At 34.4% G+C, this 144,179-nt stretch overlaps 2 protein-coding genes across 2 annotated transcripts; one reads left to right on the forward strand and one right to left on the reverse strand.

Moving 5' to 3' along the window:
* Positions 1–6,677: 6,677 nt before the first annotated feature.
* LOC145242224 (uncharacterized) lies at positions 6,678–78,826 on the reverse strand. Its single transcript, XM_080105222.1, has 2 exons — positions 78,672–78,826; positions 6,678–17,110 (listed from the first exon to the last, which is right to left on the reverse strand). Exon 2 carries the CDS (start codon positions 15,705–15,707, stop codon positions 14,001–14,003), a length of 1,707 nt encoding a protein of 568 aa, XP_079961348.1. The 5' UTR covers positions 15,708–17,110; positions 78,672–78,826; the 3' UTR covers positions 6,678–14,000.
* An 18,514-nt stretch (positions 78,827–97,340) lies between these two features.
* LOC145242227 (uncharacterized) lies at positions 97,341–106,610 on the forward strand. The gene is made up of 2 exons (XM_080105224.1): positions 97,341–97,580; positions 103,616–106,610. The coding sequence occupies exon 2, from the start codon at positions 104,569–104,571 to the stop codon at positions 105,685–105,687; it is 1,119 nt and encodes a 372-aa protein (XP_079961350.1). The 5' UTR covers positions 97,341–97,580; positions 103,616–104,568; the 3' UTR covers positions 105,688–106,610.
* Positions 106,611–144,179: the final 37,569 nt, after the last annotated feature.

Genomic DNA, 144,179 nt, shown 5'->3' on the forward strand with positions numbered 1-144,179 from the left:
GTATTATGTGCATTCGGTAATGTATGACGTCTCCACATCATTGGTTTTCCTCTACGAAATAAATATGTCCAGAAAGAAAACCAACGTTCAATAAAATTCATTTATATGAAATGGAAGAGAAAAGGAAAATTAAATAAAGAAAAAATATTTGTTCAAACTCCTGCTTTCCCACGACTAGATTCAACTGAAACTTTCCACCGTCCATTCTTTTTCTCTGCTGTTGAAACAAGAACTGCTGTTGTGCTTTCAACTCGTCCTTTTTATAACAGTTTCTGTCCTCTTATGCAAATCAATGCCACATTTATATAACCGAGCTTTCTACAAATGAAGATTTTTTTTCTTTCTCTTTCCCTCTCATTCCACTATCTGTTTGTGTAAGCTACTTTATTCCATTTCATCATGTAATAAATTTATTTAATTACATTTTAGACTACAAGAGATACAGACACTGGCTGCCAAAAATATATCATTGATTAGTAGATCTTCCAGTTGAGATAGCCTTTCTTAGCATCAAGTTGATAGAGACTAGAGAGTGGAAGTCTTGGTTTGCAACTGCCCATATGCTTTGTCTACTCTGCTAATCCCAAACGATCTGAATATAGTACTTTAAAAGGTTTGGTGGAAATTAATATGCCCTGGAGTCTGATTGGTCACTTAAAACAACCTCACTAGGAATGCTCTCCACAAGAGAAAGAAATGTCAATGTTTATTTCTATAGATCTTCTGGTGACGTTCGTTTGCATTTCTTGCTTTTACTGTAACACTATCCATATCCCCACACAAAATGGTAGGAAGTAGAAAAAAAAAAAAAGAGAGGAAAAATTATAAGGAAAAGAGGAATTCAGTTGAAGGTAGGTTGTGGCTTGGATCACATCGGAATATATTTAAGAATCCAAGAGGAACTCATGTCAACCAATGACAAAAGTGTAGACATTAATGCTTAGAGGATCATTTTCTGCTATGGCATCACACAAGCCAGTGTACAAGGGAACACACAACAGATATGGGATAGAGGATCCAGTCTGAGTGAGACGCAAAGGAAACCAGTGTACCACCAAGTTCAAACAGAGACGAATATCTGGGGTGATTAGCCAGCAGTCCGTCCTAGTTGATGGAACCCCACGCCATGTGCACGATCTTCGCCCGGCTGCCAAGATACAGCATACAACTACAGAGGAGAGCAATGAATCAAGTAATGAGCTGCTGACAAACGTGATCAGCAAAACCCCTCTGCCAGAGAGTATTGGCTATAATTCGTCTGACGAAGCAGAAGCAGAGATGATGAATGTGCCCCTTCGCAGAAGCAAGCGGAATAAAAGATCCACCCCACAATGCACTCTATGTGATCATGAGATCAGGGGGGAATGTGATAGTCATCAAAGAAGCAAGCGTCCATGTGTTTTTGCCTTGTGTGGCTGTACATAAAAACGACAACAATGATGAACTTACCTTCCGGTGGGATCTGAAAGAGAGACGACATGGAGCTTTTATACCAAACCTGAATCACATGTTTACAGGTCATGTGATGAGAGGGAAAAATGGATAAAAATGGTGTGAGAAGTGGAAGAGGGGGAGAAGAAAGGAAATGAAGTCAACAGACATTTTGTTCAACCACTACCAGGAAGCAACTGCTGCAAGAACAAATTTTTATTTATTTATTTTTTTTTGGAAAGGAAAACTTGGCAACTGAAGTTATTTCAACATCAAGAGCTAGTATTAGTCCTACAGCTTTGATTTCCTGTATTCTTGTACCTTCTCTGTGCAATAAACATTATTTTATTTTTTACACTGTCCACCTGCATTTTTCATCCTTTCTCTGCTATTTGTAGTAAATTCTAGCCTGAACGTCTTTCATGAGAGATTACTATATAAGAAACATTGGTTAAAGCTTGCTCATAAGGTGGAATATTGTCACTGGTTTGAATACAAATAACAGCATGTATTACAAACATCATATTGTATTATTAAATCTATAATATAAAGCCATGTCAGTGTGGCACTATTTCTTAGTGCCCCGGATGTAATAGTTGTTCCCACCACCTCCCTAGCATGGTCAGGAGGTGATTTGGCCATAAGCAGAGGGATACACTGAAATAAGCAACCAGTCGCACAGCATGAGGTAAGACGTATATTTTTGTCTCTTCATAAATGAGAGGAGAGGGGGGAGGCGCCCCCTCCCTCCCTCCCTCCCTCAGTACTAGTTAAGGTTAGTTAGCTTTAAAAAGCTGTGTCAAGTTAATTGCATGCTCTGTAATTTAATATTGTAATATATATATTGTATAAATGTTATAAAATAAAACAGTTAAAATCTTGTATATTACAATTGTGTTGCGTGTCGTGTTGTGTACTTAAAATGTTGAAACAGGCCTCAAGACGATTCCAGCCAAGGGGAGCCACCAGACCAGAGCGAAGACGTAATCCTAAGTGAAGGAGCCACCAACACCCAACACTCCAGGTATGCTTTTAATCTTCACCTAGACAAAAAAACATCTGACAAATCTTCATTTTCAGACACTATTGACTAGCCCATTGTTGCGGCATAGGACCATTCCAAGACATTTAATGTAATGCGTAGGGTTGCATCAGTATTTTGAAATCTTATTCACTATAATTATATATTTAGTTGCATAACCAATGAATGCTGCAGCAGTACCATGTTCTAGCAAAATTATAAACGTTTATAAACAAATGTAACATTGGTAATATCGAACTGCAATCTAAGCAACTAATGGGCTCGAATACTACAAAAATGGCACACAGCAAAAAAATTGTTTTGGGGGATGGGCCAGATGAAATAATTCAAATATACTATCTTATCATGCGTCCTCGTTTAAGACGGCCATGTTATTAGGTATGGATGACCGACCTGTCAGTGTTCACAAATGCTGTAAATACCAACATCCCAGATAAAACAAACTGCGTTTAGTCATGAATACAGCAAATTAGTTTTACTCTCTTCACAGCCAGACTAAATCTTTTTCATCATTTCTACTACAATAACGCTTTCTAAACCATAAGTTACAGCAAGTTTAATCATACATGCAAAAAAATTTATAAATATACAAAGCCTCAAAGGAAAAGAAAAAGAAAACAATTGCTCATGATGATTAATGGATGCACCGCACTTGAGAAGAATATAACTGAACAAGTTTTGGGCGCCATTTTATATAACATGCCTGCTGAAATAAGAAAAGACCACTCGGCAAATGGAAAAAATATCCAGAAAGATCGAAAAAAGAATAACTCTGTTGTGTTCAATCAGACGTGCTTGAAAAATAAATAATGACCTATGCAAAAAAGGCAAAATAAAAATCAATAATCTTTGGTGCATTTTGTGTTGGGAAGTTATCTTCAGATAACCTGATCATTTCTCAGGGTGCATACAAGAAGACTCGGGTGACAGACCATTCGCTTGCAACATCTGAAAATCCTACATAACAACTTACATAAAAATGCAGATAAAAACTCATCTTGGACAAAGATCCTCTGCAAGTGAAATCTGTAATTTAAAATTCACTGAAGATCGGTGAATTTTCCTTGAGTGTCATTCAGCATTTCATATGCGTCTAGATATTGAAATGTCACATTAGAATTAATACTGCTGATAAAACATTTGGCATAAAAATGGCACGAGACTATACACTGGAGAAAAACCATTTAAATGTGATACAAAATTTTCTGATACTTTTTATCTTAGACATTATAAGAAAAACACTTGTAAATGTACTTATTTTGTTAAATGTGCCGATAAATAGTTTCTAAAATATCTTTCATAACTTATCTTGAAGATAAAATGTTGAAAATTGTTGTACAAGATTCAGTGTTTGGCAACATTCTCCAACTATATCACAAGATAAGCATAAAAAGTTAATGTGAACCAACATCTTGCTGCCCAAATCCCTACATAGTACCCCAGTAGTTGTTTCCCCTGATAGTAGCCCCCTACACCAAAGTGGTAATGTGCCTTGTTTGGGGTGAAAATGTAATTAAAAAAAAAAAAAAAAAAAATCTTCATCTTTATTATTCATCCTAAACGAAGCACATTTGCCAGAGATTTAACTACTGTGATTACAGGCCAAATTTATAGGGAGTGTCTTGGGGAGGGATTAGTTAGGTTTTAAGGACCCCAAGAAAATAAGCAGAAAGACAATTTTGGCTCTATACAAGTTTCTTCCGGTAGATCTGCTAAGAAACTGAGTAGTTTGATTTTCATCACAATAGTTGATTTTTAATATAAGGAAAGATTCTAAGGTTCTATGTTTATTATCTGATGATTTTTTTTAATTGTTTTTTTATTTGCAAAACTGCTTAATACACAAATGAAATATTGTCTAGTTTCTTATAAAATAAAAATAAAAATACTAAAACGTCTATTCAACAATTTTCACAATAAATCGACGATCCTTATTTTCATGTAAAACATTTTTATCAAATAAATAAAACATTAAATTAAATAAAACATTCATTAAAACATTTTTATCATATGTATTTCTAACATAAAAAGAACATATTTGTAAAAACAAATTCCTCAAAGAATAACTGCAGTGTATATTAACTTTTGAACTGATCAAAATTTTATTTTAAATTCATGATTTGCAATTCAGTCTGTAACTGTGAGAGTAAAATTAATTCCGTCACAAATACGACAACCATAGGATGGCATTTTCCTCTTTTTGTATATGAACTCTGATGAAGGATTTTGTTACCTTTAAATTATCCCACAAAAAAGAACACACACCAACAATAAGCCATAGAAACGTCATTTTATAGGCATAAATTGTAAATTAAAATACTCAAGTGTTACTTGTCCTGCTCTTGGTTCTGATGTCAATAACGTCAACTCACCACTCGTTACTCTGCTGTCAAAAATTCAACACCAACGTTCGACACTCTGCTGTTTAAACTCTCAACTTCAAAATGCGACTCACTGCTCACAAGATTTGCTTCTTCAACATCCAAATCTAAACTTCTCAGTCTCTTAAAACTCAGGCTTTTATTTATTCCTAACCAGAGCATCTCATTTGTATATCCCGTGACAAACTTGACAAACTCGTAGCCATATAAAGAGAACAGTGGCCATTATCTTTCTTTCTTCTTCATTCTTTCGGGCTGCTCCAGAACAGGTTTGTACTAATTTTTTACATCTTGTCTTTGGTAACATTTCAGACCACATATTCCAAGACCAAATAAGATCTTCTCAGCATGGTCAATGATACGATGAATGGTTCACCTATTCCAAACTAAATCATTTAATCACAAATTTAATCTTCAAAGTAACTAATTAACATTTTGGAACACAGTTGCTAGTCATAAAGGTAGGTCAGTAATGTGAGCTACATTTAGTTTATGTAAAGGGGAAAAGAGGTAGTGGAAGCTTAGTGTGAAAATTCACAAACCCCAAATTTTGGAAATTTTAACAATGTGTGTCAATAAATATTCCCCAAGTTTCAGTTCCTTTGGAGTATTTTAAAAAGTGTTCTGTGGGAGGGATTATATGGGTAAGGAGTACTGTTGCCACATCTGGGCAGGAACTGCTGGAAGCAGCTTATCCTACCTTGACAGAGTTCAAAATAGACTTCATAGCTTAGTGGGGGATGCTCTTTTCTCTTCCCTGCAACTTCTTTCTCAAAAAAGAGACATTGCGAGCCTGTCTCTGCTTTATCGTTATTTTCATGGCAAGTGCTCATCTGAGCTTCAGTCTATGGTTCCCTCCTCGCCAATCTTTCACGAAAACCACTCGTCTAGACAAAACCACTATCAATAATTTCCCACACTCTTTATCTGTGCCTAAACCTAAACGTAGATTCCATGAACAAAGCTTCTTTCTTAAAACTGCACGCCTATGGAACTCTCTTCCGGTTGCCTGCTTTCTAGCTGACTACAATATGGTTGTCTTCAAGTCCAATGTAAACAAGTCCCCCTAAGTAATCCAATTTACAAAATTCCCACTACTTATGTTTACTACGCTATAATCACATTGACTAATGTATACCCATTAACTCCTATCCTCGAGTGGCCTCTGGGCCTTGATAAGTGGTGATTTCTGTGTAAAAAAAAAACTTCCATTTTAAAAATCAACTGTGGCAGATGTTTAATGCTGATGTTTAAGTTGATCATGGAAAAACTGAAGACCATGGGTAAACCAGTAATCTGTTTATATGCACGCTGTAGAAATGTAAAATAGCTGTTGTTGATGATGATCTGTAAAAGTTGGTATATATCTGCAAGGGTCATCCCAAAACAATCAAGGTTATTGGATGATGTGTGATCGATGATGAGGTTGATAGTGTGCACATACACAAGTGCAAAGAGAAACAACATTGATACTAAAAATGTAATGTGGGTGTTGTTGCTGAGGTTGAAGTCTGTTTCATTTGTTTATTACTTGGTCAGAGCTGTTGACATGTGAAAAAAAGGTGAAGAGTAATTGTGAGAGGAGTCAGATCTTGTATAGAGGAGACTATAGGTCTGATTTATGTGTGGTTACTAGTTTTATGCATTTTGGTAAAATGATAAAATGTGCAAAATTTGCTGTTTTTAGCTGTGAAGTATAGCTTGTCTAGGCTTATTTCTGCTGTATTATGAATCATATTACAAAGGTTCAATGTGTTAACTGTTGAAATGAATCTTACATGAAGTCAAAACGTGGGAGAGTAAAAGAAAAGTAGAAACAAAGATATAATGAAACAAATTTTATTGTTTTAATGGGATTGTGCATTTTTTGCTGACACAAGAATTTCTGGTGCTCCTATACTATTGGGACAAAATTTTAGAAATCATAAAACTGTATTTCACATGAAAACAATGGTATCTACGTATTCCTCGTATTTTTAAGATGATTATATCCGAAAATTAGAAAATCGATCAGGTAGAAAATTATTTATTAAAGAAAATAAAAAATAGAATTTGATGAAAACAATCATAAGACACAGTTCAAAAGGGAGGTAATTTTCCATTTTGATTCAAACAAGATGGCGACAATTTTTCACCTGCTAACACGATTAAAGTTGTTTTTTTAAATAATTCAGTAATATTCAGGTAATTTTGAATGTATAATTTGGAAGCTAACATTGTAATTTATTAGAATTGATAATAAAAAAAATCAGTAGAAACCATTGTTTTTGATCTGAAAATTGCATTTATCAACTACAAAATTCCGTCCTAATACTGGAGAAGCGCCAAATTTCTTTTTTGTGTTTTTAGCTATTTTTCTTTGTACATTTGTAATTACAGAAATAAACTCAATAAATATATAGTTATAATGTGATACTATAGACTACCCACCCCCACATCCCACGACCAGGATCACTGAAAAATATTAAGCTAGGAAGTTTATTGACAATACAAAAAAATTATGTGGCAGTGTGGGACTATCGATGCCCCCGCCCCCGCCCCATGTTAGGAAGTAAAAAAAAAAAAAAAAAGAGAGGAAAAATATAAGAAAAGAGGATATAAATTTATCGGTAGAACGATGGAGGGGAATTTGTTCATTAAGGTGCATAAAGAAAGCGGAATAGGATTGTTAATCAAGGTGTGATAGTAATAGGAACAAAAAGACTGAATAATGGAGATAAATATGTTCAGAGTTAGTTCACAGGCTGTTTTAGGAGAGTGGGTGAGTTTTGTTAGTTTAAAACAGTTAGTGACAGTTGCGGACAGTTTTGGGTTTGCAATGGTAGACGACAGAATTGAGGACAGTTGAAGGCAGATCATGGCTTAGAGTAGATTGAAATGAGCTTGATGTCAAATGAGGACAAAAAGGCCTCGACAGACTATGTAGATGTGGACCGTCAACGTTCAGAGAGTCAATGGTGTCAAACACACATACTTGGAATGCAACTGATATTTGCCAGAAAGTGATGGGTTTAAGTTTTGTTTTATTTCTATATTTTCAAACCCATGTATGCCACCCCCTTGACAGCTGCCAACATGAGAGATAATGACACGGCCAGAAGAGAAAACCAAGGAGAAGATCACGGACACAACGTTGGGGTCAGCAATCGTTGTTGAGTGAGAACACACATGGTCTTACAGAAGTAAGCAACCATAAGGAAGTGACAAATCAATTGTGGCCAGAGATATGAAGAGAGTGAGCAAAGAGAGAAAAAAAAGCGAATGTGACCAGTTCCGTTCGTCAGCTGGAGATGACCGAGACTTGGTTAGACATTTTCCAGTGAAGAGTAAATATAGTAAATAGGAACACTAAAGGAATTAGTGTTCCTATTTATTTGCCTCCCTATGAAGGCAGAGTTCCTATTTACAATGCCTCCCCACGGGACAGAGTTAGACACCAGGGTCATTTTTTTTAACGTGGAGAAAAGGAACAAAAATAAAAATTGTCTCAGTCGTGAAGGATTTCTCCACTGACAGAGAACAAGAAATTGAAGTGCAGCATCTGAAGAACAGATACTACACTTTGGATTTATTTGGTTTTGTTTTACGGCACATCAGCCCCTTACAAATTCTTGAATACCAAACCTGGTCATTTTGGCCAAACTGTTTCATGTTCTTTATATTTTCAAATATTTATGCATGTTTGGCTGCTTTGTAGAGGAAAATCGTGTTTTTTTTTTTTTTGCTTTGGTTTTGCAGAACATGGTTGAGTTTTGTAAAAAGGAAAAGAAAACAAAACAATGACATAAATGTTTGATGCATTTTAGGTCAGGAAACCAATATCTTCAGACAGCCTGATCTACTAGCACCCACTCTGGATTATCACAAAAATAAAAATAACCCAAGTCTGAACAAGAACAGACTCCTTGCAAAAAAAGAACAAAAAAAAACGAAGAAGTTAATGTCAAGGAGATAGGCAGGTTGGTTCAGGGAGAGACAACACATCAGCTAATCAGAGTCTCGGCATGCAGATGACCTGGAGATGGAAGGTTTAACTAAAAGTGGACATCAACAACAAATCCCCAACAGCACACACATACACCAGAGTTCAGCAAAGTCAAGTTTATGCAATATCTGTATATGCACTGTAACTTGCACTGAATACAAGTTGTAAACCAGTGTCTACGCTCTTGATAATCATCAATACTAGAATCGACATGGTACAATCGGTAGGGGTGCGCTTTCCAATATTCAATATAATTGCTAACTAATTATTTGATATTACTAATACATCATTAACTAAAATTTTTTAGTAATTATCTAGCACTAATTTTGGTACCCATGTTTGTTCTTAGTCTTATTTTGTTAGGTATCACCTTGGATTTTAATCATTTTCCAATTTTATGAATTACAAAATATTACAGAGTACACCACTGTTCAATGGATACAATACATTTTGATCTTCCATCGGTACCTTTGGTTTTATGAAAACATACATGCATATATATATATATATATATATATATATATATATATATATATAGGGTGTCTAAAAACATATTCACACTCACTGCTATCAGCGTTGTTTGAACAATAATGGTCATCAATTTCAACATTTGCAAACATGACTCTCCAATTACAGTTGTCTCCTGTATTCGAAGCTTTTCTATTTCACTATGTTCAGAATTAAAAGTTTAATTTTCATTCAAAGTATGAATACATTTTTTAACACCATATATATATATATATATATATATAAGGCATTATGTCTCTGTGTATGAGTTGATGGGCTGATTTTTATGAAATTTCACACAAATGTACTTTGTGTCTAGGAGTTTTCTCAGGTTTTGCATCAGAATGCCTCTGATAAATATAAAAAATCATTGATCGATAAATGCAAATAAAAAAAATCTGATTAAAGAAGGAATAGCCCAATTTTGACCAACGTTAACACCTTATACAGCCTAACATCACAAGTGCATTTGAGAAGTTTTATCACTGCACAAGTAGAAGGGCTCAGCATGCAAAACCAAGTAGGCCCTTTGATAAGACTGAGGCGCATATGAATTGAATCATGCAATTCGAATTTTGAATTTTAAACTTTAATCCAAACTATTATATAAAAATTTTATAAAACAGTAGATTCCCTACAGTGCAATGTAGACTACAATGTATTATGAACTAAATAACTGCAGGAAGACATGTGAAGTTTCCTCCAAGTGCACCGCACCACAGTGGGTCTCCAATTCGAGCAATTAATTGATTTTATTGAAAAATCGGCAATTTCACCAGTTTTGATGACAATGAAAGTATAGTGTGGAACATTCGTTAATCCTCACTCAATTCCGGGCAACATCAATTCTCCTTTCTTTACTACATATATACATACTTCCAATTTGTTAGGTCTGTACACGTCGCCTCGCCTCTATCGCCACAGGACTTGTAAAGAAGAGATATCTGTACAAAATGATCTCAATGATAAATGCTTGTACGACACAAGTATCACTCTCTGGGCATCCACAGTCAGAGTCCAATGACAAGCAAATGTAAGATAATTGGTAACTGTTTCAGCCGCAGGTTTTCTTGAGTGTCCTTCTCAGAAAAGTACTGACTTGTGGAAAGATACTTTCAGACAGAGGTTAGGCCACCACTAGCCGCCAGATACACATACATATATACATACACGCATACATACACACACATAACCAAACATGCAAGGCATAAATAGACACCTTTAATGAAGACTATTATCAGATGATTCTGACAGATCAAGACATTGATTATTGTCCCTCAAATAAAAGTGGAATCCCAAGGCTTGCTGTGATTTGATTAACCAATAATATGGCTCCTTTAAAACAGAATTCCAATGCTTTTTTTAACCCATACCATACTTAAATTGTGATATATGATACACTGATATCTGAAACAATAAATATAAAATATCAAGGTTTCAAACTTTTAATACTGCTTTGTACGGCTACAAACGTGTATGAATTATTTTGTAGTGTCTTTTTCTTTCTTAATATTGATAAACAATTAAGAAATATTAATATTTTTTAGTAAATAATGATTAAATAATAAACATTCATTTTCTGCATGACTGCTAAAATAATACAACTCATAATTCCTCTGATTTTGGCTCCTGGCGAAAACACGCCCCAGATTGAGATTTTTTTTTTTTTTAAATTAAAAAAAATAAAATATGACATCATAATGTACTATACTGATTCAATAAATCATGTTGGTAAATAAATATTTAATTGAAAATTATTAAATTCTTCAATATTGGAGTCTTCAAGCAAAATTGCATTGGCATCCATTTAAAAAAAAAAAAAAAGTCCATTTCTTATACACTATGCAAAATGCTTTAAACAAACTAGACCCTCCTTTTAATATGCATATGTGTGTATATGTCCGTGCATTAGTTTTCTCTAGAAAAATAAAAAAAATCAATGTATTGCTGGGGGCATTTTTAGTCCGATGATTATTTTAATTGTTATGGGAGCTAATTGAAGTGAAAACTCCACCTTTTAAAATATTTCAGATTCTCATTAAATCTGAATCATAGATAGTAGAGCAATTAGGAAATATTTCAATTACCTCAGTATTTTAAAGTGTCGCTTAAAGAGTACAACCTTCTCCCCATTTGAAAAAGCCGCCATTTCCAATTTGTATACAATTTGAACCATAGTTAATAGAAAGCAATAATTATTCCCAAAGTTTATTTTTCTTTAGATAATTGTAAGATATATTAAAAGATATATTATGAAAAAGTGCTTAAGCTAAACATGCCATTCTTACTGTTATTCCACTTTGTTAGGAATAAAAAAAGAAAACGTTAAAATATAGTATTTAACTTCATTGTAAGCAATATATATATATATATATATATATAAGTAAGCAATTCTGTGGTATTTGTTGCACTCGCCTAAGCATTTTGAGGGAGTTACCTGCCCTTTGTTTATATTTACGCCCCCCCCCTTTTGTGATGTATATTTTGTCCTTATTAATTTTATTAAAAATTTAACTATTTTATTGAAATATTTATTAAACACATAACTTTTATGCACGCATAAATATTTAATAAATATATGAATAAAACATTAAAATGTTATATAAGTGATGGGACGATTCCAATATTTTTCCTGATTCTGATACAATTACTGATTCCAATTCTTTATAAATTTCTAATTATTTAACTATAGAATTGTTATTTTTCCCGATTACCGTAAAAACACAAATGTGCATATATTTTCTAAAACGTAAAAACAGACTTGTGGGGGATGATCTAAAGATTTTAGTTTTACTGGTAGTTCAAAATAAATAAATATTATTATTTCATTATTACTACGAGCGATGGGAGATTTTGTTTTTAACAAAATCAATTAAAAAAACAATAATTAAAGGAATCGTTTTAGGCATCAGAAAATTGGCACAAATTTTCCCAATTCCAATACCGATTCTCCAAAGAGTTCCGATTTTTCCAATTCCCGATTCTGATTAATCGTCCCAACACTTGCACATATATATATATATATATGTATGTATATATATGTATGTAAACTCTGACGTAAAATCAGAGGCCTAATGTCTGCTGTGTCTTGTGGCAATCATTAGCATTGACTGAGTTTAACAGTGGTTCCAAAAAGTGTGGTTGGGTCTACACAAAGCCTTTACCACTATCTGTGTGGATTTTGGAAAACTTAGTTGCCTGAAGAGCTGATTTATTATATATATATATATATATATATATATGTGTGTGTGTGTATGCATGCAATAATTTTAGAAAGAATTGTTTGACTTTTTTTACAGCAATGTCTAGTATACAAAATACATCCAAAATTATTAACATGAAATTACCCTAGACTTTACAATAATACAAAGTCTAAGGATGGTTTCATTTTATAGGAAACCATTTTTGCTTATTCTATTCAAAGTTATGTTACTGTGTGAAAAATATAATGAAGAAAGCTTTTACTTATGTCACTTTGTCACCAACAACCCTGGTATTTACCACAAAATATTAAAATGTTACAAAGTTTGTTGGTTTTTTTTTTTTGTTTTTTTATCTGCTGCTGATCCCCTGATCAACTCTAATGGCTACCAAATGGTTCGTCTCATATTTCAACTGATGTAAAGGCATAAATAATACACCCTATTATTTTTGCAAATTTTTTTATCTTACTTCATGCTCACACAGTAATTAATCATGGATTATACAGTGTGTACACATGTACTCACACTTCGAGTGATAAAAAAACAAACAAATTTTATGAACATAGTGAAATAAAATAGCTTTGAATACGAGATACAAATATAACTGAAGAATCATGTTTGCAAATATTCAAATTGATGTTAAAGTGTGAGTACGTTTTTAAATTTTTAATAACAGTTCAAGCCCAAGAACTTTTTCTTTTTAGACATTTTTCATATTTCTGAAATCGTACAAGCATTAAAACGTTTTTTTCCCCCACTTTCCACATCAGCACCATCAGATGTTTTGCACAGCAGAGTTTAATCAGCAATCATTGCATTTGCAATAAATACCAACTGAGAATGTAATTCCAAGTCAGAGAGGGAAAATATTGCATTAATGACATTTGCAGAGCTTGTATAAAATGTTGCCATAAAAAGAAATGGCTTTCGTCCTTTTTTTTGCAAGGTTCGCATAAAACATTAAGCAAAATAGAAATAGTAGTATAATTTCTAAATTTGTAAAATATTTTAGTTTCATTTATAAAAAAAACTGAGTTTGATATTTATTAATATTTATTCATTTTTTTAAAAAATAGAAAAAAAATCTTGTAATATATCTTAATTTCTTTATAAACACTTATTTTATTTATTACTGCAAAAATCAGAACAAAAAGCAAAAAAGTATTGACCAAAATAATATAGCATATTAATTTTTTCTTTACACTTGTCCAAATCTGAGATGAAATATTTGGCAACCATCGCAGAGTTGAAATGTTCAAGATAATTTTTTTTTTATGTGTCAGTCCTTTACGAGTTGTATCAATTGTACAGTACTTGATGCCGAAAATAATAAAAATAAAAAAAAAAAGGAGGGGAGGTTCTCATCATTTACAGATTTTCATGTTTTATATTTTTTTTTTTGCTTTTCCAGTTCACCCCAAATGACACCAAAAATTTTAACTGCAATAAAACTATGGTCCAACAGAAAACAGGCCAGTATGAGTAACAATATGACGCTTGAGTTGTGAACCGTCTGCAAATGCAGCGCCGCACATGTCACAAGGGAAGGGCTTCTCTCCAGTATGGCGCCGTTGGTGCACTTTCAGATTGGAATTCCTCGCAAATGTCGATCCACAGATATCACAATGGTATGGTTTCTCTCTAGAGTGTACTTTTAAATGCGCTTTCAAGTTGGAATTGCTATAGAAACTCGAGCCACAATCGTTGCAATGGAACGTCTTGGCCTCTGTGTGGATTTTCAAATGACGGATAAGATGCGACCGGTTAGTGAACAGAGTTTCACATATATCACATTGGTAAGGTTTTTCATCGAAGTGTGATCGTAAGTGAACTTTCAGGTTAGACCTACACGTGAAACTTGAGCCACAGAGCGCGCAGATAAACGGTTGCTCTCCGGTGTGTATTCTAATGTGTTCTTTCAGACTCGAACGATCGGCAAAGGTCGATTCGCAATAATCACAACCAAACGGACGCTCCCCCGTATGTTTTTTCATATGTTTGATGAGACTTGATTTGTAAGTGAACTCTGACCCGCACACGATGCAGTTGAAGGGCTTCTCGTCACTGTGCGTCATCATGTGTTTTTTAAGACTCGACCTGACCGAGAAACTTGTGCCGCAGATCTCGCAGAGGTGTGGTTTGTCCCCGGTGTGATTACGCATGTGCCCGCGCAGGCTCTTTGAGTGCGAGAAAGCCGCGTCGCAATACTGGCACTGGTACGGTTTCTCCCCCGTGTGGATGCGAGTGTGTTCCTGCAGATGCGACGCCCTCGAGAAGTCCGACCCGCAAACCTCACAGTGGAAAGGCTTCTCGCCAGTGTGCATACGCATGTGCCGTTTCAGATTCCCGTGCACTGAAAAAGTGCAGCCGCAAATACCGCACTCGACTGGCTTTTTCTCCTCCCCTTTCTTTCTGCGACGACCTCTCGGCTTTTTTTCACCGGAGCCTTTCACACCTTTGTTATTTTCCCGACCCTTGACCTTTTTAGTTTTCACCCGGGGTTTAGCGCAGATCACTGTCCCACGCATTTTTGTAGTAACTTTGCTGGTTTTTATTTTTAAGCTGCCACATTTATTTTTCTCATCGCTCTTGTTGCACTCAATTATTATGCATTCGCTATCATCCGTAGTTTTAGCATTGTCCTTGCTACCATCAACTTTATTACTGTCAGGACTTCTTGCACTATCGTCATTGTTGCCGTTTTCGTTGTGCTTCATCTCTTTCTTTACTTCCTCCTTGACAAAATTTTGGCCAAAGTTTCCATGGAACATCATTCTTAAGTTGCCTTGTTTATTCTTATTTTTACTTGTGCCGCACTCAACTTCAGCATATTCATTTCGATCAGGATTTTTAACACCGCTACCATCATTGTTGCCATTTTCCTGGGGTTTCATTGTTTTCTCCTCCTCCACGGAATTGTTGACATGAACTTCTTCAAAATTTCCATGCATTTTCAGAAAACCAGCATGGCTTTTCAGGTGCTGCTTAAGGTGGGTCATCGTGGCAAATGACAAGCCACACATGGCACAAATACAACCCGAGCTGGTCATAATTGCCATACTAAGTAGGTGCCTGTACTGCAAAACGGTGGAGCCCTGGACAGCTGGTTCAGAAGTCTGAGGATTAGAGTTAGATTCCATCTTTGTTAGACTCATCATTGTGAATTCAGGAAATATATGGAAAAGGTGAGGAAATTTCGTCTTTTTAAGCTTAATTGTCAAAGTTAAATGTTAAAACATTTGTTTACAATATAATAACTTTAATTAATGAACAGGATTTCATGCTAGTGCAGATTTAACACTTTCTTTCTGCAGACAACTAATATGAATTTCAACTGTTTCTCTAGTATTAAACCATTGAATAGAAGTCAAAATTAACAACAGGAGTCTTGTGTTTTTAGTAATAAATTATAATTACGGAACTAGACTACAAACATCTATATGAATATAACATAGTATTGGTTATCACTAACATTCTAATATATTACATATACTACAAATATCCACGATAAACATACTAGTTAGATTTAAACTTAAAGCATGTTTTATACTCTTCCTTAGTCTCTCTTTCTTCTGTTAATCTTTTTGCAGTTAGAATAGATGTATAGCCATTCTCGTTCAAAATAAAAACAAAATATTAAGCTCAGATAATATTCTTTGATTATAAATGTGTTGTTGGGAAAAAAGATCTTCAATGCTGATCAAATAGAAACAGTTGTCAGAAAAATGACCATCCTGCGTTTGATCAATTTTGTAGATTAGGATTTCAGTGCAACTCGGTTACATTGATTCCAGTTTTGAAGATACCTGATCAATTGCTAAAAAGAGATGTGAAATTACAAACAGAGAGAAGGATGGTGGTGGCAGTAGCAGATGGTTTTACTGCTGTCATTCATTGTTTTTTTTACTATTTCCCTTTCATCTGGATATGTATTACTGTAGTAGATTTTCAAAAAAACTCATTCAACTGAACTTGTTTGACGAGTAATCTTTTTTTTTTTTTTTAGAACAGTCTGCCAAGCAGATTTAGAATAGAAAATTTGAAGATAAAGTTAAACAATGACTTAGCAGGAATTAATTGGGCAGTGTTGTGCACTGTTGGATGAAATATTTAACAGAACTTTGTATTACTAGTGCAAATATTTTGTGATATATTTTTTGTTTTCAAAGTTGAGTATAATAAATAAAAAAAAAAAAAGATTACCGCTAAGGCTGAACAAATAATAAATCCCAATATAAGAAGTATTCTCTTCACAGATATGATAGCCTACTTTTGGGAGATAGTTGTTCTCATCAATTCAAGGCATAGGAGAAAACATATCCCTGCATATAAAACAAAGAGCTGATTGTTGAGTTGACGGAATTATTGGATGCATTTGTGATATGTCTCAGTGGAACGGAGCAAGAAAGAAAGACAATAGTCACATGTGATGGTGCAGATTGATATCTGTTCCTTGGAACCAATTTCTTTGTTTAAACAGCTTTATTCCTATTTATGAACGGTGAAAAAGATCCGTTGGAAGAATTTCATATTGTGGTAGTAGTTCCATTTCAACATAACCCTAAAAAGAAAAGAAAAAACTTGGCATCAGTCTTAAAGGTCAATAAAATATAAGCTTAAAACTCGTTTTTCAAATGTATTTTAAGGGAGAGAAGCAGTGTTTTAGATTTCAAAAAGAAAGGAATGTGCTTAAATAATTCTTTGAATTTATGTATAAAGTACAGGGAAATATTTTTCATCAAGTAAAATAAGTTTGGAAATAACTGATATCAACGATGTCATGTATGCCTAGTTTTTGCCTATGAGATAACATTATTCCTTACCCATGCCATATCAAGACGACACTCACCCTAGACAGATTGAACTGGCTTTCCATTTTTTTTTTTTTTTTTTTTTTTTTTACTCATGTTCACCCCTTACAAAGCATATCGCTACTTGAACGTAAGAAGCTACTATTTGAGGCCATGTCTAGGAAAGATTATATCAGTAGGCAGGGAAGCAGGCAGCAGGAAGGGAATTCCAAAGTCTAGCTGTTCGAGGGAAGAAACTTAGAATAGAAAGCTTTCTGGCATTTAGGGACAACAACAGTGAAGGGGTGAGATCTTATTGCTAAGCGGGTTTGTCGAGGATATGTACGTCGAGGAAGTACGAGTGAAACAAGTTCATCAGAACAGATATCATTAAAATATTTGTAAAACAGGCATAGTGATGCAACATTGTGGCGATGGGACAGGGGCTGGAGCTTAGTTGATAAAGTGGGACCAATTAGATCGACAACTCTTAAGAGGGAGAGGCTAGTGGTAGATGCACCAGCCCAGATGTGGCAACAATACTCTATGCATTGGTGCAGGATACTCTCAGGTGTGAGTAGTCTTCTAGCTTGATAAAGGGAGAGAGCAATTTTGATCATCATCAAATTCACAAGCGGTCTCCTCTAGCTTGCATTGTCATTTTTTCCTCTTTATTATTTCACAAGTAGCAAACCTTTACGTAAAATTCTATTAGTGCAGACAGTCTACAAGTTTCTCAACTATTTACAATCAATCGTAAAAGTTGATACTAATAGTTTTCCTTGATTAATTCTCAGCCTCATTTTTAATACCAAGATTGCTACAATTGACCGACTCAATATTCAGTTATTTCATAATGCTGTTGGGTTTGGCCATCCTTCCTGATTTGCCACTCCGAGTGACAGGGGCTGTGATCTCAAACAGCCAGCCAGCCGAGCAATGATACAAGTAAAAAGAAAGATAGAAAGAAAAGTTCTAGTAGTGCTCGGATCTCCTCACTATGAGAATGCAACAGGTTCACTCAATGGGCCGATATGTCATCAATCGGAAAGAATTAAAAGAAGGAGAAACAGAAGCCACACTCTTAGATTGTAACAAATGACATAAGCCATGGTTTGTATTTCAAACTTATTTAAAAGTCAATGGTTCATATCAGTATACAATTAAAACAATAACAAAAAATGGTTCATATCAGTATACAATTAAAACAATAACAAAAAATGGTTCATATCACTATACAATTAAAACAATAACAAAAAAGAGTAAAAAACAATAGTACACCAAAAAAAACAAAAAAAAAACGTGTGTACCAACGTCATCGTCAACAAACTTCAGTGATGGGCATTATTGTTTTCCTCTCTTTCTATTTTTCCCTTTCTCTCTAACTTAATTTCCTATTCACTTTTTCCTCAATGTTGGAGGGGGTGATATCTTGCTGTTTCAAATAGGCACGCTGTTCCTTCGTCGAGTTTTTCTTTTATTCCAAGAAGATTTATAGATCACTCTGCTAAGATTCTGACAGAAACTGCTCTTTTCAGGGAATCTGATGGAACTGTTAATGGGGACTGGCTAACTCTCTTCCTGGACTGACTGCTGGAACTCATTGCTGAAAAACAGTTCTGCACTGCTATTTATCCTGAAAATGTAGTCAGGCAGGATCACGACCTCCTTCTCATTCTGTTCAATCAACGCATGCTATATCAATTCATGCAGAAGTGGATTGGTTAGTCTGACGTGCAAGACTGACTGACACAATTCAGGTTTTCCCCGATGACAACATGTCCAGGGTTTTAGCCCAGGTCAACGGGTTAATTCTCCGGTTTCGACGATTTCCTTAATCATCAATCAAAATGACATTCCCTCTTTTATGCAAAGACAATTTTTAATAATAATTTAAAAGTAATTCTTTCAATCAGAATCTCTGACCCAACAATTTCTAAGGCCAAATATGATTTCATCACCACAGTCAAGCACCGTTCAACTCAAAGAGAGTTGATATTTTCCTTTTCTCAATCGAAATGGCATTCCCATTTTTATGCAGAGACAAAGATAGATAAATAAATAATATAAAAATATTTTTTTTCATTTGAATCACAAAGCCAACCAGCTTTTCCCTTTCTGCATGGGCATCTTTACCAGCAATTGAAAATAAATATCCAACCAAAATAACAGATTATCAGATTCACGCTCGCTCTGTTTAGTGCGTTCAATCCTATTACTCAGCAGCCAAATCAGAAACGAACTGGCTTTTAACTTTTTGTGTAGAATCAAACTTTCAACCAAATAATTATTCGTCATTTTCACATGGATATTACATCATTTTATTATCCAGTTAAACACACACACACAAACACACACACAAACACACACACAAACACACAAGCCCTCATAATTACTACTTGACCTATTGTTAATGTAATCAGGATGCACAAGTTTTATGGCAATTAGTTTGGGTGAATGGTAGCTTGGTAGAGATATAGGATACTATCAGGTATGAGTATTTTTTAGCATGGTAGAGGTAGCCACCTTCTTTGCAGCAACCATGGTGATGTCTTTTATTTTTTTTTTTTTTACAACGTAATCACCACTTATCACGGCCCAGAAGCCACTCAGGGATAAGGGTTATTGCGTGTACAGTATGTTAATATTGAGATTTGATAAAATGTCTACTTAAGGGGGCGGTTTATCAGGAATTTGTTTATGTTGGACTTGAAGATATCCAAGTTGTAGTCAGGTGGGAAACAGGCAGACGGAACAGAGTTCCACAGGCGTGCACTTCTAAGAAACAAGTTTTGTTCATGGAATCCACATGTCTTTTATGTATTTGTTCATGTTACCCGTGAATGTTAGGTCGAAGAATCTGAATGATGAACTTTTGACTAGAGTGCTAGTATCCATGGCAATCTGCAACTGGAAAGATTCTATCGTGTTGTGAAATCATTTTGAATAATGAAGGGTATAAACACATCGGAAAGAATAAGATTTAAATTTTTGACACATAAACAGACGATACGAGTGTGGATTGGTGATGTATTTAAAACTGTGACAACAAAAATCCAGTCATTATGACGAGATAGTTCATACTGTGATCAATCATGTTGAAAAGGTAAACCCAAATTTTGTTCTTGAGTTTAAATATGGCTTAATATGTTGTAGAAAAATAAATAAATAACAATTAAGGAATATAATTTTAAAGAAATGTAAAGCACACCCTAGAATCATAGATTTACACTATGAAGTGAAAAATGAATTTTCTTTTATGGGTGACAGATGTCGCTTTCATGATTGCATGCAAATAAAATTCACATTTCTCCTTGATAACTATGAAAACTTCTTTTTTTTTTTTTACATAGGCATCACCACATTATCAAGGCCAAGAGGCCACTCAAGGATAAGGGTTAAAGAGTGTACAGTAGAAATTGGACAATATAGTAATCATTAGTAATGAAAATTTGGTAAATTTGATAACTTATATGGAACGGCTCATCAAGAACTTATTTACGTTAGACTTGAACACAACCATATTGTAGTCAGCCGGAAAGCAGGAAAACGGAAGACAATTCCACAGGCGTGCAGTTCTAAGAAAGAAGCTTTGTTCATGGAATCTACATTTAGGTTTAGGCACAGATAAAGAGTGGGGGGAATTATTGATAGTGTTTACAGCTAGACGGGTGTTTCTTGTGAAAGTTTGGCGAGGGGGGACCATAGATTGAAACTCAGTTGAATACTTTCCATGAAAATAACGATACATCAGAGACAAACTCGCAACATCTCTTCTGCGAGATAGAGATTGCAGGGAAGAGAAAACGACATCTCTAACGAGGCTACAAAGTCTATTTTGAACTCTATCAAGGCAGGACAAGTCCTTTCTAGCAGCTCCTGCCCAGATGTGGCAACAGTATTCCATCCTTGGACGTACCTGGCTCTTATATAGATAGAGAATAGCATCAACAGTGAGATATCTATACAATATACAATATAAGATAATTATACAATAAAAGTACACATAAGTATCCATTTCACTTCGATAATCATGTATTTTTTATGAGCAAAGGAAGTGAACCTTAACTTTAACAATAACTGATAATCCATAATATAAATCTCACCTGTGTGTTTAAATGTATGCATGGGTGCCTAAAACTTTCGACAGAGGTGACGGATTTTCATGAGATCGGTATCATTTTGATGATCGACCCTTCGAATGATAAATATAAAAAAATTGGCCAAAAACATTAATTTCTTCACCCTCAACTGGGCGAAGGAGGAAAAGAATATGAAAAAAAAAATGTGATGCCTTTCCTGTTGCATCCATCGCCAAACTGGAAGTGACGAAGGTTTAAATTAAGGCTAGTCAATCGAAAAGAGTGGATGACTTTCAAAAATATCGGCAAAAAAAGCGACCCCTCCCTATAGAAAAGTGACCAATTGAGGGTGAAGGAATTAACGTTTTTAGCCAGTTTTTTGATATTTGTGGTCCGAAGGGTTGAGCTTCAAAACGATACGGATTTTGTGAAAATTTGTTGCCAGTCGAAAGTTTTAGGCAGACATACAAACATACATACATTTAAACAGACAGGCGAGATTTATATTATAGACTAGTTCTAAAAGAACCCAAAATCGGATTTTGAAACAGATAGCCGACCAGAGAACACAGACAAAATGTCCTCCTTTGAGTAATATAATCTGTCAGAAGTGACTAGCATGGCCCACTAAATATTTGAAAACCAATTTTCAAAATGTTCTCTGGACTGACAAGGCCAGAGCAACGGTTGGGACAAGGGATGGCTTCTTAAAGGTAATAGCCCACGCTTGCGATTCAGACGTCAACAGGGAGGAGGAGGAGTGATGATTTGGGCTGGTATTATTGAAAGTGAGATTGTTGGTCCTTTTCTTGTCCCTGACTATGTCAAAGTGAATTCTGTGAATTATTGCAAGTTTTTGGAAGCAAATTTATTGCCCTGGTTGAATTCACAAAATGATGCTCTCAAACAGAATCTAATTATCCAACAAGACAATGCCCCAAGCCATGCTTCTCGGTTCACAAAAGCTTGGCTTTCAGACAAGGGGATCTCTGGTGAACGTCTGATGGACTGGCCACCTCAGAGCCCGGATTTGAATCCGATAGAGAACCTCTGGTCAGTTCTGAAGAGGAAGGTTTACGAAAACGGGCATCAATTATATAGTAAAAAAGACATTTGGGAGAGAATCAAGAAGGTATCGTCTGAAATCACACCTCAGCAAGTGCATATATTAACATCCTCTGTTGATAGGAGGCTGACTGATTTGATTAAAAATGGAGGAAAGCGAATTAGTTTCATAAATTCGTATTGTTCTTTTAATTTTTATTTGAGTAATAACTGTTGTTTTCTTGTAATATGTTATCAACATATGGTACTATAATCATGATGACACAATTTTTCGAATTATATCATGTTTAAAAATGGTATTTATTGCGGATAAATGAGTGCTTGCAAACTCTTTTGGCCCATATTCCTTCCTGAAATCATTTAAAGATCCATACCCCCCCCCCCGAATATGATTATTTGGTTTCCGTTTCTATGAATTTACTTCATATATTTGCATATCAAACAGTGAGTAACATAGTTATTATATTGAAAAATATTGAAGCATAAATTTATCAATTTACACAATTTGCAAATACTTTTGAGCCCCCATTGTACATTTCAAAGAATTAAGAAACTGTTCTTGATGTTCCAATGAGAATGAGATTCTGAACCTAGAATCTTTCTTCACGGCAAGAAATGTATTTCCCTCATCTTTAACACAAAATTTAATTACTCAGCAACAAAGAAAAGGTGGATAGGTCAAAGGTGAACGATTTTTATCATTAGCTTGAATTGGTTGAGAAATAAAAAGTAAACATTAAAAACAAATTTAAAAAAAAATAAGAGTTAAGAGAACATGCAGACCCTTCATGGCTTTTCTGTGTGCATTTTACTAAAGAGGGATGTGTGACCAATAAAAGAAATAACAAAAGTTTAAATTAATACCAGTTTTCTAACCCTAAATGTTAAATTTGTCGCCAGTCGATTTAATATAAAATTCAATTTAATATCGATTTAATATAATATTCAATTTAATATAAATTTAATATAATATAAATATAATATAATAATTTAATATTTAATTAAATAAATATAATATAATAATTTAATATAATATAAATATAATATAATAATTTAATATAATATTCAATTTAATATACAATTTAAGTCGATTTAATATAATATTCAATTTAATATAAAATGGTCCCCCATTTCCTGCTCATTCAATTTTTTTTTTTAAATTTAAGTTTGGGGGATTTGGAGAGTGGGGGGGGGGGGCTATGGGAGATAAATTTTTTGTATTATTTTTAATGGTTAAAGGTTAGAAAAAATAATTACTATATACCTACAACTAACTCTATATCCATGTAATAAGCACCCTCCACCCTAAGAAAAGCTTTCCTCAACTTACTAAGTTCGAGTGGTAAGCCCCCTAAAAAAAAAAAAAAAGACTTCCCAAGTCGTACAACTAAATTCGAATGCCTCCTTCCCCCAAACAGAAACTCCTACAACCACACATAATCACCTAAAAAATAGACCCCCACCCCAAAAAAAAAGATGCATAGAATTTATTTTCTCAAGAAAAAAAGTTAACTACCTTAAAACGTTAAAATGACCTAAAAATAGGGATAATTTTACAAATTCATATGCAAAACTGACCACTTCCCACTGTAAATTTTTTTTTTCTTCTATCAAGGTTTTTAGGGTATTCCTACAATAATGGTCTAAAAAAAAAAAAAAATAATAAAATCTCATGTGAGGGGTAAGAAGGTAGTCGGTAGTAAAGTTTTTTTTTCATATTGAAAGTATCAGCAATTTTAACTTTAAAACGCAAAAAGGAGGAATAAAAATAAAGTGAGGGTTAAGAAAAAATTAGAAGAGAAATAAAATCAAGCTAAGTTACAAAAAAAAAAATAAATAACATTAGGTAGATTGATAAAAGTTTAGAAAACGAAACCTTGTGGTTAGAAACAACTCACCGGCTATAAAAAACATTGGAATAAACCAAATGCTCTATGGGAGAATGTAACTCCGAAAATAATACACACATTGGGCATACGACAACATTGTCTCGGCGAATACACCACGCATCTAAATAATACTAGTGCTATATATAAACATTGGATAAAAGAACGTAACTGTTCCTTCCCTCTCCAATCTTAGAAAGGTCTTTGTTGACAACATAAAAATACAGCATGAAAATAATATTAAAAAAATTAAAAATTCTTGAAGCGTCATATATTAGAACCTTTCAACCCACTATAAATGATATTATGTTCGAGAAAAGCAGTAACATTCTAAAATGTCTTGCGTAGTTTGTATTGGACGGACTTTGTTAACGGTGTCCACAAATTTGCTGATTTTAATACTCAAATTTTTTAATCGACTTTTCATCGACTCTATATATATTTTAACTTATCGCTGTTTCTTGTATATTTTAGTTTTCACTTTTAATTCTCTTTTTCACTCCTTCGGACTTTTACTTCATCACCTGAAAATGATTTGTGGACGAATCGAAAGCGCTCGTGACAGCAACAACCATGGAAATTTCATTAATATTTTTGATTTTGATACAAAAAAGATTATATAGAAAATCAAAAAATTAAAAAAAAGAACCATAAAACAAAGTGTCTCTGTTGTATTTAATATTTGCTTGAATATATATATATATATGTGTGTGTGTGTGTGTGTGTATATCTGTAAGTGCCTGTATATATACATGTGTGTCTGTGTCTATATATGTGTGTGCATGTCTGTATCTATCTGTCTCTCTCTCTCTCTCTATATATATATATATATATATATATATATATATATATATATACACACACACACACAAACATAGATAGACGTGTGTGCATGTGTGTGTATGTATGTATATATATATATGGTGGTCAAGGTCTGGTGTGGACATGTATTAAAAGCACACAGATGTCTTAGTGTCATACTGTGCTTCTCCCAGACAAATCAAACCCACGTGCACATTCTGACCACTGCCACGCAGACGGGGCTCTGATGAACAGCAAGTGTCCTGGGCCAAGGTTATTTAACCAAAGGCTAAGGGTGCGGTAACTGACAGAAACCTCCAGAGGAGCTTAGGCCCTGTCAGCTGCGGCATATATGACCCACCGGCATGTGGAATATGCTCTGGTGCCCAGCAACCTAAGTCCCAGTCATGAATCAAATGGCATGGTGGGTGGAGAGGGCTCCATAAGCCGTGGTGAAGGCAACCTCTGTAGGAGGAAAACTCTGATATAAAACCTGCGGCGACTGCTGCTTCCAATGATGTTGACTTGCTCTTCTTTTTGGTTCAATGTGGCAGTTGTTTAGAGAGTGGGATTGTCTCAGTGCAAAGTCTTTCCTCACTATAAAGCCTCAAGCACAGGCATTACTTGATATAAATTAGATACACTTTTTACCATCTCATGTATCTCGATAGTAAAAAGGCTGGCTGTAGCCTAAAACGGCAAAACATTCAATGAAGTTAGCAAATATAGTTAGGAACGTAAATGGCAATAAAGGAACTGGAATTTCCAGGCCCTGGCCCGGCAGGTGTCTTAGGGCTCCACAGCCCGGACCCGGTCATCATCATGCTACTCCAAGGAAATATATGACAATGACTATCGGCTGTTGGAATGTGTGGACGCTGCTTGACTTGCCGTCAGCAATAACGTGTCCAAAGCATAGATCTGCTCTTGTATCTAAGGAACTTTAACATTATGACATGGACATAGTTGCTCTGTCTGAGACCAGGCTGGCTGATGAGGGACAGTTTTCTGAGTTGGTTGGGGGCTACACCATTTTCTGGAGTGGTAGAGCAGATGGATGTAAGAGGGAATCAGGCGTGGCTTTTGCTATAAAAGCATCAATTCTTTCTAGCCTGGAAGAACTTTTCTGTGGTGTGAGTGACCGGATCATGACTATGAGGTTACCTCTGGTAAATGGTTGTTATACAACTTTTTTGAGTGTCTATGCACCCGCTATGGATGCAACAGAAGATGAAAAGGTTGCTTTCTACCTTGCTTTGTGCAGTGTAGTTAGACGCATTCCCTCTGCTGACAAGATCTTCATTCTTGGAGATTTTAATGCTAGGATGGAAAGAAATTTTGAAACCTAGGATGTGCTGAGTAAACACGGAATGGACAAGTGTAATTGCAATGGTCTGATGTTGTTGCAGTTTTGTTCAGAGATGGGTTTTAAAATTGGTAACACCGGGTTTCAGCAGAAGGACAAATACAAGACGACCTGGATGCATCCTGGTTCCAAACAATGGCACTTGATAGACTATGTGTTAGTCAGAAAACGTGAGATGAGGGATATCTGCAGTGTCTGTGTCATGCGTGGTGCAGAGTGCTGGACCGACCATCGGTTGGTCCGTGCAAAGGTTAAGTGTGTTGTGAAGCCCAAGTTGAAGGGACCTGGTGTGGCTATCCCAAAGCTACTTAATGTTGACCGTCTAAGTGACAATATTGTGAGGGAGAAACTAGTTAAGCAGATGGAAGAGATTGACTGAAAACACTTGGCCTGCTTTTAAGGAGTCTGTCTATGAGGTATGTGAGAGAGTATTGTGAGCGTAAACATCAGGATTGGTTCAATAAGAATGATTCAGGCTGTGCTTGATTCAAAGGCCAGGGCATTGCATGCTTATCTCAGGGTGGTTTGACGGATGGTGAGCAAGATAGATTGAGGGACAATTTTAAGGCAATCAAGCGTGAGGTGCAGAGGAGGTTGCGAAACATGCAGGATGAATGGTGGAGGCAGAAAGCTGAGGAAATACAGCTTGCCTTGGATTCAAACACCACCAAGGTCTTATACAGCCTACTGCATGCGGTTTACGGACCATCCAGATCACGTATCACTCCTTTGCGCTCGAAGGATGGTGGGGATCTTCTTTGAGACCCTACCGACATTCTTCATAGATGAAGGGAGCATTTCGATGACCTCCTGAACAGGCCTTCTTACATTGATCAGGAGTTTGTTAGGTCGATTCCTAGCAATCCAGTCAAGGATATCTTGGCAAAGGTTCCTTCTCTCCAGGAGGCTGAAGCAGCTGTCCATAAGCTGAATAATGGAAAGTCTCCTGACCTGAATCGTTTGCATGCAGAAATCTTTAAATGTTCTGGACCCAAGATGATGCAACGCTTAGCGGACTTGTTGCAGGCTGCTTGGCGGGATGAGTGTGTTCCGCAGGATTAGCAGGATGCATTGATGGTAGTGCTATACAAGGGGAAGGATACCAGTGATGAATGTGGAAACTATCGGAGCATCTCTTTGCTGTCAGTAGTTGGTAAGGTGCTCTGTAGGATCATGCTAGACAGAATGCTGGATCACATTGCTGACGATGTTTTGCCTGAGTCACAGTGTGGTTTCAGAAGATGTTGAGGGACAGTGGATATGATTTTTATAGCCAGGCAACTACAGGAGAAATGGCAAAGGGGTCTGTATCAGGTGTTCATCGTTTTAACCAAGGCCTTTGATACAGTCAATAGGGATGCTTTGTGGGAGACTCTGAAAAAGCTGACAAGTTTGTAACCATCTTAAAGCTCTTTCACAATGATATGAAGGCTGTGATCAATGTTAGAGGAAAACTGGCTGATCCTATCTCAGTAGAAAATGGTGTTAAGCAGGGAGACATTCCAGCACCCACACTCTTCGTGTTATATTTTACCATGGTCTTTCGGATGGCATTTGGGGGTTGCTCTGATGGTGTCTATATTCATTACCAAACTACTTGGGGGGGGGGGGGTTCAACATTAGGCGCTTCGATGCAAGTACAAAGGTACTCACAACACGATCCGTGACTTGCTCTATGCGGATGACTGATCGGGTGGCTCATACGGTGGCTGATATGCAGCATCTTGTGGATGCCTTTGCGGTTTCCTGCAGCACATTGGGCCTGACTATCAATCTGAAAAAAACTGTCTTAATGTATCAGCCTGCTCTGGGCATGCCATACTATGAGCCATCAGTTTATATCTGTGGGTCAAGGATAGCGGTTGTCACTAAGTTTGTATACTTGGGTAGCACACTAAGTATGTCTGGTGTCCTGGATGATGAGGTATCGTTACAGATCAGCAGGGCAAGTGACGCGTTTGGAAAGTGCGACAGGCGTTTGTGGAGCTGTCATGGGATCTCGCTACCAACAAAGATTAAGGTTTATGCCGCATGCGTTCTCTCTGCTCTTCTCTATGACTGTGAAACGTACAGGAAGTATTTGAGACGTCTCGAACGGTTTCACCAGATGTGCCTACAGCGAATCTTAGGTGTGAGTTGGAAAATGTATGTCAGTGATGTGGAGGTGCTTGAACAGACCCAATGTCTAAGCATTGAAGCTCACATTATCAAATATAGACTGAGATGGAGTTGACATGTGGTGAGGATATTAGACAGTCGGTTTCCCAAACAACTCCTTTATGGCGAACTTGCCGAGGGAAGACGTCTGGCTCAAAAGCCTAAAATGAGATTCAAAGATTGTTTGAGGTCCACCTTAAAAAAATGTGAGATAGATGAAAGAACCTGGGAGAGTCTTGCTTTGGATCATGGAGAAGGACCTTGCGGGGAAGTGTGGGCAAATTTGAGGCAGATCGAACCCAGTATGAGTGGCCGAAACGTGATATCTGGAAAGGGAGGGTGAAAGGAGCAGTGGATGGGCAGGGGCACCAAATTGGTCTGGAGTGTGAAGTGTGCAGAAGATTATGTTTGAGCAGAGCTGGGCTGATAAGCCACCAGACTACTCATCAGCGCAGTGGGCCACAAAGCAGTCTTGTGTTGCCAGATCTAACCTGTGTCAACTGCAAGCAGACGTACAAAACAGCAAGTGGTTTGAAGCAACATTTGATTATACATAGAAGTGACCAAGAATGTGCTGCTAGTGGCACACCTGTCTGCACAATGTGTGTCAAAGAAGAGTTTGGCAGGGCTTAAAAGCCACCTTTGTGCGGCCAATCACTGATTTGTTTTTGTGCTTCTGCCCATTTTCTTTTTTTTTTTTGTGTGTTATATCAAGTAATGGCAGTGTTCAAAAACGAATTTGCTGCCATCATATATATATATATATATATATATATATATATATATATATACACACACACACACACACACATATATAGATACAGACATGCACACACATATAGACACACACACACACGTATATATACTAAGTAATGTTCTCTAACACCAGACACACCCTGTATATTCGTTACGGATCTGTATATGTATAATATAAATGGTGTGTCAGGTGTTTGGGAACATCACTTATTATACCAATTCTTTCCTGAATATTAACTTTTACTCTTTTTACAGACAATCAATCATGTGAGATAATAAACCAACACAGGAAACGAAAAGATATCTTGTAATAGTTGCAATAATGGCAGAACACAGTGATTTGCAAATTGCATAATTTCTTAAAGTCGCCCGATTCTTTGTTTTTAAAGTTTGCAAAGACTTAGAAGATAATGATGGCCAAAATTTCCCCTATTGCTAAACGTAAAAAGCACCAGCAACACTCTGACAGCATTAGAACAGAGTTTATTCAACAAGTACAAAACATCATTGACGAGATCCCCAAGTTAATAAGGTCAATTTCAAAAGATCTTGGAGTCTCCGAAATTACAATTCAAAGGACTGTCAATGAAAATCTTTGATACAAGTCCAATGATGTGATGAAGAGAGGCCAGTTTATGTCCGAGACCGCCAAAGAAAATCGTTTAGTGAGATGCAAGAGACATTTAAACAAACAAACATCCTACTAAACAAAACATGTTTTGCTTTGTTTTTTCCAGACGAAAAGAACTTTGACCAACTTGTCGCCTCCAATCTCTCCAAACCTTAACCGTTGGATTATTACGTGTAGGGCGTTGTTAAGAGAGATGTTAATAGACATCATCACAACACCAAAGATTCTCTGGAAGAATCCATAGTCAGAGTAATGGACAACATAGACAAGGACCATCTTATACATGGCTGAATGGTTTGGGTATCGAATAGAAGCTGTCATTGAAGCGGAGGGAGATTTCATTAAATGAAAATTATTAAATAAGAATCTCGCTTATGTACTAATATCGTTTTAGTTAATTACACATGTGTTGTTGTTTTGTATTTTTATTATCATTAAAAGTGTAATAAATGTTCTAAAACACCAGACGCACCTTGTGTGTATATATATATATATATATATATATATATGTGTGTGTGTGTATATGTGTGGTTGTTTATATGTGTGTGTGTGTGTGGATCTATATATAAAAATGACAACGTGTGTGTGTTTGTGTGCATGAGGACAACTCTCAACCTATATACTCAAAAAATTTTTGATCTATAGACTTGAAATTTACTATATAGGGTATTCGAATACACGGAAAACTTTAATCAGTTTTTATCCGGAAAAAAGGGCTGCTAATGGGTCGAAATTGAAAAATTGGTACTTGGGGGGGGGGGTCATCATTTCTATCTGTTTGTCAACTATTTCACGACTGCACATGCATTAATCATTCACATGAGAGCTTCCTTATGTTAAGAATAAGTAGGTTTGAAAACACCTTTTAAAGATCGTGGCAAGCTGTTCTAATCATTATCGTATGTGACTCATTGTCTTTAGGTTTTCGTTTCAATCTCAGCTCAAGTATTTTTTTTTTTTTACCTACAAAAAGTGAACTGTTTAGAAAAAAACATAAGACTCGCATGCACATGTATCAGTTTCTTTCAGTCTTTTTTTACTTCATTTTTTCAAAGGAATTTAATGTTACATTTAATACCAAGCAACACTGGGTACATCTGCTAGTGTGTGTGTGTGTGTAAAGATATTTATATATATAAAATAGTAGTGTGTGTGTAAAGATATGTAAAGTAGTAGCGTTCGTGCGCGTGTGTGTGTGTGTCTACAACTCTCCTCCAGCCCACACCACCGGAGCGATCATAACCAAACCTGACATGATGATGGTCCCCCAACCTAGGAATGGAGCACACCATTTTCCAAGGTAAAAGTCAAAGGTCAAGGTCAGAGCCAATGTATATATACTCTCCTACAGCCCACACCACTTGATCGATCACGGCGAAACCTGACATAATGATGGTCTCCAACCTAGGGATGATGCACACCATTTTTCAAGGTTAAGGTCATATTTGGTGCAGCTTCATAAACTCCTAAGGATGGTGTACACCAAGTTGGGGTTCGCCACCATCCTGGGGGCTGCCATTATGGCACTGGCCAACTTCTTTGTGAATTTGAATTAGATCACCCTCCTCCACCCACCCCATCACTTCAACGAAGTAACCAAATGTTAACCGTTGTGATTCTTTGTAATTGTCTCAATTTTCATCTGTAACAATATAAGTGTCAATTTTGATATAATCTATTTATTTTAAAATTCATAGTTGGATTTCAGTCACTTCAGAAGATTTTAAACACCTTAAGCTATAGTTACTCTTACAACATCTACTTACTGCAAAGGTGCCTACGAACAGGGTATCTGAGCATACAGCAAAATCCCACGCAACATGCGGATATCTTTGCTAATATATATAATTATATATCTGTGTGTCTGTGTATGTGTATATATATATGTGTGTGTGTGTATATATATATATATATATATATATATATATATATATATAAAATAATAAATAAATAAATAATACGTCCAAATAAAATTGGGCGACCTTCTAAGAAAAAAAAAAAACACTGGTTCTCCGAGGCGGAGACATAAACATTACTATCGTTTAAAAAAATAAAAAAAACAAAAACCACTTAAACAGATGAACGATAAAAACGAAACAGTAAATTGTCTATGGCAACATAGCGCAGTAGATTAGGGCGCTGGACTGAAGGTCCAAGGTTCGAATCCTACCAACAGTCAAGCTACGCTGAACAGGAGTAGGGCTCCGAAACACGCGTGTCCATAGATTACTGTTTTTAAAAAAAAAAATAATAAAAAAAAAACATAAATAAATAAATAATAATAAATAAACAAATAAATAAATAATACGTCCAAATAAAATTGGGCGACCTTCTAAGAAAAAAAATACCACCAGTTCTCCGAGGCGGAGACATAAACATTATCGTTTAAAAAATCAAAAACCACTTATATATATATATATATATATATATATATATATAAATTGTCAGGGATGTGATAGTAAAAGAATCTGTAATAAAGATCATTCCCTAATCAGAGAGGGGATGGTATTCAATTTTCCAACTAATTGCATATGAGAGATGAAGGAGACAGGAATTCATTCTGTGATAAAATAGTCTTCTATCTTTTCCTTCGTGCATCATATGAATTATGATGTGAAACAAAGCAAGACAAATCAAGGAAGTGGGAAATAGAAATAATAGGAAAGACAAAGATAAAACAAATGAATGGAAAAAGTAGAAGAGAATTAAAATCAAACTAAATAGGAGAAAACTAAGAAAAATATTTTTTTTTTTAAATCATAAGAATGTAAAGCTCTAGCAGAAATCAGTCTTTACGAAAAAAAAAATATGCATTTTCTGAAAAAAAAAAAAAAAAAAAAAAAAAAAATGCATTTTCTGAAAAAAAAAAAAAAAAAAAAAAAAAAAATATGCATTTTCTGAAAAAAAAAAAAAAAAAAAAAATATGCATTTTCTGAAAAAAAAAAAAAAAAAAAAAAAAAATATGCATTTTCTGAAAAAAAAAACAAAAAAAAAAAAAACAGAATTCTACTTTATCTGTATTATTTGAATTCTTCAGACTTCTGTTCTCATCCTGAGAGTCACTGTTACAATGTTTCAGCTCATGTAACCTCCGACCTATTTCAGGGGCAGCTTGTTGAAATTGGAGAATGTTTCTGTTGAACTTGGGAATCTGAATGAAATTTCAAACGGAACCCTTTATTTACTTCACTGGGGTAGCATGCTCTCATTCCATCAGCCATGACTGGATAGAGGTGCTAAGTAATTCGCAATTGTATTTTTTTTTCGATTGGACACACTGTAAATCCTCAGAAGAACATCACTTTTATAATTGATTTTTTTTTTCGACCACTGCGCCATAGGCCATTGATTCCAGAGTTCGACAGAAACATTCCAGAGTTTGACAAGATACACCTGGAGAAAGTCAGAGTTTACATCGACCGAAACATGAAAATGACACTCAAGATGAGAACAGTAGTCATAAGAATTGAAATAATCGATCCTCATCTCAAAAAAATCAGAAACGTAATCCACTTTTTCTGATTTACAAGAAGTGGAGGTCAAACATTTCGGAATCTTTTCTTTTTCTTTTAAATAAAAATTGACTTGAGCCTCAAGGACACATGCGTAAAATTTGACTGCATCCTTTGACATTTTTATGCACGTTTGATGCAGGACACTTACAGCAGTAAACTTTCCATGTTTCCATTTCAGTGGATAATGCTCCCTTTGTCGAATATATCAACGAAAATGGTCTCTTTAAACATTGTGAAAATTTTTTCTGATATGAAAAAAAAAATGGTTAAAAAAAAAAAAAAAAAAAATTTTTTTTATCTCCATAGTTTTATAAAAAAAATACAATTGTATCTTTAATACTTTATTAGTTTGTTTAAATAATTATTTAAATTCTAACAAGTGGGAAATAGCACAATAACAGAAACATACAATGACACGTGTAAAAGTGGTTCATCTGTCGGAATGACAAAGACCATCTGATTATCCTACGTCTGTTTGATGACTCGCACTGGGAGTTTGTTTAAAGTGAAGCTGGTTTGCACAGAAGCAGTCTCACTCTCTTGTTCCAACCAGCCCGATAAATGGGGAGAGGATCAGAGGGGATTGCAAATTGCAGTGTCATGACTAAACTTATGCATTCATAACCTGAAAGTTTCATCTCTCTGTTACAGATATTGATGGTGTAAGAGTCTAAGAAATCAACGTCTGTCATGGATATACGTCAGAAGCAGGGATATGTCATTAAATTCTTCCATGCAGAAAAAATTGTACCGATCAACATTAACCAGTGCCTGTGGAACATTTATGAAGCCAATGCAGTTGATGCCAGCATAGTTAGGAGATAGGTTTGTCGATTTCAGTGATGACAGATGCAAGTGTTGCAATATTTTTTAACTCTAATGGGGTATGATCGCGCACAGTCGGAAGATTCTATTTATAAACGATGCTGCTAGGAACTGACAAATCAAATTAATTCACGTTCTGCTTCCAACCAATCAGAAACCAGAATTGCTCCATAAATATTAAATCTTTTCTGTAGGAACTCCACGTTTTCTTCGTGTCAACACGAGAAGAATCTTTTGCTCTGTGGACTCCAACTCGAGAACTGTCTACCGAGAACCAGTCACCTCCAGGACTTGTGTAGAACAATGAACCATCGGAAACTGTTCTAAAACTAAAAATGACTTATAGCTCTAGAGTTATATAGAGTTGACAAAGCACACTCTGGATGCCGATGCGCAGCCACCATCCCATAGCTGGCAAAAGTGCATTGAGAATGATAGTGATTATGTAGAATAATAAATTCTGGAGCACAAAAGGTCACTCATTTTAATGGCACTACACCTGTCTTCATAGCTCTTCAGCATTTTAATTTTTTAGTTACAAAAATAAAAAAACAAAAAATAGAAGCCCTTACTATTCGAATGAACCTTGTACAATCCAGCAGCTATGTTTGTTGCATCAAGAGACATTCTTTTAAACCTAACCTTTTTTGTTGCTGTTGAAACAATTTTAACCCCACTCAGGTTAAGCCGTTTCCCGAACAGGGGTCGAGAGCAATGTTACAAGAAATGGTTAAAACAGAAAAACAGGGAAGATTACATCATGAATTAATTCTGCCCCTAGGTAACAAGCTGCACGTCCGAACCAAAGATGTTGCTGCAACCAAATGAAAAGCAGGAATAAGCAGTTGGGACATAGTCAATCTGCTGACTATGCATAATGCAGCAGGGGCATATCATTCAACCACAGTCATTGGCCATGTCTTGCAGTCATAGAGGAGAATCAATCAAACGATTGATCAATAAAAAAAACTCCTGGGTTGACATTGAAATCTCCCAGTCCCTCCATGAGACAAAAACGAATCTAACTCAACATTCAACCTCTGTCATACCCTGCACAGAAAAAACAATAGTGGACCCGAAGTACCCAAATCATTCGATGGAGGAGAGAACCTTAGTCTTTAATGTGTTTCTATTCACTTGTCTCCTTGCCAGGGCAAAATTAAATACAAGGTTGGTTTTTAATGCGAGGAAAATACAGCTCCCAGAAAAGGACACACTGGATTGAAACAAAAATTAACATTGCCTCAGTCTAGAAGGATTTCTTTTTCATTGACCGAGAAGAGAATAGACTTTGTGTAGCATCAGAATAGATACCATATTTTGTTCCTAGCTAAAAAGTATTTTGATGTTTATACACATTCCAATGCAAAGCACAGCCTACTGCAATTTGTTCAACACAAACTGTATCTTGTCCCCAGTTGAGCTTAATACATTCACCTATTGTCCAAGTAAAATCACTGAATAGGTCCGGAGAGTATGATAAAGTATGTAGGCGATAATTTAACTGAAGGAAGTTAGGGATAGCACACATCATGTTGAATGGCTGTCTTCTCTTCAAAGGTCTCTGTCTCAATGCCATACACTCATACTTGTCCGCTAGTAGCACTGCACGAGTCAAAGAAGGTTCATGGGAACACTATCTGCCTTCACATTGTGCGAGAGAGTGGGTATCAAGAGCTAAAGGCAGCTGCAAAATCAATGCCGCATGAGAAAGTTGACTCCTGTTGAGCTCAAATCTGTTCAAAGATGCAAGGAAGATTGAAAATTTGATTCACAAAACTTGTTCCCAGATTGAAACTACCCTGAAGTCGGATGTGCATGAAGATTATGGACATCCTGAAACCTGTTCAGAAAAACTTTAAATGGCTCAATGAGATTGATACTCCTGTAATTCAAGCAAAGATTTCAGTTGAACTTTTTGGCTAGGAGAATTTCTTCATTTCAGTCATTAGGGATAAGCTTCATCGTCCATGTGAAAAAAATGATGCACGCATGCGGCAAATACTTCGTATCCTTCAGCGTGAACCTTGTTGTTACACAGATGCAAAACCCGTCGCACTTTGTTCGCTACTGACAGAGCTATGTTGCCGTTATACTCCTTTAAAGCCAGTTTCTTATTGTTGCAATATTTATATTGAATCTCTTTGAATAAAACATTATGCACAGCTGATCCTGTATGGATTTATACATTTTTTTTTTTTTTTTTTTGCTTGGGATAACTACATTTTTTTTTTTTTTTTGCTTGGGATAACGACATTTTTTTTTTTTTTTTGCTTGGGATAACTACATTTTTCTATTTCAAAAATGAATTTTTTTTTTTTGCTTGGGATAACTACATTTTTTTTTTATTTTGCTTGGGATAACTACATTTTTCTATTTCAAAAATGAAATTTTTTTTTTTTGCTTGGGATAACTACATTTTTCTATTTCAAAAATGAATTTTTTTTTTTTGCTTGGGATAACTACATTTTGTTTTTGTTTTTTTGCTTGGGATAACGACATTTTTTTTTTTTTTTTGCTTGGGATAACTACATTTTTCTATTTCAAAAATGAAATTTTTTTTTTTGCTTGGGATAACTACATTTTTCTATTTCAAAAATGAATTTTTTTTTTTTGCTTGGGATAACTACATTTTTCTATTTCAAAAATGAATTTTTTTTTTTTGCTTGGGATAACGACATTTTTTTTTTTTTTGCTTGGGATAACTACATTTTTCTATTTCAAAAATGAAATTTTTTTTTTGCTTGAGATAACTACATTTTTCTATTTCAAAAATGAAATTTTTTTTTTTTGCTTGGGATAACTACATTTTTCTATTTCATAAATGAATTTTTTTTTTTTTTTGCTTGAGATAACTACATTTTTCTATTTCAAAAATGAATTTTTTTTTTTTTTGCTTGGGATAACTACATTTTTCTATTTCAAAAATGAAATTTTTTTTTTTTTGCTTGGGATAACTACATTTTTCTATTTCAAAAATGAATTTTTTTTTTTTTGCTTGGGATAACTACATTTTTCTATTTCAAAAATGAAATTTTTTTTTTTTGCTTGGGATAACTACATTTTTCTATTTCAAAAATGAAATTTTTTTTTTGCTTGAGATAACTACATTTTTCTATTTCAAAAATGAATTTTTTTTTTTTTTTGCTTGGGATAACTACATTTTTCTATTTCAAAAATGAAATTTTTTTTTTTTTTGCTTGAGATAACTACATTTTTCTATTTCAAAAATGAAATTTTTTTTTTTTGCTTGGGATAACTACATTTTTCTATTTCATAAATGAATTTTTTTTTTTTTTGCTTGAGATAACTACATTTTTCTATTTCAAAAATGAATTTTTTTTTTTTTTTGCTTGGGATAACTACATTTTTCTATTTCAAAAATGAAATTTTTTTTTTTTTGCTTGGGATAACTACATTTTTCTATTTCAAAAATGAATTTTTTTTTTTTTTGCTTGGGATAACTACATTTTTCTATTTCAAAAATGAAAATTTTTTTTTTTGCTTGGGATAACTACATTTTTCTATTTCAAAAATGAAATTTTTTTTTTTGCTTGAGATAACTACATTTTTCTATTTCAAAAATGAATTTTTTTTTTTTTTTGCTTGGGATAACTACATTTTTCTATTTCAAAAATGAAATTTTTTTTTTTTTTGCTTGGGATAACTACATTTTTCTATTTCAAAAATTAAATTTTTTTTTTTTTGCTTGGGATAACTACATTTTTCTATTTCAAAAATGAATTTTTTTTTTTTTTTGCTTGGGATAACTACATTTTTCTATTTCAAAAATGAAATTTTTTTTTTTTTGCTTGGGATAACTACATTTTTCTATTTCAAAAATGGCTCGACTTATTAACTTCTCTCATTGTAAGTTGGTGATTAAGCAACTCATTGAAAGGTATTTTGTTCCATCGCACAAAATGCCTGATCAGATTAATGGGCATAGAACATTTTATTGACACTACAGTTTCCTTGACTGGCTTGCTTCATCATCTTACAGAGCTCACATGAGTTCTTGCATGCTGCAGTCCTTTTCTTCTTTACAGTAAACGCATGCCACTTGTGCATTATAGCTTGTCCGGATTGTTTGAGAAGAAACTTCTCGGTATGAAACATGGTAACCCCGCAATTTTTACCACTCTCGCCTTCCTAGCAAGTTCCAGTATTTCACTAATGATCTAATCCCGACATATAACTTCGGCTGCGGCACTACGAGGGGCGTGCAATAAGTAATGCGCCTGACTCACTTCCAGTTGTCTGATCTAGCTGAAATTTTGCATGTGCAATGATTTATATCTCTACGGGTTATGTGGCAAATTACAGCTCTAAACTAATTGTGCTTTCTGTTTTACAGGTGTTTGAACTGAGTCAGGTGTGAAATGGAGCCTGTTGAATGTCGAGCAGTGATCCGTTTTTTGTATTTGAAAGAACGCACACCACAGGAGACTTTTAATGAAATTAAAGAAACTTATGGTGATAATGCTCCATCATATGACCTTGTAAAACGCTGGCATCGTGAATTCAAACATGGCCGGAAGTCTGTGGAAACAGCTTCCAGACCTGGTCACCACCCCCCCTTCTGCCATTGATGAGGCATCTGTCCATCAAGTTGAGGCTGCCATTTTGGAAGATCGGCGCATTACTATTTGCCAAATAGCCCAAGGTGTCAAGATTAGTACAGGGTCTGTGGAAACTATCATTCATGACCATTTGCATATGCATAAGGTGTCTGCCAGATGGATTCCCAGGTAGCTTACACCATTCCAGAAGCGAGAATGCGTCGAGTGCTCGAGGATGAATTTGGAGATGTACCAAGAAGATGAGTCAAAGTTTTTCAAAAGACTCATTACACAGGATGAAACCTGGGTCCATCACTATGATCTAGAGACCAAAGCCCAGTCAATGCAGTGGAAGCACTTGGACTCACCACCTCCAAAGAAGGCAAGGGTGCAGCCCTCCGCTGGCAAGGTCATGCTCACAGTCTTCTGGGACCAGAACGGAGTAGTGATGACAGATTTCCTGGCAAAGGGTACCACAATTACAGGAGCCTATTATGCTTCACTTTTGAGGAAATTAAGGGAAGCTATCAAAATCAAGAGGCGGGGCAAGATCAGCATGTCGCCAGATCAGAAGCACAGGCGTGTGGTTATGAAATTCTTCCCCATCCTCCCTACTCTCCTGACCTTGCACCCTCTGACTTTCACCTCTTCCCAGCCATGAAGTTGTTTTTGAAAGGAAAGCGTTTCCCAGATGATGCAGCCTTGATTTCTGAAGTCACGTCGTGGTTGGAGGACCAACCTGGGGTGTTCTACAAAAACGGTCTCCAGAGCTGCATCAAACGATGGGAGAAATGCATAGCTCTGGGTGGTTCCTATGTAGAGAAAGACTAATAACTGTACCAAGTTTCGTTGCTCTATTGCTATGGGAAGTGAGTCATGGGCATTACTTATTGCCCGCACCTCGTATATCAGACTGGAAAAGAACAAATTCTCATCAACAGAAACTATCAGACTCTCACAGAATGGAATGTGATCTACAGCTGCTTGGAGGTTGTCTTGTCTTGACTTGAGGAAACATTGACCCAAGATGGGTTGAGCCAGCTCCTCTTGTAGAACCTACAGCATCCTGGACAAACACAAACCACACACGACAGTCCACAGCGGCCAAGATAGTGATGAGCAGCCAGTCCAAAGACCAGCAGAAAATACCATAGATCTGTCAGTCAGAGCTAGGTTCGCCATTTGAGGTTGTAGAATTTATTTTAGTTCTCTTAGGCTGTGTCGAGTGCTGATGATTGCTCTTTTGAACCAGACTTTCCCAGACATAGGGCCCAGAGGACATAAGCAATCTGTGATTGATGTGATGATCCTGAACCCAGATCAAGCAGTGGAAATGACCCCAACTTGCCTCATCCCAACCATAAAAAAGAGCTGGGCTTTGCCTGGTGTGTAGTTTGAGAATTAAAAAAATATCAAAATCACAGGTTACTAGTCAGGATGAAACTCACAACCTATGAGAAATAAAATGACTGCTTATTGCACCGCAATACGAAAATTCACCTTGATAAGATAAAAAAAAAAAAAAGTAAGCACATGAATTATTTAGATTCTTATTGGTTAAAAAAGAATGTATTTGAAATTATTGGTCCCCCGACAAAAGGAGGGTAGACCTGTAAATTCACCCTCGTCCGTTCGTCTGTCCGCACCTTTCTCAATAAGTACGCCTTGAAATAAAAAATTTCAATTTTGCACAAACATTAAACATGATATGAAGAAAAAAGTAACAGAACAGATTTTCTGGGAAAACTGCAGTTGCCCCCCTAGGGGTGCCTTTCGGGTTAAAATGGCTAAAATTGACACTTGGGTTATTTAAAAAAAATTGATGCTTTAGATTCTTATAAAACTTTCTGAAAAGTTCTTACTGATTTCTATATAATTTTGTTTGCCTCTACTTGGCGATAACTCTTGGGTGTACCCCAGGGGCTCTTTTAGGGCTAATAAAAACACTCCATTTTTGGGACTATTTTACCATATTTGTCCAAAATTTTCTGTGTATGTTTATTTAGCAGTTTTGTATCATGCTGAACTCAAATTTAAATATGTTTAGGCATTGGGGATTTTTTAGGCTAAATGGAGGAGGGGGGGGTGCAAATGGTGGACAGTCATTTCTTTTTTTGCATGATGCAGAACTCAAATTTACATATGTTAAGACCTAAAACTGCACCGTTTGTATATTTTCACCAGGATTTGATATTTCCTGGGGACTTTTGGGGCGAAATGGGGGGAGGGGAGCAAATGCTTGAACTTAGTCATTTTTTTACGCCTCGTTCATTGTGCACTCACAGGGGACCATGCATGCTTCAATTGTTTAATATTTGAAATTTACTGGCTTAGTAAAACAGAAGAAAAGAAGAGAAAAGGAGAAAAGAAAAAAAGGGAAAAAAAGGAGAAAAGAAGAGAAAAGGAGAAAAGAAAAAAAGGGAAAAAAAGGAGAAAAGAAGAGAAAAGGAGAAAAGAAAAAAAGGGAAAAAAAGGAGGAAAGGAGAAAAGAAGAAAAGGGAAAAAAAGGAAGAAAGGAGAAAAGAAGAAAAGGGAAGGAGTGAGATAAAGCTTTCAGTGATTTGTGAACCACATTTGATTTTTTTGAGTGAGGAAAAGTTGATTATTATCTTAATTTTAATCCAGGATGTTATGAATGAGGATGTTGGCGTGCCATCACTGTTAATACCTTAGAGAATATTATGCCCAAAGACGAGTATGTGTGTGTATGTGTGTGTAGCACGTGAATGACAGAAAATAGTGGTAGAAATGAGACAATCGACTTTATGTAGACATTTATTTACTAGGAGGCAACACATGGGATAATACAAATCACATCTGTCTTAGTCCGATATTACTTGAGTTTGTGTGTCACAGCTAACACTAAGTAATATATCTCCATCTTCATTTAAATGGGATCAAAGTCATTCTTTTAATAGCGCCTGCCATCTGTCTCTTAGCATTCTCATGTCTTCACTCAAAAACTCATGTAACAGTGACAGAAGGGAGATAACTCTGTCTGAAACAGAAAGAGTTATCTCCCTTTGATCGTTCTATCATCCTAAAACTGGGAAAATTGCATTCTACTGAAGTCAGAGTGTGAATAGTTCCCTGATTGAGTTTAAAACTTCTTTAAACTATTAATAATCCTAATTACGTATCCCTAGTCCTTCTCGTTTGATATTATTACTCATTACTGTACTATTATCTCCCTCTTACCTATAGCCAAATCTAATATAAATTCTAATGTTGCTTTAATGGCTTTAGATTCTAGGTCTAGTTGATGGTTATAATCAGCAGCAGAAGTCTTAATACTAGCCTTAAATTCACTTACTTCCGTTTTAAGATTAGTAATAAGTGGTCTCGAAAGTCCTTCACTTCAAACAACAAAGTGTTGAACTTCAGTAACAACATGTTTTAGCTTTGGATCTAAGTTTACATACAGACACCCAGAACAGCCTAGTGTCCGTCTAAATTATATTACGAAAGCTTGAACAATGTAAAAAGCATAAATGAACTTGTAATAAAGAATCAGTCGATGTAACTAGAAAGCTACATTAAGCTAAAGTTGTGATATATACCAGACCAAGTAAACACAACACATGTGGATCTGAAGGTTCAGTTAAGTCCTTACTGATGGTTGTTGTCTAGATCTAATACTAACGATTACTACGATGTTGTCCCATTGACTACTGTACACTCATTAACCCTTATCCTCGAGTGGCCCCTCCAGGCCTTGATAAGTGATGACTCCTATGTAAAGAAAAAAAAAAATCTTCAGCTGTCCAACATACTTGCGTCATCCAAACAGAGAGTTAAGCAGAATTACATAGTGAACTTGAACTAGCTCTCCTGCTGAGTGACGTACTGCATGCACAAACTATCAAAGACATTGCTGCAACAGAAGAAGGTCCAGATTAAAGCGAACTGGAGTTAGCTGGCTGGCGATGTAAGATGCAACGAATGCAGTCATTGCATCTTGCACTGAGAATTAACGTTTTTTTTTAATGAAAATAGTTCCAGACAAGACATGAAGCCATTTGATGTAAGTAGCTAACAGGTACGAAAGAAAATTATCATATAAAGACAAGAGATACCTATTGATCTTGGTCTTGAAAAGGAGGAGGAAAATAGTCAGCAGAAAAGGTTGGTTGGTTGGTTGTTTTTGTTTTACGGCATATCAACCTTTTCCAGGTTATTTAATGCTGAATCTAGTTATTTTGAGGAACGATTTTTAATGGAGTATATTTTTTTTTTTTTTAAGTCAGATTCTATTTAACCCATAGTTGGGACCCTAACAGGTACTACCACTCCGGGTCAGAGTGGACCTGGGAGCAATGGAAATTAAAAGGTGGCTCCACACTCCCCAAAGCCCGCAAGGTGGGTCCTCACCATCAGATATAGTTTTAGGTCATATCAAGGACCCCAGCAGAAAGAGAGACTAATAAGCTGCAGTTCTTTGAAAGAAGCTACTGGAATACAAAGCTGCAGTTCTTTGAAAGAAGCTACTGGAATACAAAGCTGCAGTTCTTTGAAAGACCCTACTGGAATACAAAGCTATATTACACTGTATCAAAACAGCAAATCAATGGAGACCACTAAAATGTAAACCAATGAGTTAAAATAGCTGGGAATTGATCAGATAATTCTGAAGAATTCATGCCATAATAAATAAGACTGAGACTAGCAACATCATGTACGCAGAGAGAAGGGTTCATATATATGAGAGAAGAAAGGCTGAGACCAATCTAATTATGGATACATTTCTGCACATTATCAACACCCTTAAATGGGACAGAGTTTTCTTTAGCAAACTATTGAAGAAAGCCGTAGCACTTCTCACTAATATGGCATAAAGTAACTTTTACTTGATCTAGTCCATTTAAAAAATGTCAATACAGCAGCTGAGTATTATAAACTTGCTGATATGATACTCATCTTGGGAGTTAGGGTTAGGGTTAAGGTCCTTGTACTATTAAAGGGATAATTTCAACCAAGGTAAAAGATGCTAATTAGGATGCTCGAGGTAAAACCAGCATCCTTATTAGTGTCATAGCAAATCATTATTAATTTTTTTTTTTTTTTTTTTTTTTTTAAATATCCAAAATATGTTCACATAATACTCACTGAAACTAACAGCTGATTATGAAAACAGCAATTCTTCCCCCTTCGCCAGAAACCTCACTCCTAGAAGGCAAGAATAAAGTAAGAAGGAGCGAGAGTAACACGATTATTAAAAATTAAACCAAGGTTCACTTTTTACTTTCAATTAGTATTATATGCCAGTGGCATTCACCCTAGGTGAGTTAAACCGGTTACCTCTGAAGGAGGAGGTTTCTAGGGAATATCCAATTCACAAGCGGTCATCAATCGCTAGTGTAGATGACCATTGGCTCCCAATGAGTTTGTCTGCTCTTTTATGGTTCTTGCTCTTCGGTATGTCAACATGCCCATTTATTCGAATGCCCATCACTGCCCAATGGTGATACCAGTCTAATCACCAACAGTCTGACGAAGGGGGTATTAATATTAAGTTTACATGCCACTTGTAGTAAGTAAGAAAGCAGACTTAACCCAACTGAATTATGAGTTATTTGAAAAAACACTTGCGTCATTTTGACTTCTGCTTTTTGTTTAGCAAAATTCATGCCAATGTATATCAAGGAAAGTCACTTCTGATGATCATGTAATTCATCATAGCATCATGGTTACGGCATTCACCCCGAGTCAGTTGGGTCAGCTCTTTCTAACAAGTTCACCACATTACAAACACTGGCTGGCCAAACACTGCAATCCAAGGCTGCTTTTGTTTACGTAATTCCAGTTTAATTTTAAAACTTCATAAAAATATACTTTGAAGTTTTTTTTTATTCTTTATTAGGCTGGGTGTCCGGCGGGTTTTTGGAAGTGTGTGTTGAGCCAAAAAAAAAAAAAAATGTGGTAATAGGCAGGCAGGCAGACCCAAACCCGTACTGTGAAGGAGGAAAAGAATGTGAAAAAAAAAAAAAATGTGACGTAATAGATTTGTTAGCATTTGGACTATCCATAAGATCATCCGTAGGAAAATTACGCACGCATGCACAGCTTTACGTTGCGAGTGAAACAGTTGCATTTGCGAGTGATTTCTCCAAGTGGCAACTTGAAATAATAAAACACTTTTCTTTTGGCAGTTGTGTTTTTTTTTACCAACAAAATTCCAAAGCTCATTACTGTGTGAAAAATATTTTTTCAATCTTTTTTGTTTTTTTAATAAAATGAGCAAAAGTTAAACTATTGAAACAATTAAAATTACAATAACAATATACTTTCTTTTTTTTTTTAATGAAGGCTGTTTAAAAAAAAATATATCTGAAGAATTTCGAACCTTCAAATCTCAACATAAAATTCAGTGCATATTAACATTTATACTTGGCCTGGAGGAGACTGGTGGTTTGGTCATGTGCTGCACTGACTGGGGATGAGTTCGTCCACGAATTGGTGGCGCCCAATGCACCCACTGGTTGGAAGAAGTGCCAAGGTGGTCAACTTAAGACTTGGCTCGCAACAATCAAAGTAGATATGGAGATTGTGTCCAGTCCTTGAGTTTTTGGTGTCCATCGCTGGAACAGGGAATGTCTGGATCATGCCGCTGACTCTGCTGCCGACTGACGAGAGTGGATGACTTTGATGCAAGATGCAGTTAGCACCATTGGAGCTGGCTCAACCCATCCCAGGTGAATGCCGCTAATACTGAATAATCTTTATGATGTACATACTAGTTATGGAATGAAGATGTCATATTCTAAAAATCATATGGGTTTGGCTAGTAATTTTTCTATTTGGCCAATAAACGAAAATATTTAGTTGTCAAAGGTCAACTTAAGATAAATTTGTCCATAAGAGCCTTGGCATGCATTAGAGCAAGATTCAGTTTTCAGTGACAAACATTGAGACCAGCATCATCCACCACCACCTATACTGGGCAGGTTGGGTTGACAGAATGGATCCATCCAAACTCCCCAAGAATATGTTCTATGGTGAGCTTGCCAACGGGACTAAACCATAAGAAACACAAAAATTGTGCTATAAAAATCAGCTGAAATACATCCTGGCCCTTAATCAACATAGACCTAGTATTGTGAGAACAAATTACCAGGGACCAAAATGTGAAGAAGAGCAACATGTCAAGAAATCGTAGACTGTCCGCCACTCTTCCATCATAGATTAGGCCTATAAAGTAATATCATTTATGGAGATTAATGAATAAGAGCGACAAACAACAATACGTGGACACAAGTGGAAACCGCCGCTGCTGACAATATCCTCATTATAAATTGAACACTTACTTTATAGCCAGTGTAAATAAAATCACTTTAAAATGTAAAGCAATGTTTTCACTATCTTTATATAGACACTAGACTACCCGTGACCTGTTGGGTCAGTATGTTATATTAACTATGGAATTCATGTATGAGCGTGACACTTGTGACGTAATGAAAATAGTTTTTTTGACATAACAGAAACATTTCTATGAAAGTATATTAAAATGAAAAAAGAATATAGATAGATTTCTATGAGTCGTTCTGTTTATTATAATTGATTATTTTTGAAAAAATGTTTTTACAATTACTGAATTATAAGTGGTTGGCCATACTTATAGGTAAATGTGCACTGAACAGATACCATAATACTTATTATAGTTAAATACAAATTTTGATATATCTGGTTTTTTTTTGGTTTTTTTACGTCATTCATTTCTGTATTACGTTTAAGTTATTTTAAACCCCACTCTTCCCATGTTAAATAATAATTTCGAAATAATAACGTTAATATTTTAGCGTCCCAATTGTTCTTTTGTTTTGTTTCGCGTTTAAATTATCCAAATAAACAATTGTTAATACGGTCTGCTTTTTCTTTTTTTTTTACATCGTTCATTTCTGTATTACGCTTAAGTTATTTTAAACCCCACTCTTCCCATGTTAAATAATAATTTCGAAATAATAACGTAATCTCGTAAACCAGAAAGTGGGTTACACATACATCGTTACAAGGTCATTTGAGTTTTATAATTATATAGATTAGTGCATTAGTGTCCATCAAAAAAAAGTATGCTTTGCCAGTTTTCATACTAAGATTTATATTTGTATAAAATAACGTCTCAATCAGTAAAATTAAAAAAGAAAAAATATCTTAAAATAAAACATTTCAAAAAGAAAAAGAAAATGTACCAATCAGCATAGAAAGAAGACAAAGACAACATATCATTCTTCCAAATTCATTTCGAAACACGTGTGTTGGAGGGGGGGCTCGACTTTCTATTCGACCTTTTCTAAACACTTTAAACGATTTTGTGAGGATCGATACTCCATCGAATGCAGAAACATGCAATAAGTGATGGCGCTTATGTCAACAGAAACTCCGATCTAAGGGAGATAACCAGAATAGACATCGCAAAAATAAGCATATTTTCCAAGGTATAATTTAGGACGCTGAATAATCAGTAGGACAATGAAGGAATGTTAAAAAAAAAAAAAAAAAAAAAAATGATTACACAATTACTGTAGCCGAGTCCCGGAAATTGCCGAAGCAGTTTACAAAAAGGAAACAAGTTAGCGATCAAACTATACTTGAATGAAGTTAGTCCCAGAAATTGCCGAAGCAGTAAAAAAAAAAAAAAAAAAAAAAGAAAACATGAATACTATATCTGCAAGCGCCGGGTGAAGTTAGTCCCGGAAATTTCAAAACGAAAACAAGTTAATTAACAAACATAAAATACACTAATTTTCCAAGGTATAATTTGGGACGCTGAAATAATCAGTAGAACAATGAAAGAATGTTAAATGAAAAAAAAAATGGATTTTTTTTTTTTTTTTTTTTTTTTTTTTACATGGAATTCACCACTTATCAAGGCCCAGAGGCCACTCGGGGATAAGGGTTATTGCGTGCACAGTAATCAATGGGATAATATCATAGTAATCATTAGTAATGGAGATTTTATAAAATGGATTACTAAAGGGGGCAGTTTATCAGGAATTTGTTTATGTTGGACTTGAAGACATCCAAGTTGAAGTCAGGTCAGAAACAGGCAAACGGAAGAGAGTTCCACAGGCGTGCACTTCTAAGAAAGAAGCTTTGTTCATGGAATCTACATTTTGATTTAGGCAAAGATAAAGTGTGGGGAAAATTATTGACAATGGTTTCAGCTAGATAGGTGTTTTTCATGAAAGATTGGCGATGGGGGAACCGGAGATTGGAGCTCAGACGAGCACTTTCCATGGAAAACAACAAAGCAGGCTCGCACCATCTCTTCTGTGGGATACACTAATACCACGAAAAGGAAACAAGCTAGCGCTCAAAATATACCTAAATGAGGTTAGTCCCAGAAATTGCTGAAGCAGTAAAAAAAAAAAAAAAAAAAAAAATTTTTTTTAAATTTAAAAAAATACACAAATACTATACCTGCAAGTGCCAAGTTAAGTTAGTCCCAGAAATTTCAACAACAAAAAAACAAGTTAACAAACTTAAGATATAACAAAGTTAAGTAACAAAATAAACTTATATCAACAACAAAAATGAAGTAAAATTGTTAATTAATGAAAATAAAAAATCATATCACATTCCTGATGGCAATAATTATACGGGGGAATACTTCTCCCTTTTTTCGCCAAAGAAACTCCATGAGATGAAGGTGGAACATTTTAGTTCTCGTCCCCAACAATTTTCGGATGTGTCTCTTGGCACAAGACCAAAAACCTTCATTTAAAAATAAGAAATTTGTTTTTTTTTTATTTTAGTAAATCGTAAAAACTAATGTAAAACATATAAATTTCAATGCTAATTATTTTTAACATATCTTCTTTAATAATTAAAAACAAATTTAAACGTATCTTCATCTTACCTTCAATTGTCTGTGTGTGGATGCTGTCATCATCAGGATTGATAAAGTTAGTACCATGGATGATTGTGGCATGTTCATATATGTCGTTTTCATACTCGTCTAAAGTATCATATGCAGCCCAACCATCAGATATGATACACGTTTTCAGCAAAATTCATGATCAAATTATTGGAAACAATGTTTCTCTCTCTCTCTCCTTTCTACAGTTGTTACATTACATTTATTGGTATTTCTTTATACTGCCTCAAAGACCCAGACCCCGTTATATAACCTCTGTTATATTTTCACTTAAAGAAGTAGGTTTCATTAATTTCTATTTCTTTCGGTGTGCTATCTAAAGCTAACCACCCAGCAATATTTTTTTTTTTTTTTTTACATAGGCATCACCACATTATCAAGGCCAAGAGGCCACTCAAGGATAAGGGTTAAAGAGTGTACAGTAGAAATTGGACAATATAGTAATCATTAGTAATGAAAATTTGGTAAATTTGATAACTTATATGGAGCGGCTCATCAAGAACTTATTTACGTTAGACTTGAACACAAACATATTGTAGTCAGCCGGAAAGCAGGAAAACGGAAGACAATATTGGCTTGCTTAAAATATCCTGCTCACAAACATCTCTAATAAATTGTTTCCAATTTACAATGGCACGGGATGCAATGCTGACTTCCTTCTCAATTGCAGTTTGCTTCATATCCATACTCCACTAAAAACTATGATAACTATCTCTAATTCACAGACAGCTTTTTTCAAAAAAAGACCCCTTTTCGCACACTAACAACTGATCTGCATCTCCAGCATACCCAATGTCATCCGTCTGCGAGTTTAATTCTTTTGGTCAACATTCTAAGGGCTAGAATTCCTTATCAATCCAATAGAAGCTGCAAAATGAATCTCATCTGTTATTTCGAGTAAAATTGAATTAAATGTCCAATTTAACTCACTAATTTCTTATGGAGTGAAGACATGATCCACTATAAGTTCTTTAGAAAGTCGGGGACGTCCTAAATTTGACATGTTATCTATTCTAAGAAATCTTAGCAATGATTCTGTAGCTGAAAGAAATAAAAAATTCCAATAGCCAATGAAAAAGTTTTTTTTTTTTTTTTGTATAGCCAACAATCAAGAAGTTGTTGTCAAATTATCGAATGAAAAATGTTTCTCTTATTTAAGAGGAAAAAAAAAAACGAACGCTTAATCTTGTGCAGAATCATGAACATTGTTATTTTTTTCCTTTTTGTTTTTTATACATTTGTATATTTTAAGATTTTATGGATAATTTTTATTATTTATTTTTGGATAAGAGTTTTTACAATACAGGTACTCAGGTAGAGAAAGGATGGTGCAAGTTTTTGGTCCCCTGACAAAAGAGGGTGGACCTATAAATTCACCCTTGTCCGTTCATCTGTCCGTAATTTTTTTAATAACAACGCCTTGGAATTTTTTGAAATTTTGCACAAACATTAAACATGATATGAGTAAAAAAAGTAACAGAACAGATTTTCCCCGAAAAACTCCGGTTGGCCCCTTGGGGGTGCCTTTCATGTTAAAATGGCTAAAATTGGCACTTTTGCGCTTATTTTAAAAAATTGATACCTTAGATTTTTATAAAACTTTCTGAAAAGTTCTAACTAACCGATTTCTATATAATTTTGTTTGTCTCTACTTGGCGATAACTCTTGGGTGTACCCCAGGGGCTCTTTTAGGGCTAATAAAAGCACTCTGTTTTGGGGACTATTTTACCATATTTATTCCAAATTTTCTGTGTATGTCTATTTAGCAGTTTTGCATGGTGTTGAACTCAATTTTAAATATGTTGGGGACTTTTGGGGCTAAATGGGGGGGGGGCAAATGATGGACTTAGTCATTTCTTTTTTTTTTTTTTTGCATGGTGCAGAACTCAAATTTACATAAAACTGCACCATTTTGTTCATTTTCATCAAGATTAGACGTCCCCTGCGGCTTTTTGGGGCTAAATAGGGGCGGGGGGGGGGGGGGGGGGGGCAAATGCTGAACTTAGTCATTTTTTTTATGCCTCGTTCACTGTGCACTCACAGAGGACCATGCATGCTTCACTTTATTTTTATTATTTAATCCAATTTTTACGGTATATTTTGTTTATTAAATTGCTAGGTTAAACTACAGAAAAGTAAAAAGAAAAAAAATTAAACTTTAATCATAGCCAGAAATTGACAGTTTAAATACTTCAAAGTCTCCTTCAAAAAAGGATTTAATCATCCTAACGCTGACTGATTAACTAAAATAAAGAAAAACAAATTTCTCATTTAAAAAATGTTTTATTTACATTAATTAACAAGTTTATTTAATTTTTGTTTTTTATTAATTACCATCGTTTCATTGTAACAGATTGTTTACTTTTTTGTTTTTTGTTCGTTAATTAATAAGCGTCTCAAATTATACCTTGGAAAATATGCTTAGTTTTGCTATGTCTATGCTGGTTATCTCCCTTAGATCGGATTATCTGTTGACATAAGCGCCCAAGAGATGTCACAAAAAGGTTCTCCATATAGCAGATGCAGCTAATTTCATTTGCATCACCTGTCGAAATCAGACTCCGATTGAAATAAAAATTCTTGCAGGCATCAAAAAGTCAATAAACTGACACAGCTATAAGATGACGTATATCTGCCACATTATCTCTTTGGGCAGTTATAAACAATTTTACAAAATGCAAAACTATGCAATGGTGTGTTTATGCAGGCGCTTCTTGGACTGGTGAAAATGTTCCTATGATTCTTCTTTAAAGTTAATGATCCATTTTTTTAAGAGCTGCTGGATTGAGCTTGGCTACTTATGAAGAATGAAACCGTAGTGAGAGAACCAGTCATTGCTGTGGTAAAGACTGCCCAGATTACATACTCGTCCACAATTTTTCTTTTTAATCACTTTACTTAATTTAGCTTGTAGAGATCAAGTGGCTACTTTTTTTCTTTTTTTTTTTTTACATAGGCGTCACCACTTATCAAGGCCGATAGGCCACTCAAGTATAAGGGTTAAAGAGTGTACAGTAGTCAAAAGGACAATATAGTAATCAATAGTAATGGAAGTTCGGTAAATTTGTTAACTTAAGTGGAACGGCTCATCAGAAACTTGTTCACGTTGGACTTGAAGACAACCATATTATAGACAGCTGGAAAGCAGGAAAACGGAAGACAATTCCACAGGCTAAGAGCACATTCTAAGAAAGAAGCTTTGATCATGGAATCTATGTTTAGGTTTAGGCACAGATAAAGAGTGGGGAAAATTATTGATAATGTTTTCAGCTAGTCGAGTGTTTCTTGTGAATGTTTGGCGAGGGGGGACCATAGATTGAAGCTCAGTCGAACACTACTTGCTGGAACTAACATTTGATTTCATTATGATTTCAATTTATATCCAGGGGCTCTTTTAATAATAGACTTTGTTCCCTTTATGGCTATTTCGCTACAGAAACAATCCCTAGAAGACCAAGCTAAGTATTTAAGATTTTTTTTTTTTCATTAGACCAGTTAAGTAATCAGCGCAGACCTTTTAGGTTTGTTCCATGTAGCAACATCTTTTATGCTGCTGCTTGCCTGTATGTCTCCGTCATAGAACATGGTCATCTTTCTGTTTGAGGTTACCAATGAAGATTCATGTTCCTAGATGTTCAACAATCTCTCAAGTTGCATCTCTCCATAGATCTCCCAATGGAGGTATTTATATACCTTGTAGTAGTGGATAGTGTAAAAGCAATCTGCCAATAGAATTTAGCATCCAAACATTAGGTGACTTAGGTTCTCAATCGCTGCGTAGAAAAACCTGCACTGGCTATTGATTTGTAGGTCAGCCATTTTTTTTTTTAATATTTGTGAGTAAGCCCTGATCTTATCTGGCTGCAAGTTTTTCCTCATCATATGGAAGTCTTACGAATAAAGTAATTGAAGTGAATTGGGTGTGGACCCACAGGGTTTTATGTTACGAGTGAAACAGTCACATTTGCGAGTGATTTTTTTTTCAAGTGGTGACTAGAAATAATAAAACGTTCATCTTTTGGCAACTGTGATTCACTGACAATCTTCCAAAGTTAATTATCGAGTGAAAAATGTCTTTTTAACCATGATTATTATTTTAATAAAACGAGCAAAGTCAAATTATTGGAACAATAAACAGTTTAATAAAGCAGTATACTCTTTTTGTTTTTAACGAAAGCTGTTAAAAAACATCTGAAAAGATTTGAATTTTTATGCCTTCAAGTTTCAATATAAAATTTGGTGCATATGTACAATTACATTTATTTAAAAAAAAAGAAAGAAAAAGAAAAACCTTCATGATGTATGTATTCATCATGGAATGAAGATGTCATATTCCAAAATTCACGTAAATTGATCAAGTATTTTTTTTATTTTAATTAAGAAAACCAAATTTAATGATTTTTAGCAATTAAAATAGTATGGTCTGTAAATCTTAGTAGTCAAATAAGTTATTGGCATTTGAATTTTAACACATTCTAAAATATTATGGCCACTCCTGGCTTCCTCATAAAATTTGATTTTCTCATTTAAAAAACTACTTTATATAAGTTTTGGAATATGACATCTTCGTTCCGTGACAAGTACATACACTATAAAGATTTTTCTGAATTTTTTTTTTTTAAGTGTAATTCTGAATAAGAACCTAATATTATTTATAAATTAAAAACAAAAATATTTACATGTTAGAATCTAATGATCAATAAATACTTAAATGCTTTCGTTACAAGAATTTGCAATTTCCAAAATTTTTTAAATAAAATGATTTTTTTCAGACTCACCTAACAAAGGGCGTTTGTTTGAAGTGTCTTGAATCTAAGGGCGATAACTAGTATTTATTCAGAAAATAATCTTGTTCTGAGACAAAAATAAAAATTATCTCAGTCTAGAAGAATTTCTTCACTAAGCGAGGACAGAAAAAATAAAGTGTAGTATCAGAACAGATGCAACACTTTGCAATATTTATTTAAGACACAAAAATAGAAGTTAACTGTTTTATATACATATTTTTAAATATGACTTTTTAAAGCGATTGATTAATCCCGGTTTGTTTGTTTTTTTGCAAACAAACTATAACATTTTGTTATTAATTAAAAAAAAAAAAAAAAGATATTGTATTTCAAAGAATTTTTTATATTACAAAAATGAAATTTCAGACTTTTCTTTCTTTTTAGTTTTCTTTATTAAATTCAACAAAAAAAACTAATTCTTTAACAAAAAAAGCATATGTTTTTTATAAGCAGATAAGCATTCTGCATTAGCTAATCAAACAACTTCAAACAGAAATGGAAGTAATTACAATCACGTGGTATCAGTTTGAAAAACGGTCAAGTTTTTTTTTAAACAAATATTTACTCGCAGCAAGATGTGACACAAAGTCAGAAATTGAGGAATGTCAAGTCAGAGCACTCTGGCCTAGCAAAAATTACCTGGCCAGCCCTGTCATCTGGCCTCAGTAGGGGTGTCTCAGGCAATAAGCTATAAACTTGCTCCACCCAAAAGCTGGATGGCAAGGCCTGGAAGAGCAAACCTCGTAGGTACTACCCAGGCAGCATAACTCGGTCCAACAGGTACCGATCCAGTTCCTGGTCCTGCACCTGTCAGATGGATTCTCAACAGATACATCTACCCAGGTCTCCAAGCAACCTAAGCAGTAAGCACTCACTCTTGGTCAAGATCAAAGTGTAGTATCTGTTCTTCAGATGCGGAACTTTCATTTCTCGTTCTCTTTCAGTGGAGGAGAAATCCTTCACGACTGAGACAATTTTTATTTTTGTACCTTTTCTCCACGTTAAAAAACGACCCTGGTGTCTAACTCTGTCCCGTGGGGAGGTATTGTAAATAGGTACTTAAATGACAAGCATATTAAGATGGTATTTTTTGAAAGTATGGAAACGTCCATAAACATAAATATGATTGCAAAAAAAAAAAAAAAAAAAAAAAAAAAAACTACACTTTTTGTCAGTAAGTTTACTGGATATTTCTAAATGGCACCTTTCAAAGTTTGTCAGATAACAATTGAAGTGAATGTAATGTTTTTATGAGGTTGTTTCAAGTTTAGTAACTAATATTGAAACTGATGAGATCTTGAAAGTTGCATTTGTCTGGTAACTGAATTATTCTAAGTGATATTTGCCAGGTAACAATATCACCGAATGTAATTGTTCTTGAAATTTCTGCATTTCCTCATAAATTTCGTTTGTATCATCTTGGAAAATAAAAAAAAAATAAAACAAAACTTCACCTGGGATTCTTTGATTCATAAAATTAGAGTGATATAACATTACATGAGTTTGGCTAATAAACGAAAATATTTACTTGTCAAAGGTCAACTAAAGGTAAATTTGTTTAAAGTTCCAAATCATCTGTGTACCATTGTTTCAACAGTCCAAAAAACTTTGCTACAAATTATGTGTGAAGGAGGCAAATCATTCGTGTCTGTTATTATCTCTCTCTCTCTATATATATATATATATATATATATATATATATATAATGTGTGACCTTGTGTAAGGAACGGTCTCTACTAAACTACTCTGTCAATTTTTGGTCTACAGGCTTGCACTTAAAGTATTCAAATTTGGCTTTTAGTCGGTAAAAATATCTGTTAAGGAGTCAAAATTGAAACTTGGCAGGCAGAAGTCAACTTAAAATGCTCCTCTATGCATGCACAAATATACATTTAATTCGATTAATTTGTAAAGTTCTGATATGCATGTATCGTTAGTGAACGATATGTGAACATTCCCTTTAATGTCATTTGTATGTTTCAGCACTTACTGCTGAGCAGCTTTTTATGTTCTCCCATCAATCTGGTTGTTCCTCCTCACTTTCTCATGGTGCTGCGAGCAGGATCAAATCTGCGTGATATCCAGTCTTGGACTATCTTTTTGTTGGATGTAGGCATTCCGGACGATGTTACCGAAGAATATGCATCTATTTTCGTTGCTCATCGCATCACAGAAAAAATTATCCAGACATTGACAGCTGATCACTTGAGTTCATTGAACATTGAAATACTTAGTGATAAACTTGCAATTCTGGCTCACGCAAAGGTGTTTTCTCAGTCAGTAACACCCCACAGTTCTTTGGCACCCGTTCAAATCCCCATTCAAACCTCCACCGGCGTCTGTCAAATTCCCATGTGTTAGTGCAAGTATAACGCACCCAGTTTTGTAAATTCTTAGTGGGCTGGAATGTGTTCAAGAACATTACTGGTATTCCGGTGTCCCAATTTGCCAATCCCTTATACAGTGCCTGTGAGGGAGCAGTTCAGATAAGTTCATATGCTGATTTTTTCCAAATAGATGTGTCGAAACCATTGTCACAGACAAGATCAATCCTGCAGTGCACCAAATTAGTTTTGGTAACCTTACTCAGCATACAGGAGAAAGTATTAAAGAGTACATAGTTCGGTTCAGATTCCTTGCCACTGATTGTGAGTTTGCTTGTCCGTCCTGCCAGTATGACCTATCTGACATGAAGCTGAAAGACGAGTTTATTCGAGAACTTATAAATGAATTGTTGCAAACAGACACATTAGCAAAGGCTGCTCTGCTCAAGACCTTGCAGGACGTTATTCAGCATGCAGAAGCCTTTGAAACTGCACTCCATGACCAATCACAGCTACAAACATCTTCCACAATTCAATCTATTCAATATGCACCAGAGAAGTGTAATACTCATCAATGGCAACGCCCAAATCAGAGCCATTCTCAGAATTCTACCCAACGCTTTTTACATCAGCGTCCTAATCAGAACGATCTCCAGCACCGTTTACAGTGGCCAAAATTATGTCATGGTTGTGGTGGAAATTCGCACAGTATTTTTGGCAAGCCAGGCAGATATTCACATTGTCCTGCTTGGGAGCAAACTTGTTCAAACTGCAACATGTTATATCACTATTCGTCCGTCTGCAAGAAGCCAAATTGTTCAGCTGGTCGTGTTCAGCATTGGAAGGTAATGCACGTATTGTTCATGTGTGTTACATCACATCGGACGTTTTCATCACTTGTGACATTATCCAAGAAACTGAGGCAGAAGTGCACCTTTCCATTGCACCCTATAAACTAGTGACATTGAGTATTTTCCCCAATAGTGGATAGAGCGAACATTTGTTTGAGTCATCCTCAAAACCTTCGCCTTATGAGTGTTGCAGACTCTCAATTGAATCCGTGCCCAAAGAGTGGACAGGCTATACTTTAGTAAACAGGGTTGTGTTGATGTGAACATTCTATCCACTTGTTATCCTCATCCAATGCCTTTTGTGGAACAAACACAGATCAACGCTGTTCGCCCAGTTCAATGCAATCTTCCTGAGAGAGCTTTGTGTCTACCATTCCCTGCTACTTCTGAGAATATACCAAAGTTGCAACAGTATCTGAAAGAACAGTTTGCATCAAGTGCATTTAACAATGAGGCTCCATTCCTTGCCATATCTGGCCCAGCTGATATCTCAAAGTTCTCATTGATTTAGTAAAAAGATGGTGTTCGATCATTTGACCTTGACAGGAAGACATGCATCCAGCCTGATTGGAGTAGAGAGGAGATTGCTGCTTCAAAAATACTGTTCCACTAATTCGTCACTTTGTTGCAAGATAGGTGGAAATCATTTTGGCCAGATCCAGGTTTACAATAAATGTAGAAAAGAAGTATGCACCATCCGAGAGTGAGTCATTGGTCATTGTCTCTTTTCTCTTAGTTGCTCAGATTTGGTCATTGCAACCGATCATAAGCACCTTTTTGGCATTTTTAACAACCATGAGCTAGGTAGTATCACACATCCCAGGATATACAAATTCAAAGAACAAAAGTTTCCCTGGAAGTTTACCATTGTTCATTGTCCAGTGAAGCGGACCAGGACTCCAGATGCCCTGTCACACTATCCGACAAATATTTCTTCCATTCTTGCATTTCAGTGTGACTTTCCCGAAACACTTGGGTATTCAGAACATGATATGTCTTCCAAACCAGTAGTGTTTGTGCTCTTAACCGGTCAGGCAATGTAACTTTGGACCACGTTGCTGATGCTGCATAATCCGATCCTTAATATGAAGCCTTGTTGAAAGCTGTGCCACTCGGGTTTCCAGAGAAGCATAATGATATTGAACCGCCATTTCATAATTTCTGGGAAGTGCGTAAAAGACTCTCTGTATTTGAGGGTATTGTTTTGCTCGATAAACGTGTTGTGATCCCTCTTCCATTATGGAAACTGGTTCTAGAAAATTCTTCATTTGGCATATCAAGGGGTCACTGGTATGAAATTTAGAGCAAATCAGTCTATTTATTGGCCAGGACTTGATGCCAATATCTGTAATTACAAATCCTGTCGTGATTGCACTGAAAATGTCCCTTCGCAACATTCTGAGGGACCAATTTTCACTCCAGCACCACTGTACCCATTTCAACAAGTGTGTGCTGACTAAACGGCCACCACTATGTAGCTATTGTTAATCATTTCAATTGCTGGATTTGCATTTTTGCCTTTCGTTCAAATGAGCTAACCAGTATGCACCTGGAGAACTTTTCATGATTTTTTTTCATTGCATACAGTCGTTGAGGAAATCAGTAGCGACGGGGGATTTCAGTTGTTGCCAAGGAATTCCAAGATTTTCTAACTCAATGGGGTGTGAGACACAGGTTGTCTTTAGTTGCCTACAACTAGTCAAACGGCAGCGCAAAGGTGGCGGTAAAGACCGCTCATGATAACCCGTCTCCAACCGGAAGTGTTAATAATGACAAAACAGCACGCATAATCCTTCTCCACAGAAACACACCATTGCAGAGTATTCAACTTAGTCCAGCCCAGATTCTCCTCTACCGTCAATTGAGAGATAGCATCCCTACACACTGAGTATTACCAGTTGCATGCAGATATAATTATCAGTGCTGAGCAGCATGAAAAAGCATTCAATAACCAGCATCATCTAATGGTGTGAGATGACAGCAATCAGGAGCTTTGGCCACTTCCAGTTGGTGCAAATGTCGTCGTTCAGGGTGCTGACGGGAGGTGGACTAGCTCTGGTACTATTATCGAGGTTCTTCTGTACAGACAATATCAAGTTGTTTTATTGGAGAGAGTTATACTTTGGAACAGACATCACATTAAAAAACGATACGCACTGTTGCCAACTGAATCACGTTCTCCTATTTCTCTATATTTCACCCCATACCATATTCCATGGAATACAGAATCTGATGCTCATGAAAGTCCTGTCACTTTACAGCAACAAACTCTCTCTATGGACACGTCATATCATTTGAGTGATCTTAACCATCAGGTGACAATTACATAGTAGAAATTACGTTATCATAAAATGCAACCCAACAAAACTTTCACGAGCGCTAAAAAATCTAAAATCTTCTTCCTTTCAATCGCTCGGGACTGAAGGAATAGCTCGCTAAAAGAAGGAGATGAGCAATATACATGTCTTGTTGTTGGCAGGAGATGAACGATATGGGACCTTGTGTGTGGAACGGTCTCTAAACTACTTTATTAATTTTTGGTCTACAGCTTGTAACTTAAGGTATTCAATTTGGCTTTTAGTCAGTAAAAATATCTTAAGGAGTCAAAATAGAAACTTGGCAGGCAGATGTCAACTTAAAATGCTCCTCTATGCATATTAAGTCATGAACAAAAAAAAAAAAAGTAAATTAGTAGAACACACACACACGCACACCTCCCAAAAAAAAGAGATTCTACTTTTTATTTTTTTATTAGGCGATTATGTGTGAACACTATGAATAATTTAGTTAAAAAAAAAAAAATTTTAATTTAGAATGGGGGAATCAGTTCTATATAAATGTAACATAAAATGATCTCCATTTCTGGGCTATTCTAACTTTTGACAAGCAGGCAACCATTTTATTTTTTTTTACCATTAATCCTATATTCGAGTGGCAAGGTTATAAAACTACACATAATCACCTAAAAAAAATGTTGAAGAACATTTATTTTTATGTTAGAAGTAGTGTTGGGACAATTCCTAAATTTTTTCCGATTACGATTCCAGGAAAATGTTGATTAACGATTCCGATACCAAGTACGATTCAGATTCATGTGGAATTGCTGTTTTGAAATATACCATTATATAATCGAAAGTTTTTGTGTAGCGAAAAAATTTGGTATAGTGAAAAATTGAAAATACAATTAAAGGAATTTCGAAAACGATTTGATTTTTTTTTTGTAAAATTTCTTTCATTGAAGATAAAAGTCAAAACAAATATTTTAACCATGAATTAAACATGCACCATGAAATTAATAACAATCAATTTCAGGAGTTATTTTATATATTAAAAAATATAAAGAAAAAGGGTGGAGGTACACGAATGCTACCCCTGTAGTGAAATACGCAGTGGCTCCGATGTTGTACGTTGTTTAACTGAGGGAGAAGTTATTATTTTTACAAGGAAAGAATTTTTACATGTTTTTTTATTATTTATTTTGGCTTGAAATTTGTGCATGATTTTTGTTATTATGATTTTATCTGTATTTTTTTTATGGCTATTTTCCTTTTTGCCGGAGTTTATATAATTATTAACAGGAAAATTAGTGAAAGTCAAAATGGAATACACGCTATTTTTAAATATTTCAAGTTTAATTATGTTCACAGGACTGTAAACCATTTACAAAATTTTGTGGATCCGCTTACTGGTGTTTTCACCAACAATATTGAAGCCTACTGGTCTCGTATTAAAAGAAAACTGAAATACATATCAGGATCAGTAGGAGAGCTGAAATGGTCTCATGTCGATGAGGCCATGTATAGAGAGGCTTATAACATGAAAGGTGAAAAACATATTAGATAATTTTGAAACATTTTTAGAGCATGTTCATGAAAAATATGGTAATTAAAAAAAAATCCCAATAAGCTTTGGGAAAAAACATGTTTTGAACAATTGGAATTTTTATTTTTAAATAAAAAATAATTATTTTTTATTTAAAAATAAAAATTTCAATTTTTCAAAACATGTTCAAAACTACTGTTTTTGTTACATGATAAGGGCAGTAGTGTTTTCGTCGAGTAATTTTTATTTTATTCAAGAAAATAAAAAGGTACTCATGCACTTATTCAGCCGTCCTAAAATAATGACATTATTTAGAAAGCCATTCTTAACATGGGACGGGAGGGTGTTGTGTACCTATTCTGTACTTCCACCTAACAATTTAATAAAAACAGGTATCGTAAAACTTTTAATTAAACTTGAAAATAATATTTAAAAATAGCACGGATTCCATTTTGACTTTCACCAATTTCCTGTTAATAATTCCATAAACTCTGGCAAAAAAAAAAAAAAAAAAATCCCCCCCCCCCAAAAAAAAAACATAAAATCGGTGAAGCTTAGATAAGTAGGTCCTGCAGACGAGCCTCGTTCTGACATTCAGAAAATTTAGGTTAACAACTGGTGAAGCTACTGAAAAGTAACCCTTGGATTTAAACAATATTTTTTAAATTAATTTCTTAATTTCACTTAATAACAAAATGTAAACAAAATATTTTAGAAAATAATTTCTTAATTTTAAATAAAAATTGGGATCTCTTGACTCTCGTCTCCCAATTTTTCGTCTGCTAAAATTTTAATCACGTGATTACGGTGTAGCGTGAATAAAATAAACCATTTAGTCAAGTGCCGTTTGTTATGGATTTAGCTGAATACAATATTAAAAATCACTTTATTGGTACTTATGCACTTATGTTACCAGACTGGCGGGTGTCTTGCAACTATTCTGTACTTTCACCTAACAAATTCATAAACAAAAAAGATATTGTAAAACTTGAATTTATTATATATATATATATATATATATATATATATATATATATATATATATATAATGATTTCATTATGTATATTTTTTGGAGTGGGGGGTGATTTAGCGAAACAAAGGACCGTTTGACTAAATTCATGATTTAAATTTGTAATTATAAAAAAAACATTTTATTTATTTTCAGTTGCGTGCACTTATGTTACCGAACTACCGGGTGTATTGTAACTATTCTGTACTTTCACCTAACAATTTAATAAACAAAAAAGATATTGTAAAACTTGAATTTAACTTGAAAATACTATTTTAAGAAAGAGCACGGTAACATAAGCGCATGTGGCAACAACAGTACGGTCGCATACAGACCGACACCTTCAACATTTCATTGCAAATTGCATAATTTTATAATGTAAATTAACTAAATACGTGTTCCTTTTTGTTGTTTGTTTCTGTTGATAAATTGTTTGTTTGGAAATAATTTTAATGCTGGTTCTTTCTTTGAATTGAGTTCATTCGAATTTAAAATGTTTTCTGTTGAAAAAATTTAACTCACTTCTTGTTCCTTTTGGTTTGTCTTATTTGAATTGAATTGATATATTGCAAAGAAGTCAACAAACGAATAAAAGTGTCAAAAAAAAATACAATAAAAAAAATACAATAAAAAAATGTTACCATGACTAATAAAAGTTTCTTTTCTACCTACATGGCTCATTATTTTTTACTTATTTTTTAGAAATAATTACACAACACTTTAAATTTAAATCAATTTATTCAAACGGTCCTTTGGAAGAGAAATATGTAAAATAAAGTGGTGCTTATGCACTTATGTTATTGTGCCATTTTTTAAATAGTATTTTCAAGTTTTACAATATCTTATTGTTCATTAAATTGATAGGCGAAAGTACAGAATAGTTACAATACATCCGCTAGTTCAGTAACATAATTGCACGCAACTGAAAATAAAATGATTTTTTTTTATAATTACAAATTTAAATCATGAATTTATTCAACGGTCCTTTATTTCGCTAAGTCAAAAATATATATAATAAAATCATTATATATATATATATATATATATATATATATATATATATATATATATATATATATATAAAAATTCAAGTTTTATGATATCTTTTTTGTTTATGAATTTGTTAGGTGAAGTACGGAATAGTTACAAAACACACGCCAGGCTGGTAACATAAGTGCATAAGTACCAATAAAGTGATTTTTAATATCGTATTCAGCTAAATCCATAACAAACGGCACTTGACTAAATGGTTTATTTTATTGACGCTACACCGTAATCACGTTATTAAAATTTTAGCAGGTGAAAAATTGGGAAACAAAAGAGTCAAGAGTTCCAAAAATTGATTGTAAAGAATTTTTTTTTAAATAATTATTGAAAAATATTGCAAAGTGTTTACATAGCTAGTTCTTTGGGATAATAGGGGCGCCTGAAACCCCATTTCCAAAACGAAAAAAGCTTTAGTGTTTTCACTATTTTAAAGCGCTTTTTTTTCTTTTTTTTTTAAAGTTTGAAACACAAGTAGTGGCTAGTTAACTTAGAACAACAAGTATGCATGGTGGAAATTCTTCAGGTTTAAATCTATTGTAATGCTTTTATGGTGGTCGAAAAGCGTTTTTCAGCCGCCATATTATTTCCTATTTACTTGCCTCCCCACGAGAACAGAGTTAGACACAAGGTCGGTTTACTAAAAAACGAAATGGTGAAATATAAAAGCAAGTTAAGCTAAAAGTTGAAAAAAAAAAAAAAAAATTTTTTTAATTCAAAGAATTAAAGAAAGAAAAAATTCAAAGAAATTTCGAAACTCATTAAGATAAATAAAGATTACCTTTAAAGAAGTAGTTAATAAAATTCTTGTACATCATATTAAATATGTTATGAAAAGTTCTACGACGTTTTTATCATAAATTTTTGACAGCATTAATCTCACTTCAAACAAACGGTTCAACTTAAAAATATAAGAGAATCACAATGAAAGAATCGTAAATCTAAGATATTTTTTAACGATGCGATTCCGATACCTCCCCCCCCCAAAATACACGATTCTTACGATTAACGATTCCAATTCCGATTAATCGTCCCACCACTAGTTATAAGTTATCTCCCTTCATATGACAATTTCCTAGCAAAATAGAGTCAAAATAATTGCCTACACATTGAAAATGCAGTTTGTGTAGTACATCTATGTCCAAATAGTGACCGTGATTTTATGTCGGTGCAGGTTAAACACATACAATGACTTACACCCTTAAGATTATTATATATTAAACAAGTAAATAACAGAAAATAGGCGTAGACATGAACAATATACTAGATTTTATCACTTTAAATCCAGTCAGAGATTATTTTAGAATAAGCAATTTAAAGACTTTCCAATTTTCAGTTCTTGTCCAGAATTCCCCCTATATTAAAAAATCTAAATTTTTTAAAACTTATGATGTGCATAGCTGTAACAGAACGAAAATGTAATATTCCAAAAATCACAGAAATGAATCAAGTAGTTTTATTTTAAACTAAGAAAATCAAATTTTATGAGTAAATGAGGAGGGAACGTCTTGCGTCACCATCTTGAGGAAACAAAGGGAGATAACTTAACAATAATTCAAACAGATCAGCCATATAATGTCCATGCGTTCCCATTAATTGCTTAAAATCGTTTAAAAATAATTTTCTTTTCCTAGGCATGGTCCTAAATAGTAGCCCCTTACGTCCAAGTGGTGATATGCCTTGTTAGGGGTGAACGTGAGTAAAAAAAAATAAATAAACGATTTTTGCAATACAATCTTTTTCTTCCATTATGGGCACGTAATCATAGATTATTTCTTTTTTTAATATGGGGGAGTTTTAGACAAACACCAAATTTGCGATGAACGATTGTAGTGACCACTTTTCTGTGCTTTTTGAATGGTACACCTAGGTAAAATATGGGTGTCAAAAGAAAACAATCAGAAACCTTTATGAAGTACTTACTTGTGATTGAAAAAATACTGTTCACCAAAATTTACATAATCTAGTAGCTTTGTTTTTATTTTTTAAATCTACTTTCATCTGTATGCAGAATTTCATCATAAATTATTGGCATCGGTTCTTTGGTATAATAGCGAAATTCAAAAATGGAAAGATTGAATTTCAAGTAAAACTAATAATATTTACTCAATGAACATATCCAAAAATTATGAAAAACGATAAGGTAGAATATTATTATTATTATTATTAATGAAAATAATTTTCAAAGAAAATTAGCAAAAACTAAGTTTTGCAAAAAACGAGAACGGAAAGTTTGAATAATCCTCAAATTGGTGGCATGGCTGTCATCCCTGGAGGAAGCCTCTTCTGAAAGCAATACACAAGAAAGCCCACAAATAGTTTGCTGAAGACATGTCAACAAAGCCCATAGATTACTCAAACCATGTCTTATAGTCTGAGCCTTAAAAGCATATGTGGTGGCGAACAGGTGAGGAATACAAAGATAAGTGTGTCATGCCTACAGTCAAGCATGGTGGTGGGAATGTCATGGTCTGGGGCTGTATGAGTGCTGCAGCTATTGGAGAGTTACCTTTCATTGAGGGAAACATGAACTCCAACGTGTACTGTCAAATACTGCAGCAGAGCATGATCCTCTCCCTCCAAAAACTGGGTCGCAGAGCAGTGTTCAAGCATAACAATGACTCAAAACATACATCCAAGACAACCACTTCTTTACTGAGGAGGCTGAAGGTAAAGGTGATGGATTGGCCAAGCATCTGTCAAGACTTGAACCCAATAGAACATCTCAAGTCGAAGGTGGAGGTGCGTAAAGTCTCAAATATCTGCCAGCTCCGCAAGTCGTAATTGAAGAGTGGAAAAGCATTCCAGTGGTTACATGTGAAGCTCTGGTAAACTCCATGCCCAGGAGAGTAAAGGCAGTTTTGGATAATGATGATGGCCACACAAAATATTGAGAGTTGACATGTTGTATGTTAATATTGACAACTTACTGTAAGGGATGTACTCACTTTTGTTGCCAGGGATTTAGCTTTTAATGGCTATATTTTGAGTTATTTTGAAGGGAAAATAAATTAACTCTGTTATATATGCTGTAGGCAGACTACTTTTCATTGTGTCAAAAAATCATTTTTTTCAGTTTTGTCCCATGAAGAGATATACTTAAATATTTGAAAAAATGTGAGAGGTGTACTCACTTTTGTGATACACTGTATATATAAGTGACCTTATCGATTTTTTTTGTGTATGCGAAAAATCTCTACCAAACTCCTCTCCGAATATTTGGTCTACAGTTGAAATTTGATATATAGGATATTTTTAGCAACCTTTCGATTTAGCCAGCAAAAATTTTTGCTAAGTGGTCAAAATTAAAAACAAAACAGTTGACCGTGGCAGGGTAAGATTAATAAAACATTACTCCTGCTGTTACGCATGCACAAAATTTAACATCCATAGCTCAAATTCGCTTAATTTTTAATCTTTTGTATCTATACGTTGGTAGCTCAAATAGTAATGATGCTGAAGAGATAAATAACGACTAGGGCTGGGGTGCCAAACATTCCAGTTTTGATTTTAGCGATGTATCCTAGTCATATGTTTTATAACTTGAAATAATTATTATATATTGAATAATAGACGCAAGAGAATTGACTCTATAATAATAAATATATAATCTGCATGAATTAAAATATAATATTTATGCATATTTTACAACTAGGCAACACCGGGCAGCCTGCTAGTATATATATAAAAAGAATGGAGTAAAAATGTTATTCTTTGTGCCAACACAAGTTGGGTGGTCAACTATTTTTTAGTATTTGATTATTTACACATCAATACCTTCAAAATAGCTGGAAAAATAGAATTTTAGATTTTAGAGTAGGGGTTCACAGTACTATATAAACTTTCATAAAAAAAACTGATCCCCTAATTCTTGACTCATAATGTAGGACACAACGATTAATGATATTTCATTATTATTGTAGATTCATGTTGATTAATGGGTTTCCCGGGTAACAGCAGGTTGCCAAAAAAGTGAACCCCGAGGAAAACACATAAATGTGAAGATGGAAATAAACGAGGAAACAAACATAAGTTGTCTGCTTCACAGGAAATACTTTTTTTTCAGTGTCCGTCGAGAACAAGGGAACCCACAAACTCAGGTTAGTAGCCTGTTACCAAACGGCCATTAGGGCTCACGTTGATGGAATTGTCATGTTTGTAGACCTGTTCGAGAGTAAAAGTATACGCTGTCCTGAATTATTGACCATTATGTTATCCATGTTATGCGAAATGTATTTGAATATGTGTGACACAAGCAAACATTATATAGACTAGATGACACAATATACACATCACAAATTTATATACCCCCGAGATGAAATTTCTTCTTATGTATGCATTATATACACGCCCCTCGGCTATATAACAGATTATTATTTGGTGCTCAGTTATTTGGATACACACACACACAACAAAAAGAAAGCAAGAAAATAAAATGCACAAATATAAAGTGGGAAAAAAACACTATCACTAATTTTCCCCACTCCTTATCTGTGCCTAAACCTAAACGTAGATTCCATGAGCAAAGCTTCTTTCTTAGAACTGCACGCCTATGGAATTATCTTCCGTTTTTCTACTTTCCAGCTGACTACAATATGGTTGTCTTCAAGTCTAACGTAAACAAGTTTTTGATGAGCCGTTCCATATAAGTTAACAAATTTACCGAATCTCCATTACTAATGGTTACTATATTGTCCAATTTCTACTGCACACTCTTTAACCCTTATCCTCGAGTGGCCTCTTGGCCTTGATAAGGGGTGATGCCTATGTAAAAAAAACAAAAAAAAAAAAAAACAGTATCTCTAAAAATGAAGAAAAAAAAGCGAGGTCTGTATTGCAAACTATAATAATTAAGAAAAAAAGAAAAGAAAAATGGATTCTTGATACACACGCAAAGAAAAAGGAGAATTTAAAAAAAAAAAAAAAAAGAAAGAAAGTGAATGATATGAAAAAGAGAAACTGTACATAAAATAAGTTGATACATTGTTACAAATATCGCCGGAAATTGTTTTTGTTTAAACTGTCAATATTGCACGCAAATTTCATAATAAAGTTGACAAGTGCTTCTGTTTTGTCAAAGTGTTACAAAATTGTTCAACAAAATGCTCTTTTGTGTGTTTTGTTTAAGCAGAAATTATATTCTGAAAAGTTTTTTTGCCTTTGTGTTTATTGAACCTACTGGTTTTTGGAGAGAAGAAACAAAGGACAGGTCTTGCTAATGTTTTCTCGGTTTTGGACAGTTTTTTTTTTCAGTCAGTTTTTTTTTTGTTGTATGTGTGTTTTATCATTAATGTACTTTTGATTTTGTTGGGGGGGGGGGGTAGTATAATTGAACTGTGTTTCTCACGACATACTTCGAATGTGAAACTTTTGTATCCCCAGCTTTGGATAAAACTATTTTGTTTTTGTTTTTTCGGTTAAGGACTGGGAAAAGTTTACGTTGTTGTTATTGCATGTAATGTTAATTGAAGTCTGTCATCATCGCCGCCCACTCGTGTCCGAGTATTGGGTCCATCATCTGCCCCCTATCTTCTAGGATGTCCATACTTTACATGACTTGCAAGGCCCAACCGGTGGTAGAAGAGTCGCAGGCAGTATTTGCAAGGGAGTGTAAGCGGGGGATTAGCCGGTTCTTCTCGCTCTTTCCTTCTCCTAGCCTTTTCATATTGTCTTCTTTTCTCCTCAAAGTCCATGGCACCTTTGCGTGCCAGGCTCCTTCATTTTGTACGGTTCATGGCAGCCTGTTCCCATAAGGAAGGGTCGATGTTAGTCATTGCCAGGGTGCGCTTTAACTGGTCTTTATAGCGCCGTTTAGATGCTCCTTGTGGTCAAGTCCCATTGACGAGCTCACCATAAAGTATTTTTTTTCAGCAGCCTGGAAGGATCCATTCTACTGATGTGGCCTGCCCAACGGAGACGATGGTGAATGATGGTTGCCTCAACCCTAGTCATTTTAGTCCTGCCCAGTACTTCCAAGTTAGTGGGTGTGGGTCTCCCTGGTGATATGCAAAATTTGGCTCAGCTTGTGTTGCTGGAATCATTCCAGGTTTTTTGTATCACTTCTGTCCAATGTTCATGTTTCACAAGCATAAAGAAGAGTGGAGAGTTCTACTGCCTTGAAGACCATGATTTTAGTGGCCAATTTCAGTGCATGGTTGTTAAACACGCAGCAGTTGAGGTGACCAAAGGCAGAGTGGGCTGCCCTAATCCTGTTTTCCACATCTTTCGTACATGTGAGAGTAGATGTTATGGTGCTTTCTAGGTAAGGAAACTGGTCAACTTCCTCTAGTGATTATCTATTTATGATAGTGTTGGTATTAGGTAGCAAGAGGCCAGGTAGGTGTTAGACTATTATTTTGTTTTTTTCTGTATTGACCTGCATCCCAAAATGTTTGTAGGATGCATTGTATGCATCTGCTAGTAATCGTCTCTCATCCTCATCGAAGTCTGCACATGTATTTGAAATGTATATATTTTTTGCTTTTTCTCAGAGTTTTGCAACGCAGTAAACTAAATTAAGAATAACAGATTAGGGAGTAAATTTTTTTTTTTTTATTACATTTTCACCCCAAACAAGGCACATTGCCACTTTGGTGTAGGGGGCTCCTATCAGGGGTAACATCTACTGGGGTACTATGTGGGGATTTGGGCAGCAAGATGTCTGTTCACGTTACACTTGAACTTCTGCACGTCAGTACAGTTGGGGAAGCAGGGACCTGGAATGGAATTCCAAAGTCTAGCAGTTCTGGGGAAGAAACTACTGGAGTAGAAATATCTTTTACATCTAGGGATCTCTACTGTGTAGGGGTGATATTTAGCTGCCTGTCGGGTTTGTCAAGGGTGTTTACATCATGGGGGCACAAGTGCTTGCAGTTCGTCAGAGCATTCTCCATTAAAATACTTGTAGAACAGGCAGAGGGATGCAACATTTCATCCATGAGACAGAGGCTGAAGCTTAGATGACAGTTAAGGGCCTATCAGATTGGCGACTCTTTTGAACCTTGTCTAGGAGCAAGATGCACCAGCCCAAATATGATATACATGGGTGAATGGTGACCTTATAGAGGTACAGGATACTTTCGGGTGTTAGTAATTTTCTAGCACGATAGAGAGAGCCTACCTTCTTTGCAGCGGCTCTGGCAATGCTTTCAATGTAATTTTTCCAACTCATGTTTCCTGTGAACGTTAGGCCAAGGAGTTTGAAAGATGTACTCTCAGATAGAGTCGTTGGCCATTGCTATTGGTGGTAGAGAAGGTTTCTTGTAATTATTGAAGGAAACTAGTTTAGTCTTGGCGGCATTGAACGTGACCATCCATTTTTGTCCCCATTCCACTACAGATTGGAGGTCATCCTCTAGTGTTTCTGCCATTTCTTTAGATATGTGTTCATTTGTTTTCCTGTCGTGCCTGTTATAAAGTGTGGTGTCATCAGCATATATACCCATCTCAGAGGCAATTTTGTCGGGGAGGTCATTTATGAATATTAGGAACAGCAGAAGTCCAAGGATAGACCCTTAGGGCACTCCCGCATTTATATCACACTGTTTAGATGTACGACCATCGAGGACAACCTGGGTTTTTCTCTTATCTAAAAAGGATTTAATTATGTTTAGTATTCTACCAGTGATACCGTATGATCTAATTTTCCTGAGGAGACCCTCATGCCATACCCTGTCAAAAGCCTTATATATAACTAGAGCTACCGCTCTGCCCTCCCCGGCTTTGTCCAGTGACTGGTATATACGTTCAGAGATTAAAGTTAGGATGTCTGCTGTGGAACGGGCTTGTCTAAATCCATATTGTTGGTCAGTCAGAAGTTTAGCATCTGTAAGGTGATGAACTAGAACATGGTTAATTAAGGTCTCAAATATTTTGGCAAAAACTGGGAGGAGGCTAATGGTGCGATAATTTAATGGGTCCATTCTTTCGCCAGAATTCTTGAATACTGGTACCACAGAAGCAGTTTTCCAACAGCCTGGAAAGCAAGATTCATTAATGCATTTGTTGTAAAGTTTGGAGAGAACTGGAGCTACTTCAGCTGACCACTTTTTAAGAGCACAGCTGGGATGAGATTAGACTCACATGCTTTTGCAGTGTCAAGGTTTTTTTATGATAGCATGCACCTGAGCAGGGGTGATTTTCAGATCGTTTAGCGTGGCGTCTGTCCACATAGGAAAGTCAGATAGGGGGTGGTTGAGAGGGTCCAGTGTGGAGTTTGAGGCAAACCGACTGGCAAGCATGTTAGCCTTCTTGGTTGCTGAGCAAACAACCTCGTGATTGTTGGATAGTGGAGGAATTGTTGATTGCCCATTATTTACTACACTGTTGTAGATTTTCCAGAAGTCAAGAGTTCCTAATTTTTGTGCTTTGATGCGTTTTTTAGTGGTTTCAGTAAATTCTCTTTTAGCTGTCGCTATTTCTTTCTTAACGTTACTTCTAGCTTCTATATACTTCTGTCTGTTTGAACTGGACTTATGTCGATTAAATCTGCGGTATGTATGCTGCCTTTGAGCAATGGCAGTTGCGCAAGTCGAAGTAAACCAATGAGGAGAGTGGGGCTTGCTATAAGATTTCCGCATGGGGACAGGTGCGTCAATTACAGTTTTGAACCATTCAGTGGTCTCATTTGCACACTGTTCAGCAGGAAGAGAAAAAATATTTTCCCATGGGGCATCTCTGATAAGATCTCTGATGGCTTCCCAGTCAGCCTTTTTATAATATCTGGTTGTTTTAAGCACTGGCTCTTCAGTTTTGGCTCTAGAGTTTAGGGCGATTTCAACCATTATCACTGCATGATCAGCGTCCCCAAGTGGGCTGTCGGCATTCATTATACAATCATCAGGAACTGTGGTCAAAAACAGATCTAGAAGTGATGCGTGTTGTTCTTGCTGGTTGGGAACGTAACCATTTGTGATAGGGAGTGAGATATAGACAAGCTATGTGTTATGCTACCCGCTGCATCTGTGTAAGTAGAGAATCCAAGCCAGTTTTTGTGGTGGACATTAAAGTCACCAAATACATGTACTTGTGCGCTAGTGTCGAGGGAGAGTGCTGTGCCTATGCTGTCAGAGACTTTGTTTATTATGGTGCAATCCTGGGTCGAGGAAGAGCAGTAGAGAAAATAAAAGTAGCTAATGTTGTGTTGTATGTTAAGTCTAAAGCACATAAAGGTTTGATCGTCTGATTCTAGATTTGTTTCTCTAGTCAAGGGAAGAGTATTACGAACGTAAACTCCAAGTCCGTGCATATGTCTGTCAGAGTCCTTACGGCAGAGTGGGAGATATCCAGGCATGTTAAAGTAGTTAGAGGGGATGGAGGAGTGTAGGTTAGTCTCACTTAGTGCTAAGAAAATCCGGGATATTTGTTAGGAGAAATGCTTCAACATCAGCTAGATTAGTTCTAAGCCCACGGATGTTCGTGAATGCAAGCCTCAAGGGAGGAGGCAAGTTGGGATTGTTTGACCCTAAGCCTGGTTTAAGCTTATTGCAGAGTTAAACTGATGGTCAGCATACGATTAGAAGTTATTGCATGATAATACCAGAACACATGTTGCATCATCATACCACACACATTATTACATATATTTTCTTATACAGAACAACAATCTCTGTATGAAATTAACATGGTAGGAGTTCTATTCCATCTGCCAAGCACAGAAACCCAGTAACTTCAAACTTCCAGATTTGTACCACCCTTTACCAATTGTATTTAGAAAGTTTTCCTATCCAATCGAAGAAGAAATCGTCTCCGCCAGTGGATTTGATGTGGATCAGTGTTCCACGACTCTACATAAATTACCTGCTCACTCTTGGGAACTCATCAACATGAACGATAAATCAGAAGACTTTTGATAAATTGGAAGAAAAAAATTAAGTTTTTTTAATTTTAACCAGTCATAACAATGGATCACACAATAATGAATTTAACCAGCCTAGATAAAATATTGCAGACGTTGGAGAAAGTCTTTAACTCTAACCTAAAAACAAATCCCTACCCTTCCACCATAAAAATAATAGGTGTCTAAGGTGCAATAGTAGTTTAGTTTTTAATCACGCAAAAAAAAAAAAATAGTTTTTACTAATTTATAAAATAAAAAAAATAGTTTTTACTAATTTATAAAATAAAAAAAATAGTTTTTACTAATTTATAAAATAAAAAAAATAGTTTTTACTAATTTATACAAAAAAAATAGTTTTTACTAATTTATACAAAAAAAATAGTTTTTACTAATTTATACAAAAAAAAATTAGTTTTTACTAATTTATAAAAAAAAAATGGTGCTTATGCATCTTTGTTACTGCATTATTTTTTAATAGTATTTTCAAGCTAAATTCCATTTTTATGAAGTTTTTGTTTGTTAAATTGTAAGGTGAAAGTACAGAATAGTTACAAAACACCCTCCCCTCACCATGTTAAGAATGGCTTTCTAAATAATAACAGTTAACATTATTTCAGTGCGGCAACACAGATGCACAAGTACCTAAAAAATAAAACAATATTTATTCATAAAGTTTACAGTAGATTGCTATCATATTTCATTTCTTGTTTTCCCAGTTATTACTACCCAGCAGAGTGGGAGGTGGGGACGATCGTTAAAAAAAAAAAAAAAAAAAAAAAAAAAAAAATGGGACTTGGGTGGCATCAGTCAGAAGTGAAACAGAAAGCAAAATTTTGTAAAAAAAAAAAAAAAAAAAAGGACGTGTGTTAGGTGTGAACTCGCATAAGTTTGTAAGCGAACGTTTTACTGATGGGCCCAGGAGGACACATGTTATAACATTGCAAATTTAGCTTTTTAAAACGGAAGAACATAATGACAGTTCGCATAAGCGCGGTTTACAAATCACATTGAAAGCAAAGTTTTCATCTGATCCCCCCTCCCCTTCAAACAAAACAACATTTCTACATGAAATAATCGACAATTTTTTTGCAATTTCTTCATATTTTTTGTCCAAGAGATCACTGTTTCTAACGATACCACGTTCGTACCTGTACGATACAGGTGACAAAGGTTTTAGCAGACATATGAACCGGTCCTGGATATGACCTAAAACTATATCCGGTGGTGAGGCCCCACCTTGCGGGCCTTGGGGAGTGTGGAGCCACCCTTTAATTGCCATTGCTCCCAGGTCCACTCTGACCTGGAGTGGTAGTACCTGTTAGGGTCCCAACTATGGGTTAAATAGAATCCGACTTAAAAAAATATACTCCATTAAAAATCGTTCCTCAAAATAACTAGATTCGGCATTAAATAACCTGAAAAAGGTCGACATGCCGTAAAACAAAAACAACCAACCAGACATATGAACAAACACAAACGTTTGAGATTTATTTAATAGATTATTAGTATCTGATAAATGTTATTTTCTAGCATTTTGTAATATGATCGGCTTTCTAGCGTTTTTAAGATTTGATCAGCACGTGGCACCATTCTAGCAATTTATGTTGGGTGCGGGTTGAACCCAAGCAGAAATTTACAGAAATTCTGTTCATTATATGCACCAATATTACAAAATAAAAGAGGGCTCAGACCAACACTAATCATTTTCTTTGTTTTAATGGCATTTTAATGATTACTCGTTTTGTCAAAAGACTAAATGGTGATCAGTAAGGATGTTCAATTTTTTGTATAAAATCACTAACATTTTACACACTATCAGCCACGTCATCATTTTGTGCCTACGTGTAATTATGCATACTTTTTATGGAAGCCACTAGTTGCTTTAATTGAATCACAGAAGCAACGTTTTTTTTGCTATGGTTTATGTTAATTTTATTAATTAGAGGCCTCCGTACATTTTTTTTAAAATAGGCGTTAAAATCAAGTTGACCCCCTAGAAATGAACATCTTTTAACAATTAGAATAATTTCAAGTTGTAGTTGAATTTGCTATTTTATAATTGCCAATAGTCATTTTTTATATTATATGAAAACATTTTTTTTTTTAATTCTAAGACCTTACTCAAAAATCTATGTTTAAAACTTCATATCGCAGAATATTGGAATTTGATTCTATTTCAATCTTTTAAAAATTAATTATTTTTTTAGAATTCTGTTTTTTTTTGTTGTAATTTAACTAATTTATAGTATATATTATGGAGAAGAAAAAAAACAATCTTATTTTGAAACATAAATTATTCATTTATGTCCAATTTTTATTTTTTTTTTATTTAATTACAACTTCAAGGTAAGTGAAATAAATAATGGGTTTTTATATATATGCATATATATCTATCTATATATCTATAAAAGTGAATGTGTCTGTGTATCTGTGCGTCAGTCTGTGTGTGTACATTTCCTTACGCAATAACTCTGTCAATTTTAAGTCTACAGACTCGAAATTTGATATATAGGGTACTGAGATTTGGGAAAATCTTTGTGATACATTTTCGACCAGAAATTTGGCTGTTAAGGGGTCAAAGTTCAACGATTTTACCTTTGAGAGCTCTACCAAACTCCTCCTCCACCAATTTTGGGTATAAACACTTAAAATTTTGGATATAGGTTACTTGGACATGGATCTAACTTTATAATTTCATTTGAGCCCAAAACAATAAATATTAAGGGGTCATAATTCGGGTTAAAGTTTTTTAAAAAATTGACCTCTACCAAATTACTCAGCCAATTTTTGGTCTAAACATTTGAAATTTTACATAAAGTGTATTCAGGCATAGGGCAAGCTTTTTAATGAGTTTTTGGTCAAAAAGTTGGTAGCTAAAGGGTCATAGTTCAAAAGATTTGATCTTTGCGATCTCGAGCAAACTATTAAGCCAATTTTGGATCTAAACATTTTAAATTTTACACAAATGAGTATTCAGACATGCAGCAAGCTTTTTAATCAGTTTTTGTGTGAAAATTTCGCTGCCAGAGGTCAAAGTTGAAAGAGTTGATCTTTGCAGGCTCTACAAAATTCCTCCGCCAATTTTGGGTCTAAACACTTGAAATTTTAGATGTAGGTTACTTGGACATGAGTCAAACATTTTAATTTGATTTGAGCCCAAAACAATAAATTTTAAGGGGTCAAAATTGGGGTCAAAGTTTTAAAAAATTGACCTCTGGGGTCTCTACCAACTTTTCTCTGTGGTAGTTAAGAAAGACATTACGGTACACACACTTTTAATATATACATATGTACATAAAATGTTGTAATTTTTATGGACCTAAATTTATTTTGTTTAATTTTCGTAACATGAAATATGGGGGGGGGGAGAACACTTAAAAAATAATATTTCCTCTCACATATTTAATGAAAACTGCTTTTAAATATAAGTTAATTTCAATTTCAATACGTATCGAAAATTTCATGAAAATCTGACCATTAGTTGATTTTTACTAGTTTTTTTTTCAACATGATGTGTTTATGGCTTCAAAATGATCACTACATAGGAACGTTGTTTTAAGGTGTCGATAATATAAACACGATTTTTGTCTCGTATTTTCATTATTTTCGTACGCTGTAAAACATTTTTTTTTTTTAATATTATTATTTGAAGTTTCGGTATTTTTACGACATGCCACATGTGGGGCATGGGGCATGTCGTAAAAATACCGAAACTTCAAATAATAATATTAAAAAAAATATTGCCCCACTGCCCCGCCCCACTGCCCCAGTGTACTGTAGTAGTACAAACATCCCAACAACCACTCAATGTTAATTAAGAACGACTTTCGAAATAAACACTCCCCAACCTTCCCATGTTAAGAACGGCTTTCGAGGTTGGGAGGTGTTTATTCCGAAAGCCGTTCTTAACATGGGGAGGTTGTTGGGGTGTTTATAATACGCTGCTGGGCCATGTCGTAAAAATTTACCGAAGTTTCTTTTTTTTATAAATGGTATAAAAGTTATAATATCACATTAAATTACAGTTACATCGTGTTACATGTGTGTGTGGGGGGGGAGGGGGGTAAATATATGTCTAGCGTTGGATCTACCTGGTGATCAATAGCGCATTTTTGCAAAGTAATCAGTTTATGCTATATCGGCAAAGTTATTAAATCGCGGGCGAGAGAAAATTATGTTTAGCCATTAAAAATGTTTTGTTTTTTTTAATATTATTATACAAGTCTGTTCAAGTTAAAATCTAAAGAGAAATACACATTTTTTACTGAGAAATACACACTTTAAATATCTATAAATTAGGTACAGTAACACGTTTTCGGACTTACCTCTTGTTGATGTAAAAAGCGAAACGCCGTGATCTGAAACGGAAAATGAAACAAGTGTTCCTTTCTTTTTCCGGTTCATTTTCGGATAGGCGTTTCGATTTTTACATCAATAAGACATACTCAAAAACTAATTACACCTATTTAAAATGCGTATTTCTCACTAAAAAAAATGCGTATTTAACTCGAAAAGATTCATCATGTAATAATATTTGAAAAAAAAATGTTTTTTGACGACCTGCCCCAGTGCCCCAGTTAGCATAAACCACAACCACCCACCACCCTACGTTAAGAACGGCTTTCGGAATAACACCCCTATGTTAAAAACGGTTTTCGAGGTTGGGGGTGTTTATTCCGAAAGCCGTTCTTAACATGGGGAGATTGGGGTGTTTGCTGGGTAAAATTTATCAAAAGAAAAGAAAAAAAGGGGGGGGGCGGATCTGAACGAGCACTCTCTCCTAAGAACGGCTTTATCCAACCTCCACATGTTAAGAGCGGCTTTCGTTTTTTGGGGTTTTTTTTTTTTTTTTGCAATTTTTTCAGTGGATTAAATTATTATTGATTGGATACGAATACATGGGGGGGGGGGGTCGTTCGGATCCGAAAAAAGCAAAAAAAAAAACATTTTTAATGGCTACACAATTTTGTTTTCTTGCAAGTTATTCCGCGGGTGACTTTGCCCTTATGTCTTTATATTAAAGTGAAGGAAGAACTCCCACTTTAAAACTTATTTTGTATTTCTAGAGTGTTAACGCGTAATCGAACTAAAAAAAAAAAAAAAAAATAGAATCACAACAGTATTTTTCCGTTGATGACACAGGGCAAAAGATAAAAAAAAAATTTTAAATTACTAAAATAAGCAATAATAACAAATCCGAACTTCCTATCTGTAAATAAGGAAGGGTTTTTACAGAAACCCGAATCGACTTTCGATTTTCAAAACAACTGCTTCAAATTCTGTAGAGATTATTTCCCAGGAAATTATCCATTTTTATATAAGTAGTTAAGTAACTAATGTTTTGACTTTTGAAAGTGATTTTTGAAGCTTTTAAACTGTCAGTTCAAAAGGCATTTCCTTTGTTTAAATAAATAGAAAATATTGAACGCATCAAAACAAAAAACAAAAAATTATCATAGATTCGACTTTTAAACGGATTAAAAGTTTAAGAATAAATATTATATATTATAGTTCTGGTTAGAACTAAAGTTTATGGGCAACGATGTGCTAATTGAAGGATTACTTCGGCGTTAAAACACGCCACTGACTGCTCTAGAAAATAAATAAAACAAAAGTGATTAACTTATTAAGATATAATGGACTCTCATATTTAATTAAAAAGATATGTACATCTATCTATATATATATATATATATATATATATAATTTAAATTTTTATTTCAATGTTAAAAAATCGAAATGTATCGTTTCGGCAAATTTGTGTTTTTACTTAAAACCAAAAACAAAAAGTTTCAACTTTTTGTTGTTTTTTTTTTTTTTCCTCCGTTTTCTTCTTTTGTCTTGCAAATATCGAAGTGCACAATTTTAGAATATTTTTTAATTAAAAAAGAAAAAACGAAATCTATTTAATGATGAAAAATCTGAATGGCCATTTTTTTTTAATAAGTAAAGAAATACTGAAAAAGAAAGAAAACATTTTTAATACCAACGATTTTATAAAAAATAATCCTCCCTTCCTTACAAAAAAAAAAAAAGAGCAATATCTTCCTCTTTAATTCTTTAAAATAAAATTAGACAAAAAAGTGTAGATAAAAAATATCAAAAAATAATTTTTTAAAAAAGCTTGAATACTCACAGTTTTATCGAATTGCGTTATTAGACCGTGTATTTTGTGAAGGTATTTTCATTTTTCGTAGAAACGTTTAAAATGTCGGCCGTGTTTCTAAAGAAAGGGAGTTAATCTAACAACTGATCTTTAATAATTTCATACGAAACAAATATTTTAAAATCCCATCTAAGAGGAGAGGGAAGCTTTAAACAAACAAAAACTACTAATATTGGTAGTTAACAAAAAAAATTTAATTTCAAGAAAAATAATATTTATTTAAATATGCTGCATATTATTATACAAAAGCTTAATTAATCAACGTTTGTTTCTATAAGGCTTTTTTTTCCTATATATTTTAATTACACAAAATACATGCTAAAATATTCCTCAGTTTTGGGGTTGAGTTATGTTTGCAGAATAAAAATAAACGGTTCCAGTTCATGAGTCAGATAAATACAGACAAATCTTTATGGTCCAGATACCTATCATGGAACGAAAATGTCATATTCCCAAAATCACCTAAATTGATCAAATAGTTATTTTTTGTTTGTTTGAAAAAAAAAAAAAGAATTGTTTTAAAAAAATTTTTTGTTTGTTTAAATTAAGAAAATCAAATTTTATGACGAAGTTAGACATTCGCCATATTTAATAATGGGAGACAACTCAATTCGAACTACTAAGCTTTTAAAATTTCGTCTTGTAATGGCTACAATATACTATTAATCGCTAAAAATCGTAAAAAAAAGTGATTGTTGATCCAGAAGAATAAGCCACTCGAAGTCCTCAGCAAACAATGTCAGATAAAAAAATTATTTTATTTTTCTAAAAAAAGAAAGAAATCAATTAAGATTTCATGAATTAATATATTTTATAATACTAAAAAAAAATTCAAAACACTGAATAAAATGTTATTGTCTCCTTGTTTTGAATTTGTTTATAGTATTATAAAAAAAATTAAGTCTAATGCGAATTTTTTTTTTATTTGACACTACTTGCTGCCGATTTCGAGTCGCCTATTCTTCTGCATTACCAAATGGTTTTCTATATTAAAAATACTACTACTTCATCAATTAGGGTGAATTTTGGAATATGGCATTTTCGTACTCTGAAGGGTATGTCTATCACAAAGATTTTTCTGCATTTTGTTATTTTTAATTAGAATTCTGAACAAGAACCAAAAAAGTTACATTTTAACTGCTCTTACTAGAGCTGCGATTTAAAAAATTAACTAAGTAATGCTCTTTTATTAATCTTCTGTTTATCTATCATTTTTACCCTCTCTTGCTTTATGTTGTTTGGTACACCATTTTTATTCTTTACGCCGATGGTATCTACCATGATCGCTTTTGAGACACAATCTCTCTCTCTCTCTCTCTCTCTCTCTCTCTCTCTCTCTCTCTCTCTCTCTCTCTCTCCTTCACAAATATGTAGCTATGTGTGTTACAGAAGATCAGATTAATATTGGTACCTTCGGTTTCAAATCCAACTCTCTTTAGTTCCTGTTTATATCTGTCTCCCCCTTGTTTAGATTTGAAACTGACGGTACCAATGTTTTTCTGATCTTCTGTAACACATATATAAACAAATATGCCCTCTGCTCTCACTTACATTATATATATATATATATATATATATATATATATATATATATATATATATATATATTCCAGGTTGAAAAATATTCAAAAGATTAGAATCATTGAATTCCAACAAGGGTCGTGCATAGTGCTCAATCAAAAAGAGCAAATTTATAATAGTCCACTCAATATACCTCAACCACAAAAAATTGCAAGATTTTGTTTTTTTTGTGTGTTTTTATGTCAGGTTGGGTCTACTATAAATCATACTAAAAGTTGGACAAGATTCAAGCATGGGAGAGTTTCAAATTTCAAAGTTGAACATTTTCGACTTACCAGTCATTTTCCATTATGTTTTAAAACACTAACTCGGTTAGTTTTCATTATAAATCAATAAATCTTGTATTTTTACCCATGTTTTCAGGGTCAATCTTTCCCATGAAGTGGTTGCCAGTGATGTTGAATCCCCTTTATACAATATCTATGGTTGCCTCTACCTCTTTCCTCAGCCACTTCTTCAGTGTCGGCCAAAAATGTGCAGTAATTTCGGTATGGCTTCCAGGTTATATGGTGTGATTTTGCTATTAAAACTTGGCCCCCTTGGAAACAAGAGGAGGATGTTTTGCTTTTTTTCCCCACCCCATATTGTTGCACTCAACCCAACTCACATGCAGGTATATACTAATACACTGATTACGTATATTTTCAGAGTAAAATATGAAATCAGCCAACAGAGAAACTTGTCCTTTATGTGAAAAAGATTTTAATGGTGACGAAACCGTGGTGATTCAAGAAAAAAGAAGCTAAGAAGTATCAAAATAGGTGTGGGAAAGCCCAGGTTGAAGCAGGAACTTGTGTTCACAAAACGTGTCGGGTAAACTACATCAACAAAAAGGACATTGCTATTGCCTCCAGCAAGAGTGATTCTGCTCGAACAGTGAAAAGAAGCACTTGTCTTTCTCTGGGACCATATGACAGTAGAACACATTATTCATTCTGTGGAACTGTTACTAGGAAAAAAGACCCAAAACGAAAAAGTGATGAAAGGATTATCCGTGTGAAGACAGATGCATTTCAAACGATATCGGTCCATTGCAAAACTAGAGGGGATAAGTGAGCCACTGCTGTTCAAAGCTGGATCGAATATTTTGGTGGTGATCTTCATGCTGTAGACTGTGTTTACCAAAAGTCATGTAGCGTCAACTTCTTTACAATGTGGAATTTTCCAAGATAATTCACATCAACTGAATCCACCAAACGACAAAAAAGTGGAAGACCAAAGAACAGCGATCAGGATGAGGCATTTGAGAGTGTTTGTGAGTTCCTAGAGGAAAACGATGAAGAACAGCTAACAATATTGGACCTTGTCACTGAAATGGGAGAATACTTGCATGGTAGTAAATCCACGGCGTACGGAAATCAATACCTGAAAAGCTGCTAAGTCGATATGGGAACTCTATATTCGTGACTGACAGTCGTAATAGCATCAAAAACATTATAACATTTAGGGAAAAAACCTCTGACATTCTTTGTGAATACTACAATTCACGTTGGAAGGACGATAAGGAAGCATAGAAACAAGCAAAACTCATCAAAACTGATATCAAGACAAGAGTTGAATCAGTCGAGAATACGTATCCAACAACTGTAGAATTAAAACTAGCAGCGGCATTAGATTTTATCCCAGCCAGTTTGTGGTTCTTGTTGCAACATCTGTTTGTTGGGAAGGACACATTCAGAAAAGTTGCTGGCATCGGGCAAGCACTCGTTCAAGCACTCGTTCAAGCAGTCGTTCAAGCAGTGCATCCAAGAACTGTTATTGCGCCTCTACAGCTTCGTGTTGCAGTGCAAATGCACCACTTGTATAGATCACAATATTTGGTTGATAGTCTTTCAACCATGGGATTTGCAAAGGTTTGAATTGAATGCAGCATGTTCACTTGCTCTGGATGTGTTAGGCAGTGACATGAACATTCTTGGTCAGTCCCTGTTGTTTGCAGGAGATAACGTCGATCATAACATTATAACATTGGATGGGAAGGGTATCTTCCATGGGATGGGAATGATCGCAGCCATCACACCTGGGAAACAAGTCAGTCATAATGCACCATAACAAAAAACGTTTGACTTGAAACATGTCGAAATGACGATCGATATTAAAGATTATCACTTTTAAAGTATGTCAATCGTTGCTTAGAATTTCTGTCAGTTCCATACACACCTGATATCTGTGATTGCAAAGTGGATATTTTTTGGGAAATGTCTTTTCGCTTCCACAAGAGTATGTCCAGTTGGCAAGGCATAATTTTTGGTACAATTTCTTCCAATGATAGATATGAACCCAGGAGATAAAACATGTATCCTGTCCACCCTGGATCACCTATGCAGTCTATCATCCAAACATAACATGCTGACCATCACAACTTTTGATCAACCAATATTTTGGAAGGCATCTGAAATCGTGAATGCTGTTACAGATGATAGTCCAATTAGGAATATGATACTGTTGCTTGGCACTTTATATACCTTCACGAATGTGTTGGGTGCCATTGGGACTTTGATGGATGGCACTGGATTCCATGGAGATCATGAAGACAGAAATATAGTACAAATTCCATCATACACATGATGAACGGAAAGGCAGTGCAACGAGCATTTCATGGCCACCTGCTGGTCGATTAGTGTCTCCCACGTAAGATTGTTGCCAAGATCATGGAGGATGAACCTTGTTTTCAGGATCAAGTGGAGGAACTTGAGCGATTGTACATGTTGATGGAGACTGGCGAGTGTGATTTAGATTCAATAATGAAATCAGATTGCATAGACAGAGTTTACAACACTTTAATTGAGAAAAAGGAGGAACCGGCAAAGACCTCCAAGACCACAAAAGTATGGATAAATTATCAGTACATGCTAAGTATAGCAATAGGCCACTTGATTCAGCTGATCAAATGAGGTCTTGGGAGATGCAGTTCAGTGCTGTCTCAGCTTGCCTGCCAATATTCGTGGCCGCTGGCCATCCGATTTATCTGAAGTCGGCTCGTCTATATCTCCAAAAGATGTATATCTTGAAAGACGAAAATCCTGAAGTACATCAAAAATTTCACTCTGGGTTTTACATAATCCAACACAGCAGCTAATACTGGACTGGTCTTGGCTCCGATCATGTGATCAAACAGACACTAATGCACTCATTCAAAAGCCAAGGCAGGTTGATACGAGGGAATGGAATATCCAAGCACCAGAGAACAGTTTAGGCCATGTCATCTACTGTGTCATCTTTTTACAACTTTGCCATGCAAGATCTTACCGAAACAAGTTATGTAACAAGTGGAAACCTAAGGAGTTTTCTGTCTCTTGGTTAAAAAGAGATGAGATGGATCTTGAAGAAGTTGCAGAAAAACTTAACAGAGTTACACCATTTTCAGCATCACAGGGATTAATGCCAACAAAGACATCAATGTGCAGAACCTCTTTGAAATTGGAAGAGACATTGAGTTTGAATGCAAAAGCTCTAGTATCCAGCAAAAAAGCATGAAAGTGTCTGCAGATCATAGTATTGAGCCAGCACTCTTGTTTCAGAGGTTTCTCATAGTCTCTCAGATGGGAAATCTACAGCTAGATGATGTCATATCCAATGAATTGTGACTATACCCAAAGTCTTTGGTTGAGGGAAAAGGCGTCTTGTGTCATGTGGACAAACCACAACTTTCCGAAGCATCGGAAACTATGTCAAAACAAAATCAGACAGTGGTGTGTAGCAAACTGTTCCAGCCACAGAGCACAATGCAGTAGATGGAAGATCTTTTCTTCATCTTAAATGGAAGGAAGGGGGCACCTACAGTTCGATTGCAAACGATTATGCTTAATTCACTGTCGAAAACTATGGAAAAGCGACTGTGGTGTTTGATTGTTATGATATTGGACCAAATATAAAGGACCTTGCACATCAGAAGCGAAGTCGAAAGTTGAATGTAAAGAAAGTGAAAATTTACTGATATTTTCTCGGTAAACGGACAACTTCTTGTCGAATGGGGCAAACAAGCAGGCACTTATCCAGCTGATCATGGAACGAATGAAGCAAAACGGATGTGATGTTATTTAAGCAGAAGGATATACTGATGTTGAGATTGAAAAGGCAGCCATCAGTATGTCTGCTTTCAGACCAACAAACCTCATTGGAGAAGACACAAATCTTCTTGTTCTCTTGCTGTTTCATACAGATGTTTCCAAATCTACTGCACTCTATTTCCGCTCTGACAAAGGGACATCATATGTCTATAATATCAAGTTTCTCAAACAGTTTGCAAAGACCTATTGTTTCTGCATGCCTTTACAGGATGTGATTTGGTGTCCAAAGTATTCGGGATTGGAAAGAAGTTGGGGTTATAACAAATCATCAAAAGAGAAAAGACGATGAAAAAACTGTTCAAAAGCATTCTCTCGACCAAAGCAAATGCAGGAAGTTCTGGAAACCAATGCAATGGTTCTAAGGTAATGATAGCACTGTTCAATGGAGATCAGAAAGACTGACTGGTATCAATTAGATACAATATGCTCTGTAAAAAAGTTGCAAGGGCAAAAATGTTCATCATACCTGAACGACTCCCTTCAACCACTGCCTGTGGCTTTCATTCACTGCGAACTTACTTACCAGGTGATGGAGTGGATGGGATGTAGTGATGAAATGACACATCTGGATGAGGATGGAAAGTAGAAGAGAACAAACTTGTTCCAATGATGACAGACAAAATTCCTTCTCCAGATGAACTGATTCAGATGATTTATTGCAACTGTTTGGAAGGATGCATTACCCTAAGGTGTACCTGCAGAAAACATGAACTAGAATGTGTCAGTGCATGTGGGCATTGCCAAGATGGCAACTGTGACAATGTGAAAAGTGCTTCAGTTGTAAGTGATGAGGATGAGAAAGAAGAAGGGTGAATAACTTTGGAGAAACATTATGATTCATGTGCATCGGAGAGGGGTAGGGGTAACCATACATATGGTGTAAGGGAGAATTCAACACGACTGGTAACCATTTCATGTGAAAGATTCACCCTGAAAACATGGGTAAAAATGCAAGATTTATTCATGAAAAATATTTATAAAAAAAATAAAATTTAAAAAAATATTTTACCATGCCTAGTGTGTAGCATGGTTTAATGTTCATTAACGTTAAACCATGCCGCATGCTAGACATGGTAAAATATTTTTCTCCTCTGAAATTAAAAAAAGTTCTTAAACTTTTTTAATTTGAATTTTCCAAATTTTTTCTTGCCTTATGAGATCAATAAACGATCAAAACGATATGAACATTGTAGCAAGAGATAAGTATATTTATAGAAAGAAAATAAAAAATTATATATATACAGTGCATCACAAAAGTGAATACATTTCTTCAAATATTTAAGTATATCTCTTCATGGGACAACACTGAAAAAATAATTTTTTGACATAATGAAAAGTGGTCTGTCTGCATCATACATAACAGTTAATTTATTTTCTCCTCAAAATAATTCAAAATATAGCCATTAAAAGCTAAATCCCCTGGCAACAAAAGTGAGTACATCCCTTACAATAAGTTGTCAATATTAACATACAACATGTCAACTCTCAATATTTTGTGTGGCCATCATCATTATCCAAAACTGCCTTTACTCTCCTGGGCATGGAGTTTACCAGAGCTTCACATGTAACCACTGGAATGCTTTTCCACTCTTCAATTACGACTTGCGGAGCTGGCAGATATTTGAGACTTTACGCACCTCCACCTTCGACTTGAGGGTGCCCCAAAGATGTTCTATTGGGTTCAAGTCTTGACAGATGCTTGGCCAATCCATCACCTTTACCTTCAGCCTCCTCAGTAAAGCAGTGGTTGTCTTGGATGTTTTGAGTCATTGTTATGCTGGAACACTGCTCTGCAACCCAGTTTTTGGAGGGAGGGGATCATGCTCTGCTGCAGTATTTGACAGTACATATTGGAGTTCATGTTTCCCTCAATGAAATGTAACTCTCCAATACCTGCAGCACTCATACAGCCCCAAACCATGACATTCCAACCACCATGCTTGACTGTAGGCATGACACACTTATCTTTGTACTCCTCACCTGGTCGCCACAACACATGCCTAAGGCCATCAGAACCAAACAAATTAAATTTCATCTCATCAGACCATAGGACATGGTTCCAGTAATCTATGGGCTTTGTTGACATGTCTTCAGCAAACTGTTTGCGAGCTTCCTTATGTATTGCCTTCAGAAGAGGCTTCCTCCTGGGGTGACAGCCATGCACACCAATTTGATGTAGTGTGCGGCGTATGGTCTGAACACTAACAGGCTGAACCCCAACCTCTTTAATCTCTGCAGCAATGCTAATAAAGCTCCTATGCCGATGTTTCAAAGGAAGCATTTGAATGTGACGCTCAGCACATGCACTCAGTTTCTTTGGACGACCTACCTGAGGCCTGTTCTGCGTGGACCATGCTCTTTTAAAATGCAGCTCAGTTTCAAGGTGTTAGCAATCTTCTTGTAGTCTTGGCCATCTTTATGTAGTGCCATAATACATTTTTTAAGATCCTCAAAGAGTTCTTTGCAATGTGGTGCCATGTTCAAACTTTCAGTGACTGGTAAGAGAGAGCGAGTGTGAGAGCTGCACTAGGTGTGTAAGAAACTTCATGAAAAATATTGAATAATTCGACCCCCTGTCTTTCCAAGCTTATAACTACTCGAAAAATGTAATTCAAACCCTAATTTTTTTTCAATTAAAGGAGCAAGGACCAAGGTTTCATTTAAAAAAAAAAAAAAACAAGCAAAAAACAAAACAACGTGATTTAAAAAAAAAAAAGTTTTAAATTTCGGACTTTACAGGTAAATTTCTAAAAAACACTTCCTTTTTTTTGTTTTAAATTTGAATATGTTATTTATTGATCTTTTATCTTCAATTTGTGATATATAAAACTTTGGTGAGTAAATTAATTATTTACTTTTTAATAGAAATTTCAAAATGCGGGGGGTGAATTTAAAAAAAAAAACGTTTGTCTAAAATATTATATTCAGTTTATTGGAAAGATCATAAAATTTCACATTGACCCTGAAAATATCGTAAAAATAGAATCAATAGAAAAATTTTGATAGATTTTTAAAGTTTAAAAATTGAAAAATACTGAACTTGTAAAATTCAATTAATTTCATTACTGTTTTTTAAAAAATAAAAAAAATAATATTTCTATTACTTTTTATACAAATTTAATAGTTTATTTTGGAAGTATAATCCATAAAGAAAATAAACAACCCACTTTTAAAAGAGAAATTACGAGTTTTATATATTTTATTTGCAGTTTCGTGTTAGGGGTGTCAAAAATTCCTACAAAAATTCTGATACACTTAGAGCTGCACTGCAAATTTGAATACATCTTCTCCCTATGAACACATGGCATAATTACACTAATGAGTCACATGACATTTTGGAGGGTAAAAAAAGTAGTGCTCAATTTAGACATTTAGGGGTGTAGTTTTTTAGGATTGTAACTCAGTTTTTAGGGATGTAGTTTCTGATGGGGTGTACTCACTTTTGTTGCCAGGGATTTAGCTTTTAATGGCTATATTTTGAGTTATTTTGAGGGGAAAATAAATTAACTCTGTTATATATGATGCAGACAGACCACTTTTCATTGTGTCAAAAAATTATTTGAAAGCTTCAAAGTTTGAAAGAAGAAATATTCAAAAGATTATATAGATATGTGTACAGACGCAAAAATGGATATTCGAATTGATGTCCATGAAGATGTATTTAGACAGTTACAAGATCCACTTGATGAAGTTGGTCGAAACTTAGTAAAATCCATAAATCCAATGATGGTATGTAGATTCATAGACTTAGGTTAAGAATATTCAGATTTTATAGATCTGTTGTTCTTGGAAGGATTAGGATAAAGTTGGTGAGGAAAAAAAAAAACTTGCAGCATAGAAATTATAGTTTGTAGAGGATTTATTGAATTTAATTTAAAGTTAAAAGGTAAATTGCTAAAATTGGTGTTAATATGGCCAAGTAAGAAGTTTCACACAAAATCCCTTCCATGGCCAGTAATGGAATGCAATAAAATTGGGAGGGTAGTTGTTTGTGAGAGAGTGGTAGGGGATTAAAGATAAAGTTATTTGAGACTGGTTACTAAACAAAATCAGGATGGATATGACTGAGAGAGGTGGGGAGAGGGGAGGGTTCGAGTATCAAATTGCTGCCTTGTGGTGGGAGATATATTTAGGAAGTAATAACTTGTGGAATACATATGCTTTTTTTTTTTTTACACAGGCATCCCCACATTATCAAGGCCAAGAGGCCACTCAAGGATAAGGGTTAAAGAGTGTACAGTAGAAATTGGAAAATATAGCAATCATTAGTAATGAAAATTCGGTAAATTTGTTAACTTATACGGAACGGCCCATCAAGAACTTGTTTACGTTAGACTTGAAGACAACCATATTGTAGTCAGCTGGAAAGTAGGAAAACGGAAGACAATTCCACAGGCGTGCAGTCCTAAGAAAGAAGCTTTGTTCATGGAATAAATCCGGACGAATATATACATATATATTCGTATATACTTTCTATTTGTTTTTACATACGCATTAATATGTCGTTACACATTCATGAGCATGTTTCGGTCAGCTAGTTACTAGTAATTAGAGACCTTTTCAGGCGATATAGCTTATATGAAATAAAAATATTTCACGTATTCATTTCCTGAAATGCCTGAAATATTTTCATTACAGATTTTGCTGTATCACCTGAAGAGGTCTCTAATTACTAGTAAGTAGCTGACCGAAACATGCTCATGGATGTGTAGTGACAAATTAATGCTTATGTAAATAGAAATAAAAAGTATATCTTGTCCAATGTTGGTATTGAGCACTTTCGTATTAACCTCCTTAAAACTTCATTGGCTACTTTACCTCTGGAAAATATTAACCTTGAATAATATATTTGTATATATAGACACATACACAATATCAGGCTTGGGTTTTAAATATGAGGAATTTGAGCTTATATTTGTAAATATGTTAAGAAATGGACTTAGTAGAGGAATCAAAGATATTTCAGTTGGGGAAATGTATTAAGTACGGAGTTAGAGCAGTTAATAGGAATCTATTTTATACATTAGGGTTATATTTTGTTAAGCAGTTAAATTGAATTATGGAGATTAAATTAATTTGTGTATCTATTATATAACTATCGAAAGTTTAATTTGATTTGAACGCTATTTTTAGATCAATTCTGGTTCAAATGAGGTGCTTTTTAAAATTATTATTAGTGGTGGGTAGTAATTTAGAATCTATTTGGCGCTTCTACACTATTGGGACGATATGTCGGAAATCGTAATACTAAATTTCACATGAAAACAATGGTATCTATGTATTCCTAGTATTTTTAAGATGATTATATTCCAAAAATTACGAAAATCGTAAAAATAGTATTTGATGAAAATGATCATAAGACACAGGAGAGTTCAAAAGGGAGGTAATTTTCTGTTTTGATTTAAACAAGATGGTGGCAATTTTTCACCTGCTAACAAGATTAAAGTTGTTCTTTTAATAATTGAGCAATATTCAGGTAATTTCGACTGCATAATTTGGAAGCTAACTTTGTAATTTATTAGAATTGACAAAAAAATCAGTTGAAACCATTGTTTTTTTTTTTTATCTGAAAACTTCATTTATTGACTACAAAATCTTGTCACGATTCTACAGAAGCGCCATCTATTTTGCTGCAAGTAGGAATGAGTAAGAAGATTTTGTTATTCAATGCAGAATAATATGCTGAGGGAAATTATTATACAAATATGTTAAAGAAAGGCTAGATAAAAGCAAAATAATAGGAGTATGTAAGTATGTCTTCAGAAAGCAAAAAATGTATAAACTTGGCGACATTATATTGGGTTAATAAATTAAATGGTTGGAGTTTGGCAAAACTTGATAATCGGGATTATTTAGTCGTTGTCAAGAGGGAATAAGTGAAGATCAAGTGCAGTGGTGTGAAAATAAAGTAAACAGTAAAATCAAACATCCTGTAATTTATTATGTGTTTTTTTTTTTTTTAATTATGTGGGGTTTTTTTTATTATGTGATTTTTGTTTTTTTCATTATGTGTTTGAAAAAGATTTGGGCTATTTATGTAGTTCATATTATTAAACAATGGTCATTTCCTTGGGGATTAGCATTGAATGAGCACGAGTTTTCTAAGTAATAATTTGTTAAGATTTTATCAATAGTTGATATATTTTTAAATTAAGGGGGGGGGTGATAAGATCGCTAAGAGTTTTCGAGCTGGTTTGAATTTTTTCATGCGTTTCCAATGTGAAATTAGCTCATTTTTTGTGTTGATAATATTATTCTTATTCTGAGAGGCATTAATTATCTTTACTGCCTCTGATATACCTCTAACATGATTTAGAGCCTCATGCATATGATCTTGACTTCTTAAGTATAGTGCATTTTATAGAAAAAGGCGTTTCTAATTGAAGTAGTTAGAGATGCCCCTATCTTTTTATCATAGTTGTCACATTATTAAAAGAATGCACATGGTTTCGATATGAGTAAATATGTCTGGGCTTTAAGGAGTGTATACATTAGATTATTAGTGTAATCTATATATCTATAAAAGTGAACGTGTGTGTCTGTCTGTCTGTGTACATTTCCCTACGCAATAACTCTGTCAATTTTTGGTCTATAGACTCGAAATTTGAAATACCGGGTACTGAGATTTGGGAAAATCGATGTGACGGGTGTCAGCCAGAAATTTGGCTGTTAAGGGGTCAAATTTCAACGATTTGACCTTTAAGAACTCTACCAAACTCCTCCGACAATTTTGGGTCTAGACACTTGAAATTTTAGATATAGGTTTCTTGAACATGGATCTAACTTAATAAAGTGATTTGAGTCCGAAACAATAAATTTTAAGGGGTCATAATAGGGGTCAAAGTTTTAAAAAATTAACCATTTTTTTTGGTTTTTTTTGCTTTTTTTGCACAGCATACACCTCCAAACACCCGAGCAAGGGGTCAAAGTTCAACGATTTGACCTTTGAGAATTCTACCAAACTCCTCCGCCAATTGTGGGTCTAAACACTTGAAATTTTAGATATAGGTTCCTTGGACATGGATATAACTTAATAACTTGATTTGAGTCCAAAACAATAAATGTTAAGGAGACATAATAGGGGTCAAAGTTTAAAAAAATTGACCGCTTTTTCTTTTTCTTTTTTTTTTCTCAACATACACCTCCAAACACCCGGGCAACGCCGGGCTGAAATGCTAGTAACTTATATTATGATTAGGTAGGCGGCAGCTTATTAAGTTGATTGATTAGCATTACTTTGGGTGTGGATTTTTGATGTAAGGCGTGTAGAATAGGTATAGATAATATTACAGTTCTTCTCACCTAATATAATTTGTATTTTGCACTTTCTGTCATTATTTTTATGCCTAAGATATGTCAGCACAAGTTCACTTTAGTTAAAGGGAAGCATTTCTTTTGTTTTTGTTTTCGATTTCATTTTCAAAAGAGTTATACTACGGAAATGTGGAGACAATTCAAAACTTCAATTAAAGATCTTTAGGCTTTTAAGACTTTTTATCTTATTGTATTAAAGAAATTTATCTTTTTTTTTTTTAATTCATAATTTAACTTTTCCAAATAAAATTATTGAAAAAAAAATAAAAGAAAACAACTGCAAACATTTCAAAATATTCTAATTCGACTGTTATATTTTGTGCTCGTCTGAACTCCAATCTCTGGTCCCCCCCTCGCCAATCTTTCACGAAAAACACCCGTCTAGCTGAAACCACTGTCAGTAATTTTCCCCACTCTTTATCTGTGCCTAAATCAAAACGTAGATTCCATGAACAAAGCTTCTTTCTTAGAAGTGCACGCCTGTGAGACTCTCTTCCATTTGCCTGTTTTCCACCTGACTACAACTTGGATGTCTTCAAGTCCAACATAAACAAATTCCTGATGAACCGCCCCCTTAAGTAAGACACTTTATCAAATCTCTAGTACTAACGATTACTATGATACTATCCCATTGATTACTGTACACGTAATAACCCTTATCCCCGAGTGGCTTCCGGGCCTTGATAAGTGGTGACCTCCATGTAAAAATAAAATAAAAAAAGGTTATATAAATAAAAAATATATATGGTTAATATCAGTGTCTGTCATTCTTCGTTGCTATTGCTGTTATCTTTTTGCCTTTGTGTCTACCTTGTTAGTTGTACGATCAATTGATATCTTCACAACTCTCGACCTTCTGCAATAAATATATTACAATCCAATTATTAAATTCAATCTAATGATCTCATTATGCCCACGTTGCACACACCCTTTCCTTTTTTCATTTTCATCTATTTTTTAATTATCCAAGTTTGATCAGGAACGTTAACTATTACAATAGATCGTTTAGAATAGTTAGATGCTGTTTCGCAGATAGATTTGACTCCCCATTTCCATTCAATTCTAGCATTTTAAGACAGTTTGACCCCACCTAAAATGTTGCTATGAGAAATAAATTCTGTCTGTGTTTCCAAGTCGGGTCTAATATTTTAGGAGATTACGTGCAGTTTTATGACCTTGTCACTTAAGGCAGAGAGGGTGGTGAAAAATTTAGTTAACTGCCCTGAAAAACTAAAATTGCCCAGAAATGAGGTGATCATTTTACGTTAAATTTATATACAAATGTGATCACACAATTTAAATTCTAACATAAATTCTTTTTCTTCTTTCGACAAGTCTTTCAGTGTTTTCACAGATATTATATTTCTGAAATAATAATACAAATTTTGTTGCAAGTCCAAATTTCCACCTAATTTTCAAAAAAAATACAGAAAAATCTTTGTGATGTACATACTCGTCACTGAACAGAAATGTCATATTCCAAAAATATCACGTACATTAAGTTTGATTTGTTTTTGTTTTAAAGAGAAAATCATTTTTTACAATTTTTAGCGATTTTAATAGTAATTTACATTACAATATTGCTTTTAATCTCTGATTCCTGACTGAAAAGGATATTAAGGGATTGTAACCCTTATTTATTAAATATGGCGGATCACGACACCATGTTCTCATTTACTCATAAAATTTGCTTTTCTTGTTTGTTTTTTTTTGTTTTTTTTACAAAGGCATCACCACATTATCAAGGCCCAGAGGCCACTCAAGGATAAGGGTTAAAGAGTGTACAGTAGAAATTGGTCAATATAGTAATCATTAGTAATGAAAATTTGGTAAATTTAATAACTTATATGGAACGGCTCATCAAGAACTTATTTACTTTAGACTTGAACACAACCATATTGTAGTCAGCCGGAAAGCAGGAAAACGGAAGACAATTCCATAGGCGTGCAGTTCTAAGAAAGAAGCTTTGTTCATGGAATCTACGTTTAGGTTTAGGCACAGATAAAGAGTGGGGGAAATTATTGATAGTGTTTACAGCTAGACGAGTGTTTCTTGTGAAAGTTTGGCGAGGGGGGACCATAGATTGAAGCTCAGTCGAACACTTTCCATGAAAATAACGATACATCAGAGACAAACTCGCAACATCTCTTCTGTGAGATAGAGGTTGCAAGGAGGAGAAAAGGACATCTCCTACGAGGCTACGAAGTCTATTTTGAACTCTATCAAGGCAGGACAAGTCCTTTCTAGCAGCTCTTGTCCAGATGTGGCAACAGTATTCCATCCTTGGACGTACCTGGCTCTTATATAGGTAGAGAATAGCATCAGCAGTGAGATATCTACTGGATCGATAGAAAGATCCCACCATTTTTCCAGCGGCCTTGGCAACAGATTTGATATACGTGTTCCATTTAAGATCAGGAGTAATGGTCAAGCCCAGAAGCTTGTCAAAACTTGAGGCCTCCTGAAGACGAGAGCCATTCATTTCAATTGATGACAAATGTGAATTAGAATGTTGATGGTGTAAAGAGAGAAGCTTGGTTTTAGATGCATTAAAAGTAACCAGCCACTCCTTTCCCCATTGTACTACGTGCTCAAGATCAGAGGAGAGAGAATTGGAGAGAGCTTGGTCGTTTACTGTCTTAGATGTGGTACCATAAATGGTAGTGTCGTCAGCATAAATGTCTACAAATGATGTAAGGATATGATTTGGAAGATCATTAATGTAGATCAGGAAAAGAGTTGGGCCCAGGATGGATCCCTGAGGGACACGGGCATTAATACTGTGAGCTTCTGATTTTTGCCCCTCAACTACTACTCTTATGAACCTATCAGAAAGAAATGATTTAATAATTGAAAAGACTTTTCCAGCTATACCATAGCTAGCGATCTTATGAAGTAAACCTTTATGCCATACCCTATCAAAGGCTTTAGATATGTCAAGAGCAATTGCCCTAGAAAGATTGCCACCGTCGAGAGATTTGCTAATCCTATGCGATATAACTGTAAGGACATCTGCTGTAGATCTAGCAGAACGGAAACCATATTGAGTGTCACTAAGATGGTTATTTTTGTTGAGATGTTTGATTACTTCTGTATTTAACACAGATTCTAGCAACTTACTCATGACGCACAGGAGACTTATTGGCCTGTACTGAGAGGGGGATGAGCGATCACCTGAATTCTTAAATACAGGGCATACTGATGAGATTTTCCAGGGAGATGGGAAACTATTCTCCTTAAGACAACGTTTAAACAGTTTTGTAAGTATGGGCGCTAATTCAGGTTGAAGTTTTTTGAGTACTATAATTGGAATACCATCAGGGCCAGTTGCTTTACTCGAATCAAGGTTTTTGATTAGCTTCGCAACATCACATACAGATATACGTATATCACATAGCGTGTTTTCTGATACAGGAGGAAATATTGGGGGTTGGCGGTCTTGGTCGCAAAGGGTAGAATTAGCTGCAAAGTTCTTGACAAAGAGTTTGGCTTTGTCTGATGCTGACGAGATTACCTCAGGTCCATTGATAATAGTTGGGATGGAGCACACGCTTCTGTTCAGGATTCTGTTTGCTATTTGCCAAAACTGGTGGGAACCAAGCCGCTGCTCAACTACTTTGGACTTAACAGATTGAGCATACAACACTCTTGCGTTCCTTATTACTTTCTTACAATGGTTGCTGGCAGTCCTGAAAACGGCTTTAGTTTCCATACATCTATTACGTTTGAAGCAGTGGAAAAGGTGATTTCTGTGCGCAATGGCAGCAGCACATTCTGGAGAGAACCATGGCTGGCTGTTAGGTTTTTGCTGAAACTTTTTAGAGGGTATGAAATGGTCAATACCTACAATTAACCATTCAGTTAGGTCTAATACTATAGAGGACACATCCTTTTTAAACATGGAATGCAGAGGTAGATCAGATATAAATGTACGGAAGCTATCCCAGTCAGCCTTAGTGTATCGATATACTGTACGATGAAGAGGTACGTCTGGGGACTTATTACATTTCATTTTTATCTTAATTGATACAACAGAGTGGTCGGAAGATCCAAGAGGCGACAGAACAGAAACTGAACATAGTTCAGGGCAAGTTGTGAGAAAAAGGTCTAGTAGGCTCGCATACTGGCCGTCATTATCGGGCACACGGGTAGGTTCCTGAACAATCTGAGTGAGGTCATAGGCAATGGAGAAATCATGACAGAACCTCCCCTCATCATCGGTCTTGTTTGAGTGGGTCAACCATTCGACGTTGTGAACATTGAAGTCTCCACATATGTGAATGTTAGCTGAAGGATAAGTAGAAAGGACTTGGTCAATTTTCTCAGATATGCTTTGAAAGATAGTAACTCCGCTGTTGTGGGGGCGATAGAGAGTAAATATAAATGCAGTAGTGTGAGCTAAAGCAACCCGGAAGCACATATAGGGTAAGTTAGGATCTTCCCTGGAGATGTCCCTCCCACATGGAAAGCTATCTTTAATGTAGGCACATATTCCATGCCCATGGCGATCTTGGGGGTCAGATTTAGAAGTTAAGTTAGAGTATCCTGAAATTGCAAACTCATCTAGGGAAATAGCCTGTCCAATGCCAGTTTCACTTAAAAATAAAAGGTCTGGTTTAGTCTCCTGTAATTGGGTTTCAACCTCTGGAAGGTTAGAACGAAGACCCCTGATGTTGGAGAAGGAGACATGGTAGTAGGGAAAAAATAATTGATCAATTTTTGTAATTTTTGGAAGATGCCATTTTTGTTCCCGTGACGTACATCATAAAGTGTTTCTTTATTATTATTATTATATATATATATATATATATATATATATATATATATATATATATATATATATATATATATATATATTGTATTGTATTTGTATAATGCTGGCATTTCTTTCTCTTCTGATGAAAAGCATTTAGCTTTGAAATGCCCTGGCCTAAAGAGGTTCTTTTTTTCTTCTTCTTTTCCTTTTCATTCTGATGATAGTATTTATTAACTTTTAATTCTCACCTGTTAACGAAATGAAGAAAAGTTTTTGTTGTTGTTGTTGTGTCTTGAAATGTCAGTTTTTGAAGATAGTTCCTGGCCTGAAGACGTAATTTACCTTAGCACGGGTGATTACAGAAACATGCATGCACATATGTAGCCATTAATGTTTGTATAAATAAACTTAATATATATATATATAATATATATATATATATATATATTATATATATATATATATATATATATATATATATATATATATATATATATATATATATATATATATATATATATATATATATATATACAGAAAGTTTAAATGGGATAAGAAAAAGAAAAAAACGATGACTTATTTCATCTAAACTTTCTGTAAATAAAATATAGATAATACGCCTTTATTTTCGGAATTTTTTTTTCTTATAATAGAGCAAGAGCACTCTGTTGGAATCTTTTTTTTTTTTTCCAAAAAAATATAACTAAGTATATATATATTCAGAATTTAAAACAATCTAAATGCCCACACTGTTTTAAATAAGAATCTATTAAAATCTCACAAGGTTGAACTAAGCCCGAATTTTCAAATGCAATCGTCTTAAAAAGTAGAATTTTATGAGGGAGGGGCGTGATTAAGTTGAATCGAGCCGGCATTTTGAAGTGGCGGGTTTGTTTCGACCTCGCATGCATCACATTTCCTCGCGAATTATCTCCCTTCGTTTACTGTGTCTGAAGGACACTGCCTCTCCAGACTTGGCTTCTCTAACTCCAGGTTATAAACAGAATTTCCGGGGGCCAACTTGAAGTCAAATAAACCTTTTATTTATTATTTTCTCTCCTTTGTAATATCTACGTACCCATAGTATACAAAAGCCCAACTTTTTAAAATCTTATCATCAACAAACAACGATGCGTCATCCACGGTAAATATGTTGAAGTAAGTAGTATATATTTTTACTTCAATATATTACACGAATGCAGCCGAAGTTTAATTCAGATTTCTTTTTCTGGACTTCGTTTTTTTTTAATTTATTTTTATTTATTTATTTATTTGTGGGGTGGGTACCATTGGCAGTATTTTATAAAGTTCGCCTAAAAAAAAAAAAAATAAATAAATAAAATAAGCTTTTAGTGATAAATTTGTTTAAAAAGGTTTTATTTATTGCTAACATGCGTTGCCCGGGAATTAGTGATAAATTTCCATATATTCATCACCAAAGAATGCCTAATCATACAAAATAAATATCACAACTTCGTTCCTAGTAATATTTTACCAAAAATATCTTGTTTAATCTTGTTATAGGGCATTGTTTTTAATTGCATCCCAGCAGCGGACAGACAGAAAGCACCACAATTCAAATTATTAAATTGTATGGCTACGCCTTTTCTTTTTTAATTAAAAAAAAAAATGTATTTTCTTGCTTGTAATTTTCAAACTACATTTGTTTTTATTATTATTATTATTATTATTATTATTTATATTTGGTTCATTTTTAGAGTAGTGGCGCACTGGCGCATTTGAGAAATATTGTTTATTGTTTGTGTTAAGGAAGACAAATCACCCCCCCCCTAATGTAATCGATAACGTATAAAGTTTCGTTCCAACCGAAAATTACTTTCAAATTCTCAGATGAATGGTTTCAAAGACACGCAGTAATAGTCGTGAGTGTGTATGTATATATATATATATATATATATATATATATATATATATATATATATATATCATCCACATACAGTACTGTTTCGTTGTTTCACAGCTCATCAGTAAGATGATTTTGAAAACGTCTAAATTGACGTCTATAAAGTAATTTCGGTATTATTAGAGATTAACGATAACATCTCCCGTTAAATCCCATCTTTAAAAACATAAGATTCTCCCTTTTTAAGGCGATTACTTACGAACACATTGAAAAACGTGTCAGAAAGATGAAACAATTTTAGAATTTAAAATGGGGGATCAACATCGTAAAATAATCCTCCACTTTACATTCCTATTCCAATACCTCTAGCCTTTTAAAGACAATTTACCAAACTTTTGTACCACTAACCCTAAGTTCGAATGGCAAAATTGTAAAATCACACAAAAGTAACCCCCCTTCTATGTCTCACAATAAAAAAAAAAGTTAAAAGCCTAAAACGCCGAAATATGTCAGAAATAGGTAGTAGAAACTTATTTTACGTGTAATTTATATCCGAAACTGATCCCCTATTCTAAATTCTAATGTATATATATATATTTTTCATTCTGCAAATTTTTTTCAGGTTCACACGGAATCGCCTAAATAGAATCTCATATGAGTTGAGGAATTTAACTGTATGTTAATTTACAGTTTTACTTTTTTAAAAAATAAAAATATATTTTATTTTGATAAGCATTTAAAAACTAATTGAAAATATAAACCCATTAAAATAAACAAAAGCGCCATGAAACAGCCGACCAAACAAACAAATGATGTCGTCCTTTGTTCTTTACGTCGTTGACGACGAAATAATTAATTTTTCATAAAGAAAAAAAAATATGTTTTTGAAAAGTAAATAATAAATACAAAAAGAAAACAAAATAATTTGATTTATCTCCCCTTCTTCGTTTTTTGTTTTTTTACCTCGCCTCATATTTCGGTGTGTGCTAGATTTTGATCAACAACAATGAACATTACGTATTAGTTGTGCCATTCAGATTACTCTTCTCATATAGGTGGTTATATTGACAACTGATTCAGCAAATGTAACCTCCAACATTCAGGTGCATTTTTTTCAAACTTGGAAATTTCAATATTGGACTCTGAAACTCCCATTTTCGTCACATACACTCACTCACTTTTCCTCTCTTAATAGACAAAGATAATAAACTAACTACAAAACGCAGATTGGAATTGTCCATTACAAACAATAGGGAATATCACCATAAATATTAATACTATTTAACCCATAATGGGGGGGGGGGCATAGCAAACAGAAAGACTAATTTTAATTAAAAAAAAAAAATTAACCGGCTTTTTAAACAAGCTAATCTGAGTTTAATGGATGGCCCAATGGGTCATACCTTATATATATATATATATATATATATATACTAGCTTGGGTGCCCAGCGTTGCCCGGGTGTTTGAAGGTGTGTGTTGAGCCAAAAAAAAAAAAAAGTGGTAGTAGGAAGGCAGACTCGAACCCGTACTGCAAAGGAGGAAAAGGAGATGGAAAAAAAAGTGACATAGGTTTAAATTAAGGCTAGTCAATCGAAAAGAGGGGATAACTTTCGAAAATATTGGCAAAAAGCGACCCCTCCCTGTAGAAAAGTGCCAGGTTGAGGGTGAAGGAATTAATTTTTTGGGCCAATTTTTTTTATATGTGTCAAAACGATACCAGTCTCGTGAAAATCCGTCACCTCTGTCGAAAGTTTTAGGCATACATACATACATACACATATTTAAACAGACAGGTGAGATTTATATTATAGATATATAGTAAGTTTTAAAAATATATGTGACAATTAAGCTATACAGAACATTCCGTGTTTCATCCTCATGAGCACTCGTTAGCTTGATAAATCCTCATGAGTATGAAATGCGGAAAATTCCATGTAGCTTAATTGCCATATGTATTTTCAAAACTTACTACCTAGCTCTACTTACATTTCAAACATTGTCAAAGTAAATATGGGAAATATTTACGTAAAATTATATGTAGGTACATGAAATAACTTTTAGGGCCCTGAAACATGCATGTCCGTAGATTACCGTTTAAAAAAATAATAAAATAAATAAATAAAATAAGATGTATATATATTTCCCCCAAAACCTCTGGCTCTGATGGCGGGGATACTAAAACTTGCTGCTGTTTTCAAATGATCTGAAATAACAAGGGAGACTTGATTCCAAATATTTCTCATGTGTTATATCTCCTCTCTTTTAGAAATAGAGTACAATTATGAATATCTCCAGTATCAAATAATCCTTATACACTGTGAATTTTACTTTATGTATGAAAACCAAAGAGAGGAGATATAACATAATAGAAATATTTGGAATCAAGTCTCCTCTTGTTGTTTCAGATCATTTGAAACCATAGCAGCAAGTTTTAGTTTCCTCTCAATCAGAGTCAGAGGTTTTAGGGAAATATCAGATATTTTGTAATTCATATGCAAAACTAGGAAAACAAATGACTATGATTGAAACATTTTATGGCTGTAAGAAAGTGTCAAAAATAAGCTTTGGATGATGGATGATCTCCCTAACGTGCAACCTTAAGGGTAAATGTCACATAGCCCACTACACAATTCAGGTCATTAACTTTCCAACGAGCATTCATTTGTTAAATTCTGATCAATAGTTGCTGAGATTTTGAACTTATAAAATTGGCAAAAATGTGGTATAAGATATATATGTAAGAACTTTAAACCATGCCACACATTAGACATGGTAAAATATTTTTCTCCTGTAAAATTTTTTAAAAGTTCTTAAACGCTTTTTAATTTTCAAAATTTTTTCCTGCCTAATGAGATCACTAATAATGTAAACGGTCTGCACATTGTAGCAAGATATAACTATATATGCATAAAGAAAATTAAAAATTATATATATGTATATATCTATACTGGTAGTCAAATTGAATATTGAAATGCTCATATCTTTGATTCTATGGGACATAACTACATGAAAAATTGCAGGCTTTTTGAAGATTATAATACTAAGCTATAGTTAAAATTCTATGACAATTGTTAAAAAGAACCTATATTTTCAAACCAATAAAATGTGCCCAAATTTGCCTACATTTGTCTATATAGTGTCCTACAGGCCAGCTTCAGTTTTGTTGCTTTGGTTGTCTCCATTATGGTCTTTTTCCAGGCCACTAATATATATATATATATATATATATATATATATATATATATATATTTGTAGTCATCCACATACAGTATTGTTTCGTTGTATCACAACTCATCAGTGCGGCTAGACTAGCACCTCTCCCAAGCCGAGAATTGAACCTAGAACCATCGCGCTGACAGTCAGCAGTTCTACCCAACGACTCACGGGAGCCGTGCTCGTAAATAGCCTCAACAAATGTCCATTTTAAACAAACATTCGTCCACCACTTTTACAGTGCTCAAACAGCTTGTTTACAAACAGTGAGCCTCGCATTTTTCAACCAATTAAGTAGTGGGTGAGATTATTTATGACAGTGCACTCTCCAAAGAAGGGGGGGGGCTTAAAATATATTTGTAGTCATCCACAATATATATAATATTCAATAGAGAATTGGCTCTGTAATAATATATACGAAATCTGCATGAATTAAAATATATTTAAATATATTTTACGACTGGGCAAGGTTGGGTGCCCCTGTTAATTACTACATAAATACATTATTTTCTTTGAGCCAAACCCATCTGACAGAAAGATTTGTTTTATTAGCGATTAAGTTAGGTAGTGTGGATTTTAACAAAGATCACTCTAAGTACATGATGATAACCCAGATCCGTAGAATCTATCTATCTATCTATGTGTGTATATATACATATACACACACACACATTTTGCAAACCTCTTCCCTCTGATGAGAAGAAGTGCATTCTTCGAAACTCAATGGAATAAGGGGTTTCCTTGTTTTATTTGTACTCCTTGTCGAATAATTAAAATTTTGAATACCTTCCTTAAAGGTTTAAAAGGTTTTTTGAAAAAAAATTTTTCAATATCAAGATTTATATATATATATATATATATATATATATATATATCTGAGCATTTCTTAATTAGTATAGCAGGGATGAGATCTGGCCCACATGCGTTGGAAGTGTCTAAGTTTTTTTATGATATCGAGGACATGTGAAGGGGTGATTTTTACATCATCTAGTGTGGCTTCAGTCCGCATAGGAAAATTTGGGAGGGAGTTGTTGGCTCTAACATGGAGTTGGAAGCAGATCGCCGGGCAAGCAGTTCTGCCTTCTCGGTTGCCGTGCATCTGACCTGGTTGTTGCTCAGTGGAGGAATTACTGATTACTCTTTATTCGCTACACTATTTTAGATTTTCCAGAAATCACGAGTTGCTATCTTTTGCGATTCTATGTGTTCCCTAATTATTTCAGCATGCTTTCTTTTGGCTGTCGCTATTTCTCTCTACCTTGCTGCATGACGCAGCAAGTGGATCAGAGGACCTGGGTAACAACCATCAAGAAGTTCTCTGCATGACCTTCATATACGTGCTGTGAAGATTTGGGAAGTAGTGCAGGTATGGGAAAGAAGCCAGGTTAACACTATTGCATGATAGCCCCAATTCAATCTTGATAGACAATGGATGCTCCCCGTAATGGTGGCTGCAAGTGTAATTGTTGTGAAGCAAGGCTTGTGCAATTCCAACCACACCTTTCTTGAGTTGACACTGGTTTATTCCAATGGCATTGAGAAATTTATAATAACTAGAAACAATACTGAGATAAATGGAGCGCAAATACAGCATCTGGTATTCCACAATGGTCACCCATTTTAGTACTTGCCAGGCTCAACAGTAACATCTCCGATGTGAAAACATTTTTTTCTCTTAGTTTTTGCAGAGTGTGGTTCCAGGCTTAAAAAATCACGATGATATAAGCCTTGTTTTTTTTGGGTTTTTTTTTTTAAACCATTTATTCTAACAATGTACTAAATGCATGAAAATTATAAAAATAAAACATAATTGACGTTTCTGAATTTTTGAGATGAGGATTGGTTATTCATATTATTTGGATTCATCGGACTACTGTTCTCATCTTGAGTATGATTTTTGAAATTCCGTCCATATTCCCAAGCTTAACAGAAACATTCTAGAGTTCAACAAGATACACCTGAAGAAAGTCAGAGGTTACATCGGCCGAAACGTGAAAATAACACTCAAGATAGTAGTCTGATGAGTTCAAATAATATGAATAAAACCTAATTGTTTTAATTGGAACCTCAGTTATATGTATATAAATATTCTAATTTTATTATATTTATTTTCAGGTTTAAATGGAATGGACAACAGAAAACTTGCACAACTAAATATCTTGGAGTTTTTTCATCAAACATGGTTTAGCTACCAATATTTTCATGGATAACATTTATATGGATAAAATACCAAGAAATACACTTATTTTTAACTGAAATATTTTTCATGAGTTATTGAATGTTTTTCATATGGCATTTAAAAAATAAGAAAAAAGTGAGTTTTAAGAATGTATTTTCAATCTTGATGTTTTGAGCTTCATTTCAACATGGAAAAATTTTATCAACCCAAAACATAATTCTTAATTATTTATTTAAGAATTTAATTACAATATATTGATAATTCACCTTTCACTCAAGACACTGGATGGATAATTCCTGAGAGACTCCTCGGACATTTCAACACCAAGTCATGGCATCCTGTAATGTATTTCCTTCAGTGTATTTCTATGTGATGTAGAAATTATCATTTGTTTTTATTTTCATTATTGATCAATTGTTTATATATATATATATATATATATATATAAAGAAAAGTTCTTGGGTGATTTTAAAACAAGTTTCTGAGCAATTTCTGTGGAAAATAAGCAAAAAATAAGTATTCATTGAAAAACTCGAGAACAGTCAAATTTTTGGGGATTATTTTTTTTTTTTTATATAACAAATTCCTCATTAACAATGAATCTCACGATTGCAAAAACAACTCCAACAAAACATCTGATGCCAGTGTATCTCTACATGAGGTAGAGATTATTATTTGTTTTTTTTATTTTTTATTATTCATTGATTGTTTTTATATATAAAGATATATATACTAAAACAAAATCAATTCTTGGACGATTTTAAAAACAAATTTTGTGAAAATAAGCTAAAAATAAGTATTTGTGGCAAATCTCTGGAACAGTCATTTACTTTTTTAACTAATTTTTTAAAAAAATTGTTTTTCTAGTATAACAAGCTCCTGATTAATCATGAATCTCACGATTGCCAAAACAACTCCACTGAAATGTCTGGTGCCAACCACTATTATACCGAAGGAGTCTAAGTCCGAAACGAAAGTCCCCAAAGTCTTCACTTGTGAAATGTGTGCTCTAACGTTCTCTTCCATCGTTAACTTGAACCAGCACATGAAAAGCCATGGCAATAACCGACCCCTTCAGTGCCCAGTCTGCGCTTGCGGATTTTCGGTTCTAAGCAATTTAAAGAGGCATATGCTAACGCATAGCGGAGAAAAGCCTTTTCACTGCGAGGTGTGCGGTACCAATTTTTCGCGGGCGTCACACCTTCAGGAGCACACCCGGATACACACTGGCGAGAAGCCATTCCGATGCCAATATTGTGACGCCGTCTTCTCGCACTCCAAGAGTCTCCGCGGCCACATGAGGAACCACACAGGAGACAAACCATTTCTCTGCGAGATTTGTGGTGCTAGTTTCCCGTTCCAGGCAAGCCTTAAAAACCACATGCGGACCCACAGCGATGACAAGCCATTCCACTGCAGCATATGCACCTCAAAGTTTTCTTACAAGTCAAGCCTGATCAAACACATGAAAAAACACACTGGTGAGCGTCCGTTTAACTGTGAGTATTGCAACGCAAACTTTGCAAACCGATCAAATCTGAAGGAACATCTACGGATTCATACGGGTGAGAATCCATATCATTGTGAGCTGTGCGGGGCCGGCTTCACGTGCAGTTCGAACTTGAAAGTGCATGTCCGACGTCATACGGGGGAGAAACCATTCCGTTGCGACATCTGCGACTCGGCCTTCATCAGCCGGTCGCATCTCAAGCGCCACCTACGGCTGCACACGGAAGAGAAGACGTTCCACTGCGATGCCTGCAGCGCCAGTTTCTACAACAACTCGAACCTGAAAGTGCACCAACGGATACATACAGGCGAAAAGCCGTTCCGATGCGATTTCTGTGGGTTGCTCTTCGCACGCAACTCGAATCTTCGAGTGCATCGACGGAGACACACCGGTGAAAAGCCCTTTAGCTGTTGGGTTTGTGGATCAGCTTTTACTGACAGTTCACAGCTCAAGCGCCATATGGTGACTCATGCTGCACTATATGCAATGGCCCCATAGTTTTTTTTTATGCCCCCTCCTCTTCACAACTCCCTAACCCGGTCCTATTGATAGTCTGCAGCTCAAGTGCACCATGGTGACTCGTGCTGCATTATATGCAATGGCCCCATAGTTTTTTTTTCTTATACCCCCCCCCCCTCCATGACTTCCTCAACCTGGTTCTATTGATAGTCCGCAGTTCAAGTGCAACGTAATGACTCATGCTGCACTATATGCAATGGCCTCATAGTCTTCTTTTTTTCGCATCCACAACTTTCCCTAGCCTCATCCTATTTATTTTGATTTGCAGAGAGAGAAAATGTGATAACTATTTTATATGATCTGATATTGGCTTGAAATTTTGATCGCTGTGATATTTGAAAATCTGTGCCGCCATTCCTATTTGAACACACTTCATATTCACTGCGGGAAAAAAAAAGATGATTAATTTTATATTTATTGTTTTGGAGAGAAAATCATTTATTTGTGGATTTATTGTATCGGAAAAATAAAATAGAAAATCACAAAACAGGACAAAATCACATCGAAAACATCAGAAGACGAATTGGACTATCATCTTGTTTGATTTTGAAAAAAAAATTTCTGTTGATCAAAAAAGTTATGTTTTATTTGGATTATTTTGATTACAAGTTTTCATTCGAGTTAACTTCCTATCTTCTTAAGTTGCATCTCGTCAAACTCTGTAATCTGCACTTAATTTCAAACAAAATCTTTATTTAATTCACGGATTGCTTGTTCTTGTTCAGTCAGCCATGACTGGGTAGAAATCTTAAGTAATTCATAAATGTTTTCTTAGTATCTGAATAAGCTGAGGATTGAGCCTTAAAACTTCACTTAGAGTTTATTATTATTTAGCACTTTTATCCGTTGTCTGCCCATGCCTTGTCTGGAGTGATTGCTATTAAAGAAAATGAAGAAAAGTAGATTCTTTTAATTTTAATTTCTTTTTAATACCCTTAAGCTTAAGCATTTAATTGCATACATTTAGTAGAATTAAAATCATGTAAAGGATTTTTGCATCAAAATTAGAATAAGGATTTTAGACATAAGGTTGTGTGTATGTATATATATATAATCTCTGTATATAGTTGAATTCTCTTTTGTAATTGTAGACATGTTAGAATCAGGTTATGCAAGTGCTAAGTCTGTGATGGGTTAAATTTGTTTTTTTTCCAGGAATTTAAACTGCATTTTTTTATTTTTATTTTTACATTTTTTTTACTCAAAGCTTCTTTAGACTAATATATATATATATATATATATATATATATACTTATCTGATGAGAAGCATTAGGTTTGAAATACCTAGGTATAAAGAACATTTATAACCAACCCCTATTCATGTATTCCCCTTATTGAATTGATGATTACTAAATCCATACACATTAGTATACACTTAATTTTTCTGTATATATATATATATATATATATATATATATATATATACATGGACTGACCAAACAAAAACAATTAACCCTCATGGATTAAATAAAGGATTCAGTTTGAAATTCCATTCACATATAAAGATTTTTGGCAAGACACATCTGAAGAAGGTCAGAGGTTGCATCGCTTGAAACATGAGAAGAATATCTAAAATGAGTGCAATAGTCTGAATAATTCAAATAACACAAATTATTTCAAACGAGACCCTCCATTTAATCAATGGAGGGTAGCTTGCTCTTGTTTCATCAGCCATGCCTGGGCAGAAGTAATCTGTAATTGTATTCTTAGTATCACCCATACTGAGGATTAAACTTTCGACCTCCAGACAACTGTCACTTAGAGCTGATTATTACTTCATACTTTTAGCCATTGCACCTTACAGACAATTCTAGTATGGACTTTAAGAGCTTTAAACCTATTATTTTTTTAAAATATTTAGTCCTGCTATTTAATACGCTCTCTCCCTCACACACACATGTATATATAAGGTATTGGTACAGTTTGTGATTCATGCTAAAATCAACTTTTCGTCTTCATCTTTTGGCTGCTTAAAAGACAAAGCAATTAGCCAAGAAGATTGGAAAATAGCCGGCAACAATTTTCAACCATGCATTAAGTAAATTGTAAAATTCTTCTGCATTTAATGTCAACAAAAATTGGCCAAATTTTGTAAAATTAAAAGAAGTTTCTCAGAAACTCTAATGAAAATGTAAAAAATACTGTTGTTTTTTTTTTTCACCTAACCATAAACTTTAACCCTAAAAAATGTAAAAAAAAAAAAAAAAAAAAAAAATGAACTGATTTTTTTTTTTTTTTTTTTTTTTTCCACCCTAATTTTAAATTCTAAGCCTTAAAAACATTTAGAAAAAAACTGGTGGTGGGGGGCACTGTAACCTTAAACCTAAAAAAATGTAAAAAAAACTGTTCGTTTTCTCACCCTAGCCTTAAACCTTCAAAAATGTAATCAAAACTGTTTTTTTACCTTAACCATAAAAAAATTAGAAAAGAAAATTGTTGTTTTTTTTTCACCCTAACCTGAAACCTTAACCCTAAAAAATGTAAAGCAAAAAAAAAAAATGTGATGTTTTTTTTAACCTACTCCTAAGCTAATCCTAAACTAATCCTAACCTAGTCAGGCTGATCCGAAAGCTGTATATAAAGATAAAAACAATTTAATTTAATTTTAACAAACAAAAATAATAAATAACCAAACCTTAACTTTCTTGTGAAAAAAGTTTTTGTAAAAGAAAAAAAATCATAACAATTGCTTTATATTTTTTCATAAAACAATAAATATTTTTTCATGAAATTTTACAAACCGTGATTGTTTTTTTTTTTTCTTGCTTTCAACATTGTATGCATTATTTTTTCCTGTTTCTTGACTCGTCTTGATTTTGATGCAGGATTTTTCAGCGGAAGCTTCTCGCTGTTTAGCCGGAAGATGCTGATGAAAGTCGGTTTTAGCATGGGTCACAAACTGTACCAGTACCCATATTTAATATATAGAATGTATAATTTCCTTTTAATGCTATTCTAATTTATTATTTATCACTGGCAGACCACCTAGTGTTGCCTGGTTGCAAAACGCACTTAAATATTATATTTTTATTTATGCAGACTTTGTATTTATTAGTATAAAGCCAATATTCTATTGATTATATTGTGCCCAATCTATATTAGTAATTTCAAAAGTCAAAAACATATATACAATGACTTTGGTGCCATCAACCAAAACCAAAACATGTTGCACTCCAGTCATATTCATTACCATCTGTACTCTGTTGTGACACATAGAAAACTTTTTAATAATATAGTAAAAGGTATAAATGTATATTTGCGCATGCGTACAAGAGCACATTAAATCAACTTATGCCTCCCAAGTTCCACATTTTTTTCAGTTTTGACCCTTCAGTAGCTATTTTTACCAGCTAAAGGCCAAGTCAAATTTATTGTACAGGTCCAAATCCCCTATATATCAAGTTTAGAGTCTGTAGACCAAAAACTGACAAAGGAGTTTGGTAGAGACCGGTCCTCACACAGACAGACAATATCACTGTTATATATATATAAAACGAGAGAAAGCTAGCCTTGTAGATTAAGTGAAAGATTCTGCTCAAAAATCCATACAATCCACATTTGAAGAAGAGTGGAGCTTACGTGGGCTGAACCTTGTGAGAATAACATCCAAAATGAGAACAATAGTCCAAATGGAACAAATAAATCCTCATCTCAAAAATTCTAAACGATAAAGAAGTATTATCCTATGGATGATGTTTTTTATGTGATTTTGTCTTTTGTTGACATTTCCATTTTTTTTTTTTATACGTTCAGTCGGATATTATCCTTATATACCCCCACAGAGTCAGCCATATTAAACGGGGTTTCATGTCTTTAAGAAGCAATCGTCAGATGCTGAATCCATTTTGGTTTAATTCTTATTTTAATTATTCTCACATAATAATTCAGTATAAAAAAAACTGGTGTAATATACACATTTCCTACATAGGAAAAAAAGATAATCTCTTTTATTTTTTAGTTATTTTATTTATCTTTAAATCATCTTATTTTAATATATTTTTATCGCTATTGTGTATATATATACATATATATATATATATATATATAATAGGAACAACAAATGATGAAAATAAAGTAGAAAAAAATACAATATTTATTGATCCATCAAATTTAAACAAATAATAATAAATTCTTAATCCATGAATTTTCAAAGATAAGCATGCATTAGTGAAAAATGCATCATGGATTAAGGAATTTTCATGATTATAAGTCCTTTGAATTTGATGAATCAATAAATACTGTGATTCATTCAATTTTAGTTTCATATGTTTTTTCTATTTCTTTAATTGCTCCATCTTGTATATTGATCCTTTGATTATCTTGATAGGTTAAAATTTTAAATATATTTATATACATCTTTTCAATTATATATATTATAGAAAGTTTAGATGAGTCATTGGTATTGTCGGTTTCAAACTTGATAATAGGGGACTGTTTTAGATACCCATATCAAGCTTTCTTCAGCCAATAGAAATGAGTATCGGCTTGATATGGTTATCTAAAATGGTCCTCTATTATCAAGTTTGAAACCAATGTTACCATTGACTATCTCATCTAAACTTACTGTAAATAAAAATATAAATAATATGCTCTTATTTTCGGAATTTTTTTATTATAATAGAACACTCTGCTGGAATCCTTTTTTCCCCAAAAATACAACTAAGTATATATATATATATATATATATATATATATATATATATATATTGTTTGTGTGTGTTTAGATAGCATGCTTTCATTAAAGTAAAGATTATTAAAATAACACCATTCTTCAGCTTGATTATCTCTTGTTTTTATATTGCAAATTTTTTTAATGATCATTTTTATGTTAAAATAATAAAAAAATTAATGTATGTTCCATATGTATTGAAATCCAGAAAGAAAAGGCGTAGTAACGGACACAACAGGGCGACTGTTTACTTCACTGAGATTACTTTCGGTCAGAAGCTGCGGCCTCCTCTGCTGCCAGTCGTCGCGGGTTCGCTCCACTGGACATGAGCATTGGAGGTTCAGAGGGTGTCTATCTGATGTGCAACAGATACTGCACCTAAACTGCACAAGCAAGTTTGGAGCCAAGGTGGAAGGTTCTGTGGTGATGGAGGGAGACTACGCCAACACCGAGGGATAAAGCACTGAGGCCTCAACTAGTTATCATCAAGATTGACGGACTGCATGATGATGCTGTATTGGAAGCATTTTCAATGAAGAATCAAAAACTTTTTTGATATATACAGAGTATACAATAATATTTTTGATTTTAACACCAAAATGATCATGAGAAAAATTGGCAATTCTATTAATTTTAGTTGGTTTACACATACACACACACACACACACACACTCTCTCTCTCTCAACCATCAAAAACAGAATCGTTCACAATCATTATGATTATAGACTGATTCTTTAGAGAAGCATCCAATCAATATATATGCTCTAAAGTCAGAAACATAACTTCATTGAGCTCATTATTTAAAACAATTTGGACAATATTATGATGGATATATACCTTAAAAATGTAAATTGTTTATATAAACACAGAAATTTTATTTATATAAAGGGTGTTTATTTTTTAAGATGCGGCAAACTTTAAATTGACAACCCTATTTTTTTTTTAATTGTAAATATGGCAACTATTGATTATTTTGAGATCAGCTTGGTTTGGCAATTCATCATGAAGAAACTAACACCCAATTAGTGTTTTCAAATTGCAAATGATATGATCAATTTACTGAAACATTTGATGAAAGAATAATTTCACAAAATGGAACTGCCAACTGGACACCTCATTCGTACAATTTTACTCTATTAGGTTATTTTCTTTGGGGATATGATAAACCAGACAATAATAGACCACTTGGAAGACATCATTTGATGCATAATTGCTGAAATACAGCGTAATTTAATGCATAGAGTTTGTGAAAATTTGACCTCTAGATTACGCCGTATATGTGTGAGCCGCAGGGCCATATGCCCAAAATTATATTTAAACTATAAATGCTAAAACGTAATCTTTGAAACACACTACATATTTGTATGATAAAAATATTTTTCTGTGATTTATTTTAATTTAAAGTTCGCTACTTCTAAAAAACAACTTTTATTCCTTTTTATGTATATATATATTCTTTATTTGTTTTTACATAAGCAGTAATATGTTGCTACACAGTCATGATATATCCTGCTCTACTTCGGTATTGAGCACTCTTGTATTAACCTTGTTAAACTTTATTAGTTACCTAACCTCTGGAAAACAATAGCCTCAGATTATATATATATATATATATATATATATATATATATATATATAGTAAATGTAGCCTTGGTTTTTACTGTTTTTTTTTTGTTTTTTTTTTTTTTAAAGTATATAAAATGCATATATCTTAGCAGGTTGCCTGGGGAATCTACTTTCATTTTTGCCCCCCCCCCCTACATGATATCATCCATTTGTTTAAAAGTTATTTATACGGTTTTATTTCAGTTTTATTTAATTTTAGAGGGAATTTAAAATTACATACATATATATATATATATATATATATATATATATATATATATCATAATAAATCCCTATTACTGTCAGTTTGTTTGTTTGTTTGTTCACAATAATGTCATAGCATATATATGTGTGTGTGTTATGACGTAATACATGATATCATAACATATATTATGCTATGACGTCATTGTAAACAAACAGGAATATGGATTTATATGTGTGTGTATATATATATATATACATATACATACACACACACATAAATCCATATTCCTGTTTGTTTACAATGACGTCATAGCATAATATATGTTATGATATCATGATCAAGTGGGAGAACTGGCGACTGTCAACACGACGGTTCTAGGTTCAATCCTTGGCTTGGGAGAGATGCTAGTCTAGCGGCACTGATGAGTTGTGATACAACAAAACAGGACTGTATGTCGATGACTACAAATATATATATATATATATATATATATATATATATATATATATATATATATACACACACACAGATATATTAAAGCATGTCTGATTGAACACGGCAGAATTATTCTTTATTCCAATATTTTTTTAATATCTTCAATTCGTCACGCAGTATTTTTTTTTTCAGCTGGCATATTGTATATTATGGCAGCCAAAAAGTTGTTGTTCAGCCATATTCTTCTCAAGCGCTTTCTATCGATACATCCGATCGTCGTCAGGAGCGATTGCTCTTGTTGTATTTATAGTTTTTAAAAAAAAACTATAAATGCGCTAAGCCTAAAAGAAAACGACAACAACAACAATCGCTCCTGACAATGATCAGATGTACCAATAGAAAGCGCTTGAGACGAATATGGCGGAACAACTTTTGGGCACCATAATATACAACATGTCAGCTAAAATAAATTTTAAAAAAATGCTCAGCGAATTGAAAAAATAAACCAAAAAATCAGAAAAAAGAATAACTGTCATGTTCAATCAAACGTGTTTGAATAATGCTACCAAAATATACAAATATATATATATATATATATATATATATATATATATATTTTTCCCCAAAAAAAAACCTCTGGCCATGATGGAGGGGAGACAAAACCTTGCTGCTATGGTTTCAAATGTTCTGAAATAACAGCAAGGAAAGACTTGATTCCAAATATTTCTCATATGTTATATCTCCCCTCTTTTGCAAATAGAGTACGATTATGAAGATCTCCAGTATACACTTATACACTGTGAAATTTACTTCATGTATAAAAACTAAAGAGGGGAGATATAACATAGGAGAAATATTTGGAATCAAATTTCCCCTTGCTGTTATTTCAGATCATTTGAAACCATAGCAGCCAGTTTTAGTTTCCTCTCACTCAAGGCGAGAGGGTTTGGGGAAATATCAGATATTTTGTAGTTCACATGCAAAACTATAAAAACAAATGATTATGATTGAAGTATTGGTAAAGGTGCAGTATCTTTCCACTCAAGAAAAATCGTTTAAAATTACCACTATTATAGGTTTTCAAGGGTGTTGAAAACAAAAATAAAAGTAAAAACCCCAAGAAACAAGTAGTTTCTAAGATATGGAGAAATTATAAAATGGAGGATCATTTGTCTATATTAATTTAATGTAAAATGAACATCCACTTTATAGCCAAGGTGGCCATAAAGTGGGTGCTCATTTTATGTTAAATTAATATACACAAATGATCTCCCACTTCTTTAAACAGTAATGTGCCACCTTAAGGGCAAATGTCACATAGCCCACTACACAATTCAGGTTATTAGCTTTCCAACGAGTCTTCATTTGTTAAATTCTGATCAGTAGTTGCCGAGATTTTGAACTAAAAGTGTCCTAGCAAGTCAGCTTTAGTTTTGCTGCTTTGGGATCAATTTTAATTCATGTTTTTTTTTTTTTTTATTAGTTGTCTCCTTTGTGGCCTTGCCAGGCCACTAATATATATAATTTTAAATTCCCTTAAAAAAAAAAACTATAAATAAAAATTTTAAGGGAGTGGGGCGAAAATGAAAATAGATTTGCTGGGCAGTCTGCTAGTTTATATATATAATATATATATAAATAAGAAAAACTCATTCTGAGATTTAATACCCACATCTTCAGTCTCAATAAAGATTTGGGACCGCTAAATGAGTATTCTATTCATAAAATCTAAACCAACCAAAGACATTTTCCCACAGGGCAGAGTGAGTGTGCACGGTGAAAGAATGGCTTAGCATTCCCCACTAGGAGTTAGTTTTTGTTTCCGCAATGCCTTTTTTTTTTTTTTTTTTTTTTTTATAGCTTACACATATTTTACTTTTCGACATATATTTAATTCCATTTTACAAGCATGCATATGCGCGCACAGGTGTAGACATGGGTGCATTACCAATTCTCCCTCACAAACCCTATATAGTATAGTATCCCTCTTTGAAGATTTTTGGGATTACGTTTATTATTATTGTTATTATTATTATTATTATTACTATCATTACTATTGTTAGTATTATTATTTTCTTATTATTACTATTATTATTATTTTTTTATTATTATTATTATCATTATTATTTTTTTTTTTATTATTATTATTATTATTGTTTTTACTATTATTTAACTCCTCATTTAAGCATTGCAAAATATCTAACTTTCATTTTAAATGTTATTAACCTCTGATTTCTCTAACCGGCATATTGAGCTTCCAATTTTTGTGATGGCTTGTTTCCCCTATATCTGCCATTTTATGTATGTATGAGTATATATTTGTATATAGGAGTGTGCATGTGTGTGGGAAAAGAAAGAAAAAGAACAGTCCGAATATTTTAATATGTTTAAACAAAAATAGGAAGAAATTAAGTAAATGATAATTAGCATAAAAAAGAATATTCTTCGTTTATTTAGTTATTTTATTTATTTCATTTTTTATATGTGTGTATATATCAATTAACGGAACACACTAGAATCTACAGTAAGCGGTTAAAAAAAATAAACGTGTGTGCGTGCGTGCGTGTAGACAATCCAACAAACAGCGTGTCCTTTGACCCTGTCTCGCACCTAGAACCATAATAAATCTATAAGTCCAAGCTTTTGGTGAGGAGATTCCACTTAGCTCATCACTTACATCTGCTTATCAATTTCCAGGTGTATCTGTACATACGTCTATAAACGTGTGTGTGCATATCTTGTGTATGTATGGGTACGTGAAGAAGCATATGTGGTAGTGTGCGCGTGTATACGCATGTGTGTTCACATATGCGAGGGTGTTCGTGGGATGCGTGGGTGTCCAATTCAAAGTTTTATGAAAGATTAGATTTTGAATAGAGGCCACACAAGTTGCTGACTATTCCAAGTCGAAAATGTTGGGAGGGTCATATTCAAATAGATCTTAACCTTCTCGGCTATACCCGTTCCCCTCTTGCTGCTAACCCCGCCTGCCCTACACTCATGTTTCCATCATTCATACTGAGGAAGATCGAAGGATCGGTCGAAAATTATGCTTTTGAAAGAAACATTCTTGTTTTTTTCAAAAGACTTTTTGTATTCCTACATGTCAACACACAGGAAATAAATACAGAAAAGATATAAACATTTATATATTTTTCGTATTGATTTTTTATTCATGCATATTTAAATATATGTGTGTGTTTTTATATATATATATATATATATATATATATATTTATATTAGTTATAAAATATATATGGTGATTAAGCTATATATATATATATATATATATATATATTTATATTAGTTATAAAATATATATGGTGATTAAGCTATATATATATATATATTAGTTATAAAATATATATGGTGATTAAGCTATATATATATATATATATATATATATATAGTTATAAAATATATATGGTGATTAAGCTACACTGAATATTCCGCGTTTCATCCACTCTAGGATAATCCTAGAGTGGATGAAACGCAGAATATTCAGTGTAGCTTAATCGCCATATATATTTTATAACTAACTAGCTCTACGTACGTATTGAGCACTTTTGAAGTAAATACTTAAAGTTTATGCATAAATTTATACTTTCGTATATTAATTTTATGTGAGTAAATGAAGTAGTTATATATATATATATATATATATAAATTTTAAATTCCCTTAGAAAAAAAAAATACTTGATAACTAAAATTTCAAACCAATTTTTCATTAGGAATTAGAGGTTCAAACTTACTAGAAAAATAGAAACTCTATACAAAGAAACATGGTTAAATACATGTTATATGAAAAAAAATGCAAATAGCTTTTTAATTCATTTCAAGTGTAATTCATAGTAATACATTTTCGCTATGAACTTTAGTATCAGCTAAAATAAAAGCGTTTTTTTTTTTTTTTTGCATACTATTTTCCTACGTATTTTCACCCCCCTTCGCCTTCTTTTTTATTTCATTCATTATTTTTTAATTAATGGTATTCTGAGAGAACATAACGAGTTTATCCGCAAAAAAGTGTTAGACAACAGAGATGGATGAGAACTCAGATTTGGAGAAAATAAGTCTTAGATGGTGAACCTATTGAAGTTGTGAAGGAGTTTTGTTGGTGATGCCATAGGAATACAGGGTCGAGAAGGTGTTAGTATTATTGCAAAAATAAGGAATGTATGGAATAAATTCAAGGAACTTCTGCCATTACTAACCAGCAAGGTGTTATCACTGTCGACCAAGGGCAATGTCTATCAGGTATTTGTACGCAGTATGATGATGCTTAGAAGCGAAGCCTATCCAGTGAGAATTGAAGACATGCGTTGCATAGAGAGGAATGATATAAGAATTATATGATAGATTTTTAATGTGTCTTTAAAACATTTAGATATGACTAGCAGGGTTATCCAGTGTTGCCCGGGGTAAAAAGTGTAGCATATTTTTATTCAAACTCACTACCTCTCCCTATTTTTCTCTCTTTTCTCCTCCCTCTTCCATTTCTCCTCTGCCCAGCCCATTCCTCCCCAGCTAGATACACACACACAACCACATACAAACAACTTTCCCTTATATACTAGATTCCTCATGAAATTAGTCAAAATTTTTATTTCCAAATTAATATGTAGTAACACTGAAGAATCCCCCCCCCCCCCCCGGAAGAAACTTGGCCTGGTTGTTCCTCAGAGAATGAATAATTTTTTTTTTTTAATTTTAGATATCATTCGTTTTGGGCAACACCGGTCAAGATAGTACCAACTTTGTGGTGGTTTGTTATGAAGTTTTTGACTTTTAGCTGAACATATAATAATATACACAGAAATTTGCTATTTGTACAGGATGTCCCAAAAAAAGCTGACGGATTTGAAATTTGAATTCAACCAAAAGTGCCACCTACGATAAATATCTGCTCCTTGATGGTGTAACTACTCATGATGATTTTATTAGGGTCACTCTGAATGCTCTGAAAAAAATAAAAGAAAAATATTAAAAATTAAGGAAGTTATGAATTTTTTTTTTTATCCGTCAGCTTCCTTTTGGACACTCTGCGTAATAGATAACCTGAGAGCAAAATTAAGTCTGGACAGTGTAGAGAGATATTTGCAGAAGAGTAGACATTGATCATATGACCACATTGAAGGAATGGATGGCTGTTATTGAGATAGTGGATACAGAACAGTGGAGATAGCAGGTTCATTTTCCAGTAGATAGCCAAGGAAAACTTTTTAGGAAGTAATAAAAAGAGATAAATTTCCAATTCCAATACTATTACCAATTCCGATTTTTCTAAATCTTTAAATAGTTAAAGATTAAAAAAAAAAAGTTTCTATTACCTTAATATTCGTTGTAATATATACATATATTTTCGCAAATATGAAACAAAAAAAAAAAAAAACTTGTGGGGATGATGTATTGATTTTAAATTTCGGTGGTAGTTTTAAAATCAATAAATATTTATCATTTTATTTCTAGTATCAGTAATGAAAATAATAGTTTTAAACAAAATAATAAACAAGCACAAAAAAAAAAAATGAGAGAAAGAGGGATTAATAAAAACCTGGCTAGAGATAGGTTAGTTTAGAAGACAATTTTTAAAAACCGTCCAATCACATGACAACACGCAAACATTGATGCTACTTATTTTGACATTCATTCTGGAGCAGTTGGGTCGGCTCCATCCAGAAAATTTACCACATCTTGAAAAAACACTGCCCTGTGTGATGGTCCACTCCAGTAGCAGACACAAGTGTTAGGCAACCACAGGAACCATAGAAACGAGGGTCTAGGATCAACTCTGTATCATGTTTCACTGTTTTGAACAAGGTTTTCAGTAGATCTCCACATCAGAAGGAGCTTGTTCAATACGTTTGTGGATAAAATCATCTGGGTGACGACAAAGAATGTGACCAAACCAGCAAAGACGTCTTGAGATGTTATATATATAACTGCTAGCTTGTTGGCTTCCATGACTTGTGTGAGCTGTGATATTGTTTGACTGTGGAAATAAGTGTGTGTGTATAAAGAGATTTTTATGGGTACATAATTTTATAATACTTTTAAAGAACACCGAACGTAGTACCATAATTAATTACTGAGGGTTTCTTTTTTTTTTTTGTAGTTTAAACATAAACCATAAAAATGAAACTTTCAAAAAGACCAAAATACACTTCTAAAGTATATTTCTCCTAAGCCTACATTAGATAAAGAGGATAAATAGGGGGTGGGGCAAGAAAAAAAACATATCTATATATATATATATATATATATATATATATATATATATATATATATATATATATATATATACGCACACACACACACACACACACACTTATTTCCACAGTCAGACAATGTAACAGCTCATACAAGCTATGGAAACCAACAAACTGGCAGTTCAAGACTCAACTTCCGCCCTCATTCGGCTTGGGTTCTCAGTGGTTGGATGACCACACCCCTTGTTTGAGACAAAGTAGGTACATTCCATAGTCGGATTTTGCCGTCATTTGTTTGAGCTGTGTTAGCTAATAGACTTTCTTGGGTGTAGTGTGTTTGCTCGGGTGGCAGGGTGCTCAGCTCACATGCAAGAGATTCCGGTTTCAAATCCCGAGTTCTGATGTATTCAACAGATGAGCCCAAATAAGAGCGAAACTTGACTCTTGGACTTCCAGTTTGTTGGCCTGTATAACTCGTGTGAGTTCCGATGTTGTTTGATTGCGGAAATAATTATATCATCTCTCACATTCTGCAAATTATAACACACACACACACACACACACATATGTATATATACATATATATATATATATATATATATATATATATATATAGTAATATAATAGCTTTCAAACATTCTAAATCAATTCTCCTCAGTTGGTAGTTGATTACATTTCAAAATGAAATTATTACAATACTAGCAGTTCAGCCCGGCTTTGCTCGGTCCCTATGTACTGTTCATAACTTTATGTGCATATGTATGTATATATATATATATATATATTAAAAAGTTTGACTCATGTCCAGGTAACCTACATATAAAATTTCAAGTGTTTAGACCCAAAATTGGTGGAGGAGTTTGGTAGAGTGTGCAAAGGTCAACTCTTTCAATTTTAATCTCTTGGTAGCCAAAATTTCGCTCAGAAACTGATTAAAAAGCTTGCTCCATGTTTGAATACTCTTTATGTAAAATTCCAAATGTTTAGATTCAAAATTGGCTGAATAGTTTGCTAAGAGACCGCAAGGGTCAAATCTTTGAACTTTGACCCCTTGGCGGCCAAGTTTTTGGTCAAAAGCCGATTAAAAAGCTTACCCTATGTTTGAATACACTTTATGTAAAATTTCAAATGTTTAGACCAAAAATTGGCTGAGTAATTTGGTAGAGGCCACAGAAGTCAAATTTTTTAAAACTTTGACCCCAATTTTCACTCCTTAACATTTATTGTTTTGGGCTCAAATCAAATTAAAAAGTTTGATCCATGTCCAAGTAACCTACATCTAAAATTTCAAGATTTAGACCCAAAATTAGCAGAGAAGTTTGGTAGAGTTTTCAAAGGTCAAATCATTGAACTTTGACACCTTGACGGCTAAATTTCTGGCTGAAAACCAATTAAAAAGATTTTCCCAAATCTCAATACTCCTTATGTCAAATCTCGAATCTGTAGACTGAAAACTGACAGAGTATTTTCATAGGGAAATGTACACACACTGACAGACAATTTCGCTTATATATATATATATATATTGTTTTGTTTGCAACTAACAAGTCAACAAAATTATGTCTGTCACATATATATATATATATATATATATATATATATTACATAGAAAAATGCAAGCATATAAAGTAATATGGTTAAGATTAAACTTAGAAAAGTAAAAGGACTAGTTGTTAAAACTTGAAAAGAAAAAGACGATATTTGACTTAAAAATATCATAAATTATAACTTTAAATATTGCAGCATTAAGAATTAATATATAATGTTAAATTGAATTTTTTTTTTTTTAATTCTTAGTACTGCAATATTTTAAGTTATAAATTTATTATATTATGGACGTTAAACTATATAGTAATGTTGATTTGCCTGTAAAATTAATTTGGTGCTAAAAAAGCAGAGAAGGAACTCCATTCTCCATGTGTCTCCATTTTGATACTAGTTTGGTCCTTTTGCTTAGTAAAGTATTGATATCAGAATATTGCAATATGGCATGTTTTTCTCTGTATAATTTGCATACAATCGTATCTTTCTCTTTTATCGACAGTTTCTCATTTCATGTTTGGGGATTTTCCTGTTATCTTTAATGTTTCACAAATGTAACGTATGTGTTGTTTGCAAATCTTAACGTGTAGTTATTCTAACATCTTTTCTTTTCTGCATTTGCTGCACCGAAACACACCTTTCTGTTGACTGTAGTTTTGTAAACTATGTTATTGGTGAGGCAGGTATCACCTCAACTGCAGTTGCTTTTATCTACAATTATAGTCAATACTATTCATGTTGTTTGTTTCTTGTAATAGTTTTATATTACGCATGTGTGTTACTTTACGGTTATTGTTAGGATGATTAATCAGAATTGGAAAAATCAACTTATTTTTTTTTTGGGGGGGGGGGGGGTATCAGAATCGGTATAAAAAAAAAAAAATTTTTTTTATATGTCTGTGTTTGTTTTTGTTTGAAACTTTATTTTCGTTACTGATATTAGCAATAAAATAATAAATATTTATTTATTTTTAAAGTACCAGTGAAATTAAAATCAATACATCATCCCCACACGTTTGGTTTTTTTTATGTTTGCAAAAATATATGCATGTATTACATGCAACTTTAGAATAACCCAAACATTTTTATTTTTAATCTTTAGCTAACTATTAAGGGATTTTTTTTTTTTTATTGGTACGGGTAATTGTATTGGAATTTGGATTTAGAACAGATTGGAATATTGTAATTGGGAGAAAATATTGGAATCGTCCTATCACTATTAAGGATGTAGCAGTAACTAACTTCAACATAGTTAAAGAGCTTTAGTTAAAAAGTTTGTAGGGTCAAATTAGTGAAGCCCAGTATAGCATTGAATCTATGGGGTAAGTTGTAATATTAAGAAATGTTGCAACATTTGTTTTAAATTTCATTTGATAAAATTATTAAAAATAAACAATAAGCTTCAAAATTATTTTTTTTTTAATTAAAAATTCGATTTTTTATAAATTTTACTAACAAATATTTTTCATGACAAAAATACCCCACACGTATTTCGTCCTATTGAAATTTAAACATAAATATCTCCAATTTTGAATGAACAGAATATTTTGCAACAAAAAAAAAATGAGAGCATTTATTTTTATTTTTTTGCTGCCATTGTTCTCTCTTCTGGCGCAACAGCAAAAATTACCTTCGACATGGTTTTGTTTTGTAAAGGCTTTGCAGAAATGAGCAACACAGCATTTTGCTGTTAAAAATAGTTACATTAGACATAAAAAACATTATGAGTCTAAAACATTTCACTGGGGTTGCAGAGAGTAGAATCAGACTTTTTTTAAAATTTATTTTATTCCATTCTCTACAGCCATAGTGAAAGATTTGGTGATGGAAAGAGGTCTGGTTATTTATAGCTCTGACAGAATCATATCTGCAAATGTGTAGCAAAATAATGTTTGTATAAGTAAAATCTTTTTATATCTAATAAACAGCTCTATATTATTGAGCACTTTTATTTAGACACAGGATTCACATTTTACCTTGCCGAATATAAAGTTATTCGGATTACTATATATATATATATATATATATATATATATATATATATATATATATACTGTCTAGTGTTTGTGGGAAGGAACCTAAGCAAAGTGTTCAATTATGAAGAAGAATTCAATATAAGAGCATAATATTTATTTTAAAATTTTACAGAACGTCCAAAAAAACATTGGTATCATTAGTTTCAAATCCGATATAAGGGACACAATTTATGGTCGAAAAATATCAGATTCTCTTCAGCGTCTGTGTATATCTTTTCTTGCTGGAAATGGCGAAGGCATTTTATTGGGTTTTTTTGTTTGTTTTTCAGATCACAATTTATTTATTTATTTTTTAATTATAATAAAATTATAATTTTTATTTTTATGAGCTTATATTTTTTATGAACTTAGATTTTTATTTTATTTTTAGAGACTTTCAGTTCAGTTTTGGGAAAACTCTGGGTTATCTTTTTCATTGCTTTGAATTTAGCTATTTCTTTTTATTTGAATTTCAAATATTGACTTTTTTTTCAATATGAAAGTTCAAGAGTAATCTCCCTTGAAAAAAGAGAATATTCTAAATTTAAATAAAAAGAAATCTTTAAATTTAAATCAACAAAAGATATTTTGAAACCCAGATTTTCCCTGAACATATAGACTAAAAGTCCCTAAAAATGAAATAAAGGTATATGTTCATAAAAAATAAAAATAATAAGTTCATAATAATTTTTTTTTAAATAAATAAATTGTGCCCCCCCCCGCTCAAAATGTGTGATCGCCATTTCCAGTAAAAGCAGATATAAACAGACGCTGAAGAAAATCCAATATTTTTCAATCATAAATTGGTCCTCTTATATCAGATTTGAAACTTGACAGTACCAATGTTTTATGACCTGTAAAAATGTCTATATATATATATATATATATATATATATATATATATAAGGTACTATGTCTGTCTGTCTGTCTCCATATTTTCAAACTAAAGTCACAGAGCGGCGCTAGGGGCCTCAAATAATTGGATTTTTCATGGACTGTTCTTTTATGGGTCCTTAGCTGGTTAAAATTGTTTTTAAGGGGTCAAAATTGAAAATATCGTTATACATTTTGTACATTCATCTTTATTTTTAATCAGTTCATATGCGTGTCACGTTGATACAATGGTAACGTCACCTGCTTTGAATGCTACAGTTTTGCTTTCGGTTTCGATTCTAACTGATGGCACCCAAATACTTTTTTTTTTTTACTTTTGAAATCGCAACTCTATAATAATAATAATAATAATATCTGAAATCTGGACAAATTAAAATATCATATTTAAGCATATTTTACGACCGGGCAAAGCTCCCCCCCTCCCCCGCTAATATATATATATATATATATATATATATATATATATATATATATAATGTATATAAATTTATCTGTGTATAATAAACAATTATGCAAATCTTAAATTTATTAAAAATGAAGCACTCTGGAGAATTTCTTTCTCTGTGATTCAAAACAAATAAAAACAGAAAAGACTCAATTTTCGTAACTGTATATAAAGATTATATGAATCAAATTAATGCTTTTTTTTTTTTTGTCTATAGTGTGAACATTTTTTCTCCATTTTTGTACAGGATGGCAGGTTTTACAAGGACTTAAGGTTAGAAATTTGAAATTAAGGTCAGAGAAAATTAATGAAAATGGTCCAATTCTGACTATTGAAAATTGTTTTTTTAGGCATAAAAACATTATGAGTCTAAATTTATGATGAAATTTTTTTTCTTTTTTTGGTTAGAGAATTTTAAACCGTGTATCTTTTTTCATTTTTAAATTGAATTTTTTAGACCGTGTTTTTTAAACCGTGTATCTTTTTTTATTATTTTAAATTTGAATTTATTAGATTTGTTACAAACAGCCAAAAAAAAAAAAAAAAAATAACGTGAAATTCAAATATACTTTAAAAATCATGGTTGGTTTTTCTTTAAAATCAAAAAAAAAAAGCTATCAATACTCTTTAGTATGTACAAATTTTTTACCAGGGGAAAATGATTTTTTAGGTGAAAATCAAACCCTTTGAAAATTTACAGGGTTTGAGTTTATTGTTTTGACTACGGATTCTACCAACTTTGTTAGGATAGTCACCCTCACTCAATCCGTACCCCATTCCCCATTCCAATCCAAAAGCATGTCACCCCCATCCAATCCAAGTTTGTTTTTTTTTTACATAAAAAGTGCATTCCAAAATAAACTAAATACAATATTTCATCTTTTGTTTGTTTGTTTTTTCAATGTCACTGTGTAATTGCCTCCCCACGAGGGCAGACACAGTCATATACTACATTTCACTCTTCAATCCCTATTTGCTAATGTTTCTGAATTTTTGAGATGAGGATTTGTTATTCATATTATTTAGATTCTTCGGACTTCTGTTCTCATCTTGAGTGTCATTTTTCATTTAAATTCCCAAGTTCAACAAGATACACCTGAAGAAGGTCGGAGGTTACATCAACCGAAACATTGTGAAAATGACACTCAAAATGAGAACAGTAGTCCGAAGAAACCAAATAATACAAATAACCCTATTTACTTTTCTCGTCACAAGGCAGATTTAGACACAAGGTCAGTTTTTAATATGGTGAAAACACAGCTTTCCAAAAAGAGGCATTTTGGATTAAGACAAAAATTAAAATTGCTTCAGTCTAGAAAGGGCAGACACAAAGTCAGTTACTTCATTTCACTCTCCAATCCCTACTTACTTGCCTCATCGCAAGAGCAAAGTTAGAGACAAATGTAACGTTGTACCCCTTTCTTTTTTTTTTAACAATGTCATTACATTTTAACAGACCCAACACATGTTGACTCCATCGCCAGGAAACAGAAAAAAACAAAAAAACAACTTACTTTTTCTTTTTTCTGGTATTTCCAACAACACATGTCTGGCTGTGTGTGACTTTTTCATCCCTGCTCTGACACCACTCGCGCATCACAAACACATTTCGAATCCCATTTCTCCAAACATTTGTGTCTCATGAACTTTCTTTTCTGCTCTCTCGTATCTCAAACATATCCTTTCCCTGCTTTCGTGTCTTGAACATATCTTGAATCCTCTACATCTCGAACACGTTTCAAATACGTGCTTCTCTGAACACATGTGTCCTTCTTATCTCTGCAATAATGTCACATCATGCAGCCAGCTTGGTCATTTATATATGGCTGCTGCTGCTGCTGCTGCTAAACCCGCATCAGTGGCCCTGTTACGGAAGGTCGGTTTTAATGTGCTAAAAATGTAGCTTTCCAAAAAGAGGCACTCTAAATTGGGACAAAAAGTAAAATTGCCTCAGTCTAGAAAGATTTCTTCACTGACTGAGGACAGATAAGATGAAATGTAATATCGGAGCAGATACTACACTTTGCTCCAAGGCAATGTATTTTTACAATTACACTATCATGTAAAACATAAATCTCTTATTTTTTTTAAATCAGCTGACTTTTCCAGCAGGCACACCAATCGTCATAAATTGCGCACTTCGATGACGATAAAGTAGTGGGGTTTTTTTTGTTGGTTTTATGCTAAATTATAATACTACAGGATGATTCCCCCTTAAAAAGTGCCATCCTAATTTTAGGCAGCTGTATTCTAAAATTTATAAGGATATGCTAATTAGTTTACGAGTAAACCCTGTACATAGAAATATACCAGTGCTCAAGAATTATAGTGAAAGAACTGATCCCCAAAATCATTGTCCGGCTCCTCACTAAAATGTTTCTATCTTTAATCAATTTAGCAATAATCCACCATGTCGTTAATGTTAAACTTCTCTCTGACCATCAGTATAGATTTAGGTAAGCCCATTCTACTGCAGATATCTTAATGGTCATCTCTGAATGCATATACCATGCACGGGATAAGGTGGGGGAAGCTAAACTGAGAAACCTTGATATAACATTTATGCTGATGACACCAACCTCTATTCTGGTCTTGCTTCTCGCCCATCTTTCTCAGATCAGTTGAAATGTGCAGTTGATATAGAAGTTGATTTGGGTTCTATTATGGATTTGGATATGAAATGGCTTGTTTCTTTTAATCCTGTTAAGACTCAGTTATTGTCTTTCGATCGCAAGCATGTCCCTTTTCTTCCTGAGATTCTTATGGATGGCTTTGCTCTCAATGAGAAATTAACTCTAAAACTTCTTGGTCTTTCTTTTTTTTTTTTTTTACACGGTAGTCACCACTTATCAAGGCCCGGAAGCCACTCAGGGATAAGGGTTATTGCAAGTACAGTACGTAGGAGGAAATATGGGGAGTTGATGGCCTTCGTCGCATAGGGTAGAATTAGCTGCGAAGTTCTTTGCCAATAGTTTGGCCTTGTCTGATGCTGACGAGATGACCTCTGGTCCATTGATAATGGTTGGGATAGAACGCACACTTCTGTTCAGGATCCTATTTGTTATTTGCCAAAACTGGTGGGTACCAAGCAGCTGATCAGCTACTTTGGATTTAACAGACTGGGCATATAGCTCTTTCTCATCAAATCTTTCTTGGAGTTCATATATTAAATCCATTGCTCTTTCTGATTCTCGTAAAATCGATTCTTTCTATCATTCTAAACACTTTCTCATGCTTGAGGCTATTTTCCATCTTTTTTTTTTTTTTTTAATTTTTTTTTATTACATTTTGATGTAGGGGCTACTATCAAGGACATAAGCATCAGGGGTACTGTGTAGGGAGTTGGGCAGCAAGATGTCGGTTCAGGTTACACTTGAACTTCTGCATGTCAGTACAGTTGGGGAAGCAGGGACCCGGAAGGGAATTCCAAAGTCTAGCTGTTCTGGAGTAGAAGGCTCTCTTACATCTAGGGATCTCTATTGTGAAAGGGTGAGATTTAGCTGCTTGTTGGGTTGGTCGGGGGGTATTTACGTCGAGGGGGTACAAGTGCTTGCAGTTCGTCAGAGCATTCACCGTTAAAGTACTTGTAGAGCAGGCCGAGGGAGGCAATGTTTTGTCTCTACAAATCTACTATCAAATCATGTATGGAGTAGTATAATGATATTTGGGCTGGTGAAGATTTGAAGATTCTTGATAAATTGCAGAAAAGTATATGTAATTTGATTGGCCTCCACCCTTTCTTGTCCCCTGCAACCCCTCTTTCACAGACGTGATGTTGCTAGTCTCAGTCTTTTCTATAAATACTATTATTGCATGTGTTCTTCAGAATTGTCTGATCTATTCCCTGCTTCCTTTGTTCCAGCTCGTTTAACTTGTTGGTCTAATAGTCCCCTTCAGTTTGTTGTTTTAATACCTCAACTTCCTGTTCCAGTAGCTTCTTTCCAAGGACTTCAAGGTTGTGAAACTCTCTTCCTGCTCACTGTTTTCCTTATATTTACAGCCTTGGTCTTTTCAAGACTAAGGTCAGTAGACATCTCCTGTATTTGCAATAATCACCTTTTGTTCTTTGTTAGCTCCTTACATCAAGTGGCTTCATGCATTGTCTCGAGCGATCTCCATAAAAAAATATCTAAATCATTTGACCAGGCATGGCATGAAGATCTTGGTTGCCAACATCTCTGTGAAAGTTTCTGTGGAACGAACCAGGTTCAAACATGATACACTCCTGTTAGTCAACGTCGTTAAAGAAAAAAACTAAGAAGAAATGTAAAAAAAAAAAAAAAAAAAAAAAAAAAAAAAAGAAGACCATTTTTATATTTTTTTCATGTCTCTTATTTTTCAGATTTTGTTTTTTTATTTGAGTAGAAAAGCAAGAATATTTCCCATTTTTTTCTTTCTTCATTTTTCTCAGGAAGAAATGAAGACTTAAAGAAAAGCCTTTAAAAGAGAAGAGTTTTATATTTTTGCATGTTGTTTACAATCCAGCTTTATAATCAAGTAAGACTTTCTTTTAAAAGAAAAGTGTGAATATTTCTCGTTTTTTTTTTTTTCAATTTGTTACTGTCATCTGCCAATGGAAGGTACACATTTGAATTTGACCCCCTTATATGAGTGGTGTGTGGCTAAACTAATCACTCAACCCAGCTTGAAATAGACATCCTTGGATGTGGCAAGAAGACGTTCAGGACGACTGGAAACAATGCCGAAATAAGCAAAGAGCACTTACAGCACCTGGAATATCCAAATGGTCACCCATTTTGGTACTGACCAGGCTCGACGTTGCTTAACTTTGGTAATCTAATGGGAACTGGTGTATCAACATGACTATGCCGTACGAGATAAGGGAAGTGTGATAAATGGCAAAATAAGATAAAATTCATATAAGTCAGCACCGTTCAATCTTGTTGACCGGTTTAATTCCCTGGTAGACATTCTTTCAGGAGGAACTATGTGAAGGTTGCCAATATCTCAAGTGAAAGTGATAATCCTACTTACAATTCTTAAGTGATCAACCCCCAATTAGACAAGATACCTTTTCTATTGTACTGATCTGCTCAGATGTTCAAGCTCTGAATTCTCAGCAAACTCAATGCAGATCCTCGTAAAAATGTCACACCATTCTTAACTATAATCCTTATTTTTGAGGAAGATGAAAAATCCTACTAAACAGCAAGTGCTCTACAGCTAAACCTTAACAACCTCTTTCATGGCGCTGTGTGCAATTTTTTTTTTTTTCAACGTCTGTGTCGGAGTGCTCCAGAATACAAAACTAAGGTCGTGCATATACCTTGGAGTGACTTAATATGGTACCTTGTCATGCATCTACCAAAGTCAAGCTACCTGGCGTGGACAATTTATTATAATTCCAGTTTGGGACCACATTTTACTTATTTAATTCATTACTTCTCACTTGCTCACCCGAGCAATTCGGCGCTGCTTGGGAGTGACAATATCCAATACCGTGGAATGGATTCTAACTTGGCACATCCAGGTCGTCGTTCACATCATTATCTACTTAACTGGTAATAAAGAAGAACTCTTCAATACTTTTTTACTTTTTGGAAATGAATTACCTTCCTTTACTCGTTTTTTATAGGTAGCTATCAAAGACGTAGCCAGCCATGCTTTCCATGCTCAGAGAAGTCAACCAAATTTTTCCCCCTAATTTTAAGCACCAGTACGACAACCAGATTTTCCTTGTCATAAATAATTTGCCTGCTAATGTGGGAATTATTTACTGCTTGCAAATCTATTTTGCCTGCCATTCTATTTTATTTCTCCCCCCTTTTTTTTTCTTCCCTTTGACTGATTTTCAAGATAATGTCCCTTTTTGCCATTATAACAGTTATGCTGTGTAGGAGAATATTCCCATGTGTTCTCCAAGTCAGCATCCGCAACCAGACCCTACCATCATATGGGACAGACAAGTTTTTCATAGTTAAGCTGCATGCTCAAGTTGGTTCATACTATGGACTGAAAAATTCCCAAAATTGACTACTTATGGTCTCGTGAATTGTCCTCAAAATAGTAAAATAATTTACTGCCTAAATAAACATCCCTTTCTTATACCCTTTCGTAACTTCTAATATTATATGCTGACCATCAACATAAAACTTCAACTTACTTTTCCTTCAGTTTTTTTTTTTCTCAACTTAATTGAAAACTCTGAGAAAAAATCCCCAAAACACAATAGATTCAAGTACATGTCGGCTATCCAAATAAAACATTTGACATGAATTAACAGACAAATAATAAACATTTCCCAGTCCTTAACTAAAAAAAAACTTCCAAAAACTGGGGGAAAAAAACAAACAAATTTTCACATTCAGGGTGTGTCCATTATTTCAATAAGTCAGTTCAATTTTACTAACCCCAATGCAAAAAGAACATTCATTTTTTTGTTTTAGAAACTCATTTTCAGAAAAAACACTCCCGACCAAACCAAAAACCCATACAGTAGCAATCTGTCAAAATTGTTATGACAATCCTTGACATCATATAACTTTGCATGTGTGAATCATCAAACATTTCAACCAATTCGACACAATTACATTTGCACAAATTCTTCCTTACAAAGGTACAAAAACCCATACAGTAGCAATCTGTCAAAATTGTTATGACAATCCTCGACATCATATAACTTTGCATGTGTGAATTATCAAATATTTCAACCAATTCAACACAATTACATTTGAATTATTAAAGAATTAATATTTATAAAGTAATCTCAACCAGATGTAAAAGCTCGATAAAAGTAAATAGAAGATAGAGCTTATAATAAGAGCTAATAGTTAATAAAACATATTAAAAAACACTTTGAAAAAGAGTTAAAAATATATTTAATTTGAAAAGGAAACACTAAATAAATGGATAGTCCTTAATCCGCGGATTAACTATTTGCTCTTTATATATATATATATATATAGTGTGGATTTAGACAGCATGTTTTCGTTCAGACAAATATTGTTGAATAGCACAGAGTGTTCTTGCTTAATGAGCTTTTTTTGTAATTTTTTCAATTTTTCGAATTGTCGTTCTTATTTCTCAGTTGAATCAGTTGAATCGTTTGCGTGACACTGCTGTCCGAACTTTCACTTTCTGGTTACCACTTGACGCGTCTTCTCTCCACTCCAAAACAAACTTCTGCAACTTTAGCTTTTCTCTCCCCGAATCCGACTTTTCTCTTCTACAAATACAACCTCTCTGCTCGCAATCTAACTTCAGAATGCCTTCCTTCCCCAAGTCACTCCTCTTTTATCTCCAATCAGGAGCATCTCATTTGCATACCTCATGGTCACCCTGTAGGCATATAAAGAAACAGGGCAGCCATTTTTGTTTCTTTCTTCTTCATTATGAACACGAGGTAAGCCACACAAAAACGCGATCGGTCGTTCTTGTTTCTTTTTTCTTCATTTACACCACACGCCCCCCTGATCGTCGAGATCAATAGGATACTTCGTAATCCTCCATCCAAGCAGGCCGCCTCCTCTCACGTCAAGGCCTCTGGGGGACAACTTCTTGGGGGTTAACGTTTTCAGGTTCACTACAACACGGGCCTAAGTCAGGTCGAGCAGCATCATTTGCTTCTCGGTGGTCCTCGATTTCCTCTTCTTCACTGCCCTCACTGCATACCGGCAATGTCATGTGACGCAGGTTCAAGATATGCCGGGGAACGCCATTCACCATTACATTGTTCTTCGACTGCAATCCTGTTACGACCCCTCTTTTCCAACGAGTGGTACACTGTGCATTGGGGGGTTTCACCCACACCTCTTCACCTACTTTGATAGTGGCTTCTTCACTCTCAATTCCTGCTGTTTTGTTGCACGGATGCCGCCACTTATATGTGAAAACGGCCCTATGAGGCACAGTTGTCTCATCTTGTTTGGTCTTCGGCGAGATGTTATACCAAAACACCGCCTCTATGGGTGGTACGTTGCTTTTTTCCGCAGCGGCTTTAATGGTGCGATGATTCCTCTCCACTATTCCGTTGCCACTCTGCCGATACGCTGCTCTCAAAAATTACCTTACTCCCCACTTATCGCACACCCCTTTAAAGGCTTCTGATCGGAAAGCGGGGCCATTGTCCATTAAGAGTTCCTCAACCGGCCCTCTCTCCAAAAATATCTCCTCAATGACCCCTCCGATCGCCCATGCAGCTTCTGCCCTGATCTCTCTCCAGATGGCAAACCTTCCCGGTCCACAGTCGACCATCGACAGATACAATTTGTGGCGATAGTGTGTCACATCAATGGCCAATCGCTTCCAGTCCTCCGCAACATGTAGCTCTCCTGCTTCGTGTCTGGACGGTCCAGGGTCAATTGATTGGCACTCTCGACAGTTCTCCACCACCTCCCTAACCTCCTCCTCGGTGGTCTCCGGGTAAACCTCTCTGGCTAGGAATAACGTTCGTTCTCGACCAAAGTGGTGCATTTCGTGTGACTCTTTGACTTCTTCCCCTGCACAGCATACCGAGGAGACCTCCTTTCCCTCCTGCAGCCAGGCCTTCTTCACGCATGTCATCGAATCCGCGTTGTTTTTTTCTGATGGGACTGACACAACAGATACTCTCAACTGGAATTCCGCTATCAGGTCGGTGAGCGCTCCGAGTCTGCGCTTGATCAGCATTTCCGCAGCACCCCTGGTCTTAACTCTCTTATCGCCAGTTACTACCGACCGAATCCACGACGCTACCGTTGCCGAATCGGTTTTGACTTCAATTATTTTCAATCCCCATTTCAGGGCCAGATTGATTCCTTTTATAGCGGCATCTAGTTCTGCTATGTTGATATGGGAGAAGTCGTTGTTTTTTCTTAGCCACGCCGCATCCTCCACAGTTACACCTCCTATCTCTAGTACGACGCCCAACGCCAGGTTACTGGCATCGCACCAAACCACACCCGCATCTTCGCCGCTGACATAGCATTTCCCTTTCACTGGGTCCTCATTCCTCACTCTCGCAATGACTTCTTGCAGCATGTTCATGACCTCCTTCGTCACACGGCCCTCCCAGCCATCAGTGCCTGTTTGTCGTTTAATGAAGCTGCATGCTATCCTGAGCCAGCCAGCGATAGGATAGTGCCCGACCAGCCTCCCGCAGACTGAGAAGAGTTCTCGCCTCGTCAGCTCAGATCCGACTTCGGGTATTGCATTCCCTCGTTCGAAGACAAGGCTTTCTTTTCCATCTCGCCTTAGTTTCAACCCCAGCACCGCTCCTCCATCTAGGGCCTCCGCCGGTTTTGCAGTTAACCCATACTTCTCGACATGGCTTCTTACTTTCTCTGCTGTCACCTCCGCCTCCTCCACCAGGATGTCGTCAATGTACGAACTAGTGGCCTCCTCCACTGTACAGTCTTTGCTCAGCACTGTTTTCAGCACGGCAGTCATAATTTTGGGGGCTGAACTTAGCCCAAAGCCTAACCTCGTCAGACAATACACCCGCCCCTTGTACCGGAACAGTTGGTACTGCCAGAGTTTTTCATCTACATGGATCTGCAGATATGCCGATTTCAGATCGACAATCTTAGTGGCCCGCCCCATTCTTCTCCATTTCCTCATGACCTCCTCACATACGTCGATCCCCGTTCCAGTGTGGCAGGCTACGTGTCTGTTCAATTCCCTAAAATCCAGCACGGGCCTAATCTTGTTTTTGGTAGGCTGAACAACCGCCAGTAGTGGCAACACTCCTTTTTCTTCCCCTGTCCACGGTTTCAGAATTCCTTCTTTTATCCACCTCTCCACTTCTTCCTCGAATTCTTTTCTTATTTCTCCTCGCAGGGTGTTTTCGTAGCAGCCCACCTTATTCTGTAGTTCTGGGGGCCCGGAGATCCATTTCCATTCCACCGTCCACCTCACGCCATTAAACTTTGCCAGGAAATCTTTGTCCTCAATGCAGCAAACCTCCGGTTTTGGGGTTCTGACGGTTCTATCACCTTCCACTCCTGCCATCCCCACTGCGCCGAGACGTCCAAACGTCACTTGGCCCCCTCTTAACGTAGCGCCCCCCAGTCGGTTAATTGCACTCATACCTATAATCACGTCGACATCACCGACCAGATGATTCAACACTAGGGCTTGCAGTCCAATGGGCACCCCTTGCACCATTACTTCCGCTGTCGTCTCTCCTAAGCATTTCACATCCCTGCCATCCACGGTCCTAATAATCCTGGTTCTGCTCCATGACCTCGCGACATTCCTCGCTAACAACGTTGTAGTGCAGCCTGTGTCGACAAGAGCTATGGCTCTCTTCCCATTGACTACCACCGGTAACCGAGGCAATGTTTCATCATGCGCCATTTCCACACAATAGCTCCCCTTCACTCGTTTCCCTGGTCCCGTGCAGCAACACAATAGCGGCTAATATGCCCCACTTGTCCACATCGGTAGCACGTGATCCCTGGTCTCGGCTCTTTGCAGTCCTTGATCAGATGAGGACCCTGGCACCGGAAACACTTGATGGCAGGTCTCCCCTCCTGTCGCCTCGCCGGCTGCCTCTCATTCAAGTGAGGCCTCATGCACATATTTCCACTCACAGCTGCAGCCACGATTGGGCTTTTAACATTTTTCACTAGGACTCTGGCGTGGACCAAGAGATCGTCCACTTCCATAGAATGGATCCCCGTGATTCTCTGCATGTTCGCAGAGATGTCCTCTGGGAAGCCATTCACTATGTACAGCTTTACCGTCATCTCCAGGCTCCTCCCCACGTAACCAGCCAACCCTGCCAGTCTCCTGATCTCTGCCGCAAAGACGTCAACGGACTCGCCGGTCCACCTCAAACTTGACAGCTTGCCAAGTGCTTAAAATGGGCCCTCAGCGAAGGCCAATTTCAGCCTTTGCTCCACTAAGGCAAGGTCTTCCTTGTCTTCATCTCGCATCTGCTGGTAAATCGTGAGGGCTTCCCCCTCTAAGTATAGCGGCAGCAGGGTGACCACATCTTCTATCTTTTGCAGCTTCGCCACCATTTTTAATTTCTCCAGCCACTTAATCAGGTCGGCCTCCCCAGTAAAGGGTCTCAACATCTGAGTGCTCAGTCTCCACTCAGCCATGTTAATTTGCTTGATGCGCCGAAATAGCTTGTCGATTGTGTGACACTGCTGTCCGAACTTTCACTTTCTGGAATCCACTTGACGCGTCTTCTCTCCACTCCAAAACGAACTTCTGCAACTTTAGCTTTTCTCTCCCCGAATCCGACTTTTCTCTTCTACAAATACAACTTCTCTGCTCGCAATCTAACTTCAGAATGCCTTCCTTCCCCAAATCACTCCTCTTTTATCTCCAATCAGGAGCATCTCATTTGCATACCTCGTGGTCACCCTGTAGGCATATAAAGAAACAGGGCAGCCATTTTTGTTTGTTTCTTCTTCATTATGAACACGAGGTAAGCCACACAAAAACGCGGTCGGTCGTCCTTGTTTCTTTTTTCTTCATTTACACCACAGTAAGAAAGTTCCATAGTCGTCTTGGTCCATCTATTTTTTGGGGGGGTGTTGGTTTTTGCAAGTACTTTACACTGAGTTTCAACAGTCATCTTCAAGCAAATTATCATGAAAAAAACTGTAAATCACACCTTTAAAATCATTGTTCATTTATTTTAGCCATGTTCTTAACACATTAAAAAAACATATATATATATCTTTTAAACACATGACTGGTTCAAGAAATTTAAATATAATTTTAACTGAAACGTATAAAAACATCAAGATTTTAAACGAATAATAATCAAAACTGCCTGAAGAAGACTGTTGAAACTCAGTCGAAAGTACTTGCAAAAAACAACCAAAAGAAAAACAAATGGACCAAGACAATTATGGAACTTTTTTGCACAGATTGAACCGAGAAATAAGAACGACAATTTGAATTCGAAAAATTAAAAAAAAAAAAGAAAGAAAGCTTATTAAGCAAGAACACTCCATGCTATTCAACAATAGTCTGAATAATATTTATATATATATATATATATATATATATATATATAGATGTAATTTGTTTTTGTTTTTGCAATACGTTTTTTGAATGAATTCAATTATTTACTAAAGTGCATTTTTACCTAAATGCAAGTTGGGAATAATTTTCCCTCTAACCAATTTACCACATGGGGAGTGGTATATATATTGTTTTTAAAATATAATTATCAACTGACGTGTTTCGTCATCTACGACCCATCAGAGTGGCTGACTCTAGCAAGATTCAAAATCGGGACATCACGATAATGACCTTTGATGTATGTATAATTGTTCTCTTTCCTGTATGTATAATCTAAAGCATATATGTTATATACTTGTGTATACATAACAAGTATATAACATAGTGGATCATGTTGTCTTTTTTTTTTTTACATGGGGGTCACTACTTATCAAGGCCCGGAAGCCACTCAGGGATAAGGGTTATTGCGTGTATAGTAATTAATGGGATAGTATCGTAACAATTGTTAGTATTCGAGACTTGATAAAGTGTTTTACTTAAGGAGGCGGTTCATCAGGAATTTGTTTATGTTGGACTTGAAGACATCCAAGTTGTAGTTAGATGGGAAATAGGCAAACGGAAGAGAGTTCCACAGGCATGCACTTCTAAGAAAGAAGCTTTGTTCATGGAATCTATGTTTTGGTTTTGGCATAGATAAAGAGTGGGGGAAATTTTTGACATTGTTTCAGCTAGACAGGTGTTTATTGTGAAAGATTGGCGAGGGGGGGACCAAAGATTGGAGCTCAGACGAGCACTTGCCATGGAAGTAATGATAAAACAAAGACAGGCTCGCAACGTCTCTTCTGTGGGAGAGAGGTTGCAAGGAAGAGAAAAGGGCATCCCCACTAAGCCATGAAGCTTATTTTGTACTCTGTCATGGCAGGATAGGCTGTTTTTAGCAGCTCCTGCCCAGATGTGGCAGCAGTACTCCATCCTTGGACGTACTTGGCTTTTATATAGATAGAGAATTGCATCAGCAGTGAGATATCTTCTGGAGCGGTAGAAGGATCCTACCATTTTTCCAGCGACCTTGGCAACTGACTTGATGTCTAGTATGTATATATACACACACACACACATATATATATATATATATATATATATATATATATATATATATATATATATATATATCCATGTCTATATGTTACCAAGCCATATTGTCAAGTGTCTTTTTTAATATATGTATAATATACATACTTCTGTTTGTGTGTGTGTGTTACACATTTAATTACTATCAAGTCCGAAATGAGTGAAAGAGTATTTGAAAAAGGGAGGAGAGACTGGTAAACCGTTAATATAGGTTTTATTAACAAAAAGAATACATGTGCCATGTTGTTGGCGAGACTTGCAATGGCGGAATCACATCTCCCAGATAAGGGGAATAATCTGTGATGTTTTATTACTGCTAGGGGTCGCTGGAAGTGATAAATACTAGAGGGGCAGGGGGATACGAGAATAATTTAAAACCATAACAAAATAAGTGTATGCATGATTGAGAAGACAGTTCACGGAAACATTCATTTCACGATAATGACCGCAGTTCTTTTACAGCAATAAAGAGATGAACACGAAACATTTTTTTCCAAACATATATAATATTCGTCATCTGCATGGCACACCAGACAAAGCTAGACATACCTTATTTCACCTGCTTCCTTCTCTTGTTGTAGTTGTCACATTGTAAATGAAGACGTCTTCCTCTGAAACATCAAGCACGGTTTATAATTACACATAACTTTATTCACACTTCTCTCTGAGTTTCCCACGTTTCTCAATTTCTACATCTTTCGTTGTGTCCACTGGATGCTTCCATGGACAATAAAGACAAAATCTCTTTCAAGCTAAATAATTTCAGTGGCTTGGCTGAATGTCCGTCTGCTCACCAACTGACTGACTCACTAACTAACTTTTTGACTGTCTATATGAATATATCGTAAGTTTGTTTCTTTGTTAGCTACTACGTCACATAACCAGGTAAGTCTTATTGTTTTTACTTAACTGTAGTTTTATTGCTTTGCTAAACTAAAATTCCAAGTCTTTAATCATATAAATATTTAACTGGCTTTACTAGATTCCAAATCTTTTATAATTATAAATATCCTGTAAATATCTTGCTTTAAATATTTATTTTCTAACATTTATCCACCATTAAAACAATTCACATCTCAGCATCAAATATATCACAGTTCATCCCCTACCCCACTCACTCCCCCGAGCAATTTGGTGCTGCCTAGGAATGATAATATCCAACACTAGAATGGACAGATTTACCTTGTCATAAATAATTTACCTGCTAATGGGAGAATTATTTCTGCTTGCGAATCTATTTTGCATGCCATTTTACAATAAATCCTCAAAGTTTACCTAGCTATAGGACAATTTTGCAAGGTTGGATTCGTTTCGTTTAGTTCAAAATATTTACTAATTTATTTTCATTTTTTTTTTTTGTATACAAAAACGAAACTTTTTGCATTATTTTGTTTCGTTCATTTTTCAGTCTGCTTTGTGCATCTATAAATATTTAATTACAACCAGAATATTGCAAAAGATACCAAGGTTTAACAAAAAATTATGAAACATGAAAAGTTATAATTAGGGTAACCCCAAAAAATTACATTTATTAATCAGGTTTTAGTAATTTTACTAAGTAATTATATAAAAAAATTCATAAATCAATCAAAATATTTAAATTTCATGTTATAAAGAACATTGAATGAGCACTAATTGCAATTTTTAAGTTGCCCTGATTATAATAAAAAGCGAATGAAACAAAACTTTACTTAGATGAAACCAACAAAAAATTATATTTTGTAAAAATTTTTGCTACAAATATTTTGGATCTTCCCCTTCATAATATTGAAAGAAGCTTTATTCTACTAAGGTCTATGCAGGGATTGAGTTGTTGCCAAGGGCGGCCATTATCTCTCACCACAACTCAATCCCTGCACAGACCTTCTTCATTAATTGTTTGACTTCTACATATTCGTCACAAGATATTCTACTAAGGTCTTGCATAGAAAAATACCTGAAGCCTGAATAAATGGCTGCTGCAAACATATGGTGACACTAAAATATACTTTTTGCTGCTTGTGCAGATTTAAATTAAATGTATTTTAGGTAAAATCACAATTATGTACTTGCCAAGTCAAAATTAGTAAAATTTCCTAAAAATGATCCAGTAGATCTGCTACAACTATTTTTCATATATATAAAAAAAACAAAACAGATATTAGTGGTCCGATTTGTCAAAATCATAGATTGCAGTTACCTCCCCTGAATGTTAACATAAACCAATACAACAAAACTCGATAATTAAAAAAAAAAAAAATTGTTTACTTTTACTTGTAATTATTTTTCTACTCGATTGTTTTTCGTAATTTTTTGAAGTTTTACTGATCCTGTCATGACATGTAAGTATGGAATAGTATTTTTACCTAAAATGCATTTATTTGAAATTCGATTATACTGCACAAGCACCGATCTTTCCATATTTTTTCTTGGAGCAGTAAACCGTTCTCCATCTACAGATGAATTGAAATTGAATTCGCTAATGTACAAGTAAATAGTCCAACATTCAAACTTTTCGGCCATTTTTTTGCATTGGAATAAATATATAGAAGACTAGCAGAGAGGCCTGGCGTTGCCCAAAATTGAATGATGATCAATGAATGTTTCACTCATATTTTTATTGTCATCAAAATCGATAAAATCACCCATTTTTCATGTCTCTCCACTGTGACTTAGTCCACAATACATTGTAGTATACATTACACTGTAGAGAACCTACTGTTAATTTCATAAAATTAGTTTTTATATAATGTCATGAATTAAAGTTTAAACTGCAAGTATCATGGCTCAATTGTGCTCTAAACAGAAACATTCATTTCTAATGTGCCCCTGTCATATCAAAGAACCTACTTTTGGTTTGTGTGGTAATAAAACTTCTCAAACGTACTTGTGATTTTAGGCTGTGTAAGGTGTTAACTTTCGTCAAGATCGCCTGTTTCTTTCTATTTTTGTTTTTTTCATCAGATAACTTCGATTATCAATATTTATTGAAGACATTCCGATACAAAACTTATCTAAGAACACTGCCAGGCACATAAAATACCTTCGTGTGAAATTTCATAAAATCAGCCCAGCCGTTTTTCAAATCTATAGGGAATGAACTCACACACAAAGTTTTTTTTGATATAATAGTAGAAATGTTACTGTTTTGTGTAAATAAGGTAGGCTCCCTCTGCCAGGCTAGAAAACCTCACACTTGCCAGTATCCTATATTTTCAATATTATTAAATGAATGATTTTTAATTTATAACTAGCTTGTTACTAATTTCAAAGATAACTCAACTCCAGAATTAAAGTATATTTATTGAATAAATATATTATTGAGTATTTGAGAAAATATGATTTAAATTTGAATGTTCATGAACATTTTTTTCAGACACTAAATTTAAAAGTCGATATTCAGAACATCAGGCAGATTCATGGTTTAGCAGGCCAAGAGCAGGCTCAAGACATTTCCTCGAATAGTGGTGATGTAGATCTATGGAAAGGAAAAAGATTTATTTCCAACTACTATTTTTAAAATCACTTCTTTGAACATTGTTTTTCTACCAAACTTTAAAATTTTCGTGATTGTCCTGAAAAACACCCATTTTATTTAACGGATGGTAGAAATTCATTTACTTAAGATTTTCAAATTTATGCAAAAAACTGATAATTCTTTCCTTTCATTTTACTAGTTATTTCCCCAGAAGAGAAAAGACTAATTTTCGAAAATCCATGGAATAAGCAAATTGTTTTGTTAATATTCTTTGTTTGAACATTTGATGAATGATGTAACGCCCAGACAGGAAACTTTAAGATGACTTTCGTCTGGAGTTCAAGTCATGCAAATGACAGAAGTCATTCTCCACACTGATGATTCCTGAAGAAGGATGAAACATATGAGCATCAATAAGAATTCAATAAAAATATTTAATATAATCCAGGATGTTCCAAACGTTTTGGGCATATTTCAAGTCCTCATATCTGCTTAACTTAGAATAGCAGTAAGATGTAAATGGTGTCATTTTAAAGCTAAAAACGCATCAAGTATTTTGTAAAACTATTGATTTTTTTCATTTCTTTTCAGATTCAGTAATGGCGTTCACTCAACCAGAAAAAGCACTTTGTGCGCTTGAATTTGCAAAAACTTGATCATGGACACTAGTTCAACATGCATGTCGCAAAAAATTCAGAAAACAGTCACCAAAAAGAAGTCCGTAATGAGATGTCAAGCAGCATGTTAACATACAAAATATACAAAATAATTAACTTAGGTCTAATCAATTGATGCTGAGTTGCAAGTTTTTACTCAGAGGCAGTGTACAGTGTCAATGTCGGTCTGAGCTAAAACTCTAACCAAAACTTCAAGAAGCCTCTTGATTTTTTTGGATTGAAGTGTAAAATTGAATGAGGAGAGTTATCGTATAAGCATTCTTGAGTCACCATTGTTGACCCGAGTCAAAAAAGACTTAATAAAAACATTGTGTGTAATTCCAAAAGGACTCAGCTCTTCTCCACTTAAAAAGCATTTTTCGAATTTTCTTACTTTATTTTAATTCAATAAAGGTTCACATAATATTTTATTTTGTGTTATTGTATTTGTTTTGTTTTTACGTAGAATTTATGCAAAACTTGGACATTTCTAAATAGGGTCTTTTAGTTAGATTTGTCTCCCCCTTAAAAGAATTCTTCAAAAATGAAAATTAAAAAAAGATGTCCAAAATAGCAGAAAGCACAAGTGCCTCTATTGTTGATAATAAAATTGCTTTAGAAATAATGTCTCACAAGTTCAGTACAACTAAAAAATCACTCATCTTTCATAAAAATAATTATCATTGTTAGTTAAATACTCTTTAAATAAATAAAATGAATAGGTTTTCTCTTTTTTTTTTATCTATTTATTTACAACTGAAGCAATTTAACTTTCTTTTAAACAATAAATATTTCCAGTCTTCTTACCATATAAGCTTAATAATCTTCAAAGCAATAAAACAATAAACATAGTGCTACCGGAAGTGGTTACAAGGCAAATCAGTTCCTTCACGTTTATTGTTCCTCAGTATTTCTAGTGTGAAGCGATTTATTGAAATAAAATATAAGAAAAAGACATTATCAAAAAATATACAAAAAAAAAATTAACAAAATTATAAAAAGATAAAAATAACACAATTAGTCATTATTTGCACTTTTAACAACAAAATTTTAAAAATAAATTTTTTAAATTTTATTTGAAATTTTATTTGTAATATGTTTATGAAATTATAAAAATAAGTTGTTTTTTTTTAAATTTTAAAAACGAGTTTTTTTTTAACTTGAATTTATACAATAAATATATGTTTATGGAAGTAAAAAAAATAAAATTATTGAAATCAAAATAAAATTTCAAACATCATAAAAAAAAACATATCCAAACATAATATTCCCAAAATAGTTTTAAAAGATTTTAAAAAGTATTTTCAATAATTCTTTAAAAAAAAAAAAAAAGAAAGTAAAACTAATATCAATAATTCTTAATTAAAATAAGACCAAAAAAAAGTTTTCAATGATTATTAAATAAAAAAAGAACGATCAAGAAAACATAATAAAAATAGAGTACATGCACAGGGGAGATATAGACATGAGAGAAAAAGTGAAGGAACTCATTTGACTCATCACCACTTCCGGTAGCAGCCACGATGGAAGTTAGGAACTATGTTAGCTGACTGTAACTAACAAATGTCACTTTTTAAAATTCAAAATTGTACTGTTTTAGTCAACAGAATAAATACTTTGATTTTGGAACAATTCATTTTAAAATGGGTAAAGTCAAATTTTTTTTTTTACATTAGCAACCATTAGTCACCATTTCTGCTTATCCGACGATCTCAATTTTTAAAAATATGCGTGAAATGTGATAACATACTTACGAACATGAAATGTCTCAGCATATTATTATTATTATTTGGATTAGCAGAAACAGTTTCCGCAATAGAACTAAAAAAATTTTGACACACTTTCTTCGATATTAACAGTAAAACAAAACACGGATAAATAAAAGTGAATTTTTCAAAAATCCAATCAGGATTGCCAAAATAGAAAATGGATGTACTCTCTTGACGCAAAGATTACTGATCCCTCCTCCAAAATCGTAACTAATAAAAATAAGAGGTTCTTGTTAAGAATTCCCTTTATATTAAAAAAAACACAAAAATAAAGAAAAATCTGCGCTTCTACAGAATTGGGACAAGATTTTGTAGTCGATAAATGGAGTTTTCAGATAAAAAACAACGGTTTCAACTGATGTTTTTTTTTTTGTCGATTCTAATAAATTACAATGATAGCTTCCAAATTATGCAGTCGAAATTACCTGAATATTAACGAATTATTAGACAAAATAACCTTAATTTTTTAAGCAGGTGAAAAATTGTCATAATCTTGTTTAAATCAAAACAAAAAACTACCTCCCTTTCGAACTCTCCTGTCTTACGATCATTTTCATCAAATTCTATTTTTTATTTTCTTTAATAAACAATTTTCTGTCTTATCAATTTTCGTAATTTTTTGGATATAATCATCTTAAAATACGAGGAATATGTAGATACCATGGTTTTCATGCGAAATTCAGTTTTACGATTTCCGAAATTTCATCCCAATAGTGTAGAAGCGCTGAATAATTTGTATGATGTATATACTTGTGATGAAAAGAAAATATTATAATCCATAAATCACTACATTGATCAAGTAGTTTTATTTTTAAATAAGAAAATCAAATTTTATGAGTAACCGAAGAGTGACTGTCTAGGCCGTGGTTTTGATAACAATCAAAATAACACAAAGGGAGATAACTCAACAATAATTCACGCTTGCGAGATTCATGTAATACTTATAAATTCCCATTAATTGCTTAAAAGTGATTTTTTTTTTTTAAATAAAAATAAAACTACTTGATTAATTTATGTAACTTTTGGAATGTGATGTTTTTATTTTTGTTGTTTTTTTTTTAATAGAGGGGGAATTTTGGACAAGGACCAAACAAGAAACTGATTTGCATTATTTACATTATTCAGACTATTATTTTCATTCTGGATGTTATTCTCACAATCTTCCGACTTTTTTCAGGGTCATCTTGTCAAACTCTCAAATCTTTATGAAATTTCAAATAGAACTCTTTATCTAAATTTTGAGAGTAAACTTTGTAAATCGTGACCAGGTAAGTTCAACCTCCAGACAATTGAACCCAATAAAGTGCTAAATAATAACCAGTTCTAAGTGACAGTCTTCTAGAGATTGAAGGTTCAATCCATAGTACTGGCGTTATTTAGGATATTAAAAATTACTTAACACTTAATCGGGTCATGGTTGACTGAACAAGAGCAAACTGCCTCTATGGATTAAATAATGGGCCCCATCCTAAATTCTATACAGATTTCCAAATTCGCCAAGATGGACCTGAA

This window comes from Euprymna scolopes, chromosome 21 (genome assembly GCF_053919585.1).
Source record: "Euprymna scolopes isolate OS-2025 chromosome 21, ASM5391958v1, whole genome shotgun sequence".
NCBI lineage: Eukaryota > Metazoa > Mollusca > Cephalopoda > Sepiida > Sepiolidae > Euprymna > Euprymna scolopes.

What these genes read in the sequence shown, in the direction of transcription:
- LOC145242224 (XM_080105222.1), bottom strand. Translation starts at nt 15,707, where the DNA reads ATGATGAGTCTAACAAAGATGGAATCTAACTCTAATCCTCAGACTTCT.
- LOC145242227 (XM_080105224.1), top strand. Translation starts at nt 104,569, where the DNA reads ATGAATCTCACGATTGCCAAAACAACTCCACTGAAATGTCTGGTGCCA.